This window comes from Neofelis nebulosa, chromosome 8, assembly GCF_028018385.1.
Source record: "Neofelis nebulosa isolate mNeoNeb1 chromosome 8, mNeoNeb1.pri, whole genome shotgun sequence".
In the NCBI taxonomy this organism is placed as follows: Eukaryota; Metazoa; Chordata; class Mammalia; order Carnivora; family Felidae; genus Neofelis; species Neofelis nebulosa.
Genome location: NC_080789.1, coordinates 1080561 through 1219991, shown reverse-complemented (window position 1 = coordinate 1219991; position 139431 = coordinate 1080561). Strand labels below are relative to the sequence as shown.

At 57.4% G+C, this 139431-nt stretch overlaps 3 protein-coding genes and 2 long non-coding RNA genes across 13 annotated transcripts; 2 read left to right on the top strand and 3 right to left on the bottom strand.

Moving 5' to 3' along the window:
• Positions 1–44367: 44367 nt before the first annotated feature.
• BRD1 (bromodomain containing 1) lies at positions 44368–87832 on the bottom strand. Of its 7 annotated transcripts, none has more exons than XM_058740960.1 (13): positions 87695–87831; positions 83027–84407; positions 69958–70114; positions 63789–63920; positions 63469–63597; positions 62706–63018; positions 60688–60948; positions 54880–55377; positions 48183–48318; positions 47712–47839; positions 47153–47262; positions 46710–46864; positions 44368–45554 (listed from the first exon to the last, which is right to left on the bottom strand). In XM_058740960.1, exons 2-13 carry the CDS (start codon positions 84391–84393, stop codon positions 45371–45373), a joined length of 3570 nt encoding a protein of 1189 aa, XP_058596943.1. In that variant the 5' UTR covers positions 84394–84407; positions 87695–87831; the 3' UTR covers positions 44368–45370. The 7 variants fall into 7 exon arrangements, 6 of the variants coding, with proteins under 6 accessions (XP_058596943.1, XP_058596945.1, XP_058596944.1 ...); XM_058740962.1 differs by having other exon boundaries at positions 54880–54984; XM_058740961.1 differs by having other exon boundaries at positions 60745–60948.
• Positions 52449–54676, bottom strand: LOC131518677 (uncharacterized). The gene is made up of 2 exons (XR_009265234.1): positions 54402–54676; positions 52449–54175 (listed from the first exon to the last, which is right to left on the bottom strand). It is a non-coding gene; the product is annotated as an uncharacterized LOC131518677 (long non-coding RNA).
• On the bottom strand, positions 55969–60082 carry LOC131518676 (uncharacterized). Its single transcript, XR_009265233.1, has 2 exons — positions 58735–60082; positions 55969–58693 (listed from the first exon to the last, which is right to left on the bottom strand). It is a non-coding gene; the product is annotated as an uncharacterized LOC131518676 (long non-coding RNA).
• Positions 87833–87891: 59 nt separating the features above from the next.
• Positions 87892–133378, top strand: ZBED4 (zinc finger BED-type containing 4). 3 transcript variants are annotated; one of them, XM_058740968.1, is made up of 3 exons: positions 87892–87931; positions 102370–102479; positions 128221–133378. In XM_058740968.1, exon 3 carries the CDS (start codon positions 128571–128573, stop codon positions 132072–132074), a length of 3504 nt encoding a protein of 1167 aa, XP_058596951.1. In that variant the 5' UTR covers positions 87892–87931; positions 102370–102479; positions 128221–128570; the 3' UTR covers positions 132075–133378. The 3 variants fall into 3 exon arrangements, with proteins under 3 accessions (XP_058596951.1, XP_058596952.1, XP_058596950.1); XM_058740969.1 differs by lacking the exon at positions 87892–87931 and adding an exon at positions 111517–111613 and having other exon boundaries at positions 102291–102479; XM_058740967.1 differs by lacking the exon at positions 87892–87931 and having other exon boundaries at positions 102291–102479.
• Positions 101623–126952, top strand: LOC131483726 (collagen alpha-1(I) chain-like). Its single transcript, XM_058682084.1, has 8 exons — positions 101623–101656; positions 101799–102877; positions 103307–103426; positions 105291–105670; positions 106048–106152; positions 126327–126514; positions 126603–126756; positions 126799–126952. Exons 1-8 carry the CDS (start codon positions 101623–101625, stop codon positions 126950–126952), a joined length of 2214 nt encoding a protein of 737 aa, XP_058538067.1.
• Positions 133379–139431: the final 6053 nt, after the last annotated feature.

The window sequence follows — 139431 nt, the reverse complement described above, 5'->3', positions numbered from 1 at the left end:
CTGGGCCGTACACCGAATCCCGACCCACTAGGACTGGGATCCCAAGTGGGTTCCACGACCACAGCGAGCTCGGTAGCAGAAGGTAACCTAGAAAATCCTCCCGTCTCTGGAAACGTAAGTACCTCGCTCGTAGGTGATTCGTGGGCCAGAGCGAGCGCTCGGCGCACGGAGCCTGAGGGTCACCACAGCACACCTGCCCAGGAGCCCACGGCACCGAGAACTGACGCCCCAGGAGCAGAAACCCCCAGTCAGGACCCCAGCCTTTTCCGCCAGGAAGTAGCAGAAAGACCAGCGTATTGAATTAAAATATCCCATAGGAAAGAAAAAGTAAAAATCAGAGAGGAAATTGATAAAACCAAAAGCTGGCTCTTAATTTGGCAAAGATTCTCAGATGTGACATGAAAACCAAAACCCTTTTTCTCAAAGACCCTTAAGAAACTGACGAAGAGACTCCGGAAGGCCATTGTGCCTCCAGGACCCAGAGAGTCAGGCGGCCGCACCCGCTGCTCTGAGGATGCCGGGTCGCCTGGCCGGTGGGGCCACGCCTCTGCGACCCGGGTTTCGGGGCAGCTGTGCCACCCTGGGCCGTCCTGTCCCCCCGCCCCCGCCCGCCCTCCACCCCAGCCCCACCCGCACTCCGTCCTCACCCCCCACACCCCTCCCACGCACCCCCCACCGCACCCCCTACGCGACCCTCACCCCCTAAATCCCCACCATGCCGCCATACCCACCACGCCCCCCATGCCTCCCAAGCCCCCCACACCGCTCCCCCCGTGCCCCCCAGGCCCCCCACGGCTGCAGAGCAGGAGAGGTGAGCCAGCCCACAGATGCCACCTGGCTTCTCGAGGAAAAGGCTCGGTGGACCCACGGTGCTCAGTTTTCCCTGGCGGGTCAGTAGAACCCCGTCTCAAATTCCAGGTTTTATAAAATGATTTGTGTACGAAGGGAAAGATTCGGCATCCGGGGTGCAAAGAGGCGGGAGTGTGATGTCCACGTGAGGTCGCCGCATCGCGTGACCCCCTGTCCCCCGAGTGACCCAGCCCGTGCGCCCGCCCTGACCTACGGACTGCACCCCGAGCTCTGGGGCCTCTCGCGGCCGAGTCCCGGCCCCCTTCTCTGCCTGACGTAGTTTTGCGCCCTCCACCCCCACGGCCGTGAGCCTGGGGGCCATCGAGCCCCTGCTGGGTCTGCGTGTCTCCCGCTGGTCAGGCAGCCTCGCCCAGGACAGCGGAGGAGAGGAGTGAGCTCCCAGTGGGCAGGCCTCCTTCCCCCGGTTCCTCCGGCGCCTGAGCTCCAGCCCCAGGGCCCAGGCTCAAGGAGGTGGCCCCCTGTCGTGGACTCTAAGTCTAAAGAGCGGACGCAGGATTCAAACGGGAGACCGCTAATGTCCGGGGAAAAGACAAGAGCCCCGAATAAGGCTCCTTGCCCAGTATGTATTCAGATCAGAAGGCTTGCAAACGCGATGGGCGTGTGCAAAGAGACAGAGAAAGTAGGAACATTAACTTGTGGACGTGAGGGGAAAAGGGGGATTTTGAAGATGTACAGTGTTTGGGGTTTGGGTCAATATAAAACAAAGTTCAGGCACCGGGCAGATGGGTAGATGGTTGTTAACAGCGGACAGGAGGCGCCCTGCCTGTTTATCTTTGCCAGCCCAGGGGATGAGACAGATGGGGGGATGGGGGGGGGGTGGTAACAAGACACCTTTTCTTTTGTTAACCATCTCCTCTCCACTCCGGGCTGCTTTGCCTGCAGCGCAGGGGTCCCAAGTCCAATTCACCAATGTACCTGCCCTGGCCCTATTCTCCTCTGAAAGCAGCTTTCTGCTATGGTACTAAATTTGGGGTGCTTTCGCCCTGAATCTCTAATCTCGTTATTCCTGTGTATTGGGCACCCTTGTGCCATTTCTATTTCGGGCCTTTGCGTCTCTCTGTATTTGGGGGCTCAGCACCCCCTCCCTATTGAGGGGTGCCTTTGTACCTCCCTATTCCTGGCACCGTTGTGCCTCCCTATTCTTGGGGTGTCTTTGCACCCCCCTATTCTTGGAGTGCCATTCTTTGGAGTGCCAAACTCGGGTGTGAGCATTATATTGACTTTGTATTTCTTTGTGCCTTGTTAACCCGTTGGTGTAGGCCCCGGGGGATTCCTAAGCTTACCCCCCACAGCCCCCATCCCCAGGCGGGTCCCCAGGGGCATCGGCACCCAGGGAAGCTGAGGCCATGGGGCAGGGGGGGCGGAGCTTGGGGACTGATGGGGCCCCGCAGCCAGGACGACAGTGGGGCTGGGGAGAGGAAGACCCCAGGGTCAGGGTCAGGAGGGCAGGATCCCTGGAGGACGCCAAGTGGGTGGGATGCTGGTGCTCAGATGCACACGCTGACTCGGCCACGTGTAGACATGGGCAGTACACACGTGCACATAAACTGACACGCAACACACGTGTGTGCACGCAACAGATCACACGCACACAGACACCCAGAGACAAACCAGGACAACGATACGCGCCTCACAAACACATGTCCACACGCGTGGGCGTGCACGTATACTTACACACACGCACACTCCGTGCGATGCACACGCACACACACAAGTCGGCAGCCTCGGGGACTCGAGGTCCCAGGATGGGACGCCACCTCCCTCCTGCTCGTCCAGCCGTCACACGCTTTCGGGTTCACCGCTTCGGAAGCGCTAACGCGAGCCTGCTGTGCAGGGGGAGACGTGGCTGAGCAGCCTTAACCGGCGAGGATCGTCCAACGCCCGAGGCCGAGGGCTGAGTCGCCCTCATTTACAGTTGTATTTATAGCCTGACTTCATCATCGGCGCTGGGCCACCAGCCCCCAGTGCGCAGCCGGCCCCAGGGACCACGGCCATCCCCCTCCCCATCGAGCCCGAGGGTCTGGGACCCACCAGATCGGCAGTTTGATCAGAAGATGAAGTAATACTGCGATGATCGGGTACGTAACTTATTTAAATGGAACGAAATGGGACACGCTGTCTCTGGAACCCGGCGCTGTACCTGTACGAGCTCCTGTGGCACAAATCGAGATTTCAAGGTTGACAGATACCGCAAATGAAAACTCCCCGGAGGGTGTCAGTAAGGGGTCACCGGTTCCTTTCATTTGGTTTGAATTAATCGCGAGGTAGGAAAAAAATAGGTTCTATTTTTTTGAGGCCTTTTAAATAAAATCATTCTGAGAAGCATACATTTTCTTCCAGAGATGTAATTAAATTTCCGAACTGTGGTTTCCTCTCTCCCCCTCTGCTGACACTGTGTGAGCGGAATCTGCTGACATTCGAGAACCAGAAAAGTTTTTGCTCTCTTCTCAGCCCTGCGACTCTACACCCGTGGAGCCAGAGCGGCCCCCGGGAGCCACCCTCACAGAAGGAGCAGGGAGCCCAGCTCCGCAGCCCACAACCGGACCCCCCTTCTCCCCTTTCTTCCTCCTGGCGAACCGTTAAAGTATTTTGCCACTAGCCAGACCTGCACTTTGATCTGCGCGGCCAGTCGCAATAGGTTGTCGTAACCGTCAGCTATTGCTGCGTAACAAACGTTCCAAACTCGGTGGTTTGAAGTAACAAACGTGTATAATTGCCCACAAGTCCGTCGGTCAGCTGGGTGTTCTGGTCCCGTGTGTCTGTGGTCAGCTGTGAGGTGGGACAAGACAGCTCGGCTGACCGCAGCCAGGCTGTCTCCCGTGTCTGGGGCTCAGCTGGCTGGTGGCTGGTCTAGGATGACCTTGACGGGGACCCCTGTTGGCCCTCGTCCTGCAGCAGCCTAGCCCAGCCCGTTCCATGAGATGCGCGTGAGGCCTCTTGAGGCCTGGCCTGGGGACTGGCACCCTGCCCCTCCACGACAATGGTGATTCCGGGTTACAGAGTGGGGACGTGGACTCCATATCTCTCAGGGCAGCTGCAAAGTGATGGCACGAAGAAAGGGACTCTGGGAGGGCTTTCCCCGGGGTCCTCGGTGCAGCCGGTGCCCCACGGCACATAGCCGCGGTGAGCCGCAGACCCCCGCCACCTGCCTGCGAGATCAAGGCTGCCCCTCTCCCTGCCCACGTGCCTCTTCTTCCCCAGAACTTGTGTCGGACCTGATCCGGCCCCACCCCCTCTGCCTGCGAGGCCACTGGCACCTGCAGTGACACCTGTGGCTGGTCAAGCCTGCCCCACCGCTTGGGAAAGCTGGCTATTCAAAAGCATCTCAGGTAAACTTTGAGCGCAGGAGGCAGCCTGCTGGGAAACAAAGACTGAGTCTTTACAAATGTCCTACTTGCCAAAAGCAAGGGCCCGTCATGCTTCCAGCACCTTGTGTCAGCACCTGTCCCCACGGAAGGCGCACGAAGTCGGTGTTAGATGCGTGCACAGCGATACCCTCTAAGCCCCTGGCTGTAAAACTCCAGTAGCCTCAGAGTGACTTCCTCCTTGCTGTCGGGGAATCAGAAATGCAGACTTCAGGTAATTTCTGAAATCGCACGTCGTCGGCAGGCCCTAGACGCTCTTCTATCAGCACTTCCTCAGACGCCCCTTCCACGCCCCGCCCTGAGCAAACCGCTCCTGCAGGTGTATTTCTCGTGGGTGCCTTTTGGGAGGGACACACACTACATAAATTCACAAAATTACCTCAGCTTCACAGTTGAGGGCTTTTCTGGTCAACGTCAGTGAACATACTTCCTGTGCGTCTATAACCTGTGGGCTTGAAATCGAGTATGAGAAGGACACACTTCGTGGGAAACAGCGTCTGGGGAGCACCCCTTCCGTCAGGGGCTTCCCAGGAGGGAGGAGGAGGTCTTCTTGTTTGAAGCACAAAGCTACTTGGGGAAGCTGCCGGATAAGTTCTGGGAGGACGGCAACGGGGGCCCGTCGTGTGCGGCGGGGAGGGTCGCCCATAACCCCTGACCTCACGGAGCCTCGATTCCAGCTTCCGGACCTCCTGGGGGGTGAAACCCCAGGGAACCGGCCTCAGGGGCTCCTGCTGCCAGCACCCCCGGGCCGGACACGAGGGTCCCAGGCCCCCTCCTCTCCCCGAGGGAATTGCAGCATCTGGCACGGACCCCAGGCCACCCCTTGTCCGGGGCCTGATCCTGTCCCCACGGCCCGAGGAGGCGGGAAGCAAAGGGTGCACACCGGGAGGGGGGCGGCCGTCCCAACGGAGGGATCCGAGCGGCTGCGGTGGGAACAGGAGGAGGGGGTTCGCAGCCAGAAACTAAGCGCTCTGGTGGGCCAAGGGGGAGAGCGGGAAGGAGTGAAGCGGGAAGGGTCCCGGCCACACGGAGCTTCAGTTCTGTGAGATGGGAGGGGGATGGGGGGGGACACACAACTGTGCGAATGTGCTTAATCCCCCAAACTGTGCTCTGAGAAACGGGTAGGATGGTAAATTTTATGTTATGTCTATTTTACCACAATTAAAAACAAAATAAAGCCTTAAAAACCCCAATCATTGTGGAAGGGGCAGCCCAACGGATACATTTTCCTAAGTCCCTTCTGGTGGTCACCCTCTTGGGTGAAAGCCGGGCAGGAAAACAGCCAATCACAAAATACAATGTAGCAATAAAAAAACACTCGCATCACAAAGGGAGTAAATGGAGAGCACGTAAAATTTTACGCCACTTTAGGAAGACAGTAAAATCAGGCTGTGCACTTTTCAGCTTCCTCCGCTGCCCCTCCTCCTGCCCACCCGTTCAGGACCCGAGCTCTGGGGTCCCAGGCCTTACAGGTGACTCTGCCGACAGCCACGGGTGGGCGGAACAGTGTGGGGAGTGGTTTCCAAACACATTTCGTGTCCCCCTGGAACCTCAGAACGTGACCTCGTTTGGCAGTTATAAAAAAGAGTTACAGCCTGGCTTCCCTTTGTTCAGACACCAAAAAGCCAGTTACAGTTGAGTGTTTTTACAAGGACTCTTTTTTTTTAATGTCTATTTATTTATTTTGAGAGAGAGAGAGAGAGAGAGAGAGAGAGAATCCCAAGCAGCCTCCACGCTGTCAGCACAGAGCCCAATGTGGGCTCGATCCCACGAACCGTGAGATCATGACCTGAGCTGAAGTCAAGAGTCTGACGCTTAACCCTGAGCCACCCAGGTGCCTCTAAAGTGGAGTGTTGTGAAATAAAACAAAACAAGTAGCAACCTGTGGGTGACTCTACAGTTGCTGGAGACAATTAAATATAGAAGCAAGGAAATGAGTATAAAACATGAGTGACTACTTTTCAAAATATCGGTATTTTATAAAATCAACATGTCGTGAGCAAAATTTGCACAGAGAGCAGAGAACGGCCAGCAGCGACCCTGGGCCAGGTGGGCTCAGCTCATCCCCCAGCTGCCCCCAGGCAGGACCATGGTCACCCTGCCGGGGACAGAGGCCCAGCGAGCCCGATGGGGTCTCCCTCTGGCGGGCGATGGAGGAAGACGCACCAGGACAGACAGCGACTGTGCTCTGGGTCAAGAGACCAAACAGCTGCGGACGGGCAAACACCCGTGTCCGTGTCCACGAGCGGCCCACGGCTCCTAACGCCATGGAAGGGACTCCAGCAGAGACGTTCATACCGATGTATTTCCTCCAGTGTCTGTCTCACATCCACACGTTTATGTTTTCGCTTATAACTGAGACCGTGTGCGTGTCATTTTGGCCGTAAGTTTTCCGCCTACACTGTGCTGTGATCATTCACGTCCCGTGTCAATAGAACTTCTGCCAACACACACATTTAATTCTGTGGAAAGTGCTGTCTTACAGATGTTCCATGAGCTATATAAAAATGGCTCTTGGAACGTTCTCCTCTTTTTGGATGTGTATTTTGCTTCCAGATTTTGTTATCGTGACCCCCGTATTTCATGCAGAAAAGCACATTTCTGCACCTGCTGGTCATGGCCGGGATGGACAGCCAGGAGTGTGCTCCCCGTCCCATCCTGGGACCAGAAACGCACACACCTCAGGCTCTCGAGACGTGGGACATCCCTCCGGGGTGATGACACCTGCTCCATACAGGTTAAACAGCATCAGCCCTCTGCTTCAACATTGCATTGGAAGGGCAAATGTTTCCATTTTGTTCAGTGCCGTCATGGCCAAACTTCCAACAGAGAAGGCGACTCAGAGCGCGGAGACTGTGGTGGTGAGCCTCCCATCCATGGGAGCATTCAACTGAGCTGGGAAGGAAGCTTCACAGAGAAGCTTGCTCTCTGCTGTGGGGAGGTGAATGCTTCTGCCCTTGGCGTCCATCAGTGTGTGCCCGAAGGAGCAGCTTAACCCCTCTGGGCCTCAGTTTCCCCATTGAGACAAGGGACGGGAGCAGATCAGGTCAGTGAGAGCAGCCCTGCAGCACGGCGCCCTCCGGGGAGGCGGGATCACACCACGAAGCGCCACCAGGCACGGCGGTCACGACCATCGTGCTCCCCTGGTCGGGAGGCGCTGGAGACCAAGCGTCGTGCTTGAAATCTACGGAAATCTCACTGGAAATCATTGGTTTCTTTTTTAAACAACAAACCAGGCGCAAAGTCCGGTTTTCAGTCGCGATCTTGCAGCTTCTGGGCTGGGGGTTTCAGGTGCCGCTTCAGCTCGCAGGAAATGTGCGTCCCTGGCATGTCTGCTCAGATTCGCGGCCGGGATTTGGGTGCAGAGGAAACAGGTGTGTCAGTCGGGCGTGCACCCCACGATAGCGTGACCCAGAGGAGGAGAAATGGGGAAGCTGGACCCCGTCAGGATTAAAATCTGCCGAGAAACACCATCCGGCTGAGGACGAGTGTCTGGAATCCGGCCAGGGTTCTCAAGACGCAGCAGTGATCAAACAGTGCAGCCAGGGAAAGGGCACAAGACCCGGGCCTCTCGCCGAGGACGCACAGGCGGCAGGGGCCGTCACTAGTCTTGGGGGATGAGAACTGAAGCCGCCCTGAGCTGTCACTTCACCCAGGCAGGACGGCCAGCACGGAGAGCAGCGGCCACGGCAAGCGCTTGGCGACGACACAGAAACCACGTCCCCCCAGCCCGCTGGTGGGCGTGTGACACGGTGCGGCCGCTCTGACGCTTCCTCGTAGAACAGAACCTCCGTCCCCCCGGCGACCCCACCCCTGAGCGTCCATCGCAGAGAAAGGGAAACACGGTCTCCCGAAAGCAGACCCCTGAGTGTTCACAGCGGCTTGGTCCATAGGGGCTGGAAACTGGAAACAGCCCAGACGTCCCCCCGCAGGCGAGCGGGCAACTCCCCGCGGCCCTCCGCCCCGTGGAGTCCCGCTGCCGCACGGAGCGAGCCGCCTGTGCCCACGGCCACCTGGACCACCTCCCGAGAAGGCCCTGATCCCGCGTGGGCGACACGGATGTGACTGGCACACGGAGGTGAGGGCAGATGTGGCTGCGGGGTGGAGGGCAGGATGGGGGAGGGACGGGCTGGGCCTGGCTGGCAGGTGGTGGCGGGGCGGGGGCCGGGGGGGGGGACAGGCCCTCCCTGAGGGATGCGACGTCCCGTACCCACGGCAACGTGCTCTGCAGGATGCTGCCTGCGGGGACGCGGCAGGGCCCGCGGATCTCCGCGGCGGTTCCCACAGTGGCAGGGGTGACCCCACAGGTATCCTCAAGTGCTGCTAAATTTCCAAAGTCCGCCTGAACTCGGCCCTCGGCCGAAGCCTGGGCGCCGCCGACAGCCCGATCCCCTCGCTGGAGCTGTGACCTGTGTGTGTCGAGTTCTAGGCTTAACCTCCCTAGAGATCTGGCACTGAGGGGATTTTCTAGCGAGAAAAGTCCAGCTGTGGCAATAAATGTTCACACGCACAGTCGACAGGGAGGCGTCACGCTTCACATCCACAAACCGAGAAAGGAAAGGGAAGGACACGCCAGGCGGGGCCGGGTCCCGGCCAGGTTCGCCGTTTCCACAGGGTCTCCTTCGGAAAGTTCTAGAGCCTGAGGGCCCGGCGTCCTCATGGCGGGAGGGGGCCCGGAGATCCCTCAGGGGTCTGGGCATTTCTCCGTGCGGCCGGACACCGTCTGTCATGAGTGACGCCTCCCTCGTGGACAAGGGCCACGGGAGGCCAAGGGGCAGGACCAGACCCCGGGTCGTGCCCCGGGCAGCCCGCAACGGCCGCCAGAGAAGGGGACGGTGTCCCCCCAGGGGCCCCAGGGAGGCCGGCCGGAGGCTGTCGCTGCCCCCACACAGTCCGTGCGGCAGAGACAGTGGCGCGCCCGCCCGTTCACGGTGTTTTCGAGGATCCTGGCCTGGTGGCCACAAGGTCGCTGCCGTCACCCCACCCAGCAGAGTGCCTGCAACCACACACATCACGTGAGGCACAGAAACCCCCGTCCACTGGATCCCAAACAGCTCGAGGAAGAAAAGCTGTGCGTTTCCCCGGAATGGGACGCACCGTGCACGTTTTGAAGGACCAGAAGCAAAAGGCCCGGGCTGCGCGGCCAGTCCTCAGACTGTCACGTGCACGGAGGCACACGCCGTCGCCGGGCAGCCGTGGGCAAGCGACGGCCGGGAAGCGGGGGGTGAGCAGCGTTCTCCAGGGGCGACGCGGGCGAGGCCGTGTCCCGGTGGAAAGCGACACAGCAAGAGTTCCCCAGCCTGTGGCCACCAGGGGAGCGCACGGAGGAGCGGCCCGGCCAGGTCGCCGGGCCCGCACAGCCGGAGGGACGGACGGGGTGGAGGGCAGGGGCGCAGACACCGGCCGGGCCGCGCTGTCCCCCGGGGCTCCACGGGGACGGAGGAGGCGGGCTCCAGCCGAAACCTGGGGCAACCTCAGGCTTTGCCTGGCGAGCCCCCCGGGGAAGCCGCCCTCCCCACGCTGGGCCGGGTGCCCGTCCATTTCCGCACCAGGGGCTGCTGCCCGGGGCTCAGGCCCCGGGTCCAGGCACCCATGTCCAGGGGCCTCTGTGGGGGCCTCGCTGAGCCACCTTCTCCCCTGACTCAGTCACTCTCGCAGCCACTCTGCCTGGCCCGGCCTCCAGCTCAGAAAGAGACAGAAGCCTCTTTTCGCGGTCCTCAGCCATGGGACAACTCCCACGTCCTCCCTGGGGGTCGCCGGCCCCCCGCGCCGGCCTCGGACCCAGCCACCCGCACGCACGGGAACGCGATGTGCACCATCGGGGATCGCTTCCAGAGATCCCGGCCCGAGAGCGCTGCTTCCAGCAGGAAACAGGAAGGGGGAAAACCAGTTCCCGTTGTCTCAGTGATCCTGAGACTCACCCCGAGCCACAGACGAGAGGCCAAGGCGACCGCGGAGGCTGGAGGGGAGGGACGTCTGGCTGGGCCAGCCGCTCCCTCCGCCCAGGGAGTTTGCACCACACCCGTGGGTCAGGCCCGTCATTCCGCCGCGGCTTTCCGCCCGCCTCCGGCCCTCCTCGGCCAGACACGGGTGATTCCCTCAGGGTGACAGAATGGCAGTCCCACAGGCTCTTCACGGACCCCACTCCTGAACGCGGATTGCGTCGGCGCAGGGCAGAAAACAGGTGGAGTTCAGAAGCTGTTGATTCACCCTGCGTCTGGATTTGTTGGAGAAGCACATCACACGCACCCCGGTACCAAACGGCCTGGAAAAAGGGGGACAGACAAAACCTACAGGGCGTCACCCTCTTCCTCCAGATGCCACGGGTGTGAGTCCGGGCTCCCCACGGGGACAGAGATATGGAGACCGAGGCAGACACGTATGGCGTTCATGGCAAGGAGCGGACTCACATGCCCACGGAGCCCAACGAGCCCCCGGACCTGGGGTCGGCAGGCTGGAGCCCCGGGGGCCCCCTGGTCCTCCCAAGCCCAGAGCAGAGCCGGCTCCCGAAACTCAGCCTTTCCTCCTGCTCCCGCCTCCCGGGGACGGGCCGAGACCCGCCCACGTCAGTGGGCACCCGAGCCGCCAGCCGCTTCGGCCCCGGAAAAGCGTCGCGCCTGATACGCGAGTGACAGGCACAGACTCGTGATTCCGCCGCGGGCATCTGGCAGGTGTTTTCTCAAACAGGAGAAAGCGAGTCAAGGTGAGCTACTGATGGACTCGTGGTCAAGGATAAAATTTGAGCTTTGGAGCAAAAGCTAGAAGTTTGGAAAGCTCGCCTCTGCTGCCGTGAGCTTCACAGCTTCTCGGTGCCATAAGCCCTTTGCGACAAAACGGGTGGGCACAGACGAATGTGGGTCTTCCACACCTTTCATGAGCCGCGTCAACATGGGGGAGATCCGCGTGGCTTGGCGGGGCAGTGTCTCCTCGGTACCCGTGCTCAACGCCCCAGGGTCACGCACCGGTGAGGGACCCGTCCGGGTGCGAAACACACACCGTGGGGCCCAGTTGCAACGCGCTGTGGCTTCAGCTCCTGCGTCCCAACTGACCTTTAAGAAACCATCCGTCTGAGGGCGCCTGGGGGGCTCAGTCGGCTGAGCGTCCGACTTCGGCCCGGGTCACGATCTTGCAGTCCGTGGGTTCGAGCCCCGCGTCGGGCTCTGTGCTGACAGCTCGGAGCCTGGAGCCCGCTTGGGATTCTGTGTCTCCTTCTCTCTCCCCCTCCCCTGCTTGTGCTCTGTCTTTCTCTCTCAAAATAAACACTTAAAAACTGCCATGAAAAAAAAAGAAAAGAAAGAAAAAAAAGAAAGAAAGAAAGAAAGAAACCATCGGTTATCAAGTCTCGATGTAGTGCTCGAGAAGGTTCTCTGTGGTTAGAAAGGCTCTTTCGATGGCCATGTTTTCCTACCAGCACTGCTGAGCGAGGCCAGGGGTTTCTTCATGTGCTTCAATCAAAAACACCCACCCTGAGGGTCGGACTGCAGGAGACTCGGGGGCAAGACAGGGATTAGCAGACGGGTAAACTAACAGCACTCTTCTCGATTATTTCTTTCAGAAAATACGGTTCTTTTCGCAAAAAAATGCTGCTCGTATTGCAAACTATTGGGTTTACAAAACACTGCTCCCGCGTGGACACGAGGCCAGGACTGGGGTCCCCCGCACGCGTCTCCACGGCCGGAGCCAGACGCCCTCTAGTACCGAATGCCCGTGCTGGCAAGAATGATGGCATCATTTTCGTGCTAGAAACTTCTGTGGAAGCCACAAGCCATCGCTTCCCAGAGTGCCTCAGGGGGCGTCGAGGACAGACATTTGCTGGAGGTGCCCACACCCTTTGTCGAATTAAAGATGTTTCCTCTCTGCTTATCATGCAAATTGGTTCTCATCAGGGACGGAATTTAAAATCGTCCTGAGTGATTCATGAACCTCTGTTTCTGTGTTTTCATTCAGTGTGTTACACCGATGTTATCGATTGATTTACAAGCATTAAATGTTATAATAGCCTGCTAGATTTGATACATTAATTTGTTTTTAGGATTTTGCTTCTGTGCTTTCAATGAGATTAGACCCTACATTTTTTTTTCCCCTTTTGTGCCGTTTATTTTCTGATCTGGGTATCAGCCAGATAGATATTTTTAAAAATAGGTTACCTAGATTTTTAAAATAGTTCATGCCTGTTGTAAAAATTCAAGGCAATACAAACTAAAAGGAAAGCATGAACGCTTAGAATCTCGCCATGCGAAGTTCCTATCTGCTAACACCGGGTGAACAGCTCCCGCTGGAGTCAGAGAACAACGAGTTTTGTAAAAGTAACATCACGTAAATGTGTGTTAACTTCCATCGAGAAGTTTACATTTCCCTTGAAATGAGCTATTCCTTCACCAAGTCTCCTTTATTTTTTTATTCATTTGTTTTGTGAGAGATTGAGAGATTGAGAGAGAGAGAGAGAGAGAGAGAGAGAGAGAGAGAGAATCCCAAGCAGACTCCACACTGTCAGCACAGAACCTGACGCGGGGCTCGATCTCAGGACTGGGACGTCACCACCTGAACCAAAACCAAGAGTCGGACACATAACCGACTGAGCCCCCCAGGGGCCCCAACAAGGCTCCTGTAAAATCCCTCCAAACTGAGGTAGGGAGTTACAAAAACATGTTAAAAGTCCGGAGGACTTTGGAATTCCCTATTTTCAACTCTACGCGGCTATATATTTACCCTTGACGCTGAGTCTGAGGACAATCCGTGCCTCTCCCCTCCCCACCCACGTCTCACCAAGAACACCGCCGCTCACGTGGCTCGGGTTTTCGCCATCAGCGCCCGCTCCACCGAGACCTCCCCAAGGTGGCCACGTTTTGCTGTCGTGCTGACTTGATGTTCGTCATTCCGGGCTCTTCCAGTATTTTAATTCAACTAACGTTTTCCTTCCGTTATGTTTTCTTTATCGTGGTAAAACAGATGCAGGGCAGAATTTACCGCCATAACCGGTAAGTGTGCGGTTCAGGGGCACCAAGCCCATTCACGTGGTTGTGCAGCCATCACCCCATGCGTCCCAGAACTTTTCCATTTCCCTATAGTGACACCCAGTGAACTCTCACCCCCGTCTGCCTCCCCAGCCCCTGGAGCCCCCGTTCTGCCTTCTGTCTGTGGATCTGACTCCTCCAGGGACCCCATGTGAAATGGGTCCACGCGGGATCCGTCCTCGTGTACCGGCTTCCTCCACCGAGCAGCGTCCTCAAGGCTCATCCGTGGGGCAGTATCTGTCCGGGTCCCCGCATTCAGTCTTTTGGGCATATACCCACACACCCTGGGTCACGTGGTGATTCTGCGTTTAGTGTTTTGGGGAACCGCGTGCTGTTTTCCACTGAGACCCCACCAGCAGCGCACGAGGGTTCCCGCATCTCACGCCCTCACCTCAGGATGCACTTGTCACATCCTGGGGCGACCGTCGGAGCGGAAGTGAAGCTGTGTCGCTCGTGGCTTTGATCTGCTTTCCTGTAAGGATTACGTCTTCTTTGGAGAAATCGCCATTCAAATATTTTCCCCTTTTCAAATCAGCTTGTTTGGTTGTTTTTGACTTGTAGGAGTTCTTTATATATTCTGGATGTTAAGCCCTCATCAGATACACGATTTGCAAATCTCTCACATTCCGTGGGTTGCCTGCACACTCTGTTGACAGTTGTGCATGTCCTCTGATGCACAAAGAACATTATTTGTTTACGTCTCGACAAAGCCCGGCGTACGTATTTTCCACTTTTATTGCCTGTGCTTTTGGTGTCATAACCAAGAAATCGTCGCCAGCCCAACGTTGTGAAGCTTTCCCCCAGGTTTTCTCCTCCGCGTTTTATGGCTTAAGCTCTGATGTTGAGGTCTGGGTCCACTGTGAGGGCATCTTCACGTGCAGCGTCGGGTGAGAGTCCGGCTTCCCTGCTCTGCACGCGGACCCTCCCGTTTCCCCGGCACCGTCTGGTGGAGACTGTCCTTTCCCCATCGAACGTCTTGGCAAAGATTACGTGGCCACAGACGTGCGGGTGTGTTTCTGGGACTTTGATTCTGGTCCATCAGTCCACACCCTGCCTTCACGCCAGCACCGCGGTTTGATGACCTGTGTGTGTGTGCGTGTGCACGTGTGTGTGCGTGTGTGTTTTCTATGTGTGTGTGCCTGTGTGTACGTGTGCATACGTGTTTTCTGTGTGTGCGTGTGTGCATGTTTTCTATGTGTTGTGTGCATGTGTGTGTTCTCTATGTGTTCACGTGTATCTGTGTGTGCATGTGTGTGTGCGTGCGTGTTTTCTATGTGTGTGTGTGTGTGTGTGTGTGCATGTGTGTGTATGGTAAGTTTTGAAATCAGGAAAAGTGAGCCCTCCAACTTTGTTTTTTTTTTTTCAAGATTGCTTCTTTAGGATGGAATTTTCCGTTTCTGCAGAAGGGAAGTGTCACTGGGATTTCCATAGGGATCTCTTTGAACCTGTAGATCACTTCGGGTAGTTCTGACACCCTAACGATAGTAAGCCTTCCAGTCCGTGGGCACAGATGCCTTTCCGTCTATTTGGGTCTCTCACTCCCTCTGCCGTGTCGGTAGCTTTCACGCACAAGCCCTCCACCTCCTTGGTTAAGTTAATTCCCAAGTCTTTACTCTTTCTGATGCGAGCGTCAGTGCAATTGCTGATTTGCTTTTGGATGGTTCGTTATCGGTGTAGACAGAGGCAGCTGATTTTTGTGTGTTAATTTTATCTCCTGTGACTTTGCTAACTTTATTTATTAATTCGAATCAGGTTTTTTTGCGGAATCTTTAGGGTTTTCTACATAAAAGGTCATGTCATCTGCAAACAGAGATAACCTTACTTCTTCTTTGACAGTTGCTCTGGCTAAAAGCCCCAGTACCATGTTGAATGGAAGCAGTGGACGCGGCTGTCCTTGCCACGCTGCTGGTCTTGGGGGCAAGTTCTCGGCCCCTCACCGCTGACTGCGATGTTAGCTGTGGGTTTTTGCGTATATGGCCTTCGTTACGTTGAGAGAGTTTCCTTCTGTTTTTAGTTTGTTGACTGTTTTTATCATGAAAGTGTGTTGAACTTTGGGAAATGCTTTTTCTGTATCAGTTGAGACGATTGTGTGCTTAACGTTTCCTTCATCCTGTTAATCTGTGTGACGTTGGATCGTCAGAGGTGGCTCTCTCCCTGCGTCCCAGGAACAACTCCCACGTGGTCCTGGTGTGGGATCCTTTAATGAGCTGCCGACTCGGTGCTTTGTTGAACCTCCCGTTACATTTTATTTATTTCATTTTATTTTGTTTTGTTTTGTTTTATTTGTTCATTTATTTTGAGAGACAGAGACAGAGCATGAGCAGGGGAGGGTCAGAGAGAAAGGGAGAGAGAGAGAATCCCAAGCAGTCTCCGTGCTGTCAGTGCAGAGCCCAATGCGGGGCTCGAACTCAGGAACTGTGAGATCATGACCTGAGCGGAGATCAGACGCTTAACTGACTGAGCCACCCAGGTGCCCCAAGCTTTCCCTTACATTTTTAAATACATTTGTCTGTTTAGTTTAGTTCCATTCATATTCAGAAATACCAAATACATATTTTTGGATTCCTTTCGTATGTCTTGTGTATCTCTGTGCCTCCGTAAGATATAGATAGTTCCAGTCTGCCCAGGTGCCAGGACAGCACAGACGAGGGTTACCCAGCCCTGTCCGGGCTGAGTATCCCCAGGGTCCAGGGCAGGAGCTGGAGAGAGACCCTCACAGCAGCTCCGACCCCAGTGGGCTTCTCCACCCCCCACACACACACCTGCACCTGCCTCCCCCTCCTCCCTCCACCTGAACGAGACACGGAAACAGGGCTCTCCCCTCACACCCCCAGGACCCTCCTGCTACCTTCCCGCTGGGTCTGTGCATGTGGTCCCCTGGAACCTGTCCTGGCCTCTCTGCCAGCGGGAGCCCCCAGCTGCCACCTGCCCCAGAGTTAACTGCCGGGGTCTGGGATGGGAGACCCGGGGAGTTGAGAGACATTCCTCAGGGCCCCACACCCTAGAGACCCCCCAGGAGACGTCAGATCTGACTGGAACGGAGGCGACCGGACGGACGGGGCGAGGACACCACCCCCTGCCGCGCTATGCCCGAGGGGGCAGAGGGAGGGAAGGGGGAGCCTCGGCATCCGAGGTGAGGACAGAGTGGGGGGCGGCCTCACGCCGGGTGCAGGCGGGTGAGGTGGTGCTCCTGCCAAGGGTGTGCCTCCAGGAAGGTGCTGCCGTCTCCACGGGGGGCGGGGGGGTCACAGCTCTCGGCAGGAAGCCGCAACCCACAAGGAAGGTCTGCTTCTGGAAGGAGCTTGCACATCCCCCCCAAATGACGCTGTGCTGTCCTTGACGTTGGGCGTAACCCATGCTGACCTCGAGCCCCCATAGCGGGGCGGGGGGAGGGGGGGCGTCCTCGTCTCTATCCACAGGTGACAAACGGAAGGGAGACGCCCCCGTGAGGTTCGCTGGCATCTCGCACCCCTGCTCTGCTCTGCTGACCCCGGAGCGGCCGCCCCAGCGACCATCATCAAGTGCTCGGCTTGGGGCCCAGGTGGGCATCTGCCCATTTTCTGTGCGTCCGAAGCTATGTTTGCGTTTGAAAGACCCAGCCTCATTCCTGAGGAAGGTCAGATGAAGTGTCCCGTGGGGACGAGGGGAGACCAGACCTGTGACAAACATGAACAGACGCTGACGTGGAGGGAGGGGCGGCCATGGCCGGGTCCGGGGAGGGCACGGTCAGGTGAGGGTTAGGGCGGAGCCGCGCCCACGGCAGGCCTGGCTCCCGTCTGGGATGCAGTTTTCCTTCCCCCAGGGAAACTGAGGTCTGGCCGTCCACCCCTGACCCCCACTGCAGAGAGATTCACTGCCCTGTAGGACTCGACCCCTGCCCGCCCTCGGCTGGTGACCTCATCGCACAGAATAAATCCGGGTGATTTGCTGAGGGAGCCGAGTGTCTGTGCCAGGGACCCAGAGAAGGAGGTGTCCAACCCTGAGGGCCTCTCGGGAGAGCAGGGCGGACAGAGGCCCCAGCTCGGCATTCTGGCTCCCAGAGCGGGAGGGGCGCCGTCTGAGTCCCCGACCAGCGCCGGGTCCGTCAGCCAAGCGCTCGGGGAGAGGGGGTTGCTGCCCGCAGGAAAAAGGGGTTCTTCTGCAAGGACAGAGGTGGAGACGACGGGGCTCCTGCACAGACCCGGGTTCTCAGGGGCCGGAGGGGCCGGAAGGGGTGTAGGAACTGCGGGGGCTGTCCCTGCCCACCGCCACCAACCCCCAGCCAACCCCCCGGGCTCCTGGCTCCTTCTCACCCAGGCTGGGCACCCACGAGGCTCGAGCCAGCCCAAACAGAGCACCAGCCGGGGGAGCGGAAGAACAAGCAGGGCGTCCTTGAGCACGGGACGGTGGCCCCGGGGGCAAGGGGAGGAGGAAGCTAAGAGTGCTGGGCTTCAGTTCAATGGAAGAAAGCGTTTTCCGGAACGCAGAATTGCTCAGAAACGGACCAGTGTTGGCGCGAAGGGGTGAGCGCCCCGAGCGGGCAGGTGCAGCCACGTCGGATCACAGAGGAGTGTGGGTTTCTGCCTGTAGAACCACACAGACCTCGCGGCGCCCTGCTGGGTGGCCTCGGGGCCCTGTCCGGCCACTGTGTCCTCAGCCCAAAGTCCCGCTAGTGTCCTGAGCAGGTCCTGCCGCCTGGGGGCTGAGTTCCGGCCGCCGTTGCGAGAGCAGCGAGCAGCTGTGTGTCCTACTGGCCCAGCCGCTTATTCATATCCCTTCCCAGACGGAAATACAAGGAAACGTGTTAGCAATTTTGACTTTATTTCACCCAACACAGGATGAGGCTGAATGGGAACCGGTTTCCGAACGAGTGTGGATTACAGACCCGAAAACCAGAGTTCACGTCCAGCTGCAAATACCATTCAGAGGAAATCTCTTGTTTTGTAAAAAGAAGCTGCATGCTGACAAATTCCTTTGCCTGAGATTCTGGAGGGGGTCTAAAGCCCCCAGAGTCCGTGTTCCGCCTGCAAGGAGGAGGTCGCAGCCACCAGGGACAGCCCCACCCCACCCCCAGGCTGCTGACGCCCCCGCCCGCCCCGGGCCGCGGCCGCAGAGCGTGGAGGCCCCGGGGCCCCCACAGCCGGGCAAGCCGCGCCTCCGCCGCTCCCCCCACGCCACCAGCTCAGCCCCCAGCCCCCCTGTCCGGGTCGCCTTTGGCAGGGGGGTGCGGGGGGACCTGCCTGCAGGTGGGTTGCCCGTCGTCAGGTCGCCCACCTGTTGCCTCCCCCACCCGGAGCCCCTCCTCGCAGACCCCTCGCCTGGTGCCCTGCTCCTGCCCCTCTGCCTCCTCCGTCCCAATGGTCCCCTCACACGCCGCCTCCTAGGAGCCTCCCTTGGCAGGCCTGGGCACCGCCACACCCGGTCGCACCCGTTCACCCGCCAGCCCCAACCAGGCATGCTTCCCGTCCGGGGATTGCTGTTATACGTGTCTGCCTCTCCCTCCGCACACGCAGGACAGGGGCCAGCAGAGCCCCAAGAGGACGCTAACCTGGGAAGGCTTCCCGGAGGTGCAGGTCTCAGCATGGAAGTATAAAGATGACACTCACAGTCTGAACTCGGGCTCACACGAGTCATGGGGGTCATGACTCGGAGGCCCACTGGGCCTGTGGGCACACAGGTGGACCGTCCTCCCCACTGGACAGAAGATACCCTGAGGCTCAGTGGGCAATGGGGGCAGTCAGCGGCCAGAACAGATGAGGCGCTGACGCCTGAGAAGAGGAGGGGCTCCCTGCGTCCTGCCTTTCAGCCGACTAAATCAGAGCCCGGGAGCCCCAGGATCTCCCCACTTCCACCCTAGCGAACAGCTGACCCGGCTCCTGTGTCAGCGGTCCTGTCTTCAGAACACGTCAGTGTATGCCCCTAAGTGGAATCGTTTTGAGCATCCCTGTGGAGATCAGGGCTCAGTCAACACTTTCCTGACTACTGAGACAGGAGCACCTTCTCACCAGGAGACCAGACCTCACAGGAGGATACTCAGCATTGAGGCTTCAGCTACAGCTACCTAGCAGGTGCGGGCTGGAGCTCATCTGCCGTCTCTGAGTTGTCCAAAGACAGGAAAATTCAGTTTCCCCACATTCTAAAGATCAAGGGAACATGAGTTTCCAGTGGGGGACAGGGGGAGGCAGGGCAGGGGGTGGCAGGGCTGGGGGGCAAGGCCAGGGTGTCAGCACGGGGGAGACAGAGCCACAGGGCCCAGCTCCCTTCTCCCCACCCCCACCCCAGGGCCTGTAACCACCCTCCCGCCCCCAAACACACTAGACAGGTCTCCACAGCCCTGGCTTCTGTCCTCCAAGTCAAGATGTCCACCCCTCCCCATCCCCTCCATCAGAGCCAGGCAGGCCTGAATCCCCCACCTTGGCCACCTCCAATCCCAGAGGCATCACTGTGGTCAGACACCTTCGGGTCACATCTCTCCTCACTCAGTCCCGGAAGAGTCACTGGGTAAAACACCACCATGGGAGTGTCATACAGGAGAAAACCACCCAGACAGGGGCCCAAATCCCCCTCTTGTCCCAGTGGCCCTTAGTAATGTGGCATGGATGGATGGATGGGGGGGCGGAGTGGATGGATGGATGGATGGATGGTCAGATGGATGGATTGGTGGGTGGCTGGATGGATAGATGGATGGATGGATACACAGATGGGCAAATGGGTGGATGAATGGATGAGTGGATAGATGGATGGATGGACAGATGGATGGATAGACAGATGGATGGATGGACAGATGGATGGATGAATTGGTGGATGGATGGATGGTCAGTCAGATGGATGGATGGATAGATGGTTGGATGAATGGTTGGGTGGCTGGCTGGGTGGATGGATGGATGGATGCACAGATGGGCAAATGGGTGGATGAATGGATGAGTGGATGGATGGATGGATGGATGGATGGATGGATGGATGGATGGATTGGTGGGTGGGTGGATAAATGAATGGATGGATGGATGGATGGATGGATGGATGATGGATGGATGGGTGAATCAAAGAGACAACATTTCACACCAAGGCCTCCTAGGGAATCAGCCACCCTCTTAGTTTTAGGGAACAAGGCCAAAGGAGTTTAGTCCTAACATGTGGCCAGAACTGGACACAGGCAGGCCTGTGCCATGGGCAGGGAAGGGCAGGTGGCAGAAGAACTTGTCAGGGATTCAGAAAACTTGGATCCTCCTCCTACCTCGGCCAATTCTTCCTGACATCCCTTGGCCCCATCTGGCACCAGTTTCCCTGGTTCATGGGCTGGACTGAACCCATCCATCCAGTCATAGCACCCTCGAAGGAGATGTCCCCTGGCTGAGAGGCAAGTGGGCGTAGATCGCCTAAAGCCCAGACGCCTCTACAGCAGTGGAAATGCAGACACCTGGATCCTTCTCCAAACAGCCCTGCGTGGCCTGGTGTGGGTCTGATTTTGTCTTAGGCTCTGGGGTAGGAGGTCAGCATCCCTGCCAAGAGAAAAGAGAACATTCAGTTCATGCATATGCATAACCTCATCGCCAGGCTAATGAAAAGTCCATACACATGTGCACGAGTCAGAGAGACGTGCACCAAGTCTCGGCTTGTGCCCTTCTGTCTTTAAAATTATGGTTAGTAATTAGCAGAGAATTTTGACTTAAAAGAAACAAGAGTCATAAGACATTTAATGGTTTCTAAACTAATTACTAATATGGCCATAAGTGGAAAAGCAACTCCATAAAAATGATAAGTTGGCTCGGGCCCCAGAAAGACCATGTGGCATGGACATGGCCTTCATCTTTGGGACCCAAAAGCTGAATGTCTTCAGATTCGTGCCCTCCTGCCCCTGCCTCCCAGTGGGGTGGATGCAGGAGCTCTTACTGTGGTGAACGGTTTTAGTCTGTCATGCTATTTAACTGCTTTATTGTGATATAATTCACGTCCCGTACAACTCGCCCATCTAAAGTGCACGATCCTAGTGCATCCACTGAGCTGTGCACCCGTCACTACAACCGATCGGAGGTGGACATTTTTATCACCCCAAGAAGAAGAGAGAAATCCTGCTCCCTTCGCCCTCACCCCAACCCTCCACCTGCCCCCAGCCCCGGGCAACCACAAATTCACGCCCATATCCACAGATCTGTCCGTTCTGGCAATTTCCTCTCCATTGAACCACACACCGCATGGCCCTTTGTGACCGACATCTGTCACTCACGTTTGCAAGGTTCACCAGGCTGTCCTGTGGGTCAGTGCTCCAACCCTTTTTACGGCTGAATAATATTCTATTGTTTGGATACATCACGTTTCTTACACCTGGCAGACATCTGATTTTTCGGCTTTTTTGGCTAGGGTGAATCACACCGCTATGAACGTTAATGTGCAAGATTTTGTGTGAGGACATGTTGTCATTTGTCTCTGTAAATACCTAGCAGTGGAATTACCATGCCATCCGATCAGTCTACGTTTAACCAGCGGAACTGCTAGACTTTTTTCCAAAGTGGGTTCCCCACATGCCATTCTGACCAGCAAGGGGGGAGGCTTCCGATGGCTTCACAGCCTTGGCCAGCACTTTTTATCACCTGTCCTTCAGACGGCAGTCATCCTAGTGGGTATGAAACGGTACCTCTTTGTGCTTTTTTTTTTTAAGATTTTGTTTATTTTTTTTAATTTTTTTTATGTTTATCTATTTTGGGGACAGACAGAAACAGAGCATGAGCAGGGGAAGGGCAGAGCGAGACGGAGACACAGAATCCGAAGCAGGCTCCAGGCTCTGAACCGTCAGCACAGAGCCCGATGTGGGGCTCGAACCCACAGACCACAAGATCATGACCTGAGCCAAAGTCTGATGCTTAACTGACTGAGCCACCCAGGTGCTCACTTCTTTGTGCTTTTGATGTGCGTGTCCCTGATGGCTAATGACGTCGAGTGTTTTTTCCTGCACTTGTTGGCCATTTACGTATCTTCGATGGAGAAATGTCTGTTCAGATCCTGCGCTCATTTTTAAATTCATTTACCTTTTTATTACTGAGTTGTAATTGCACGTTCTATAATTTATATATCCTAGATACAAATTGTTATCAGATGTATGATTGGCAAATTTTTTTTCTCATTCTCTGGGCTATTTTTTCATTTTTCTTGATAGTTCCTTTGATGCACAAAAGTTTTTACTTTTGATGAAATCTAACTTACCTATTTTTTCCTTTGCTGCTTATGCTTTTGATGTCATGTTTAAGAAACCATTCACCTAATCCAAGGTCACAAAGACTTATACCTATGTTTCCTTCTAAAAGTTTTATAGTTTGGGGACACCCAGCTGGCTCAATAGGGGGAGCATGTGACCCTTGATCTCGGGGTCACGAGTTCGAGCCCCACTTTGGGTGTAGAGATAACTTCCAAATAAAATTTTTAGATGAAACAAAAGTTTTATAGTTTTGGCTCTTACAATTGGGTCCCCGATTCATTTTGACTCAATTTTTGTATTTGGTGTGAGGTTGGGATCCGAACTTATTCCTTTGAATGTGGAGCTTAAACGTGAGGTTTTGGTCCTGGGTCTCTTTACTCTCTCCCCCTGACCAGCCGTCCGTCCTGTGTCAGCACCAGACTATCTTCACCTTTGCAACTTCCATAGTAAGTTCTGAGACCAGGAAGTGTGAGTCATCCAACTTTGTTCTTCTTTTTCAAGATTGTTTTAGCTATTTAGGGCCCCTTATGTGCCCATACAAAGTTTGGGATGCATTTTTCTATGCACACAAAGAGGTCAGCTTAGATTTCCATCACGTTGGATCTGTAGATCACTGCAGGAAGTATTGCCACATTTAACAGTATTAAATCTCCAGGCCCATAAACATGACTGTCTTTCCATTTATTTAAGATCCAATTTAGGTTGCGTGGATATTTACTTAGATAATTTGGATTATTATTTAGATCTATCTTTAGACTTATTTAGATTCAATTCCTTTCAACAATGTTTTATAGTTTTCAGAGTGTAAGTGTGCATGTCTGTGGTTAAACTTATTCCCGATTCCTTACTTGTTCGTTTTGATGCTCTTGTAGATGGGATTGTTGTCCTTATTTTAGTTGGCTCATTTCGACTAAACAGAAAAGCGATTTATTTTGCTGATCTTGTAACTGGCAACTTGCTGAACTACTTATTAGCTCCACCAGGGTTGAGGGGATCCCTTGGGTTTCACATACACAAGACCACGTCATCCGCAAACGGAGACAGTCTTACCTCTTCCTTTCCAACGCGGATGCCTTGTGTTTCCTTTCCTCACCTAACCCCCCAGGGGCCCTCCAGTGCACAGTGGACGTTCTGTCACTCCTGATCTTAGGGGGAGAGCGGTCAGTCTCCAAGCTTTCAGCGTCCTGCACATTTTTCACAGATGCCCTTGGTCGGGTTGAAGGACTTCCCTTTGTTTGTTAAGTGCATTTATCGTGAAGGGGTTTGAATTTCGTCAACTGTTCTTTCCGCGTCCACAGACACAATCGTGTGTTTTTTTGTCCCTTGTTCTACTGATGGTGCAGATTACATTAATGGATTTTCAGATTGTTTTGTTGTCTGTCCGTTTGTGGTCTTGGCCGGGTTGCTTGGGACGTCCACTTTGGTGTCACACCCAGAGGCTCAGCCTCGGGCTTGGGCAGTCACCCTTGTGAGGATTAGCAGGGCTCCCCTGACCCCTCCACTCCGCTGCCCTCCTCGTCTCCAGTGCCATCACCTGCCAGGCTCCGCTCATCAGCAGCCGGCTGCTCCACTGTGCTGGGAGGGAATTGCCCGGGAATAACTCCAGCACACTCAGGCAGGGCTGGGTTTTGAGGACTCGGAGGACTGTTCTGACCCAGGGGGTCTCGGAGGTGTCTCCTGCTTGGGTCCCGGCCAGGGCGCTCGTTGGCCCAGTGCTTAGCGAGTTGCTGTGGGCCAAGAAGGGCAACTTGGGCTTGAACTTCCTCACTCTGTTTCAAATGAAGTCAGTTCCTCTGGAGACATTTTGGTGCGCTCTCTTCCTGCTGACGGCCTCTCCCGGGTCTGCGTTTCTGAGCCGCTCCTCCGGGCACCGGGCGGGATGGTAGCCTCTGGTCTTCACGGTCAGTTCTCCCGGCGTGGACTCTGTCCTATGAAGCAGCTGGGGCAAGAGTGGTCACACGGCCCAGGCTGGCCAGCCCACCACAGGGGTACAGCCTCCAGATGACGGAGGGACAGGAGGACGCGCGGGGGCGGGGGGACACCCTCCACTGGAGTTGGGAGGGCGAGGGGCTGGCGGGCGGCCCCCGCTGACACACCCTGACCTGTGGCTGGGAGCTGAAAGCGAGCGCCGCCCCCCTCGGCCACATCTGCCCAGAGCAGAACTTCATCACGCTGGTCGGTGGCCGCGAGGAAGGGAGAGGATCTTTACAAGTTTCAGTGAGTTTTCTTGACTACATGTTTCCTCATTTGCTGCATATCCTTCGGACGATTTCCAGAGACTGTAAATGGGCCTTTCTTTGTTTTTATAACTTTGGCAAACTTCGCTTGTTTGCTGGCGGGCACGCTGCGACCCTTGCGCTGACAGCCCAGAAGTGGGATTCTTCTCTCATTTCCTAAAATTCCCCTCTCTAGCCCAGACCACCCACCTACATGCGGCCGCCTCCGGGGGGCCCACTGCTGTCCCCGGGAATGAGCCCGTGACAGCCCCTGACGTGACCCTCTGCCCAAGCTCCCTGTCCTTGGGGGCTCCTCCGTCCGCCAACTGACCGCCTCCTCGGCCCTCAGGCCCGTCCCCAGCCTCTCCTGTCCACCCTTTCCTGCATCCTCCCTGCCCCATGCCAGACCCTCACCACCTCTCCCCTGCCCTGCGGTCACCTCTGCCCAGACGCTCACCACCTCCTCCCCTGCCCTATGGTCATCTCTGCCCAAACCCTCTCCACCTCTCCCCTGCCCTGCGATCACTTCTGTCCAGACTCTCTCCACCTCCCCCCTGCCCTGCGGTCACCTCTGCCCAGACACTCACCACCTCCCCCCCTGCCTTATGGTCATCTCTGCCCAGACCCTCTCCACCTCCCCCTGCCCTGCAGTCACCTCTGCCCAGACCCTCACCACCTCCCCCCTGCCCTATGGTCACCTCTGCCCAGACCCTCTCCACCTCTCCCCTGCCCTGCGGTCACTTCTGTCCAGACCCTCACCACCTCCCCCCTGCCCTATGGTCACCTCTGCCCAGACCCTCTCCACCTCTCCCCTGCCCTGCGGTCACCTCTGCCCAGACGCTCACCACCTCCTCCCCTGCCCTATGGTCATCTCTGCCCAAACCCTCTCCACCTCTCCCCTGCCTTGTGATCACTTCTGTCCAGACTCTCTCCACCTCCCCCCTGCCCTGCAGTCACCTCTGCCCAGACCCTCATCACCTCCCCCCTGCCCTATGGTCACTTCTGTCCAGACCCTCTCCACCTCCCCCCCTGCCCTGCAGTCACCTCTGTCCAGACCCTCTCCACCTCCCCCCCTGCCCTGCAGTCACCTCTGTCCAGACCCTCTCCACCTCCCCCCTGCCCTGAGGTCACCTCTCTCCAACAACCTAACTGTATGCACTCATTGAGGCCACGCTCCCACCCCAGCTGCTCCAAGAGGCCCAGGCAGAGGTGGGGATGCCCGTGTTGATGCCCATGCTGTCCCACGTTGGCCTCTGACCTCTAGGAATGGACCGATCCCATCAAGTGGCAGTTAGCACGTCGTACCTCTGCCCCTTTCTCAGAGCCCCTGGAATCTGTGGGTCTGGATGAACAAGTCAGAACCCCTTTCACACTGGAGGGTCAATGGAGGAGTCCCCATGACGGCAAGAGGGTAGAGGGTGCCCAGAAAATGCCTCGTCCACCTCCAGGTTCGAGTTCCTGGAAACGCTGGATGCGTGCCACATGCCCCTGAAGAGCGGAGCCCTGAGGACGAGCCTCCTGGCTCCGTCAGCCAGGACGGCCGAGACCGGGGCTTTCAGCTCCCCTCAGTAGGTGAGGCGGTAATTCTCATGCCGTAAAATAACACGCTCGTTACCCTGAATGAACACCAAAACAGCATGCTGGGTGGCAAAAAAAAAAAAAGGTGAGAAAGGAATCACACGGTGTGATCCCACTTATGCAAATTTGTGTATCACACAAACAACACTGTATCATCGAGGGTCGCCCCACGAGCAGCGTGGGAGGGACTCACCGCTCCAGAAGGTGTTCCCACGAGGAGGCAGAGACCGGCCTCTGACGCCCGACTCCCTGCAGAGAAGCGGCAAACCAGCCACGCGAATGTGACCAAGTGTTCATACCCGCTCACAGGCGTGGTGGGCATGTGAGTTTCTTTCACATTTTCTCCAGTCTTCTGTATAACTGAAATATTTCATTAGCCTTTTTAAGTAAATATAAGATTAGGAGCGCCTGGTGGCTCAGTCGGTGGAGCATCTGACTTCAGCTCAGATCATGACCTCACAGTTCACGAGTTCAAATGCCCCCTCGGGCTGTGTGCCGACAGCTCAGAGCCTGGAGACTGCTTCGGGTTCTGTGTCTCCCTCTCTCTCTGCCCCTCCCCTGCTCATGCTCTGTCTCTGTCATTCTCAAAAATGAAAACTTTTAAACATTAAAAAAGTATATTGAAAAATAAAAGAAGGAAAAAAATGTAAGATTATTAGTGATAAATTCACACTATGGTGTAAATGACTGGCATCTTTTCCTTTCTACTAGAAGCATTTTGGTTGCAGGGAGAGAGAACACATGAAGCATCCAGAACCCCTGGAAGAATCGGGATCTGTGCTCACCCCCTTCCCCAGGGCTCCCCCCCTTCCCCAGGGCTCACATCCCCTCCCCAGGGCTCACATCCCCTCCCCAGGGCTCACACCCCCTCCCCAGGGCTCACCCCTCTCCCCAAGCCTCACTTCCCCCTCCCCAAGGCTCACCACCCCCTCCTCAGGGCTCATCCCCCCTCCTCAGGGCTCACCCCCCTCCCCAGGGCTCACTTCCCCCTCCCCAGGGCTCACCCCTCTCCCCAGGGCTCCCCCCCTTCCCCAGGGCTCACTTCCCCCTCCCCAAGGCTCACTTCCCCCTCCCCAGGGCTCACATCCCCTCCCCAGGGCTCACACCCCCTCCCCAGGGCTCACCCCTCTCCCCAAGCCTCACTTCCTCCTCCCCAAGGCTCACCACCCCCTCCTCAGGGCTCATCCCCCCTCCTCAGGGCTCACCCCCCTCCCCAGGGCTCACTTCCCCCTCCCCAGGGCTCACCACCCCCAGGACTCACTGTAGTATTTCACAGACATGCCAGACTCCCCTCAACCAAGCTGACATCAGCGGGCACGTGGGCCCCACCCCACCTCTGAGGGCACCCCGCTGCAGTGGGGAGACACGAGTGGCCCGGGGCTGCTATGTGGATGGCAGGGGTCCTCTGGGGTCCGAAGGGAGAAAGCCTTCACTGCAACGGCCACTTACTAAAGACCCGCAGGCTCCCGGCTCCATGTAGGGGGAACCAGACCAGGTCCAGCCCCCTGGGAGCTTCGAGGCCACAGACAAGGGGGCCACCGCGACGGGCTCTGCGCAGGGAGACCAGCGAGCGGAGCCGGGGTGAACTCTGAGAGGCAGCCTGCGTGGGAAGCAGCTGGCCCCTCAAAGAGCCTGAGGAACCGTCCTGGGGGCGGGAGGCCCCGGCAGGAGCAAACACACGAAGGAGACCAGTGGGGCCCACGTGAAGGACAGCAGCAAGGGGACAGAGAGGTGGTGGGCAGGATCAAGGGCGGCCTCGGGGGCTCGGACGTCAGGGCCACAGGGTCAGGGTGCTGGCCGCGAAGTCTCGTTGGGTCCATGCGGAGGGGAGGGTTGGCGTGGCCCCTTGGGCGGCCTGTGGAGGTGGCCTGCAGGGACAGGACAGACGCAGGGAGGTGCCGCGTGTGCGGGAGAGGGGTGGCCCCGGCCTGGGGGGGTGGAGGGGGGGAGGCGGAGGAGACAGGCAGGAGCCGTGTCTGGACGGTGCAGGCGGGGACGCGTGGGGGTCGGCAAAGAAGACCCCGGGTGTCCGGCCTGAGCAGCTGGACAGGTGGGGCAGGTCGCAGGAGGAAGAGAGCCCCGACACAGCCCAAACAAAGCAAGGTCGGCTGAGGCACGGAGCCCGGGCGAGGGAACGGGGAAGGCGGTGGCAAGAGGAGGCGGGTTTGTGTGCGTGGACACGCTTGTGGACACGCTCGCCTTACCTGCTGTGCACAGTGACTACGACCAGGCTCGGGCTGCAGGAGGCTGCCCGGGGGTCTGAGCCTGCAGAGGGCACACGCGCCCTGCCCGGAGGGCAACTAAGGCCCCGGAGGGGAGTGCTGTCTGGTGGAGAGCGGGGAACAGGGGGCCCGCCCTCACCCTGGAGGGGCCCGTGCAAAGCTGGGCCAGAGACCGCCGTGGCCCCCGGGGGGCTCCGAGGTCAGAGGTCAGGTCCTGCCCTTTGCCGGGTGCTCCCCCCGCAGAGCCGGGACGCAGCCAGGGGCCCCTAACTCCCAGCAGGCCCGGGACACACCCAAAGTCACACCTCGGTGAGGGATTCCTGTTGGAGGCCTCCCTGATGAGCTCGTCCAATTTCCCCTGGTCTCCGGGCGAGTGAGCAGGGGTGTGTGACTGGCATAGAGGGTTGAGGGCACAGGGTCACGGTGAGCTCACAGCGCGGCCAAGACGCCTTCCCCGTCCCTCGTTCACACTCTCAGATTCCTCCATTAACCTGCCGGGAAGCGAGGCCCTCCCAGACCCTGGCGCACAGAATCCTGACAGCCGAAGGGGCCCGGGGTCAGCGCGGGAGGTCCCCAGGTGGGGCAGCTGCGCAGAACGGGAGCCTCTCTAGCAAACAGCCCCACCAGCAATGAGTCACTTTCCTGTGTATCCTGAGAAAGCAGGACAAATTGAGGGGCAGGTGTGCGGCATGGGATGGGGACGGAGCAGGGACGGGGCTGGGGGTGGAGGGGGGACCAGAGAGCCTGAGGGTTACCAGTGTGGGGGGGAGAGGACCAGAGGGGGTGGCGGGGGGACCGGAGCGGGGGACCAGAGAGGTGGAGAGGGGAACCCGGGCCGGGGTGGTGGGGGGACCGAGATAGGCTGATTGCAGCCTCCGGGGTCCCCGTGACCCCACCAGGAATTCCTGGATCGCTCCTGACTCCCGGGCTCGCTCCTCAGCCACGGTCCCCGGACAGAGCTTCTCGGGGGGCCACCATGTGGGCGTGTCCACAGCACCTGGGAGGCGCGGGGACCCCCCATGCTCGTAGCTGTGTTCACTGCACACATTCTGTGTCCCAGGCCTTGTGCCGGGGGTGCAGAGGGGGCTTCACTGCGCGGCCTCGCCCCGGAGGCCGCAGTCTGGGGGGAACAAAGGACACGAATCAGCCACCCAAATAGTGACGCCCTCCCCTGATGTGGGCCCCAAGGGCGGGCTTCCTGGGGTGAATGACGATGAGAAGGATCCCGTCCGGTCAGCTCCCCCTCTGGGGACGGGTGCAGGGCAGAGAGGCCGCGAGTGCCCCCAGCCCTGCATCACCCCTCCTCAGGCCCCCCACTCCAGGTTCTGCAGAGACGGGGTCCTCACCCTCCCAGCCTCACACCCTCCGCAGAAGGAGTTTCCCTGACACCGTGATTGACCAGGCCGACCCACCCCCTGCTCCCCCCAACCTGGGTCAAACCCTGTCGCTGGCTGGGGGGTGTCCCCTGGGTCTGCAGCACCCCACTCGCCCTGGGGGCCTAGCACAGAACACCCCCAATGTGGGTGTGAAAAGCCCACGGGGCCCGTGAGACTCAAAAGAGGCAGGAAGAGTGGGGGGCGCCCCCACACCCCCACCTGCACCCTCAGGCCAGAGTCCAAGACCCCCCAGGTTTGCTGCCCTGTCCTTCCCCAAACGGTTAGTCCATAATTGGCATCATTTCAAAGTCCAAGGTCACGTTTCAATTCTGCCCAAGTTATCATTTAGCCTTTTCCTGTTAAACATCTTATACTCCCCACCCCGAACTTGGGATTCGCAGAATCACTTGGTGGGAGGTTTGGGCAAAGCAGCCGAGCAGGGCCGGCGAAGAGCACTCCTGCCACCTGCTGGCCGTGCGGGAGCCGCTGCCGGGCCAGGGGCTCAGCGGACCCTGCAGACCCGGGGGAGGTGGGGGCGTCCCCAGGGCGGGGGCGGGTGGGGGGGGGGCGGCAGGCTCGAAGAACCCACACCCAGCTTCTCAGACGCCGCAGTAAACGCCCACTGCTCGCGACACTCCCCAGGGACCTGGGGGACCCCAGCCGGCCGCCCACCCCACCCTGGGCCTCTTCCCACGACGCCTGAGCCTGGGGGGCACCGAGCCAATCGGGGAGAGCAGGCCCTCGGGACAGGGTGTGCGAGACAAAGCCCCTGGGAGCCTGGGGGGCGTCGGGCAAAGGGGCCGGAAGGAGAGGGTCTTGGAGCCGCGGCACCTCTGTCCCCGAAGCCGGCCCTGAATGCCTACGGGGGGGAAGGTGGGGGGCAGTCTGTGGGCCCCCGAGAGGCCGGGCCGACCCCTAAGGGCCCAACGCGTGAGGAGGGGATCACGTGATCCCCTCTCAGAGCCACCACGTGAGCGACGCAGGGGGGCCCCCAGCGGTGGGGGGGGGGGGGTCTGTCCAGAGCCCAGCCCAGGCACCCGCTCCGGGCCAGAGAGCTGCCCCCCAGCCCCGGAAAACCCAGTCCCTCCCCACAGAACTCACCCTCTCTTCTCTTCTCTGGTTTGTGTTTAGATCAGCTGCTTCACATAAATGCAAGATTCTGAACATCTTTGATATATTTTCGTACTTTTAAGCAAAACGTATTTTTATTAACAAAAATCACTGCATGTCCACATAGCAATTAAGGAGCTTCTTTAAATAGACTTTAAACAGACCTGAGCAACTTCACAACCTTTCCCACAAAGCACACATCTGACGCTAAGCAGCCCGACCACGTTTGTGACAGTGACATTTTCAGGGCTCAGGGAGGCCTGCGCAGGGAGGCCCTGTCCTGTCCACACAGCACCCAGTGGGCAAATAACACGTCCACAGGTGCAGAAAGCGACGCAACACCAGTGACCTTGGAGAGCCTGTCCTCGCGGAGTCCGGGGCTGCCCTGGCGCCCTGGCTGCAGCTGGGGCCGCAGGGCCTGCCTGGGGGAGGACATCTGGGGGTGGACAGTTGTCTCGGGGTGGTGGCTTCTGAAGGCCACAAAGACCACACACAGAGCAGGATCCGGTTGTCCCCGAGGGAGGGAGCCCCTGATGCTCCCCAGCTGGCTGCAAGCTTTCCAGAGAGCCAGAGGCTCCTCTCCGTGTTGGAGGGCACCGCCCCCCACAGTGCCCCCGATGTCCCTCACAGCGCCCTGAGGGATCCGAGGAGGCCCCCGCCCCCACAAGCCCCTGCTGACCGGCGAGCACACAGTGCCTTCTGCCTCCCTGCAGCCCCCGCACTCCAACAGGATACCTTGGAAAGTAATAGTGTATTTGAAGGTGGCGACTTACGTTCCCACAGACGAGGGGAACTGGAACCTCCCTATTCACCTGTGATCACGGCACGGGGACTGAGAGATTGAAACAACTATTTGTCTACAAAGCTGGAAGTGGACCACTAATTAAGATTTGATTTATAATCGAGGCGGACACACCATGTTTAAAATCTTTTCAAAGTGTTTTCTCGGAGACAGCAGTGGGCGGGCTGTAGGGCGGGTGTCCCCGTAGTCCCAGGGCCGCCTGCTAAGTCTGCACCTGCTGAGTGTTGAGGCCTGACAGGTGTGAACTTGCAGAGGAGCAAATTTCACCACATCCTCAGAGATCAAGATAAGCAAATTAAGTGAAGATCTGGGAGGAGCCGAGAGCTGGGGTCTTATTAGACTTTCTAAACCGTGAACGTTGCACATTTTGGCATTTGGCCTGACCTGACAGGCAGCATTTGTTTCCGAAGGGTGATGTTGATGTCAGGTGGTGATCGGAGCTGCAGGAGGAAAGGGTCCAAATGCCGATGCCCCCGGGAGCCAAGCCGGATGTGGCCCCATCTCACACTCCAGGCTGTGTGTGCCCCATGTGTGCTGGGGACAAGCAAACAGACCCTGTGGCCAACTTGGCAGGACTCCTGGAGGAACAGACAGGATTCAAACACCCTCAGCTTGCTCCAAAGCTCACCTGGGTGCGTTTCCCACTGAGAACAAGAATCAAGACCAAAGCCTCAGATGAAACTACAGCCTCTGAGCCTGAAAAGGCTCCTGCTGGGGTGAGGAGGGGTGGGGAGGGGTGAGGTGGGGTGAGGAGGGGTGGGGAGGGGTGAGGAGGGGTGGAGAGGGGTGGGGAGGGGTGGGGAGGGGTGGGGAGGGGTGGGGAGGGGGGTTGGGGAGGGGTGGGAGGGGTTGGAGAGGGGGTGAATATGGGGTGGGGGTGGGTGGGGAGGGGTGGGGAGGGGTGAGGAGGGTGGGGAGGGGTGGGGAGGGGTGAGGAGGGGTAGGGAGGGGGTGAATATGGGGTGGTGGTGGGTGGGGAGGCATGGGGAGGGGTGGGAGGGGTTGGGGAGGGGTAGGAAGGGATGGGGAGGGGGTGAATATGGGGTGGGGGTGGGTGGGGAGGGGTGTGGGGGGTGGGGAGGGGTGGGGAGGTGTGGGGAGGGATGAGGAGGGGTGGGGAGGGGTGAGGAGGGGTGGGGCGGGGTGGGGGTGGGTGGGGAGGGGTGGGGCGGGGTGGTAATGGGGTGAAGCCAGTGTGGGGAGGGGTGGGGGGGGTGGGGCGGGGTGGTAATGGGGTGAAGCCGGTGTGGGGAGGGGTGGGGGGGTGGGGCGGGGTGGTAATTGGGTGAAGCCGGTGTGGGAAGGGGTGGGGAGGGGTGAAGAGGGGTGTGGAGGGGTGAGGAGGGGTGAGGAGGGGTGAGGAGGGGTGGGAAGGGATGGGGAGGGGGTGAATATGGGTGGGGTGGGTGGGGAGGGGTGGGGAGGGGGTTAATATGGGGTGGGGGTGGGTGGGGAGGGGTGAGGAGGGATGGGGTGGGGTGGGGAGGGGTGGGTGTGGGCGGGAGGGGTGGGGATGGTGTGAATATGGGTGGGGGTGGGTGGGGAGGGGTGAGGAGGGGTGGGGAGGGGGTGAATATGGGGTGGGGAGGGGTGAGGAGGGGTGGGGAGGGGGTGAATATGGGGTGGGGAGGGGTGGGGAGGGTTGAGGAGGGGTGGGGTGGGTGGGGAGGAGCCCCCACCTGAGCCCAGGAGGGCAAGCACTGAACTGTGTGGGTGGGCTCGGGGGCCGCTGGGCCCGGAAGGAGGTTCGAACCGCCAGCTGTCTGGACTCCGGGGGGCAGATGGCTGGATACTCACAAGACGTGCAGGATGGACAGGGATGTAACTGGACACAACTAAGAGCCGGCAGCCAGCAAGCCTGGTGGCCCCAACAGGAGGAGACCAAGTTCAGTGCCGTGGGACCTTCCAGTGTCGGGGTGCGGGTCAGGGAACGGACCGTCTCGGGGTCCCTGGCTCCGCCAAGAAAGGTCGTCTTTCTGGTTATTGGGCTCTGTGTATTGGCGTCCATGCCTCAGGAGGGCAGCCCCGGTCAGTGCCCCCCACAGCCGGACACTGAGACCGAGGTCGGAGCCGCGGCAGCCGCAAAATGAGCAGACAGCCTCGTGGCCACGTTGTGTGTCCTAGAGACGAATTCTTTAGGTCTCATATGTCTACAAAGTCTTTACTTCGCCTGCAATTTTGAGAAATATTTTGACAGGATAGAGTCCTAGGTTGGCAGCATTCGTCTTGCCGCATTTTAATAACGTGGCGCCACTGTCTTCTGGCTTGCGTTGTTTCTGAAGACAAATCGCCTGTCGTTTTTACCTGCGATCCCTCTACCGCCTCTGGGATTTTCTCTTTAGCATTTGTTTTAAGCAGTGCACCTTGACATGATTTTCTTCATGTGCTTGGAGTTTACTGAGATTTTTAAATGTGTGGTTTTGTAATTTTCATCAAATTGGGGAAATTTTCCACCATTATTTGTCTAAAAAATTGAAAATACCAAGTGCTGGCAAGGAAGCGAAGCTGCTAGAAGTCTCTTCCATCCTTGGCAGGAACGTAAAATGAGGCAGCCAGTTTGGAAAACAGATGGGCGGTTTTTCCTGAAGTTCAACATACACTTGCCATATCAGCCACCAGTTCCTGGGTGTTGACCCAAGAGAAATGAACACACGCACCCTGCACGTGATCTGTACGTGCACATGGCAAGTGCTGGAAACAACCCAAAGCTAATGAGAAAATAATCCCAGGTGTCCATACGGTGGAATCCAGCAGAATGAACTTCCAAGGCAAACAGGAAACTGGATGTGTCTCCGAGGCGTCGTGCTGAAAGAGAGAAGCCAGACTCAAAAGGCAACACGCTGTATAAATCCCTTTACGCTGCGTTCTGACACCGGTCAATAAACGTCTAAATTTTGCCCCTCACCCAGATTTGGCTCCTCCTTCCAAAAACTCTTTGCCTGGACTGCCCTGCAGAACTGACCTCATTCCTCTGGGGTGGCGTCACCCCTCCTTCAGCACACATTTGTTGCACAGAGTCCCCCGCCAGGCTCAGGGACAGCGAGCCCACCATCAAAGAGCTCACAGCCTAGAGCAGCAGCGGACATACGGATGACAAGTCGCTGCGGACCCCAGACGAGAGGCCCCTCACTCGAGGGAGAGGGAGAGGGTGTCCAGAGCCTTCCTGGAGGTGGTGACTCTGCACTGAGCCTTCAAACACAAGTGGGAAAGCGTCTAGTCTCTCAGCATCAGGGATGACACTCCCTGTGGGTTTTTTGTCCGAGGTGGGGAGGATCGCTCCTATTCCTGTTTTGCTGAGAGCAGTTGTCATAAGTGGGTGTTGGATTCTGTCAAATATTTTTTCTGCATCTACAAGTATGATCGTGTGGTCTTTCTTCTCAAGCCTGATGATGTGATGCCGTACGTTTATTATCGAATGTTGATCTAGCCTCGCATGCCTATGAGTTGGGTTTGATTTGCTCATATTTTGTTAATCATTTTGCATCTATGTTGGTAAGAAATATCGGTCTGAGTTTTCTTTTCCTGTAATGACTTTGTCTTGGTAGTAGGGTAATGTGATCTCATAGAATGTGTTATAAAGTGTTCTCTCTGCTTCTATTTTCTGGAACAGATTGTAGAAAACTGATAAAAGTTTCTTGCTTAAATGTTTGCTAGAATCTACCAGTGAAGTCATCTGGAGCTGGTGCTCTCTGTTTTGGGAACTTATAGGTTATTGATTTAATTTCTTTAATAGATATAAGCCTATTCAGATCGTCTATCTCTCCTGTGTGCCTTTTTGTAGATCCCATCCTTCAAGGGATTAGTTTATTTCATCAAAGTTCTCGAACTTGTGGCATAGAGTTCTTCATTAACATTTCTTTATTGGGGCGCCTGGGTGGCGCAGTCGGTTAAGCGTCCGACTTCAGCCAGGTCACGATCTCACGGTCCGTGAGTTCGAGCCCCGCGTCAGGCTCTGGGCTGATGGCTCGGAGCCTGGAGCCTGTTTCCGATTCTGTGTCTCCCTCTCTCTCTGCCCCTCCCCCATTCATGCTCTGTCTCTCTCTGTCCCAAAAATAAATTAAAAAAAAACGTTGGAAAAAAAAAAAAAAAAAAAACATTTCTTTATTATCCTTTTAATGTCTATGGGATCTGTAGTGATGTACCATCTTTCTGATATTAGTAACTTGTGTAATCTCTCTCTCTTTTTCTTAGTTGGCCTGCCTAAAGGCTTATCAACTCTATTAATCTTTTCCAAGAACCAACTTTGAGTCTCACTAATCTTCTCTTTATTTTTCTATTTCTAATTTAATTAACTTCTCTGTTTTTTGTGTTTTTTTTTTTTTTTTAAGATTTTATTTTTAAGTAGTCTCTACACCCAACACAGGGTTCAAACTCACAACCCCGAGATCAAGAGTCACATGCTCCACCGACTGAGCCAGCCAGGAGCCCCTCTGCTCTGTTTTTTATTGTTTGTTTTCTTCTACTTACTTTGGATTTAATTTGCTCTCCTGTTTTCTTCTACTTATTTTGGATTTAATTTGCTCTCCTTTTTCTAGGTTCCTGAGGTGAAAGCTTAATTATTGATTTTAGATCTTCTTTCTTATCTAACATGTGCTTTCTTCTATAAAAGTCCCTCTAAATACTGCTTTTGCTGTATCCTACCAATTCTGATAACTTGTATTTCCATTGTCATTTAAATTTTTAAATTTCTCTTGAGACTTTTCCTTGACCTATGTGTTGTTTATTCCCCAACTATTTGGGGACTTCCCAGCTATCTTTCTGTTACTGATTTCTAGTTTAATTTCATTGTGGTCTAAGAACAAGCTTTGTGTGATTTCTAGGCTTTTGTTAAGGTGTTAAGGATGTTGGTCAATCTTGGTGAATGTCCCATGTGACCTTGAGACAAATGTGTGTTCTGCTGTTGTTGGATGAAGTTGTCTACAGATGTCAACTATATCCAGTTGATTGATGGTGTTGTTGAGTTCCACCATACCCTTACAACTTTCTGCTCGCTGGTTCCGTGCCACTTCTGGTAGAGGCTGTGGCCATCTCCAACTCTAACAGCAGACTGGTCCATTTCTCCTTGCAGTGTTGTCAGGGTTTGCTTTATATATTTTGACCCTCTGTTGTTAGGCGCATGCATGTCTACATTTGCTGACAGGTAGGGCAGTCAAGGAGGGGAAGGCATTATAGGGAGAGACACCGGGCCCAGAAAGTGAGGCAGGGCAGGGAGAAGGAGCTGGGCAGGGAGCGAGGTGAGGTTCAAGGCCAGTTTGGCAAACCTGGCAAGGGGTGCCATGGCCTTTCCATCCCCAGGAGGCATATGGAGCTGTGCAGGGGGCTCAAACCACTGGGTGGTAAGCCTCGCCTGAAGGAGCCTGGCAGACAAGCACCAGATCCTCACATCCTGGTGTCTATGCCTTTGTGTGACTCCCTCCCCTTGAGTGTGGGTGGGACCCGTGACTTGCTTCTAACCAAGAAAATATGGTAAGAGTGATGGGGGTACACGGATTTGTGCGCGTGGTCACATTATGTTGGACTGCAACCCATCTTCCTGGGTTGCTCTCTTCTCGGCTGAGGGAGGCAGCTCACTGGAGCACCACATGCTGGGACCAAGGAGCAGTCTCTGGCCGACAGCTGGCAAGAAACCAGAGCCACCGTCCTACAACAGAGAGGAACTGAACGGGGCCAGCATCTTGAGTGAGCACGGAGCCCGTCCTCCCCAGCCAAGCTCCCAACAAGATGGCAGCCGCGCGAGTCCCTGTGCGGGGGGCCCAGGCCTGCTGTGCCCGGCCGCCCACCCGCAGACACCCGAGACGGTACGCGAGCGTTGCCCGAGCTGCTGCCTCTGTGGCTGTTTGGTTTCATAGCAAAGGACAGTGAGCACCACCACTAATGCAGCTGGTGTCTAGGTCCAGGGCTCCAATGGCCTTTGAGAAACCTCAGTGGGGTCGAGGACAGCCTGGCCAATGCCACGGGGCACCTCGACGCTACTCGACACTCAGCACCAAGAGCCATCGCGGGACTGCGGCTGGGCTGGCTCTGAGTCCTTACGGGAAGGAATAGTGGGAGAGAGAATGGGTCCGGGCCATCCCCGTGAGTGGAATGACGCACGTGGGGTCAGCAGGGTTGGTGGGGGTCCCACGAGGCCGCGGCGCCCGGCCCCCCATCCCCAGCCACCCGCAGGCCCCACCTCCCGGCTCCCAGAACCACGTCCCGGGACAGTCACTGTAAGCCTGACAGCAAACGCCCCCCGACATGACTTAACGAAGGCATAGCGACCGTGAGATGGAGAAGTGCGCCGTGTGGGGGTGCCGGGCTCTGGCGGCCAAGGCGTCAGCGTCGCTCCACGTTCGCCACACGAAGGCGTCACGATGCACATCGTTTGGGGAATTACGATCGCTTCCAAACGCCTTCAAGCGTATTCTCCACCCACGTCTCTGCGTCGGCTCTGGCCCCACTGCTGACCAGCTCCAGTTAAACCTGCCTTTCCTCATCAGGAGAAAAGATCACGCGTTTTATTTTCAGTTTGACTGTGGGAATCTATCAGGAGGACCTCCGGTGCGCCCCAATTTCTCACACTGCCTGGAGTCGAGAAGGGGGGCCGCACCGGGCCTGCCTTGCATCAGCCGGGCGCACACCTGTCTCCAGGCTGGGGGAGCCATGTGTGTGCGCAGGAGAGTGGGGGAGGGGCCCATCACCGCCTCTAACCCCGCCCCCCTGCTCTGCCTCCCGGCCCGTCCCCTCTCCAAGTCAACCCGAGGACCCCCTGCCCCGCCGCCCGCCAGCAGCACGTGGCCCCCAGGCGGCAGGGGCGGCTCGCAGAACCTCGCCGTCCTCCGCGAGTCCCACCCTTCCACACACCCGTCACACACCCGCGGCCCGGCAGCCCCCAGGCGCGCCCCGAGCCCCTGCCCTCCGGAGCCATCTCTTCGTGGCCACGAGGCCCCCACGGAACTCAGATGGTGTCACCCTGCTCGGGCCCCGGCAGGTGACCCCCACGGCCCCCTCGCTGAGGTGCTCCGAACACTGTCCCCCCTGGGGTCTCTGCACCTGCCTGCCTTCTTCCCAAGACTGGCCACGTGACCTGCAGGTGCAAAATGAAAAGGTCCCTGGCTCAAAAGTTATTAAGAATTTCAAGATGCCTACCCTCACAGCCCCACCTGGCTGGTTCCTCCCGCCCTCGTGTGGTTCCTCTGCTGCGTTGTCCGAGCCCCTCTGCCTCGGGACCCCGTGGTGGCAGGACGGTGTCCACTGCTGGGGCGGCCTGGTGCCCCACCCGCCTGTCTGGGGGCCTGACGGCCTTCTCCGAGGGGCTCCTCCCACCCAGCCTCCCTCTGTCCTCCTCAGGCCGGTCCACTTGCCTCAGGCCGTCCGCCCAGGAGCAGCCCTGGCCTGCACGTGCTGTAAGACGCCTCCTCCAGGCAGCCTGCCCTGCACGCTGGCAATTCCTTCGTTGCTCAGCTCTTCTCTGGGAGGGGACAGAGGACGCTCACCCTTTGTCCCCATCTGCTGTCCTGACGCAGAGCCTGGCACACAGTAGGTCACAGGAAACACCTGTGGACCCGCACGGATGCGTGAAAGGAGTGAGCGAGGGAGTCTCGGGATACAGGAGACTTGAGAAGGAGCCAGAGGTGGAGGTCAAAGGGAGAAGACAGAGACAGAGCCACCCGGGCGGGGGCCAAGCCAAGGGCCAGACTATGCAGGATGTGGGCCTTACACAAAGCCCAGGACAGACAGGCATGGAGGGTGGGCAGGGTCGGGAGGGAGCTGGGGCCGGTGGCCAGCAGGGACAGTGTCGCTTAGCCCCCCCAGGAGAAGGAGAGACAAAACCTGGGACCTGGCCGGCAGGTCTGGGGAACAGTGACTGGTGTCCCTGGTGCCCCCAAGCCAGACGTGGGCTCCCTCCCGGGTGACCAGTGTTCCCCCCCACCCAGCCCTCGTCCCGCCCGTCCACACGGCTCCGCTGCGGCCAGTCCCGGCCCGTCTTCCCCTGCCGGCCCCTCCCGACCGTGAGCTCGCTTGTCGCACACGCAAGGGGAGGTCCCCGACAGGGGAGGCCCGCTCAGGACAAGGGCACCCTCGGGGGGCACGACCTACAGGTGTTGGCCACCGAGAGGTCAAGACGTGGGGGGACGTGGCAGCGCAAGACCGGCCAAAGCGATAGGACAAGAAAAACACTAAAAGAAGTACAGATTTGGAAGAAAAGACGGACCCGTCATTACACACAGGACGTGGCGGGTTTACACGGAAAACCAATGGGACCAATTAACTGTCAGAACAAAGAGCTTGGGGGCTTCTAAACCCAACACCGACCTAAGAAACGAACCCGTGCTTCTCTACGTCTGGAAAATGTCACTGAGAGGATGTGGGCAGCGACCCACACGGGCCCGAGGGCTCTCGGGGGCCGCGCTGAGCTCGGCTTAGAAGGCAGGGGTCAGCACGCGCGCGGCCGTGGGAGCCCTCGGGCTCGGGCTCAGGCTCGGGCTCGGCCCCCGCGGGGCTGGGCCTGGAGGCTCGCTTCCTACAAAGAGAATACGGCCAAGTGACGTGATGTCACTCCCACAGTGAGCTCACTGGACACTGAGGTCCCCCCACACCCCTGAGCACGTAACCTCACCCGCCGGCCCCCCGTTTCTCATCTGGAACACGGGGGTGATAACACCAGGGCCGCAACGGTTAAGGCCTTAGAGGAAATGAGGTGACCCGTGTGGCGGGCTCCCGCCCTGGCCACCGCCCCCAGCCCCTCCCCCACAGCTCAGGCCGGCCTCGGCCTCGGCCGAAAGCAGGCGGAGGCGGGCGGCCTCTGGCAGCGGGCTCAGGCAGCGAGGGGCTGAGTCCCCATCGCCGGCGCCCGCCACCGTTCCGGCTCATACCCCAGCCCTCTGAGCCCCAGGGCCCCTAGACGGCCCAGCACGCTGCCAGGGCCCGCACGAGCCTCTTCCAGGCGCCCTGCCCGGCGGGGCTGGTCAGCGGTCTGTCGATGGCCTCCTGCCCGCTTCCCAAGCCCGGCTCCCCTCTGCACCTCCCAACCTGCACCGCCCCGATGCCCCGGAGCAGGGGGGTGGGCAGTGGGGCCAGGCGGGAGGGGGAGTCCAGGACAAAGACGCTGAAGGGACCACCCTTGGAGGCAGCGGGAAGCCTGTGGGCGGCCGGGGGCCCCTGGCTTGCGTCTGAGCTGGGCACGGGGTGTGCGGCCGTGTGGGGGCAGGGGCCAGGGGTGGGACCGCGACGGGGGGCAGTAGATGTGCCCAAAGGGCCGAGTGGGAGCATCTTCAGAAGCAGAGTCCGTAGGTCCCGGGGACGGTACAGCCCAGGGGGCTGAGGGGCCCCAGGAGGCCAAGGTTGAGCATTTTCTTGGATGTTTGGGGCCATGTTAAATACTTTTCTGTGGAATGAGTCCATAGTTGACCCTTTTTTTCTATCCTTTGAACACGATTTGTAAACTTCTATACGTTGAGGAAAGCCCTTTTCCAGTGGTTTGAATTGCAAACACTCTTTCTAATTGTCTTTTGACATTGTAAAAGATTTTTGGAGGGCCATGCATGCACAAATTTTTTGATTTTACCTTGCTAAATATATTACTATTTTCTTTTATGGTTTCTGGAGGTGCGGTCATATTTTAGAAGATTGTACCCCCTCCACGGTTATAGACACTTCATGATTTTCTTCTGGAATTTTAATGATTTCATTTTGACCCATCTGAAGTTTACCTGCTGTAAAGAAAAATAATTGCGGCTTTAAAGGGGTATACATGTACGTTTCTATCACAAAAAGAAAAAAAAAGTCTCAGGACCGGTAGGAAAGCTCTGCGTGCCTCCCGAAGACCCAGGCTCTGCCATTCTCCATGGCCCAAAACAGCGGCTCCAGCGCCTTCCACCACGTCCACATTCCAGCCAGTAGAAAAGAAAAACCAGTAGGGAGGAGTACTCCTCCTCCTGCATAGGGCATTTCTCTGAGGTGACGGTGACGCTTCCTCGGCCTCACCTGCTACAAGGGAGCCTAGGGGGATCTAGGCATTATTCCAAAAGGCTTCACTAGAGAATGAGGGGGGCGGGGCGGGGAGGATCAGTTGGGATCTGGGCCACAAGCATTGCTATGGTGTTGTGGGAAGGAGAGCCTGCTCCCACCGAGGGGGAGACCCCAGAAAGGACGGACCGGGGGGTGGGGGGCTCCCAGAGAGGGCACGACCAGGGGGAGAGGAGACACAGGGATCCCCGTCTGCCATGGGGAGCTGGGGAAGGGGCCTGACCAGGGCAGAGGGGACGCGGGAGCCCTAAGCCACACGGTGAGCATCGCACACACCACCGCGACACGAGGGGCTGGGCCGTGGTTCTGCTCCTTCGCGCTCGGAGCAGAGCCTCACCACCCGGCGAGGAGAAGCTGAGTAGGTCCAGGCGTGACTCCAGATGCCCCCGTGTCCAGCCAGTGTCCGCTGAGACAGCAGGACCCTGCACCGGGTTAACGGGAGAGCAGGCCAGCAGGGCTCCCAGGGGAGGTTGGTGCCTGCATTTACCCACCCCGGGCTGCCCAGGCCCCCGCCTTCCAGGGCTCCCAACGCGTCTGCTGGGCCCTTGCACACCAACACACCAAGTCGCCCTGGGGGACTCCCCTGCCCGCTCACCAGAGGTCCTCCAGCTCTGGCCAGGCCCCCAGCAGCAGCTCCCAGCAACCCACCCCCAACCGCCCCTGCCCAGGCGGGGCCTGTCTCCACAGGCCAAGGGTGCAGGGCGGACCCGGGACCCTGGGGCCAGGGAGAGGGCCCGACAGGGACTTGAATGCCTACACAAACCCCCTTGACCCTGAGCCAAAGGAGACCCCGACACGGGTGTCCTCGCCTTAATCACCCTGCAAGAGATACAAATCCAAGAAATGCCTCAAATCAGCTTGAAAAGTGGGTCAGAGATAACACACACACACACACACACACACACACACACACCCTTGTGGAAAAGAGCAAGAACCCGTGGAAAGTGCCACTGCCCCCCACCCCCGGGGATGCCTGCAGAAGGACCAAGGAGCCTGACACCCGCACACGGGTGAGCACGATCTCACTGCACCTGCTTTTGCGTTTGTATCATTTCACTTTGGGATTCATGTCTGAAATAGTAACAAGGTAATGAGCAGCTGAAGAGCGGACGCCACGATCCCATTTTTATAAACTCCAGGAGGGGGATAAGGAACAGACACATCGTACCTGTGTTGTAAAACAGCTCAAGAAAGGAAAAAAGAAAAAAAAGCCACAAGAGCCCAGGGCCCCTTGGTGCTTCACCGAAGCAGGCAGTGGGGTCCCAGAGGTCCCAAACGGTGCCCTCGGCCCTGGGCAGCTGGTCACCGCCAGCCCCACCCAGCCCCAGGTCTGGGCCAAGGCACAGCCACACCCCGCTAAGGGCCCTCCGGGAGGCTTCCAAGGAGACGCCCCAAAAGGTCAAAAGAGCCCAGACAGGAGAGTGCTGCCTGCTGGGGGTCCCAGGTGTGGAGGGACCAACCACCCGAGTGACCTGGGACTGAGGAGGCTCCCAGGATGTGGTGCTGATGCCCAAGTCCTGGGCAAGCAGGGCAGATGGTCCCCCTTCCGGTGGGTGCAGAGCAGGCCGCTCCCAGGAGGTGGCCCGGCGGAGCCGCAAGGAGATGGCAGGTGCCAGCTCCAGCAGGGGGCAGGCAGGAGGAGCCTCCTCACCTCCCTCAGCCCCGTCCCTGACCCCTGCCCTGAGCGTGGCCCAGGGAAGGGCCCCGGGGGCCAGGCTGGTTTCTAATGAAACCTTCAGAGCAGCACCCGGGGTGGGGGTGGGGGTGTCTGGGGCACGGCCTCACGGGGGAACCATCTGCCCTCCTCCCTGACACCCCTGCAGCCTGTCCCAGGTGACCGGCCAGGCGCCAGGAGGCAAGAGTCCCTCCAGGTGATGCCACTAAGAAAAAGCTCCCTCTGCTCAGACTCAGGGACCTCCAGCATGACTGGGACCAGGAACAGGACCGGAACCAGGACCGGAACCGGGACCGGAACCAGGACCAGAACCGGAACCCGGACCAGAACCAGGGCCAAGATCAGGACTGGAACAAGGACCAGAACCGGGACCGGAACCAGGACCAGGATCGGGACCAGCGGGCCTGGGGCGGGTGGGAGGAGGTAGTACAGAGCAGTCACTCCAGGCCACCAGCCACCATCACCAGTGGGAATTCTGGGGCAAACCCCAGCTCCTAACTCGACGGCAGACCCGGCCCTTCCCTGACCGCAGCCTGGGCCTTGTCCACAGCGACACCCCCCCCCCCCCCCCCCCACCACCCGCCGTCAGGCTCTCCACAAGGGCCGGTGGTCCTGGGGGAGCCGCTGCTGGTAGAAAGCGTCTGTCAGACACAGGACAAGACTATCAAAGGAAGACATTTTATTTTTTCAAGTTTCTATGGAGATGTTACAAACAATGGAGACTGAAGGGGGGCGGGGCGGGGGGAAGACATTTAAAAATTTTAAACTACCAGTTTAAAATAAAAATAGGATTAGATAAAATAATAAATAATGCCATCCATGACAATTTTAAGATGAAGGCATGTCACGTGCCTCAATGAGGTGGCCGGGGACAGGCTGCTGGGACCCTGACCCTCACCTGGCCTCCGGGCTGCAAGCCCGCCCCGGCATCCTAGCGATGGAGGAATGAAATGGCCACACCATCCAAATCTTGACTTTATTTTTTAATATAAAAACTGCATTTTTGGAAACCCACCCCTACCTTTTCCCCTAACATAATGCTTTACCTCTTAAAAATAAAAATAAAGTACTAATTCTATATACATCACATGTACCATACAAAAATGTATCCAAAGTTTCTATTGCTACCAAAGTGTTCTAAATTAAAACAAGTTACAGAAAGCCCCTCATTGTAAACAAAAGATTACAAGTTACAAAATCAAAGAACACACAGCCAGAGTCATTTACACAACAACCAACACATCCTGCTCCCAAAGCAAGTCGAATCTGTATGTGCCTGTATAAAAATGCATATCAATATACTTTTGCAAATTTATTTTTCATTATAAAGCAAATGAATACACTTTCTACAATAAATAACCCGCTGGAGGCACACCCGTGGAAAGCTGGGGCAGACGGGTGGAGGAGGCGGAGGCGGACGGTGAGGACACGGGGTGGGGGGGGGGGGGGGGGGGGTAAGCGCCTGCCCCAGCCCCCACAGGGGGGGCGGAGTGTTTTTGGTGATTTGCAAGTGATGTACACAGCATAAATCTATTCTCCACCTCTTTCCACAAAGTACCATTCAAAATAATGTCATTTTCTTTCTTAAAATACACATTTGTCATTGTAAATTTACATCCCGTCTTATTAAATAGTGGTACTCCGTGTAAAGAGTATGATTTACAAAATTATTAAACATTCAAAAGTCTTTAAAAAAAAGCTACAGATCAAAGAAAGTGACGCAGGTGCAGCCTCCGGCGTGACCCGTGCCGGGCACGGGAGGAGCTCAGCAGACGCGCCCGCGCCATTCACAGAGCGCCCAGACGGGGACGGTTTCACAGAGAACTTGGAAATAAAACCTGCCCTCCCCGGGGAGGGGGAATTAAAGAACCAGGCCTAGAGATCAGAATAAGTTAAGTCTGGAACAATATACACGCATATACAGCTTATCCACACTATGGACAAGGCCACGGGAAGGCGGGCAGGTCAGTCGATGTCGCTGAGGTCGCTGGTGGGCTCCCCGTGCACACGGCTCAGGTGGCTCATTGCGCGGTCGAAGGCGACCCTCACGGCCTTCCTGATGCTGGAGTTTCTCCCCTCCATCATTTTCAGTTTGTCTATGGTCTCGTCCATGCCGAGGGGGACCATTTTGGACTTGGGGAGCCATTGCCTTTTGAAAAGAGAAAAGCCAGAGTGGCCGGAGCCGTCCGCACAGCTACTCGGACGCACTTGACACGATGCCCTGGCAGCTCCGAGCCCCCAGTGGGGAAGAGCAGCCGACGTCAGGCGCTCAGCGGCCAAGGGAGGGAAAAGAGGCTCGTGCCCTGGAACGCGCGCCGCCGCCCCCCCCCCCCCCCCCCCCCCACCCAGGGCACGGCCCCATCGGCCAGCCCTCACGGGCCAAGGACAGGGGCACGGCCCAACCTCCTGCCAACCCCGGGAGAGTCTGGGGGACTCGGGGAAGGCGTGAAAATCAAGTCGTCCCCATCAAGTCGTCCCCACCTCTCATCCACAACACTGCCCACAGGGCCACTGGATCCTGGAGGCTGGCGGGAGACAGGCGCCACCCAGCAGCCTTCCACGCCTTCCCTGAGTGGCCACCGAGGGTCACGCGCAGCAACGCTGACGCACGCACACGCTGCACGCACGGAGTGGGGGTGGGCAGGGGGCCCGGCCGCGGGGCAGCCGACGGGCCTCGGACCAGACAAGGCAGGCACAGGCCTCCACGGGGTCTGATCGGGAGCGCGGCACGGGGCAGAGAGACACGGGGCGTGGAGCGCTGGTGGCCGCGCGTGGCCGCACACACCCAACCCAGCCGTACTCACCAGCGCCGGGGGTGCCCGGGGCGCTGGGAGGGCCCGCGCCCCGCCGCCGGGTCCCCACGGCCACCCACACCGGGTAGCCCTGCTTCGGGCACAGCAGGGGCCGCGGTCCTGGGGGCAGAGAGCCTACGCCGGGGTCACCGGGGGCCCCTCATCAGCACAGCAAGCTTTCAGACCAAGAAACGGGGACACGGGCCACGCGCACCTCGTGAGCGCCCGGGGGGCAGCACCGGAACCCAGGACCGTCGGGGTCTGAAGCAGGGAGGGCCTCCAGGCAGCGCGCTGGGGTCCGGAGCCCACACCCCAGAGCAGCATGGGGACCCACACACACAAGAGGCGAAGAGACCGGGCCGGGCCAGCGGCAGAACCCCACGGGCCCGGCTATTCGCACGCGGCTCCGTGAGAGGCTCACAGGCGGAGGGGGACGGCCCCCCGTGGCCTCCGCACACCACACGCGCCCCACGGCCTCTGAGCCAGCTCGGCACCCGGGCACCCGCACTCACCAGCTTCTCTTGTTGTCAAAAAAGAGAACGAGGAACAGCCTCTCGTCAGCCTTGGTCTGCATGTGCTCGCCGACCTTCAGCACGTCCAGCGGTGGGGCCGGGATGGTGACCCCGTTGTGGTGGCCAGGCACGCGCGGCATCTTGGGGTCGATGATCTGCCGAGGGAGGACACGTGTGGGTCACGTTTGAGAGCCCCCCACCGTGCCCCCGGAGCTCTCTCCCCAGGCTCCGACTCGAGGTGGGTTCTGAAGCAGCTCTCCCAACACCAATGCCCTGTGCGGGCGGGCTCTCGGCGGGCGCTCACGGGACACCTGTCCCACGAGGGCAGCGGGACAGCCCCGGACCTGGGACAAAGGCCACACCGCTCGGTGCCCTGGCTCCCCGGAGGGCGGCCCCACGGACCCCCACACCCAAACCCCACGCCCTGCAACCCCGAGGCTCACCAGGGCCGGATACGAGGGGTAGCCGCTGCACTTGGCCCACACGACTTTCAGAGGCTCGAGAACAGAGGCCGCGGCGTCGGAGGAAATCCACATGCTCTTCTGACCGACCTCTGGGCAGAGAGAACGGGCGCCGTGAGGGACCAGCCGGCCCAACCACGGCCCGGGGCTGCCTCCTGCAGTGAGAGCTCCCCCCACACTGACAAGCCAGCACCAGCCCGTCCTTGGTGCTCCTCTAGGTGCTGGAATTGGGGGAGCCACCCCCCCCCCCCCGCCAAGGTCCCACATCCGGCTGCAAATGACAGGCGAGCCTCACGTCGGGTGCGGGTGGCCTGCACAGAGGAATGGAGCATTCCACACAAAAAATGACAAACCGCAGGATAAAACTTTCACTGTCCCCCTGTGACCGCTGTCCCCGTCGGGGGCGGGGGAAGGGGAGTCTCGCACAGACACCCCAGGATGGAGGCCCAGGGAGTGGGGGAGCTGGAGCCCTCCCGGCAGAATGGCCCACACACCACGGCCACCTCGTGGAGACGCGGACACGGAGGGCAGGCGGGCTCACCTGCGGCGATCCTGGCCGCCTTGGCGTAGTTCCCATTCTCGATGCAGGAGATCAGCTCGCTGCGGTCCTCCAGCGTGTGTCTGCGCACCAGAGCGGGCTTGCCCCGGCCGCACTTGGGCGCGCTAAAGCTTTGGGAAGAAGAGTGGAGCAGGGTCACAAAGCTTTGCCCCTTCCCCTCCCTCCGGCGGTGGCCCCAGAGCCGGGCCCTGCAGAAGCCGGGCCGAGGGCCCCACGGCGACCCACACGGGGCCCCGGTTACAAAGAGGTGTCCACGGGGCAGATGGGCAGGGCCGCGCTCGCTACCCTTCTGATAAGGGAAGACTTCGGGAGGAAAAGACAGAATAAACGTCACCACAGGCTGAAAATCTATTCATTTCCTCCGTGGTTACACTTCCTATTTCTGGTGAAGAGGCACAGGGCAGTCCCCCAGGGACGGGGCGGGTGGGAGCGGGCCCCCCAAGCCGTGCCCACCTGGAGTCACAGAGAGGGCTGCTGCTGGACGAGATGCTGGACTCCGAGGCGCAGCGTCGTCGGGGCGCAGCTCTCCTCCCCGGGGCGCCCCCCAGCTCCTGCTCACTCCGTGCGCCCCCAAAGCCATTGGTGAGACCTGCAACACAGGCACGCGGGCCCCTGAGCTCAGCACCCTGGGGCCCACGACGCGCCACAGCTCTCCCCGTCTGCGGGCCCACGGCGGTTCTTCCCTGACCCCCCGGCCCCGCGGCGCCGACGACACGGGAGACACACGAGTGCTTCGCAACACATCTCGCTCGGCGCTCAGAGCAGCCTGGTCTGAGGGTGGTGCTCTTCCCAGGAAACAAAACGTCCGACAGGCCCCACAGAGCTAAGAGCGTGCGGTGACTCCTCCCCAGACCCGCAGACTCGCCTGGCCGGCCCCTGCCGCGGGGGGACCGGCCCCTCCCGGGGCAGTGACGCCACCACCAAGAGTGGGTTCATTCGCGGGCGCGTCGCCAGGAACACAGGAACCTCAAACACCCGAGACCCTCCAAAGCAGAAATCGCGCTCTCTTTAGCCGGGGCCGCCCTCGTCCCAAAGCACCGCAGCTACTAGCATGCGGTGGGGGGCGCGACCCAGGGCCGAGGCCACACGTCCGGGCTTCCTTCCCACAGACCACGGGAGCGAACAGAACCCGTCGACTCGCGATCTGGGAAGTGTCTGAAACTCAAGGCACGTCTCAGAGTCCAACCACTTCCTCCAAAAAAGCCCCGCCTCACGTCGGGCAACAGAAGGCGTCTGTCCACGCGCCCGCCCTCGACGCCGGGATGAGCCGGGCCGCCCCCTCCGGGTCCCGCAACCAGACAGTCGTGCACGTTTCTTTCCCCAAAAAGAATCCCGTTCCCACACTTAAAAAAATTTAAACCCAGTTCTTTAGAAGTTGAGGCCAGATTACAGGATTTTCTCATCTGCCTTACGTGCTTCTCTGTGTTTTCTCAGTGACAAAAACACATGTTAAACGAGGGCAACGAACCAACTCTGACGGTGGCTAAGAAATAAAAACGCGAGCAGTGGCTGAGCGCGGCTGCTCACAGACTGAAGCCACGTCTTCCTGAAGTAAATTCATCAGACATCTCGCTCCACTTGTTAGACTCAACAGCACCCGCTTTAAAGAAAACTTACTATTTTTCACTCGTAAGTCTAATTCACATTTTTCTAGCAGAAACCGTGGTCGGCTGGGGGTGCTACACTCACTTGTGGCATTTGGACATCCGTGGGCCCGTAAAATACAGCAGTTGAGCAGATGGCCCAGGGCCGAGAGCCGGCTCCAGCCACACTCGCCAGCAGGCCGGGGGGACCAGAAAGAGGTACAGCGACCCCCAGGGTCCCCCAAGGCCAAGAGGTCTCAGGAGACGCAGAAGGCGGCAGGTCCCCAAGAGCAGAGAGACCCCAACTCGGAGGCAGGCAAGTCAGAGACAGCCCGCCCAAGCCAGACACGCCGACAGGAGGAGGGAGCCCAGGGTGCAGGATCCAGGTCCGAGAGAAGGGGCAGCAGTCCGGAAGGCGCGTGTCCAGCACCCAGAACCAGCGAGGCTACGAGGACGCAGCCTGCGCCCTCAGGGGAAGCCCAAGGACGGCACCCGACTGGCCGGTGCAGACACACCCTGTGGCAACCAGCAGGCACGGCCGCAAGGCCACACCTCTCGCAGCATCAGCTTGGAGCTGAGGCCTAGCGGTTCTCGATGGCCTCACTCTGCGTCTAAACCCCCTCAGCCTTCTAGGGGCAGCTTCGCTTAGGCCGGCAAAGCCGAGCCTTTCCGAGCAGAGCTGGCGGGGGGGGGGGGGGAGCGGGGCCCGGAGGAGAACAGGTGCGCCAGGAAGAGTCCTGCAGGGGGCCTCTTCCTGTCCTGCCGTGATCGCTCGGAAAAGCGAGAGGACGAGCAGGCGGCACCCAGAGCGCACCTGGCAAAGGTCCGACTAAGGCCGGGAGCCCGAGCAGCGGCAGCCACGGCCAAGGACGCCCGGCACCCACGGAACCAAACCACGGAACCTGGCACCTGCACAGCATGCCTGGCGAGAACCAGCTGAAGCCACTCTCCCCACGCGCCGCTAAGGGGGAGAGATGAAAACGCGGCTCAGTGCTCGGTCTGAGAAACCAGAGAACAACCACGTCTCCCTCGACTTCCCTCAGGATTTAGGAGGACACGCACATCCACGGTGACTAGTTACTACACACGGTTCTTCCCGGTGCCCAGGAAACGTCACCGAACACCCACTAAACGGCAGGCACCACAGACAGACCCAAAGCAGCAGGCCTCACGGTGGCCGGGGCGCCCCGACGCCTCCCTGCCCCCTCACTGGCCTCGACAGGCCGACAGGCTCCCTGTGCAAACAGACTCCTCCTGCAGGCTGCGGCCCAGGGAGCCCACCGGCCACGCCCTGGAGACCCTGCAAGGACTTGCAATGACATCAGGTTCTGGGGGTCAGCACAGAGACGGGCCCACGGATCATGTGCAAACAGCAGGCATCCATACGGCGCCTGAGCCCCAGCCTAAAACCTACTTTTAACAAAACTATTTCAACAAGAAGTAATTTTTTCAATGGCATAAGTCAAACTGGTACACTACAAAAACCCAACTGAAAGACAGGTGGCCATCTGGAGGAGGCCAGTGCCCCCGGAGCACCCGGGCCTCATGAGGACCTCTTAGGAGGCAAAAGACACGCTGACCTTCCCTCTCCGCCCCACAGGCACCACACCCCGAGCCAAGGGGGCCCTGGCCCAGCCGTTCCCCACCCAGTCGAGGCCTTCCCAGGGGACACCTGGGCTGGGCCGCGTGGCGAGGGGGGGGCCCCAGGGGCCTCCTGAGACAGCCGACCAGCAGTGCCAGAAGCAAAGCCCTACAGAAAGCTTCCTGACGCCGCGAGCTCTGCTGTGAAAGGCTCACATCAGCCAGGTGGCAAGAAGCCGCTGGCGGCTCCCCCGGTGAGAGGCAGCCGAGACCCACACCTGCCACAGCCTCGCTGCTCCGTAAGGAACCTTCCGGCTGGCACCCGGTGAGAGGCCGAGCAAGCAGGGTGGGCCGCACTCGCTGCTGTCCACTACAGGCCGTGCAGCGTAGACACCAGTGATCTCCCCGCCACCACCCAGGCTACCGCCTGGCTCCCCAAACAGGACGATCGGGGATGCGACGCAGGACCGGCCTCAGAGGCCGGGTGGGCACGGTGACCGCACTGGGCCTCCTCAAGTGCTGGGGCCATCCGTTAAACCTGTTTCTACATCTTTATTTTCACTACTGGCGACAGAACTGCATTTCTGTGCGTTTTTCAACCTTTCCGTGAAAACACGGCAGATAAGATGCCAACCACCCTGCTTCTGCCTAGACCAACTCCTCGAAGACACAGCCGCGGCAGGGGAAGCTCCCACGGGACACCTCCAGGCCCCACGGGCAGGACTCCCGCTCGCTGCAGCAGCAGTGGGCACGGTGACCAGAGACCGAGCTGCCCAGCTCGCTCAATTCTCCCTGAGGGCCGACCAGCCGGAAGGAAGGGAAAGAGAGAGCGAGGGGAGGGGGGAGGCCGGGTAGAAACCCAGAAAAGAAAGATGCTAACGAGTGAAGGAGGCTTCACACATCCTCCAGCTGGGCCGCGTGCCTCGCACAGGGTTCCTTCCTGCGCCCGTGCCCGGCCCGAGACCCCCGCTCCTTTTGGGCCGGTACCGTGCCTGCCGAAGGCGGGATCGGAATCTCTGTCCATGTAAGTCATCGGCAGGTGCCGCAGGCGAAGTACCCTGCTCCGCGGCCGCCCTTGGCATCGTTCACACCTACCCACGGGGCCGGGACGGGCAGGGAGGCGTCCCTGCCAGCTGCAGCCAGCTCCAGGAGGGGCACCGGGCGGCTCCTCCTGGGGCGTCTGGCTCGGACTTACAGGAGGGGGTGGGCAGGGTGGGGCACATCTCCTCCACGTGTTGGTGTTTGGGCTTTTGTTTGGAAAAAGGCTGAACCGATGCTTCCAGCTCCTCCACAAGAGTTAAGTGACACACAAGGGTGCAGCGATCTTTCTGCGTTCCAAAATGACCGCTTAGCAGAACTCCGTCCGAGGTGAACAAGAGAAAGTGATTAGGGTCCAAAGAGTGAGCTACCCAGCGTGTTAGTAGTTAGAGTGAGAACCTGGAAAACAGCGAAAAAGCCATTTAGTCTGACCGGGGGCGCCGCCCTGAGCAGCCGAGGAGGAACGCGACTCCCTCTCGGTCTCTCTGCGTCTCTGTCTCTGTGTCTCTCTCCTGGACTGTCTGTCTCTCCTTGTCTCCGTCTCTCTCTGTCTCTGTGTCTGTTTCTTTGACTGTTTTTTGTCTCCGTGTCTCTCCCTGTCTCGTCTGTCTCTCCTTGTCTCTGTCTCTCTCCTTGTCCCTCAGTCTCTCTCTCTCCTTGACTCTGTCCCTCTCTCTCTCCCACGCACACACACACCACGTGCACACAGCAGGAGTCTCGGGAGCAGAGACCAGAAGCAGGAAAGTGCCGGCCCGGAAGCCCGTTCTGGGAATCACAGAAGCGTCAGGGAAGAAGGAAGCGGGGGACGGAGCGCAGGCCCCAGGCGACGTGGCACCGGAAGAGCGGAGTCGGGGGCTCTAACCCCGGCCCGCGGTGCCGCCCACAGCTCAAGAGCAGGGAGCCCCCGGGGGGGCCGAGTGTCTCCAAACGAAGGGATCTGTGTTCACTCTAACTCGGAAATCTTGCGGCGTGCTGTGGGACGCCAGAAGAACCCCTACAAGGCAGAGCGCACGGATGAATCTTTGGAAAAATCACAAGGTTCAGAACAGTTCGAGTCCTCAGATGGCGGAGAGCGCCGCTCGGAGCGAGCGATCCGGGGCGCGCAGAGAGCGCGGAGGTGAGGTGGAGCCAGAAATGGGAGCCGGATGCGCAGCGTCAGGCCCGCGTGCGGAGCAGGTCCTGGTGCTACTAAGACTCCCGGGCCGCACGGGAGGGCGACAGGGCTCATCCCGCGTCCACCGTATCTACTGCCAGTCTGGAACAAGAAAGCAAACACCCCCGTGTCAGTCAGGCTCCGGACCGCGGCCCGGCTCGCGGACGCTCCTGCGGGAGCCGCGGCAGCGCCAGAAACCTGCGGGGCCCCGCTCAGAGGCCGGCCGGCGGAAGGAGGGGCGCTCCGCGCCGGTGCCCGCGAAGCCCCCGGCAGCGCGGCCGCGGCGGGACCCGCCTGGCACACGAGGGCGGCCGCGGGGCCCCCGCGGACCACTCCCCCGACGGCGCGCCCGATCCGGCAGCTCAGCCCCGGGCCCGGCGCGCTCCCGGCTCGCCTCCTCGCGCCGCGACGGGACCCCGGTGCCCCCCGCACCGCACCGCACCGCACCGCACCGCACCGCACGCGGGAGACGAGCTCCGTCCGCCGTCCACGAAGCCCCCGCGCGGCCGCACGTCGCTCAGAAACAAAACAGGCTTTGACAAATTATTTTCAAAGGACCGGCTTGGTATCCACCCATCCAAATACAAGCACGTGAACACAGAATTTCTATAAAATTAGTTAAAGATGCGATCGAGATAGAACTTACAAACCATCACTTGGGCAACAAAAAGAATTCAACCGTGCGCCGCGGAGCAGGAAGCGCGACCCCTCGCCCGCACCAGAAACCACGCTGACGCTCGGGCGGCCAAAGGCGCTCCCGCGTCTCGATGTGACGGGTGGACCAGCACGCACCCCAGGCCTCGGTCCGCGGCGAGAGCCCAGAGGACAGGCACGTCCAGTCCCACCTCCGGGAAGAGGCGTCAGAGGCACAGCCAGCGTCCTCGCGCGACGCAAGGGTGACAGCGGTCTAGCGGAACTGGCGGGGCCTCCTCGGCTTTCATCTGGAGGGGACACGGAGGCTGTGCCAGAACACAGGCCGCCTCCCTCAAACCCAGCACGGGGGAGACCCCGAAAGAGCCACTACCGCGGCACGTGAGCGGGAACCTCCCGGTGAATTCGACAAATTTAAGTTACAAAAGCTCAAGGGGCGCCTGGGTGGCGCAGTCGGTTAGGCGTCCGACTTCAGCCAGGTCACGATCTCGCGGTGTGTGAGTTCGAGCCCCGCGTCGGGCTCTGGGCTGATGGCTCGGAGCCTGGAGCCTGTTTCCGATTCTGTGTCTCCCTCTCTCTCTGTCCCTCCCCCGTTCATGCTCTGTCTCTCTCTGTCCCAAAAATAAATAAACGTTGAAAAAAAAGTTACAAAAGCTCAGCAGTGACGCGACCTCGCGTCATTTCCGCAGACAGCGGCCCTCCCCCTACACGCGCCCACAGAGCCACAGAACAGTGAGAAACGTCACCACGTGCTTTGAGCAACTGCCCAAAGGGGCGCCTGGAGCCCACGGGCAGGCCTCTCGCAGCCCCGGGCGCGCGCCACCGGCACCCCCCGCGCACGTCCCTCCGGGCGGGCTCCATGAGCCAGACGCCGCCACGCACGCGCCATCGGGTTCCCGGGGCGCACGGGGCGTGCAACGCGACCACGCCGGGCCGCCCCCGCCCCCCCCCCCTCCCCCCCCCCCCCCCCCCCCCCCCCCGGCCAGCCCGTGACGGCGCCACCCTGGAGGACGCTGCGGCGTCTGGCTTCTCGTCTGGGGATAAAGAGGCCCCTGGACGGTCGGCTGCGAACGAACGAGGGCCCAGCCGCTCCGCGACACCCTGGGGGAGAGAAGGCGGCGCCGTGGCGCTCCGTGGCATTTACCTGTGTCCAGGCGCTTTCCCGGGGACCCCTCCTCCACCTCGGAGTCGCCGCAGGTGCTCCGCGACCTTTTTCTTGGCTGCAGAAGAGTCTCCAACCTCGGAAGGACTACAGACAAAAAGGTTTTGGTCCCTAGCTGAGGAGAAGTTGGCTGGGTTTCAGTGTTCTTGGCAGACTTTGGGGGGCTTACACTTTTCGATTTGCAGAAGAGAACAGAAGTGCGTCTGTTTACATCGCTTGATGGCTCCGCCACCGCGGAGGCCGCCGCCGCCGGCGCATCGCCACTACTGGCGAGGGTGGGCTCTGGAGGGTGTCCGATTACCAGTGCGCTCTGAGTGCAAGAGCTATGTGATTCATTATCAAATGTGACTCTTTTGAATAGTTTACTCTGCTCTGGGTTCAGTTCTACTGGTTTGAGGGTTGGTGGTTCTGAATTAGTCTCCGAGTTTGAAGGAAGAGGTAATGCATCTGATGGTTCAAGTTTAGGGGGAGATTTATCTCCTGAAAAAATTATAAATAAAGTGATTTTTGAAAACTGATAATTATAAAATCTATTATAAAACTTACTACAAATGTGAAGTCCACCAAAACACTAATTCAATTAGGAAACAAAGCATCACACATACTGTCTGCAAGCAGTGAAGGGCCCGTCGGGTCACACTGTGTGCGCTTCCCTAACACCAAAGACTGCGGTGGCCTGGCGCCCCGGGTCCGGGTGCGCAGGTGTAGAAAGCTCCTCTCTGAAAACAACTGTGAACGACTCCGTCACATATGTCGACAGCGACACATCATTCGAGTTCATGACAATTTCTGCGACCAACAATTCACTTACCTTGAGGAAGAAAAACAGTTCACTCAACTAGGGAGTCTAACGCGGCATTCCCACACAGTCCTGACCCGGGTCACGCGGTCAGCAAACGGGAGGACACGAGCGTGTCCGTGTGATTTCTGACCAGGGTGTCCTAAGTGTCGACGATAAACCCATCTGACGAGTGGCGAGTGGCTGTGAACGGCTCAGGGAAGCAGGAAAACCCGCACTCAGCTCTCCAGATCCTTCACCCTCTGTGCCACGTTCTGCCACGTTCTACTGTGGGCAGTCTTTCTAGAATCTGACTTTAAAACTAAGAAGTCTTTAGAAGAGGACTACTCTAGCCTCATTTAAAAGGCTTCTTGACGCTACTGACATAAAAACAAGAAGCCTGAAAAGCCCAGAGAACACGACTTCATCACCTGGCCCTGGGAGGTCGGTCTGCTGGCCACCAGGGCCCGGAGAGGAGGCCCTCCGGCGGCGGCGAGGCAGGCTGGCCAGCAAGGGCGCAGCCTCTAGGACCAGCCCCTGCCTGGGGCTACAAGACACGTGACCTACAACCAAGAGAAGCAATTCATACGACCTAAGTCGATATATTATCACTAGGTATAGTTTTTATTTCATTGAACCTGCAAACTGCCCCCAGGCCACTTGAAAAAATACAACTCAGTACATCCAATCCAGTCATCCTGAAAACGGGAAGCTACTAAGTTCCGCTTCCGTCTCAGAGCAAACGTTTTGAGAATCCTCCCTTAACAATGTGACAGGTGCCTCAGCTCTGCGGGGCCGCTCGAAGCTTGCCGGGCACGTCACAGGTGACCCAAACACCACGGGAGCACGTCCTCAGCAGGAAAGCCGTATAAAGGGTCCGTGGCCGCACCGCTGCCCAGCAAACCGCGAGGCACGCTGGCGTGAAGTGAGAGCCTTCCTGCCCGTCACTTCAAAGTCACCAACAGGTTTAGGCAAACAGCATTTACAAACCCCCCACCCGCAGGGGGCGCTGAGCAAACGGGACCCGCATGGCACAAAGAGCTGCTCCCGGAAAGCTGCTCCCACAACCGGGAGCCGGGGCGGGGCCCTCTCACGGGGAGCCTCGGCCACCCCTTCCCCGCGCACTGCCTCGGCTCACCCGCCACCTCCCGTCCCCGCCTCCAGCCTCTCCTGGGGCCCCGCACACCAGGCCCCGTCCTGACCCTGCACCAGAGCACCTGCCCCCTCCCTGCGGCCGAGGTCCTCGGCGGCGACACCAGGCGGTGACCGCTAGAGGCCGAGGGAGCGTCATCCCTCGCCAGGCTCTCCGGGCCCCTCTTCACGAGCCATCTCCACGCTACCAGTAGGGACTCCCATCCTGGCTCAGGCCCCCGGCCTGCCTGCTCCTGCTTGGGCAGCACCACCCCAAGTGCCCACGTCCCTGCCAGGCACACAGGGGCCCTGGACCGCCGAGGTCACCCACACCTTCTCCAGCCTCTCATGCTAGGCCCATACTGGGCGTTCTCCTGCCCTCGCGTCCCTCGCCAGGAGCAAAGGTCGAGGCCTCATCAGAAGGGCCTCCCTACCCCTCCTTCTACCCAAAGGCAGCCTGGGGCACAGCCATGACCACTCTGCTTGTCCATCGTCCCTGCTCTGCGGTCAGCTGGGCAGCTCACTGGACGCATCTCTGGGGTATGAACAGGGCAGGCGGAGGGGGCCAGGGGTCAAGGGCTACTCAGATGACCAGGTACAAACACCGCCACCTCCAGCTGCGAGACCCAGGTGGGTCGCTGAGCCCGAGCCTCACTTTCCTCATCTGTACGGTGAGACAGAAGACAGCACCGGTGCCTGGTGAACCCCACGGCACCCCATCAGCCAACACCCTGCGCTGCCCGGCCCTTCAGAGGCGGCATCCCAGTCAGGACCCTGAGCAGAAACCATGCTGGAGTTCGTAACAAACATGAACGTGGGGCACCTGGGGGGGTGCCCAGTCAGGTAAGCGTCCGACTCCTGATTTCAGTTCAGGCCATGAGCTCCCGGTTCGTGAACTGGAGCCCTGTGTCAGGCTCTGTGCTGAGATTCTCTTCTCTCTCTCGTGCTCTCTCTCAAAATGAATAGACAAACTTTTGGAAAAATAACAAATACGAATGTTCTCACGAAAGCTCACGGGCTGCTAAGAATTGTATCATCTTACTGCATCTGAGAAATGCTCAATTACCTTCTAGAATGAACTCTATCCACCTCTCCGTTTGTAAACCTAAGCGACCACTCATTCACAACACAACGGCTCCCCCCGTTCAGGACACCTACTTGAAACTAGCTACTCCGGGAAAATCAGCAAAAACGCAGTTACGTCTGCAAGACCAGCTGTTCCTCTGCAACACCGACCGAACGCGTCTGCATCGAAGCCACGGGAAGCTCGGGAAGACTCCAGTGTGAAGCATCGGCCGCTTCCGACCCACAACCGCGCGCCGTCTGACCAGCACCCCTGCCTCGGGCTTCCTCCGCTCGCGATCCCAGAGGGAAAAAGCGAAAGACACAACACCGCAGACCAAGGGAGACCTCTCGTAAACGCGACGGGGCCCTCGCACGCTCCAGTGTCACTCGTGTAGGGAAAGCAGGGCCCCGCAAAGCGCAACCCCGCGGCCGAGCAGAACCCCGGCTGCATCTCCGGGAAGAGAGAAAGGCACGGCCTTGGCCCGTGCCGACAGAGCTCAAAGTACGGCCTAGATCCCAGTGACGGGACACGAGAGCCCCGGTCGGCGGCTCGGTGACAGCGCCCGGAGCCCTGCCAGCCCCACAGCTCGTCCTCCCAAAGCCGCGGTCTTCACTGCTCTGCACCCAGCCAGTCACCTGGAACCAGACTCCGGGTAGAAGCGGGCCAAGCGCCCCGAGCCGCTCACGAGCCCACCGGCGCCTTGACGGGGCCTGCGGCGGGGACGGGGCCCACCCAGCTGCGCCATCGGCACGGAGAGCCGAGGCCGGGGCCCTGGCCCCAAAACGGGGGGTGGGAGGAAGGGCTACGCCCCCGGGGACCCCCTTCAGAGGGGGCGCCTCGGTGGGCCCGACCCGGGCACGACCCCCGCCCAGTTACGACGGAGACCGCGTCCTGAGGTGTGCGGATGCCGCCGACGTCCCGCACCTGGTCTCTCGGAAGACGCTTGCTTCTGGCCTCACGGGAAGGATGGCGAGCTGCCCTCTACCCCCGCTCACGGTGTCTGCCCTGCCCGTCTTCTCCAACTTCCGCGGGAGGACCCCCCCCCCCCCCCACCCCCATCCAGAGGCCCTGCTGCTTCCTCAGGGCCTCCCTGAAGGCGGCCTCGTCCTCCCCAGCACCCTTCCCCCCAGCCACGAGGGAGACACCCTTTCTGCGTGTTTACGCACTTGTAACAAGAGACCTGATGCCTCACACGGATTCCAGGCCGTCTTTTGTTAGACCTCACCGCCGTCTTCCTTCAGAATGACCCCGGCACCACAGAGCGGCAAACGTGGGCTGCAGTGGGGGGCGCCCGCCCGGTGGGGACCCCGAGCCGTGCACCGAGGCGGCCGGACGACTGGGGAAGACACCGCGTCCAGACCAGCCCTCCCGATGACCGTGAGTGACCGGTCGACAAGCTTTCCCCCGACTCACTCTGTTCAGGGCAAGTAACGTGCCAAGAGTGGTTTTTCCACGACGAGTGAAAGAGCAGCTCAGCCGGAGCGCCTGTCGGGCAGCGGGAGGGGGTGGACACAAGGGAGGAAGACACACACCCCACTGCAGGCCTAATGGCTGCGGCTGCCCTGACCCCCAAGGGCAATGTGGGTGCCAACGGGGCGGGGGGGGGGGGGGGGGGGGGGCAAAGCCCCTGCCAGCAAGTGCTCAGACCTGTCCTTCCTTCCCTGGCGAAGAACGCGGCCCCTCCTCTCGTCCCCCACAAGGGAGGACCGAGAGCCTGCATCTGTCACTCGGGCGGCCCAGGCCAAGGCCCTGTGAGCGGAAACAAACCAGGCCTGGTGTGAGGGGAAGCCGCACAAGTCTCAGCTGTGCGCACAAGCGGCCACTTCCAGGAGAAAGAGGAGCTCGAGAGCTGCAGCCGCCCCGCGGGGCAGCGCCACAGGGGGACCGGGTCGGGTTCAGGGGGACGGAAGGTCGTCACCAACGGCCCCCTCCTGGGACTGGCTGCACGCGGGGCCGCCCCCGCCGACAGACGCCCACGGCCCGCGTAAGCTCTTTTCCCACGAGCCGACTAGAACAACTTCGCGCGCCTGTCCCGCTGCTCTTGCGGTCCGAGTTTGGACGCACCGAGAGAAGCTCGGACTCTGAGCCGAACCGCCAGCAGCGCGGTGTGAGATCTCACTGCGCCTTCCCTTCCGGGACACCGAACGGGCCGGGATCTAAGATCAGGAGAGCGCAGACCGGCGAGGAGCTGCTTCCGCCAGGTTCCGCCAGGTTCCGCCAGGTCCCAGGTGCTCAAACCACTGACAGCGCGGGTCCCGAGCACAAGGCCCGCCACCTACAGCCACTGGGCGGAGGTTCACGTGAGCACCGGGGGGGGGGGGGGGGGGGGGGGGGGGACGCGCGCTTCTTCCCAACTACTTCCTATCCACGGACCCGTCCGCCCCAGTTGACGTCGCCAGCTGTCACCGCTGTGTGTGTGACACGTCGGAGGCCCACCAGGCAGCTCCAGGTCAGCTCCCCGCTCCCTGGCGACGGCGTGTGCGTCACCGTCCACCCTTTGGACGCCAGAGGGGAGGATTCACGTGACAGTGGCATCACGGCCCTCTCGGGAGCTGCTACGACCAACAAAAACAGCCATCACTCTTGTCACAGAAGCCACGTCTACCCTACAACCATTCTGGGAGGCGTACGAGGCCTAAACCACTGTTTCTAAATAGTCTTTCAGCAACGAGTTGGAAAAAGAGGGCTTATTCTGGGTCTTCAACTTTGTGACCCCCTAAAGGCCGAGATGCAGCACGGTGGCACCGACTGTGACAGGAAACCAGCCCGGTGGGGACCCCGGGCAGGGAGGGACGGACACTGAGCGTGTGCTTACCTTCCTCCCCCGTCTCCTGCCCCAGCTGAGCACTTTCCTCTTCAAAGCTTCCAATACCTGATTCCGCGGGCGGGGGCTGGCTGTGCTGCTGGCTCAGCTTGTTCCGAAGGACCGCGATCTCCTTTTTCAGGAGCTTGGCCCGCTTGCTCCGAGACCCGCTGGACTTCATGGCGCACGTGAGGTCCAGCTTGTCCAGCAGCTCCCTTAGCTGCTCCTCTAGGACCATGTGGGCCCTGTTGGCTGGGTTCAGCAACCTGTCCACTGAAGTCGAAGGACACCCCGTCAGTCATCGGCTACCGGTGCCCCCCGAGACCACCTCGCCAGCACAGGCCCTGCCCGCGGGGAGCCCCACAAGCCCCTCCACGCTCACTCCAAACCCGCGACGGGCACTGCCACAGGGAGACCAGCTTTCACCCCGTGGCTGTCCGGACTCCCCTGGAGGAAAGCTCGTACGCCTGTGGCTGGCTGGCCAGGCACACAGGGCCACAGCGCGCGGAAGGAAGGCTAGCGCCTCTCCCGGCGCGCGCCCGAACCACGCTGTCTGTCCGGTGTGAAGACCGGTGGAAGAGGCCCACCAGGGCCGCCCCCAAGGGAGGCGGGCTCTGCTGACCACAAGCCCGGGGCCACCCATGCAGACTCTGTTTGGCCACCGCAGCTCCTGTCTGAGCTCACCTCTGGACCCAGACCGCCGTGTGGCTCTACTAAAACTGGGCCACGCCATACGCTGGTAGTTTTCCATTTCGGGCACATTTACTACAAAAATCCCTAGGGTTCTTGGTTTCGACAAAACGACAAAACTTATGAAGCACAAAATTACCTTAGATCAGTGAAAGGTGGCCAAGAAAGAAACCACTCTTTAGATCTAAGATAAAACGGGGAGCGAGAGGGAGACAGAAGCCACGGCACAACCACCAGGAGCAAGCGGCACCTTCCTCCACAAACAAGTGTTGCTAAAATATCTGTGCTTTTCACGAAGTAACGAGACACCGGTACCGTGAAATAAATACGTAAGGAAGCCTGAAGCACAACAGGCCGGCTTGCAGCCCTGCTGTCTCCAGCACCACTTCACAAATGACAGAGCCTCAAAACCATTCACGTAAACAAAAATCACGTCCTTTGAAGCCCTAAAGATAATGGCCTGGCCTGTGGGCGTCGGCATGGCGTGAAATCGGCCGCTGCCCAAGCAGACTGGATGTGACGTGCATCCCGCTAGCTCGGCCATCTCCCCGCACGAACGCTGAGGAGACACATTAGGACTTCTCAGCCATGAACTTACCCCTAGTGAAACCTGACTGTCAGACTTTTGCTGAGGAAACACCAGTCACCCACTCGCCCGTCTCCTCAAAGACCCGATCCGCGGCAGCCTGCGAGCCCCTTCTTATTCCAGGGAGGTGGCCTAGCGGCTGCAGCGTGGTGGCCAGAGCAAGGCACAGGGACCAGCCCCCGTCCCCAAGGACGGGAACAAGTGAACAGACAGACCACCGTGCCGCACCTGGGCCACACGCCCGCGCTCGGAAGCCCGCGCGGCCAGAGTCTAGCAGGCTCGGCACACGGCCACTCCTGAGGCCTTTCCTCAGCCGCAGGCATCCTCGGAAGCAGATTGGGGCCCGCCCAGGGTGCAAACCCCAGCTGACCTGCTTCTCGGCCTGTAGCAGGCAGACCTAGGCTGTCCCCACTGCCCACACGGGTCCCTCTAGGTTCCTGAAACGTGCCCCCTCGGAACAGAAAGGTGCTAAGCGTGCAAAATACACAGCACGTGGTAAAGAAAAAGCAAACGCCCGTGAAAAATATGCTCGGCAATTTTTACGTGGATGGCGTGCTAAAAAAGCACGGTACTTCAGGAGCGCTGGGTTAAAAACACGTCTAGGAAGTCAATTCCTTCCCCTCCTCACAAGGCTGCTAGCAGCAAACGTGCAGTACGCGTGCGGCCCGCGCGCTAGCCCCGCCGGGCCTCGCGGACACAGCCTGCGGGGAAGGACACTCGCCCGCCTGCGCCCGCGCCCGGGGCTGGTGCTTACCGTCTTCCCAGGAGAAAGGCCGCCGAGGGGCCGCAGCAGGCCGCTCGGGCAGGTGCATCCCCGAGGCCTCCTCGAAGCCGATGCTGTCGGCCTGGCGCCTGGCCTGCCTCAGAACAACACCGCCCTGATCGCGCAGCCTCACGGCGGCTCTATAAAACACCGTGTCCTTGGCATTGTACTTCATGCAGTTATCTACAATGAGATTAAAATCCTCCTCAAACTCAGTGAGGTGTCTATACCCTTGAGCTTCTAACCGTTTCCTCATTGTGGCAAAGTCCATGGGATGTTTAATGTGATCCAAATAATCTGGTACCTAATTTCAGGGAGGAAAAATAATCGTTTACAAACAAAGAAGGACGCTTATCCATCCTACATAAGCAATACACCCGCCACATAACACACGAGACACGCGCACGCACACGCGCACGGCCCTGGGGACTCTCGCACCCCCGGGGGCGGCGCCGACAGGCGCCACGTATAGACCCCACGTCCCGCCAGGGGCCCCGCTCACTCAAGCTCCTTAAACCCAACACACGGCAACCGGTGCGCTCATCTGCGCGGACAGCCGCCAACCGACTGCTGCCCGGCTGCTCGCTGAGAGGCGACTTTCACCTCTCGTTTTCACTATCTTAACGAGACAGAGCTTAAACACCAAGTCCAGCAGAAACCGACGCCTAGCAGCGAAGCAGGCTTACGCGCTACCTAGGGAACGGGTACCGGAGAAGCCGCGGGGCGACCCCGACGCCAGCGCGTGAGCACCCACCTCCTTCAGGCTCACCGGCTGGGCGAATATCCGAGCCGGGTCCTTCTCCTGCAGCTGGTCCAGCACGGAGCGCAGCAGCACCGTGAGTGGCGTCAGCCGCAGCTCCAGGGCCATCTGCTCCACCTTCACCTGCGAACACGGCCCGTGGTCACGCGGTCGCGCTCCCCGCACCGCCCGCCGGGGAAGGCCGCGCCCCACCCCCCACGCGGTGCCCCCGCCCCCGGCCGCCTCCAGGCTGGGGGCCGACGTCCCCCCTCGTCCCGCCGCCCGGAAGCCCTCACGCTGCCCGGGGGGACCCTGCGAGGGGCGCCGGGCCTCACCTGCTCCCGCTTGAGCTTCTCCCGCTTGCGCAGGAGCTCGATCAGCAGCCGCGCGCGCTCCAGGTCGTGCCGCAGCCGCTGCCAGTACTTCAGCTTCTCTTTGGCAGCTTGAATCTCCTCGTCATTTTCTCTCTGAGGAAATTAATCGGAAGTCAGCCTCAGACCCTCCCAGGGGGAGCCACCGACCGTGCCGGCCCCGCGAGCCGGCCGGGGCGCCCACCCAGCGCGGACTCGCCCCGTGGAGCGCCACGGGGTCTCCGCGGGGCCAAAGGGGCGTTTGCCGGCCCCGCTGGGCCAGGGGGAGCCCCCGCGCGCGCGCACGGACACAGGCATCCCGACCCCGGCACCGGAGCAGGGGTCAGGGGAAACCGGGAGTGGCGGGGACAGCCCGGGGAGCAAAGCCCGGGGCCGAGACTGCTGCAGGGGAGTGGGGGGCGCCCACGCCCAACGGCTCTGAAACCGGCGGCCCGTGGTCGCCACTCGGTGCTTCCTTGGAGGAACACACGTGCCACCGACCTCAGACGACCATCCCTACTCCGGCGTCTTCAAACACAGAAACGCCACCTCCAAAACGCAAAGAGGCGGAAGGCGGCAGACAGCACACCGACGGCAGCCCTGCCCGGCGCACCTCCGACCGCAGCGCCAGGAAGAAACGCTCGGGCTACGACAGCAGACAGGGCCACCAGTGAGCAGGCCCGTGGCAGCCGAGGACGTCCCCGTGACGGCCAGAGAGGACTTCCCCGCACGGGGGGCGGGGGACACTCCACCTCCAGAAAGTTACAACCCAAGGCCCCCCGTGCTCCCATCCAAGTGTCCCCTCACTGCCTGGCCCGGCGCCGGGCCCTCCTCCAGGCTCCCACGCAGCCCACCCTTCCCTCCCTGTCCCTCGAGGTCTGCCCAGGCCGAGGGGCCACCGTCTGCTCCTGCGGCGGCCTCCTGTCCTCACCTACAGACCCCACCTTCCACCGCGGCACACGGCGAGCACCACCACGTGCCAGGAGCTGAGACCCCTCTCGGTCTGCGCCTCAGCTGAAGATCACAGCTCTCGGGCAGGCCCGGCGCAGACGGCGGAGGAAGAGGTGGTCGGGGCGTGGCGAGGGCACCCCTCCACCTGTCCCCGAACCTCAGCTCCACTAAGACACTCCCATCTGTCCCCATGCGGGCTTCCAACAGCTGCCTGGGGCCTCCAGGCCACAGCAGCCCAGGAGGCCTACTGCAACCGCATACGTGTGACCTGGGCCGAGAGAAAGTCCCCACCTCGGCTGGCATCCATCACCTCACCATTCCTGCGGACGGACGCACACCCACGGCCTCGGGCAGGGTGCTCACCATCAGATTCTGGAGCGTGTTCCACACTCATCAAACCCCCTTCTCGCTCTCTCTGGACCACTCTGCCCCTGGAGTCCCCCCGACCCGGACAGAGCTAAAGCAGCACACCCACCAGGCAGGGCTCCATCCCCTGGATGCCCCTCCCTCCTTGTCCGAGCGCAGAGCACCTGCCTCTGAGGCCACAAGCACGGGGCTGCGACACGATGCCCCAACCACAGGGCCTGTGGGCAGACGACCATCAACCAGGCTACGCAGACTCTCCCCACTAGCAAGGGGACAAGAAGGCTGGGCCGGAGCCTCCCCTCCAGGCGCTCTCTGGCTCTAGGGGGAGGCTGCCTCACCATCCATCCGCCAGATGCGAATCACAGAACCTCTTTTAACGTTACTGGAGTCTCAGGTGGGGGTGCGTGGCTGGCTCAGGCAGAAGAGCGTGCGACTCTTGATCTCGGGGTCGTGAGTTCAAGGCCCACGTTGGGTGTAGAGATTATAAAGAAACTTTAAATAAAGGTGTCAGGCATGGAACAGGGCAGTTAGCTAACTCGGTTGGTAGAAAGAGAGTCTCTTCTTGAGGATGTGGGTTCCACCAAGCCCTACGTGGGGCCTGGAGCCTACTTTAAGAAAAAAAAAATTGTAAAAATCTCAGGCATTAAGTTAACATTAACAGCAGCTGTATAAACACCTGGTCAGTAAATAAAAAAGTAGATTTAGAAAACCAAATCCTCCCAAAAGCATCTGAAAATCACCTTGTCCATTAGTCTGAATGAACAGTCTGAAAACATCAACCAAAATTCAGCCTGGTGACCCTACGCAGCAGGAGAGAGCTGGTGGGTGCCACCTGCCGTGTCCCTGCTGCACTCATGCCCCACACGGGGGACGACAGGGCCGCCGCCGAGGGCCGCTCTCCTCACACGACGGCCTGCAGCACAGGACCTGACCCCAATGCGCACGGCTTCACCTACATAAAAGGGCCTGAGTTTCTGGACTCTGCTCTTCAGCAATCTTTGTTTCCTACATAAAAACCTATCCCGGAAGACTCCAGAAAGCAGGAGAAAGGCCAAGTGGTTTCTGGTACCGAAACGCTACCAGGAAAGAGAATGCTAGAAGATCACGTTAGCCACCTTCCACCTGACAAATGGGAGGACGCCTGGGGGGGGGGGGGGGGGGGGCAGGCCAGGCCAGCCCCAAGGGGTGAGGGCCCCAGCACATCTACCCGAGTCCCAGGGTGGTACCAAGGACGTAAGACCCCAAAGAGGCAGGGCTCCCTGCCCCTAAGGCAGGGTGCACGGAGGAAACCAGGTCGCAGTGCTGAGCCTCACGCCTGCAGCAGCAGGGTGGGTGGCGAGAAGCCGTGCCTCCAGCACAGGAGGGGGACTGTGCTGTCCTAAAGCCAGCAGAGAGGAACCGGAGACGCACCTGTGACAGCAGGAAGCACTGCTGGCTCCAGGGCCTGAGAACAAGACAGACAGGAGCCTCGCCCTCCCCCTGCCCACTGACCCTCACCCAAACCAGGATCTCAGGACGGTGAGAACAGGCTCTGGAGGGGGTCGCCATGAAGGTCCCCAGGAAGGTGCCCACAGGGACCCTGCGCTCAAGGCCAGCCCAGAAGAGCCCGGCCGGATCCTCGAAGACTGCCGTGCACAGCAGCACCCGGGAGGCCAACCTGACGCCCCTCGTCTGCCCGGACGTGAGCGACCTCACCCTCAAACCAGCTCGTCCCGTCCACCCATCTGTCCCCCACCAGGTCAGCCACGGGAGGGAAGGGCTGCCCCTGACCTCCTCCACAGCCCAGCTCAGAGCGGCTGTCCAGAAATACAGACAAAGTTAAACCCTAACATCAAGTATTTCCGAATTTTCAAAACCACGTGAACATCACACCAAGCCCCACATGTTCTGTGCGGAACATTACTGTTCCGGACCCTGCAGAGAAGTCAGCCCCTACAGGGTGACGCAAGAAAGCACCGTCTGGGAGCAGAGGAAGGCAAACGGGGGTGCCTGTGCAAGCCACACGGGGGAGCTTCCGACAACCGTGCCACTAACTCGCCCCCGCAGGCCAAGCCAGGTGCGCTCCAGGGGGTCAACGCTGGAGTCACACAGACTCAAATCCACGCGGTTCCTCATGCCAAGGACGCGAACACTCCCACATCTCATCTTCCTGTCCCTACGCACTGATTTCATACGTGGTAGCCCCAGGCCGGTCGCTTCCACTGGCTCACCCGTCCCATGGGCACAAAGCCCCGAAGGGGAACACCAACTCCATTCCCAAAGGGAGGAGGGACACACAGCATGTGATCAAAGCAGTCGTCGCTAACAAAGACCCCCAGTGTGACGTACGGTTAACCGGGGATTCTGACCCCCAGACCCAAGCGTGTGTGGGATGCACACGGTCCCCAGGGTGGGCAGCACGCTTAAGACACAAGGGATGTATCCACAGCGGTCCGTGACCCCAGTGCACCTCGGGACATTCGCACAGCCGGGCCTCACGTGTACATGCGCCCAGCGTAGCCAAGACTTCAGATTAAGTGGGCCCCCTTCAGTGTACTGGAATGCTCGACCCAGCACCTCTGCCCCAGCCACGCGGGACCGTCCATGGACGTGACTCGGATGGCGCTGCAGGCACCAGGCACTGGCCCAGACCACCACACCCTCAGAAGGGCATCGGGCCCAAGAAGCGCACCCTTCCTTCCCCCAGATGGAAGAGGGTCAAGAGCAACCCCAGAGAGGCCCAGAATCTTCGATTTAGCTGTGGTTTTCAAAAGTATAAAAAAGATGTTAAGATGCGTAAGGTTTTTTAACCGAGCATTTAAACATGTTCATGTTTCACCTTTTTGTGTCACCATAGGACCAGAAAAAGTCCAGATGACGAGCTCCCTAGGGCTGGCCCCATCCCCCAGGCCGGGGGCAGGGAGGTGGAGAGGGACACGCTCGCCCGGGTCTCCAGCCGTGACCAGAAGGAGGATCGGCAGAGACGGGAGGGCCTCTCCCCAGAGGGGAGAGGGCGAACGAGTTGTCCGCGCGCCCCACGGCCGCACGCTCTCCAGGCCGCGGCTCTACCGCACTGGGAGGGACGGGTTCGCACCTGCTACAGCCGAGCAGCCTCCAGGAAGCTGTGGCCCAAGCCCAGAGCACAGCAGAGGGGCTGACTCCAGCCCGGAGAACCCCACCGACCGGGACCCCGGTGGATCCGGTGTCCAACCGCATCTGTGTCCCCTCCGACACACTCAGCCACCTGGCAACCCAGGATCGAGAGAGAGAGAGCATGCAGACAGCCTCCGAGGTGACGGCAGCATGGCAGCCGCAGCCATCCGACGTGAATGTGTTGGAAGGACAGTCCCCGCACGAGCCCAGAGGGGCAGACAGGCAACGAGGGGGGCCCGCTCTCTGCTGCGTCCTCCAGGCTTCGCAGCCCGACGCCAATCGCGGACACAGCTCTTCCCCCCTACAGAGCCGCCCGCTCCCCTCAACATCAAGTGCGCCAACCCAAAATTTTGGGCGATGCGCCGAAAAGCCATTTTTGTATTCAATTTATTTTTGTGACATCTCACGGAGCCAATTTCTTACTTTCTAAATTCATTCTTTCAGAACTGCTTCACACTATCAGATGGTTCTACAAACCAAATTTACTAAAATTCAACGGCCTGTTTCATTTTGCTTTTAAAAAGCAACTCCTGGGGCGCCTGGGTGGCGCAGTCGGTTAAGCGTCCGACTTCAGCCAGGTCACGATCTCGCGGTCCGTGAGTTCGAGCCCCGCGTCAGGCTCTGGGCCGATGGCTCGGAGCCTGGAGCCTGTTTCCGATTCTGTGTCTCCGTCTCTCTCTGCCCCTCCCCCGTTCATGCTCTGTCTCTCTCTGTCCCAAAAATAAATAAAAAATGTTGAAAAAAAAAAATTTTAAAAAAAAAATAAAAAGCAACTCCTGGGGCGCCTGGGTGGCTCAGTCGGTTGAGCGTCCGACTTCAGCTCAGGTCACGATCTCACGGTCCGTGAGTTCGAGCCCCGCGTCGGGCTCTGGGCTGATGGCTCGGAGCCTGGAGCCTGCTTCCGATTCTGTGTCTCCCTCTCTCTCTGCCCCTCCCCCGTTCATGCTCTGTCTCTCTGTGTCTCAAAAATAAATAAACATTTAAAAAAAATTAAAAATAAATAAATAAATAGAAAAAAAAAAAGCAACTCCTGGAGCGCCCGGGGGGGCCCAGTCAGACTCTTGGTTTCAGTTCAGGTCATGATCTCACGGTTTCCTGAGCTGGGGGCCCGCATCGCGCTCTATGCTGGCAGCAAGGAGTCTGCTTGGGATTCCTTCTCTCTCCCTCTCTCTGTCCCTCCGCTGCTCGCACTGTCTCGCTCCAAAAAATAAATTAAGAAGCTTAAGAAAAAAAAGCAAGCCCCGTTTCTTCTCACTCACCCAGCTTTCCTCTCCTTCCCCGCCCACTGCGGTCACCGCAAAACGGCCTTCAGAGCAAAGCCCTGAAAACGAACCACTCCTTGCACATATCCAAACCCCAACTCCCAGCCCAGCACACAGGCATGCGTCCGAGGGGCCCAGGCCTCACCTCCTGTGGCTCCCACCCGACGTGGCCAGCACGGTAATGACTTCCCTGGGCGTCCCCAACACGTCCAGACACACGAGGTGACACAGACAGAGCAGAGTCGTTCGCACAACCCGCAGCTGAGGCAGCCCAGGGCACACAGGGTCCTCCTGCACTTCTAGAAGCGGCCCGGACCGGGGCTCGCGGACGGGGAGCCTGGGGCCCGGGGCCTGACGGGCTGGCAACACGCGCGGCCTCCAGTCGCAGGGACCGCTCAGCGCACCAGGAGGGCAGGCGACGCTGAGGGCGGAGGACCACGTACCTGCTGCGTGCTCCTCTGGGACTGCAGGCTGGACTGGAGTCGCCGCAGCAGGGGGGCGCCGTTCCTCGACAGCCTTTTGAGCAGCCAGTAGCTGTGGGCTCTCTCCACAAACTGCTTCTTCCGCTGAATGGCCACCTGATTCGCAATCCTATTCAACCTAAAACATGGAAAAACTCAGAGTTTGGCTTCAAAGGAGCGCATGAACGTTTCATCGCAGAAACTAGAAATGACGGGGTCGCTCTTCACAGACCGCCGTCCACACCTTCGCGGCCACTCTCAGCCACGCACACTGCTGTCTCATGCTGTCCCCCGTCTGCTGGGCCCAGCCCGACCCGCAGCCGCCCACAGCCTCCACCCGCTGCTAACTCACTCGAGGGCCTACCAGACCAGACACGGAAATACGCGGAGCAAACCTCTCGGGTCCTTACGCATTATGTAGGCCACACGTGCCGACCGCATCCAGCGACCGATTAAAACTGTTGCCAAGGGTGGGGGTGAGGGGGGCACGGGTGTCCCCTCCAGTCACCTCAAGAGGGAAAGAGAGGGGACAGCTGGGGGCCAGGGCTGACGGTGGCATCTGCAGGACCGTCGGGAGACAGGACCCTTGCAGGGGCCATAGAATGCAAAGGGTGTGTGAAAACACCTGCGTGGAGGGAGTGCTCACTTCAAAACCCCTCAAAGGCCAGCCAAAGCGTTTCCACAGCCCTGTTATCCTTCCTGCTGAATCAAAGCAATGATTCGTCAATTTGACTCACAAGGACACCGAAAGAGAATATAAATTCGGTCATAAACTAAACACTTAATGAAAATACAAACGAAACAAGATGTTCCTCATTGAACACCAAACATCAAAATGTCAGGACGAAAACGAGAAATTTTAAGGCTGCATTTTTTTAGAGAATGCAAATCTAAGTTTTACAAGATAATCGACGACAAAAAGTCAGAACACCCCCAGCTCTGCGGTGTCCAGACCCACAATGGTCTTTCCCTTAAAAACAATGGCTTTACGGGGCACCCGGGGGGCTCAGTCGGCTAAGGGTCCCGCTCTTGGTTTCGGCTCAGGTCATGATCTCACAGTCTGTGGGTTCAAGCCCCACGTCGGGCTCTGTGCCGACAGCATGCAGCCTGCTTGGGATTCTCTCTCTCCTCTCTGCCCCTCCCCCACTCTCTCTCTCAAAATAAATAAACTTTAAAATTAAAAAAAAAAACAACAGTTCCAGCTCATTTCCAAGACCACTCCAAATCACGCTGTCGGTCGGCCTCTGTGCCGAGGTGGCGAAGGGCACGCCTCCTGCACGGCTGCCCTCCTCCTGGCATAAGACCCACACGCCATGCAGAGAACGAGTACCGTGTCGACTGCAAAGCGCGGCTCCAGTGTCTGTCCCACACGGGGACCCGATACCAAGGAACCGGCTTAGGGGACCGGTATCGGGGCCCCGTGTGGGACCCTGTGTCAGACACAGGCCAGGGGCTTTGCCAGAGCGGCCTTGTCAAATCCCAGAGGAAGACACCGAGAGCTCTCTGGGAGCAGATGCAGAACCCAAGCTCGGGTCTGTCCACGGCCTGACCGTGACCACGGGGCCACGGGTCTGCACATTCAAGGACGCTGGGTCTCACAGCCTCAGCAGGAGGCCGGAGGAGGACAGCTGTCGGCAGCAGCCCAGGGCATCTCGGACGTTGCCGAGGGCGCCAGCAGAAGCCTCTGGGGGGGCACCTGGATTCTGCTCAAGGCCCTACCCGCAGCGCTCCTCGTCCGCAGGTGGGGTTGTGCAGTCCCGGGCACCCCGTGGGTGCCGTCTTGGGCGGGGTCTTTGTCTGCTTCACCACCCTTAGCTGAGGCATGATCCGATGCAGTGAGGTGCACGGACCGGACGGACACAGTTCAGAGGATCTGTACATACGCAGACAGGTGTTCTGACACAAGCACACGCTCCGTTATTTCAACGGCCAAACGAGGCAACGTAAATAAGAGTATTTCTTAACAGAAAGAAACGCTGTTTAACAACAGCTTATGAAGATTCTGAACTTCACGAAACAAGCCGCCAGACTCAGGATTTCTGAGCCACAATCAGCTCACGGACCTGAGCAACAAGGCTTTGATGAAAACCTATCACAAGGCGTCCCAGGGTTATTTGCCGAAAAACCGCAATCTGAGCGGATTCTGCTTCACGAGCTCCAAGTCCCAAAGAAGCAGGGCAGGCGTGGGGCACCGAGGCAGCGGCACAGGCACCCAGCACGTGCCTCCCCTAGGACGCAGCGGGGCCAGCCCCGAGCAGACCCCCCTCAGGCCTGCACCCGGCGTGCCCCCGGCCCCTAGACCGGCGCACAGCACGTGGAGGGCGGAGGGACGCGCTAAACCACACGAGAAACGCTCCCCACGCAAGCCTGCGAGGGACGGGGCCCCCCCTCCCTCAACAGTGGAACTCCAAAGGGAAAGAGACCAAAAGGGGCCGTTACGAGAGGAGAGACAGAAAGGACTCGTGTGGCTTTGAAAGCACAGCACAGCCTGGGGTTCGGAAAGAGGGTAAGAAGTTGAGTACCACACGGGTGAAGACGGGTAGACCCGGGGACAGGAAGGGGTTGCGGGAAGGGCTGGGGGCTGCTCTGTCTTCTCCAGCACACGGTGGTAACAAGGGTGTCTACCCTGTAATTATGCACTTGTTTTATGTTTCTTTCTTGGTTTGTTTTTTACTCTGAATATTGTTGTAAGAAATCTGGTATTTGGCAAGGGGGCATCAAAAGGATCAAAAGTTTGATCTTCTCAAGCCTTTCTGAACAGATCTCATACACAACGTGCCTCCAGATGAAAGACAACCAGGCTCCTGGAAAAACTGGGGGAGGACCCAACGAAGGGCAGATGGCGAAACATCAGCTTAAAGTGAGCACCTTGGGGGCGCCTGGGCGGCTCATTCAGTTGAGCATCGACTTCAGCTCAGATCACGATCTCGCAGTCCCTGAGTTCGAGCCCCGCGTCGGGCTCTGTGCTGACGGCTCGGAGCCTGGAGCCTGCGTCGGATTCTGTGCCCCCCCCCCCCTCTGCCCCACCCTTGCTTGTGCTCTGCCTCTCTCTGTCTTTCAAAAATAAATGAATGTAATTAAAAAAATTTGTTTTAAATAAATAAAGTGAGCACCTGCTACGATAAAACTGCTCTTACACCATCTACTTACGTGTGTGACCAGGAAGCAGACTCCCGTCCACGGTAGCAGGAAGCAGGAACAGAATTAAAGGAGAGCGTGTCTCATCGGAGCAGGAAGGACATCCCTCCATGAAACAGCCAGTCACCTCAGCCCATTTCCTCAGAGCTGCGCCCAGCACATACCGCTCACGGAAGAAGCCCGCTGAAGCGCACGCCGCCAGACGCGACGCCACCCGATCAGGAAGAAACCTCCACACTCGAGGCCCAGCGACAACCACAGGACGGCAGTCACCCTTGGCGGGAAGATACCGACGCACAAGGCCCGACGACCCAGGTTCCACTCAACTCGCTTTCAGAAATGATGAGCCTCGTAACATGTGCCTACGTTGACTATTCCAGGTGACACCTCTCTGCTATTCGCTCTTAGGGTGAAAACGCTGGATTTCAACTCAAAAACGTGGACGGCACTACAATGCTTTGCAGAACTATTTTGGTGGGTGATACGCCTCAGAAAGGAGAAAGGCTGACTCATAAGGCGCGAAGCATCCGGCTGGGGGATGTGCCCGGCGGCCCGGCCAGCACAGGAGGGCCTGGGCACGGTATGAGGGCGCACAGGGCAGGGGAGCCGGGACCCGGTTAAAGTGCCAATCGTGGCAACGGATGTGGGAAAAGCACCCGCAGGAAAACACAGCTCCCCAAAACAGAGCGGAAGCACGCAGACGACCTCAGCACGATCACAGTACTGATTTTAAGAACGGAATTGACAGTTTCACATTTTCCTCCCGCCCCCAAAAGAAAAGGAAAGCAGACAGTTTTTCAGAAGAGCTCGGCCACTGGAGGACCAGGCAACGCAGCCCCTGCCAACAGCTGGGGCGAGGGATGCGGACGTCCCGACACAGGGACGCAGGGCAAGGCAGAGGCCTGGCTCACGGGCGAACACACTCACGAAACAGAAACGACGCAGCAAACCGGGTCCGTTCGGGTATCAAATGACACCGCCCACCACGAGCAAGGGGGTCTGTCCCAGGAAGCCAGTGTGCTCTTGAGATTACAAGTTCTATCAGGACTCACACAGCGACAGACTCGAGGGCAGAACATGACGATCTCAACAGGTGCGGAAAAGCAGCAGGTCAACCACCACCCACGACCCAAGACTCACAGTGAGGGGCAGGGGCGAGGGGCGAGGGGCCCGCCGGCAGGGCTGGGAGAGGCTTCTCCCCAGACCTGGAGCGACAGGCACGCAGGGAGATGCTTCCCAAGATGGGAACCAAGACCAAGAAGCCCACCCTACCGGCTCCCGCGAGAACAGCGGGCACGAGAGGCAAACGAAGGACCGGAAGTGCAAGCCTTCCCGAGGGAAGAAAAGTGTAAAACGTCACTGAGCGGCATCGAGGAAGACTCCGCGGAGACGCTCAACGATCAGCAGTGCTGGCAAGAGAAGGACGAGGCATAAGAAATACACAGATCGCCTCCAAACCGGTCTGCACCCTCCGTGGAATTCCCAAATCCCGAGGGGCTCCGTCAGGAAACCTGACAAGATGCCTCCAAAACGTGCACGAAGGAACCACAGGTGACCAAGAGCCACACTGGCATCTGAAGAGCCTGCCCTGGAGCCGCAGGTGGCCGAGGGAGCAGAGCCGCCCGCCCACCGGAGGAAACTGGCCCGGGGCTGGAAGAGCTCACGGACCTCTCGGGAAAGGAGAAATTACTCAACGGCGAGCGAAAACTCAGCTCTCCACGGTGACGAAACAAGCCACACATATACCTCGTTAAGAAACGCACCCCCAAGTGACTGAAGACGTGGACTGAGAGACACGGATCCAACAGGTGGCCCAGGCCTCGACGGACGTGCTGGGACACGTCGGGGAACTGGCTGCCCTGGGCGCTGACCCCCTGCAGGGAGGCCAAGCACAGCCAAGATACAGCCAACAAATCAGGAGACTGGTCAGCGCTGGGGCCAGAGGAGACAGGAGGGACATGGACAGGGAAGCCGTGTGGAAGCTTTTAGAAGAAAACCCCGAGGTCTCCAGGGAAATGAAGGGTTATTTAAACAAGATATGAGGGCACAAACCATAAAATAAAGCAAATACACACCGATGGAAAATAAAAGTCAAACCCTTGTAAAGTGCCAGGACCGAGGCAAGCATGTCCGCTCCAACCCCATCAAATCAACTCCGGGCTGGCGGACCTGGTCTGCACCGAAGTCAGATAAAGACCGGAAAAACCAACGGGTGGCAAAGCCTGCTCACACCGTCATCTTCTCGGACGCTGTCCACAAAAATAATCTAATAAACCACAACATATTATACTAATCCAAAAGAGTTAAAAAAACAAAAAAAACAAAAAAACCAAAACCTGGACCTATACAAACAGCAAAAACACAGCTAATTGGAAAAAACACACTACTGGGGCACCTGGGGGCTCATTCGGACTCTTTTTCAGCTCAGGTCATGATCTCACAGTTCACGGATTTGAGCCCCACATCGGGCTCTGTGCCGGCAGCAAGGAACCTGCTTGGGATTCTCTCTCCTGCTCTCTCTCTCTCTCTCTCAAAAAATAAACTTAAAAAAAAAAAAAACCACACTACATTTTTTATGAGAACACCATGAACTCCCCCAAGACATTAAAGCAGCCCTGATGAGGCAGCGAGGCAGGCCTGCTCGTGTCTACGGGAGACCAGTGGCACGGAGTCCAGGCTTCAGCAGGGACGTGGCCATCCCGAGAAGTTAGGCCTGGACCCGCACGTGGGGAGGGTACTGAATAACAAGTGGGCCGGCCCTACGCAGATCAGGGTTCAGCAGCGATATGGTGTCCTTGTCAGGCAAGACGGCCAGAGGTCCAAGGACGGGACATGAGCGCTGGAAGCCGTCAGAACTGGCCCCGGTGACCAGCCGGGAAGGACTTGTACTTGGGGGAAGACCCAAAACCAGACCCCATCGCCCCCAACATTAGGCTGCAGGAGGGCTACAGAGGGTTCCCTGCTGGAGGACGTCCAGGGGTGGGGAGGGAGTCCTCAGACCAGACCCAGGACGAGATGGTAAAAGTAACAAAGTTCATCAAGACACCAGCATGTCACGGTCGTGTTCTTAAGAATTCTTACCTGTTCTCTACACGGACGTGTTAATGGATGAAACGAGATGACCGGGGTCTGTCTCCAAACGATGGGAAGGAAGAGACAGGCAAGGGTGGCCGCGAGTACAGTGACTGTTGGGGGCAGGCTCTCCCTGCTCTGCAGATTTCCAAATTTGAAAAGACTTTTTACAGACAAGGGCACCCGGATGGCTCAGTCAGTTTAGCATCCGACTCTGGCTCAGGTCATGATCTCAGGGTTCAAGGTTCGAGACCCACACTCTCTGCGCCTCCCCTGCTCACACCCTCTCCCTCAAAAATCAGTAAACGTTTTAAAAAAAAAAAAACTTTTTACAGACCTAAATAAGAATGAGAAGTCAAGGGAAAGAGAAGTGGAGATCCGCGATGAGCACAGCGTAGCCGCCTCGCCACGCAGGCCTCCACGGCCACACGCGCGCGCACAACCCCCACCGTCCCCGCAGGCTGCAGCCGAGAGGGACACACCAGCTCGCACCAGTCCCCAAAAACGCCTGGCTCTGAAGCCAGCCAAGAGAACTCCCACACCAGCAGCGTGGTCGTCCGTGATGCCACCCACCCACCTCCAGACCCAGGGTGACACCAAAATATGAGACGCACGACAGCACGGTGTTCAAAGTCAGCGTGTAAATCAGCAGCAGACCACATATGCACAAGCACACCAAGACCAGGATACGGACCGGAGGAAGTCACCCCGATTCACAGTAAGTGGCTGCCGTGAGGGGTGGGGGTGGAAGGGCCCAAAGGGACTTGGAAGTGTTCCTTTAACGGCATCTCTTTTTTTTTCAATGCTACATTCGATAAACACGCGTGTCAGTCTTCACTTTTCTTTTAATTATTTTTAATGTTTATTTCTGAGAGAGAGAGAGGAGAGACAGAGCATGAGCAGGGGAGGGGCAGAGAGGGAGGGAGACACGGAATCCGAGACAGGCTCCAGGCTCTGAGCCGTCAGCGCGGAGACTGACGTGGGGCTCGAGCTCATGAACCGCCGGATCATGACCTAAGCCGAAGTCAGACGCTTAACCGACTGAGCCACCCAGGTGCCCCTCTCATTTGGTTTTAAAACTTTTTATATAAAAACTGTGGGAAACAGGGGCGCCTGGGTGGCGCAGTCGGTTAAGCGTCCGACTTCAGCCAGGTCACGATCTCGCGGTCCGTGAGTTCGAGCCCCGCGTCAGGCTCTGGGCTGATGGCTCGGAGCCTGGAGCCTGTTTCCGATTCTGTGTCTCCCTCTCTCTCTGCCCCTCCCCCGTTCATGCTCTGTCTCTCTCTGTCCCCAAAATAAATTTAAAAATGTTGAAAAAAAATTTTAAAAAAAAAAAAACTGTGGGAAACAAAAAAAATGCAACTAAAAAGCTACTTTCCCTCCACGTGGCAGTCACTGAAAGACGGTGCTTGTGACGTCCTGGGGCCATCCCTGAAGAGTCTGATTTTAGATCCCACCCTCCCAAAGAACACAGTCTTGAGTCCTTACAAGGGACACAACTCACTTTTGCAACAGCTCAGAGGTCAAATGGAGGTCAAGGTGGCAAGAGTGAAATCCAACCCCTGTGACCTGCAAAGGCCAGAAGTTGCCTTGGGAGGGAAGTGGTTCTGCACCATGTGGCTCCCAGGAGAAGCTCCTGCACGGTTCAACACAGGTCAAGACCCTTCTCAGGACCCCTTCGCCAAGCCCAGAAATGGCTGGGGCGCACGTGTCACCCAAGGTCACGGTGAGGTGGCCGTCTGCAGCTAACTAACCAAGAGCCGAGTTCCCCAAGGTCAGGCTGCCAGTGACAGCCAGCTGGGCCACCCACCAGATGCTCCCCTCCCACCCATCCAGGTCCTGCTGGACAGACCTCTGAAATCACAAGGTCAGGAGAGGGGAAGGAGCCCACTGATGAGAAACTGGAGGGCCGAGGTGGTCGTCTCCGGGCCTCCTGGGGAACAGGACCAACAGGCGGGACCCTGGGCCAGTGTGAAGAGGTACCGGGCAGCTGGCGCCACTTCCAAGGGCCTCCCAGACCTCAGGCCGCGAGCCGGGAGAACACAAAAGCAGAAACTGTCCCGTGGAGGCTCCAGCAACACCTTGGTCACTGAGAAGCGGGGGATGTCACTACCTCCGGGGGGAGGGGGGGGCACACGGCACCTCCATGGACACCAGACAAACCCAGAACAATGCTCACTGGCTCTGCGAAGGCACAAGGGGTGTCTTCTCCAAAAATGGCCAGTCTCAGAACCTTCGAGTAGCTCCGGAAGCATCCAGATCACAGCCGGCCAGCCTGACCGGGACGGGGCCTGAATGGAGGACAGGGAGGCTACGGCGAGCCTCACCATGTGCTCGCCCGGAGGCCGGCCCTGTCCCGGCACACACGTGCGGACACGTGGGCCACCTCTGTGTACAGGGTGAACCCTGGGATTTGAGGGTCTCTCTCCTTATTTTTGTAGCATTTGATAAATTTAGAGCTATTTCCAAATAAAAAACTGAAATGATGACCCCCAACCCGACCCAGTCTCCACGTGTGCCTGTGGAGCGCGCACCATTGTGAGGCCCCATCAGCAGTCCTGACACCATCTGTCCACCTGCCGCGGTGAACGGGTCCGGACTCGGCGTGCGCACCATTCACATTTTGCACTTTATCAGCCTAGGTAACACCCAGGCTGCGGCAGTGGTGACACTGGGTGGCATTCGTCCACGGCTAGTATTAAAGAAAACTTCTAGTAAGTTTCAATCCTGTTTCTGCCCAAAGTGAGCAAACACAAGGCACGTGAACGGAAAGGACCAAAGTCGCTACTCCGGCTGGTTCTTCCCACGGACTGAGCGCCTGCTCTGCAGGCCCGGGACGCTGAGGGAGAGACCCAGGCCCCGAGAGACGGCGAGGACGCACGCACAGAGCACAGCAGCTCCCTGCAGAGACCACCACCGAGCAAGGCACCCAGGACGAGGGCCAGAGAGGCAGGGGCCGCACAGGGCACAGGCCGAGGTATCCAGACGCTCGGGTGACCGTGGACCGCGGCCCGCAGCGCTGCCCTCGCGAGCACAAGGTGCTGGAACACCTGCCCACACGCCGCGAAACACCGAGTCCCCACCAGAACTCTTCCCACCCGCCCCAGCAACGTGGTCAGAACCAGCCTGCACAGCAGCCGCAATCCTGCCTCCCGGGAAGAGCACCCTCCGCAGGCTGCGGCGCCCGGAGCCGGGGGGAAGCCGCACCCCGGGGCGGACGTACTCACGGGATGAGACGCCCAGCGCCTCCATCCGAATTCACCTCCTAGGAAAGCGGGGAAGTCCACTTCGTGAAGTCACGGCGGGTGGGAACGAGAATACTCGAAGAGCGCGTGGGAAGCCCACCACCGTGGCGCTTTCTCAGCGTGCCAGCTTCCGAGCGGCAGGGGGCAAAGACGACCACCCTGCTTTTCCATGTAGCGTTCGATTCACAAACAAAACGCTTCGCTTTCCGGTCTGGTTTTCGGTGCTTCTCTCCAGAGCAGCTGCCGCTTTAGACACCATGCAGGCCCTTCCCCCGAGGACCCCGACGCCCCCGATGCCGGCAGGGGCACCGTGACCTGCCTCCGGCACCACATCCAGGAGGCAAACCCAGGGGCCCGTGCAGCTGTGGGGTGGTCAGAGCAGGGCCTCCACCTGCCCAGAAGGGCCGAGCCACCCCCTCCCTCACTTCCCCAATCCACAGCCCAACAGAACTTTTCTAAATCATAGTCACACTAAGGGCCAGAAACGTGGGGAAAAAAAGACATACAAAACTCAAGTCCGGACTTTCCACAGTTCTACTGAGCAAACGTAAAATTCCTCGGTCAAATGGCTACTAAGCATTCACTCTCCCATTTCCGTCCTCACCCGGTGTCTGAGGGCGCAGCACCCTCCGGGAAATTGGGCTGTGGACCCGATCCTCCCTCCACCCTTCTCGCTGACTCAGGTAACTCACTAGGTGCGCACGTGCCCCGAGCAACGCACACGTAAACGACCCAAGTGGCCGAGAGGACCAGGCTAACGTCCGGACCAACACAGCACATCAGCCTCTGCTCATTAGAGGCCACTCTCCTCCACACATAAAGAGCGACTCCCACCAAAGGGCAACAAGAGAGAATTACCAGCTCTGGAGCTTTGGGGCAACTCAGTGAGTCCCTGACCGCCCCCACCTGCACCCTCGCCTCACAAGCCTCAACCGGTCCCTCCCTCCCCCACGAAGCAGCGAGGAACGGAGGAGGGACCAGAGAAGGATCTAATCGGAAAAGCGGCTACTCAAGAGCTAGAACAGCACAGCCAAGACGCTGATCGTTCTCAGAAGGGAAGGCAAAAAGGGAGGGGAGTGGGATTTCGCACACGCCCCCAGGAACGGGGGCCACCAGACCAGCCACACCGTGGGCCACGGCAGGATCAGCCCAGCGGCTGGCGAGCCCGGGCCACCCCAGCACCTGCCCCGACCACCCACAGGGTGGTCCAACAACAGCTTACCAACCGGCCGAGGGCGACCAGAAGACCTTCCAAGGATGGTGCTGTGGCCCAAAACATCAAGGTCGCCCAGCAGGTCTGGGCGATCCACACGGCAAGGCCACGAATCTCTCCCCAGCCACATCTTTTATCTCTACTCCAAACCGAAACCAATTTTATTCCTAAATTAAGAAAAGAAACAAACAGGGGCCAGACTACACTTTCAGTACGTGGTTTACTAACTACATCACCCGCTTTCAAAGATTCACATCCGAAGCCGGCATTTTGTCCGTCGGTCGGGCTGGTCACACAGGACCTGCGAGCACCCACATTTTCCAACTGGAAATGCTTTCTCCTGCAAGTGGCCCCACAGCCCCACAGGCCAGCCCCTCTTCAGCACCGCTCATCAGGAGCAGGCAACCACAAGGCGCTGGGCACGGCCAAGGGAGACCAGACCCTTCTGGATTCTCAATTTGTTAGGTCACATGGCTTCCCTTTCATTTACTTCCATTACAGCAAACGCTAAGACCCGGGGCTCTTCCACAGAAGCTCTGGACGCAAATCTCACACTCTCTGCCCCACAGGTAGAAACGCAAGTGAAATGGTTTTTTAAAAGTCCAGCTGACTGATCTGCAAAGACACACCTTGGTTTCAACAATGGTTTCCTCCGGATAAGAAGGACGAGCAGTTTTGGTCACTTCTGTCTGAATCTACTAATTCTACGAGAAGTACGTGCTGCTCTAGAAGACTTCACTTGGGGAGAAAAAAAAAAAAAAAAAAAAAAAACGCACCTCTAACTCTTAATACAAAGTAAGTGCCCAGAGTCTTGGGATCGAACAGCACTCCAACGTGAGGTCCCACTGCACCTTACAACCGAACCGGTGAGCTCGACGAAACTCAGGACCCGTTAAGACCACATTACGATGTCCAATCGCAACGTGCCGGTGTTCCCACCGCAGGTACACAGAAGCACGACACCAAAAGCTACCCTTCAACATGCTGAATGTTCTACTTCTCAACAACTGAAACACCCGCGAGTCTGTCACACGCTCAATTTGTGAGATGCGCAGGTTCGATCCCCACGCGACTCACTCACCAACGATCCGCAGTCCAGCAACAACAGGTACCCCTCAAGCTGCTCTCAGGGGCGGACTTCATCACCTCAACGCTTCGCTTCCTTCACCGAAGGGTTTTAAAGCCCTCGTGCCCTATTATCAAGCGTGCTGCAGCCTCAAAGCTCAAGGAGCGTCTGAGCGAGGGGTCTGCTGTCCCACCCTCAGGCTCTGGCCTAAGACCAAACGACTTACCTCACATTCCGAACGAAGTAAGAGCGAGTCGGCAGCAGGAGGAGCAAGGAGGAAACAAGGGCAGGGACCAAAGTGGGCACAGCTGGGTGGGGACTGGCCTCTGTGACACGTGTAAGAGCAAGGCCAAGGGCCTGACCCCACTACCACCCCACCCCCACCCCCCCACCGCTGCGATCCTCAACCACTGCAGACTGCTCTGTTGGAGAGCCCTACACGGACCGGGCAACATCCACACCGCGAAGGAAATGGTCAAGAAACCCAGAAAGGCTGTCACAACAGGAAGGAGACCAGCGCCTCCCTCCGTGAAGCTCCCGTCAGCCCCACTCTGATCTCCGCGCCTGTCTTACCCTCCTTCACTTTACGACAGGTTCATTTTAAACGCTACAAGGTTCTCGGGGGCTTCGGGTGGCTCGCTGGTTGAGCATCCTGAGTCTTCGTTTCGGCTCAGGTCACGAACTCATGGTCCATGAGACTGAGCCCCGTGTCAGGCTCCGCTCAGACAGCGTGGGGTCTGCTTAGGATTCTCATTCTCTCTCATTCTCTCGGTCTCTCTCTCTCAAAATAAGTAAACGTTAAAAAATAATAATAAAGGGTGCCTGGGTGGCTCAGTCGGTGAAGCGTCCAACTTTGGCTCAGGTCATGATCTCGCAGTTCCTGAGTTCGAGCCCCACGTCGGGCTCTGCGCTGACGGCTCAGAGCCTGGAGCCTGCTTTGGATTCTGTGTCTCCCTCTCTGTCTGCCCCTCCCCTGCTCGTGCTCTGTGTCCCTCTCAAAAATAAAAACAAAGGTTAAAAAATAAGTAACAGTAATAACAAAGCCAAATAAAGCGCCACAAGGTTCTCCAACTCAGCGGGGAAGGGGAGCGAGGACCGGCATCTTATCGCGTCAAAGGTGGTGGCCGCACCCGCAGTGCTCGGGGCCCCCGACCCTAATTACTGCAGTCAGCGTGGCCCTGGGCTCCCCGAGCCCCGCGTGGCAGGGACCGGCGGAGAGCCACGTAAGCAGAAGGCGCGAGATCCTCTGACGCAGCCGCGCCGCGCCCCGGCCCCCCCTCCGGCCTCCTCCTCTATCCCATGCTGGCACGCACTTACCTCTGAGGGGGGATATACGGGGCGCACACGGGCGGCAGGACCGCACAGGGCTCACTCAGCGTCTTCTTCGCCTTTTTCGCTTTCTTCCTGACCTTGGACGTGGACCTGACCGTTTTGACGGAGCTCTCTTTTCGACAGACACCGTTTTTCATCTCCACCTCCCCGTAAATGTTCAGAGGCCTCCGCGTACAGCCCGGGGGCGTGTGGGCGTCACAGTAAGCGGTCTTCCTGACGGAGAAGGTCGTGGCGCCGCCCGCGAGTTCCTTCACGGGCTCCATCTTCATGTAGAGGCCGGCCCTCTGGGCGCACGTCACGTGGAAGGCCGTGTAGCAGTTTGCCTTGTGGCACTGGATGCAGGCGCCCACGCCCTTCTGCTTGCAGAGGTAGCACGTCAGTTTCCAGCGGGCCGGGGGGATGTTCCTCACGCCGTCGATGGGCTCGATGAACACCGTGTTGGCAAAGCCGACCTCCGGGATCCACAGGGCGCACACCACGTGGCCCCAGCGGTCGTCGTCTGTCTTTTTGAAGGCACCTCCCTTGTTCGGGCAGAGCACGCAGTCGGCGGGCCGGGCCCGGGACTGCAGGCAGTGTCGGCAGAGCCACTGGCCCTCGGGGATGTAGGGCACCCCGTAGCACTCCTGGTGCACGGCCAGGTTGCACATGTCGCAGAAGAGGATCACGTTGCTGTTCTGGCACTCGCCGTCCATGCAGATGCAGCACACGGCGTCTTCGTCGATCAGGGACTGCTGCTCCCCCTGCTTCTGGTTCTCGCAGTAGGACTCCTTCTCGAAGCGGTCCATCAAGAACTCGAACACGCTCTGCGACACGGCCGACACGCAGTCGCCCCTGCGCTTCTCGTTGACGATCTCCAGCCAGGCGTAATCCTCCTCGTCCATGTCGTACTCCACCTCGTTGTCCAGCTCCTCGGCCGACTTCTCGATGAACTTGTAGTACACCGGGGGCCTCCTGGGGGCGGACGGCGGGCTGTACTCCACGATCCGCACCCTGGGCTCGGGAAGCGCGCTGGCCGAAGCCAGCGTGCCGGGGGCACTGGGGAGGGCTTCATTTTTCTTTTTGACTCGGTTGTTTTTGTGGCGCTTAGTTCTTAAGCACACCGGTGGCCTCTCGCTATTTTCTTTGTTGCTGTTGCACTCGCTCATTTCTTGAGCCGTGAGGTCATCTTCCAGTATGATCTCCAGGGGATCAAAAATACTGATCCGATGGAGGCGCCCCTCGATCTCTATCTCAACCATCCTCTGGGCCTGCGCGTAGGTCAGGGTCTCTCGCGTGGGGGAGTGCTTAGTACTGCACGGGGAGGAAGGGTGTCTCGCTGCAGCGCCGCGATGACATCGTCCTTTCCTCCTCATTTGGTACTGACTCCCTAAAACAGAGGGAGAGGCCAAGTTAGCTCCGTGCAGAAGACACAGGACGAGAAAACCACCAGACGCGCCGGGGGCAGAGCTAACCGACCAACCCAAGCTAAATCAAAACGAAACTCCCAGCTAACACCTCTCTGCGGAGTCCCAGATCACTCGTCCCCGGGACTCACGATCGTGTCCGCCAACCTTCCCCACCAGGTCCCTCCCGGACCAGAGGAGAGGATGAGGAGTGAGGAGGGGCCTCTGAGAGGGACAAGAGCCTCTGGGCCGCCCTGTGATTCCCACAGCTCGCCGAGCACCTTCCTGGACCCAGCTGACAGGCCACCACGATGACTGCAACATCCCTCACGAGTAGGGAGCCCCAGCCCTGAGCCCAGAGAAGCCCACACACAGGGATGGACCCCAGCAGGCGCCAAAGGCAGGACAGCAAGGCAAGCGTGCTCGGCGGCTCCTTCACCCCTGACCAACACTCCCCTTCGCAGGGTCTTCCCCTGCAGCCCAGTGCAACAGCCCCGCTGGGTGCCTGGAGCCTAGGCGGTGACAGCACAGAGCGCAGCCGTCCGTCCTCTCCATGACGCGCCCTCCACACCCACGTGGAGATACAGGGCGACTCGAGCACATCGGGACCAGAGAGAGGAGCCCCGTACTGGTCTGGGGGGCCGACCTCACCCGGGGAGGCCCCCGCCCAGCTTCCAGAGTGACCACCACAGAAACCCCCGCAGCCCAGCCAGCCTGCCCCGCCCCCACAAGGCCACTCCTCAGCTGCCGCCCCAACGGTGGCACCGGGCCGTGCCCTCCTCGTCCTCCGGCACACCCAGACGAGACGTGCCATATACCACAGGGGGCATCTCTGCTCTCGCGCCACACTGAGGGCCACCCCTGGGAACCACACGCTGCCCGGGGAACCCCCACCCCGGGGTGGCCGGCAGGGGCTCAGGTGCCTGAAATCTTGGCCTCGGAGCTCTAGGAGAACTTGCTCTTCTCAGAGCTCCACCCTCCGACTCAGTAACCGAGTCTATTTTCAGTCTCCTTCATGTGAAGACTCCGGGGTCTGGACCGCCACCCGCCAAGCCAAGCGTCACCTTGGGAAATGATGCCGAGGACCGAGGACTCCTCCCTCCAAACAACTACACTGTACTGACAGGAAGCAAAATGATTTTAAGCGACTGGCTTACAAATGAACATTCCACAGTGGAGCCCCAGGCCCACTGCTACACACGCCAAGACTGGGAAAGCCGGCACGGGGGCGCCCCCGGGACCTGACTGCCTCAAGGCAGCCTAGCTGATCTTCCGGAAAAGTCCTCAAGGAGCGCTTAGTAAGCCCCAAAAGGCAATCCCAGCGAACCCTAAATGCACTTTTTAAGTCAGACCCTTCTGATCTTTGTCAAATACAAACCCACGTTTTATGTTGAAATTTAACAAGAATTCCCTGCAAGGGCAAGCCCGGAAAACACTCTGGCCGGCCAAAACCCAACTCACCTGCGTGGCAGGGGTCTCCAGGCGCCCACTCAACCCCGGGCCCCCCAGAAATGGGCCACAAAGTCACCGACCAGCCAGTCCTGCACCAGCAGTGCCCTCGGAAGGGGGCTGGGTGCAGCCCCCGGGGTGTCAGCACCACAGCCTACACGGAGGGGACCCTAATGCCCCCGGGGACGGACGTCATTACTTTAATTTTTACATTAATGCACATCATTACTGAGATGGGGTCACGGGGTCCAAGTGACAACCGGCTACTCAGCGGATTAAAAGCAAACACGTAATTTTCTCCTCGCCGCCAAAGTACCAGGTAGCTCTAACTGTAACCAGCCTCCACAACCCACGCTCTCCCGATGGGCCCCTCAAGCACTCTGCACACGAACTTCACCTAACAACGGTCACGGCAGCTCCAGCGTCTGAAGATGGAACCGTGACGGGGAAGGAGGGCAGTTAGCGGCACAGAGTGACCGACTGCTCCCGGCTCCTGGCTTCCCGACACCCTCTGTCACTGCCATGTGGCTCCAAGCACACTTGGCGCTTCTGCAGAGGGACAAGCAGTCCCACCAGGAGGTGGTCAGCGAGGACCAGAAGCCTTTCCAGCCGCAATTCAGTGAAATACGCCCAGAAAAGCCGCGTGGGCCACCAGAGAGGAGGCCTGCACGCTAAGGAGCAGCAAACGTCTTCAAATCAGTTCATTTCCTGCCTGGCTGGGAACAAGTCACTTCAACTGTCCCGGCCCTGCTCCCGCTAAAGCAGAAACAGGATCATAGCCGGCTCCCGCTGGTGTGAACACTGCCCGACTTCCCACGAGGCGCTCGGGGCAGCGCCTGGAGGAGCGGGTGAGGGCATATACCACCCTAATTCCCCAAGCCCACCCAGGCAGGGGTGAAACTTCGGGGTGACGAAAACGTTCGGGATGGGCGTGGCAGTTTCCTGGGCGGACGTACTTGTGTCAAAACTCAAGTGTGCCCTAACAGGGGCTGTGTCTTCTCCGAATCACACCTCGGTGAGCTCACTTCTCCTACGAGGGTCCAAGGGAGCCGAGCGGGGCTCAGTTCCCCACAGTCAGAGGGACGAAGGGACGAAGGGATGACCGACTGTCCCTGCAGCCGGGTCCGGGGCCACCCACCTCCCCACGGCCAGACCCGCGCGGCTTCCCCGGCTTCTCTGCTGGGAAACGTTTAAAGTCCGGCCCTGTTACAGGGAGTTTCCTGTCTTGGCAAAACAAACCGACTGTATCTGTTACATAATGCGACCCGCTCGGGCACAATGACTCCCGGCCGCGTTGAAACGCCGACTCTGGGGCAGAGGGGCCGCCGCGCCCGACCCACGGCCCACACGCGGGGCCGGCTGCCGGGTCCCGATCTGCCGCCCGCCATCGCGGCGGCCGGCACAGGGCGGCCTCCCGGACACCGGGGCCCCGGCCCCGCGGCACCCCGGCCCCAACCGCCCGGCCTCCCCGGCACCCCGGCCTCCTCAACAGCCCGACCCCAACACCCGGACTCTCGGGCCTCCCCGCCCAGCCTCCCCGACGCCCCGGCCTCCCCGATCTCCCCCGCCCCGGCCTCCCCGACGCCCCGGCCTCCCCGATCTCCCCCGCCCCGGCCTCCTCGCCACCTCGGCTCCCTCCCCCCCCGCCCCCGCCCGGCCCGGCCCGGCCTCCAGGCCGCCCTCAGGCCGCCCACCCGCCCGCCCGCCCGCCCGCGGACAATGCGCCGCCCGCCGCGGCCGCCAAACATGGCGTCGGCACAGGCACCCGAGAGGCCGGCGGGCGAGGCGGCGGCGGCGGCGGCCCCGGCCCCCGCCCACTCACCTTCGGGGCCGCGGCCGCGGGAGCCCGGCGGCGGGCGCGGGGGGCCGGCGCGGCCAAGGCGGCGCTAATGGCGCCCGCGGCTCCTCCGCCAACGGCCGCGCAGGCCCGGCCCGCCGCCGCTCGGGGCGCGGGCTCCTGTCGGCGGCGCCCGGCCCGGCTCGGCTCGGCGGCCGCGGGCTCGCGGGCTCTCGGGGTCTCGCGGGCGGGAGGGCGGGCGGGCGGCGGCGGCGGCGGGCGGTGCGGGGCCCGGCGGGGAGGCCCGGCGCGGGGAGGGGGGGCTCGGCCGGCGGCGACGGCGGCGGCGGCGGCGGCGGCGGCGGCGGGGCGCGGGCGCGGGGAGGGTCGGACGCCCGGGCCGGCTCGCTCGCTCGCTCCCCAGCGAAGCAAACAATGCGGCGAGCGCTCCGCCCGGCGCGCTGCGTGCGAGACGCGCCCCGCCCGCCGCCGCCATGACGCGCGCCGCCGGGGGAGGGGCGGGCTGAGGGGCGCCGGCCGGGGAGGGAGGGGCGGCCGGGCGGAGGGGGCGCGGGGACCCCGGGCTGGGGGCCTGAGGGGACCCCGGGCTGGGGGCCTGAGGGGCGCGGGGACCCTGGGCTGGGGCCTGAGGGGACCCTGAGCTGGGGACTGAGGGGCGCGGGGACCCTGGGCTGGGGCCTGAGGGGACCCTGAGCTGGGGACTGAGGGGCGCGGGGACCCTGGGCTGGGGCCTGAGGGGACCCTGAGCTGGGGACTGAGGGGCGCGGGGACCCTGGGCTGGGGCCTGAGGGGTGACCGGACAGAGGGGCACGGGGACCCTGGGCTGGGGCCTGAGGGGACCCTGAGCTGGGGACTGAGGGGCGCGGGGACCCTGGGCTGGGGCCTGAGGGGACCCTGAGCTGGGGACTGAGGGGCGCGGGGACCCTGGGCTGGGGCCTGAGGGGACCCTGAGCTGGGGACTGAGGGGCGCGGGGACCCTGGGCTGGGGCCTGAGGGGTGACCGGACAGAGGGGCACGGGGACCCTGGGCTGGGGCCTGAGGGGACCCTGAGCTGGGGACTGAGGGGCGCGGGGACCCTGGGCTGGGGCCTGAGGGGACCCTGAGCTGGGGACTGAGGGGCGCGGGGACCCTGAGCTGGGGCCTGAGTGGTGACCGGACAGAGGGGCACGGGGACCCTGGGCTGGGGCCTGAGGGGACCCTGGGCTGGGGCCTGAGGGGTGAGTGGACAGAGGGGCACGGGGACCCTGGGCTGGGGCCTGAGGGGACCCTGGGCTGGGGCCTGAGGGGTGACCGGACAGAGGGGCACGGGGACCCTGGGCTGGGGCCTGAGGGGACCCTGAGCTGGGGACTGAGGGGCGCGGGGACCCTGGGCTGGGGCCTGAGGGGACCCTGAGCTGGGGACTGAGGGGCGCGGGGACCCTGAGCTGGGGCCTGAGTGGTGACCGGACAGAGGGGCACGGGGACCCTGGGCTGGGGCCTGAGGGGACCCTGGGCTGGGGCCTGAGGGGTGAGTGGACAGAGGGGCACGGGGACCCTGGGCTGGGGCCTGAGGGGACGCTGAACTGGGGCCTGAGGGGACCCTGAGGTGGGGCCTGAGGGGCGTGGGGACCCTGGGCTGGGGCCTGAGGGGTGAGCGGAGGGGCGCGGGGACCCTGGGCTGGGGACCTGAGGGGACCCCGGGCTGGGGCCTGAGGGGACGCTGAACTGGGGCCTGAGGGGACCCTGAGGTGGGGCCTGAGGGGCATGGGGACCCTGGGCTGGGGCCTGAGGGGTGAGCGGAGGGGCGCGGGGACCCTGGGCTGGGGACCTGAGGGGACCCTGAGCTGGGGACTGAGGGGCGCGGGGACCCTGGGCTGGGGCCTGAGGGGACCCTGAGCTGGGGACTGAGGGGCGCGGGGACCCTGGGCTGGGGCCTGAGGGGACCCTGAGCTGGGGACTGAGGGGCGCGGGGACCCTGGGCTGGGGCCTGAGGGGACCCTGAGCTGGGGACTGAGGGGCGCGGGGACCCTGGGCTGGGGCCTGAGGGGACCCTGAGCTGGGGACTGAGGGGCGCGGGGACCCTGGGCTGGGGCCTGAGGGGACCCTGAGCTGGGGACTGAGGGGCGCGGGGACCCTGGGCTGGGGCCTGAGGGGACCCTGAGCTGGGGACTGAGGGGCGCGGGGACCCTGGGCTGGGGCCTGAGGGGTGACCGGACAGAGGGGCATGGGGACCCTGGGCTGGGGCCTGAGGGGACCCTGAGCTGGGGACTGAGGGGCGCGGGGACCCTGGGCTGGGGCCTGAGGGGACCCTGAGCTGGGGACTGAGGGGCGCGGGGACCCTGAGCTGGGGCCTGAGTGGTGACCGGACAGAGGGGCACGGGGACCCTGGGCTGGGGCCTGAGGGGACCCTGGGCTGGGGCCTGAGGGGTGAGTGGACAGAGGGGCACGGGGACCCTGGGCTGGGGCCTGAGGGGACGCTGAACTGGGGCCTGAGGGGACCCTGAGGTGGGGCCTGAGGGGCGTGGGGACCCTGGGCTGGGGCCTGAGGGGTGAGCGGAGGGGCGCGGGGACCCTGGGCTGGGGACCTGAGGGGACCCCGGGCTGGGGCCTGAGGGGACCCTGAGGTGGGGCCTGAGGGGCATGGGGACCCTGGGCTGGGGCCTGAGGGGTGAGCGGAGGGGCGCGGGGACCCTGGGCTGGGGACCTGAGGGGACCCCGGGCTGGGGCCTGAGGGGCGCGGGGACCCTGGGCTGGGGCCTGAGAGGACCCTGAGCTGGGGCCTGAGGGGACCCTGGGCTGGGGCCTGAGGGGTGAGCGGATGGAGGGGCGCGGGGACCCTGGGCTGGGAGGGAGAGGATTTTTGAGGTGGAGGTGACTGAGGGGCACTGTCTGGGCAGAGGTGAGCCTGAGGTGTCCAGGGAGAAGCCTAGGCGGTCAGCACAGTGACCATGAAAGGACCCTGGGGCGCTGGGGGAAAGGACCTGGCAGGGGCCCCCCAGCTTGTGGCTGCAGGGGAGGCCCCCCAGGAAGAGAGGGACACCCCCACCCCCCAGGGCAGAGGCTGGGTCCTTGTGAGCTGATACGGTCTTCTCCTCATATGGGCAAACAGGGCAGGGTCCATCAGAGGCCTTACCAAGAGTGGGCGGGCTGGCCCTGACCACCCACGTGTCCTCTTGCTGACTGCTGCTCGAGCTTCACTGCACCCAGCCTGTAGGTTGAGAGGCTACGGCTTGGAGAGTCGCTTAGGGTTGCAGCCAAGGTTGCCCCCTTGAAGCCGGTGCCCCCTCCAGACACACCCTTGGGTGGAGAAGAGGCTGGCCTGCCGGGGGGGGGGGGGGGGCTGCAACCACATGTGCACCCAGGCACCACGAACACCTCCTCTGCTCTGCAGATGTCTGCTTACCGCAATCCGAACTCACCAGGGCATCCAGTAGTGGAGGACAAGCGAGCTGGGCCTGCATCCCTTGTCCTCAACCTGGGGTGACCCAATGCAAACGGACAGGCTGGAGTATCTTACAACAGGGAGCAAAAGTAAGAGGCTCACGAAGAAGACGACGAGAACCTCACAGAATAGGACACGGGAGAATGATCACAGGAAACTTCTCAAATGACAAGTAATGCCCAGGACACGTGGAGAAAAAACACCCACAGAGGCACGTCAGAGTGACATTCTGGAATTCAAAGGGTAAAGAGAGTAACTCAAAAACCTGCAGAGAAGAAGGATCTTCTTTAATCAGACTGAACCTGATTGTCAACTGGCAAGGGAGCACAATTGTCAAAATTGTAAGAGAATTGAACCTAGAACTCCTAGTAGTGAAACTCATTTGTGGAACCGCAAAATAAAGGTGTCTTCACAGTCTGAACATCCAAGTTCACCATACACAAAGTCTATTAAAAAAAAAAATGCTGGAAGATAGATTCTAGCAAAACAAAAAGCGTATCCAAGAGTAAGACATGGATGCCAGCAAAGAAACCAGTTGGAATGGTTGAAAAGAAAATCATATAACAGCTGGAGAGAAAATCCCAGATGAGCCCAACATGACATATGGCAAGGGGAGGTCAGAGCAGGAAGGAAAAAGCACGCTAAATTTCTTGTATCGTTAGAAGACTTCAGAGTTGGTGGGGAATTGAAATGAAGACTGACAGTATCAACAAAAATCAGAAAAGAGAAAAAGATAAATGCATGATCAGAAAGGAAGATAATATGAGATGACAAGAAGAAATCCAAGCATTCATGTAATCACAAACATGACTACATTAAATTCATGTATTAAAAGATAGAGACTCTCAAAATGGCATATATCATTAAATACTATTTACAGAAAAATATATCTGAGAAAGTCACACAGATTGAAAATAAAAGGATAGAAAGTATGTATCATACAACTCTTGTTCCTCAAAAGACCATAAGAGAATGGACAAAAACAAAAACTAGAAGATATTTGCAACATATATACCTTGCAAATTATTCAGTGTCCAGAATATATGAAGAATACTTTCAAATCCATTAGAGAAAAACAAGCCAGGGGTGCCTGGCTGGCCCAGTCAGTGGAGTGTATGACTCTTGATCTCAGGGTTGTGAGTTCAAGCCCCACGTGGGGTGAGGAGCCTACTTAAAATAAAATTTTAAAAAATTAATTTTTTTTTTTTTAAAGAAAAAGACAAGCCAATCGAATGACGGGGAAAACCCATAATCAGGGTCCTTGCAGAGAAGAATGTGGAAGGGCCAATAACCTCACCAGTAATTTCAAAAATGCAAACTAAAACCACCAAATGAGCACAAATGTTAAACTAAACCCAGTGATGGCAGGAAGGTAGATCAACAAATATGCATACCCTGCTGGCTGGAATGTCAGGTGGTACCATTACCTTAGTGAAAAATAAGGCATTACCCAGTGAAGTTGGACACGTGTATCAGTTATCTATTGCTGCATAATAAAACACCTGCAAAACTTCATAGCTCAAAACAACAATAGTCGTTCCCTTTACACACAGATCTAGGGTACTAGGGTATCCCTCCTGGGGACTGGAGGGCCCATGTCCAAGATGGTGCATGCATGGCCAGTAGGCCGGTTCAGGCTATGGGCTGAGCCGGATGGTGGCCAAGTTCCAAGAGCAAGAATTCTAAGAGAACTAGTAAGGACCTGTTATCACTCTCCATACCATAGCCCCAGAAGTCACATAGCATCACTTCTGGCCAAGCCTGTCCGGATTCAAGAGACACCTCTGCTTCCTGGGGATAGAAGTGTCAAAGTCCTATTTTAAGAGGAAGGAATACATGTGCACATGTGCACACCAATTCCCAGCTCGAGGGTTAAGCTGATATATTCCCAGGTACTTCCGTGCCTGAAAGTATGCCAAAGAAACCTGCACTTGTTCATAGGGAGATGTGCATCAAAGTTCCAAACAGTATTGTTTTTAGTAGCAAAAATACTGGGAGGGAAAATACCTTAAATGTCCCTGGACGATAAGACAAAGTGATGTACGTCCATATAATGGAATAGCACACGATGGCTTCAGTGAATGAACTGTACCACTTGGAGCCATGTGGCTGAATCTCAGACACGATGCCGAGTGGGAGTAACTCAGGACTATAATATAGAGTGTGATTCCATTTACAATTAAACAGAGTGAGGTAGGAAATATGTGGGTAAGTATGTACCCACAAACCCCGTATCTTTTTTGATACCTGTTAACAAACCTTAGCGTTCACACTGGTAGCTCCACTTCCAATCCAACAGATTTCATTCCATCCTCTCTTTCTATCGAACTCTTTCAACAATGAAAAACCTACGCATTCACTTCATAGCTGTCTCCACGTGTGTTGAGGCTGTACCAGCCAGAAAGTTGGCCCAAGACACACCAACCACCACCCCCACCCCGCCTCTGTTCGATGCACCTCCGAAAGATCTACAGCTGAAAGCCTGAGCCCCACAAAAGCAAGGAGAGGGCATTGGTGTTATTTTGTCATGTTCTGTTTTCTGGCAGAAGTCAGATAATACCCTTTTTCTTTGTGCTTGATCTATCTCTATAGTAGATTGTGCTTCCGTAAACAAACACAACATACTCAGAACGTCTCACTTCAGAACTCAGGAAAAATAGCTTCTACTGACGCTTTTAATAAAATTTAGTTATTTGCATAGTTTCAATAAATGTCAGTCCTTTTTACCAAGATATAATTAAACAAACTGCCACCAAGGCTTTATGCGGGTGTCTCATTTGAGAATACGTTCAGTATGACCCACCCACCTTAGGCACAAGGTTGTAGCATCTGTGTTGGGTCAATGCCCACAGAATCCTCTGCCCCCCACTGCTCAGGTGCCTGTCCTACGGTGTACCATGTCTTAGTCGTACAAGTAGTAAGGAAAATGGGAACTATGACAGACACCGTGGTCTTTGAGAAGGTACGAACTTCCCTATTTGCACAGGTATTGCAGGCAAATCAGAGGGAGATTAGGCCGGTTCCATTTCCTAACCTAGGAATAGAAGGGCAAATGAGAGAAAAATCTCAGGCATAATAGAGGCTCAACCTCACATTCCTAATGATGACATCTCCAAACAGAAGTTGATTTTCTGGCCTTGATCTTTGGGTAGCACCATATGACTTAGATGTGCCAGCCCAAAAAGGAGGCTCATACACGTTAATTACCACATCTTACAGCACCTGTGTAGGTGAATCAAGGCCAAACACAGGAAGACCAGCTTTGTGTGGTCAAGAATAACCCTCGTAGAGAATTTATCATCACAAGTAGGGACTAATAAAACTTTTCCAAAACTTAAGAATGGGTAAGAAGGATGGTGGCGGGTCCCTTGGTGGGAGGCTGAATGTCGTCTGGCAGAACTGCCAAGGGAAATTTGTTTTTATTCTCTAGAATGTGCACCTGTTCAACTTGCTATTTACTATCGATGATGTTTTTTTTTTTTTTTTTTACAACTCATTGAGGGTAGACTTCACCTTGTAGAAAACACACAGCTAGGTAAAATGATCCTTGTCTGATAACAATGCAAATGAATTTTGCTCAGTAGTAAGTGATAGAAATGATTTCTGTCTGGTGAAAATGATTACAACTAGAAGAGGTTGCAGTTTTACGGCCCTACAGAGTATTAACCAGGTTTTAATCTAAATTAGCAGGTTTACTCAAGCAAGCTTGTCTTCAGCCACTGTCAATACTTCCTTCCGTCTTCAGTATTTGAAACTAGCCTTATCATCGCGCCGGGTTCCTCATTAATGATTTAAATAAATCTTTGACGCATTCTCACTTTAGAGCTGTGGAGTCATATTTTTAACTTTTTGAAACTAATGCTTTGATGGCTCCTATATCTAGCTTCCCCTCAGTATCCCCCTACAATGTCTAATAGGCATCTCAAACTCAAGACGCCTGATACTCAGCTCCTGGCCTTCATCCCCAAACTTCTCCTCTGTTGCCTCCCCCATCTCTCATGGGTTGAATTGGGTCACCCAAAAGATACGGTGACATCCCAACCCCAGTAGCTGTGAATTGGGCCTTGTGGCAATGGGGTCTTTACAGATGATCAAGGGAGGGTGAGGTCACTGGGGTGGGTCCTTATCCAATGACTGGTGTCAAAATGGGAAGAGGGAAGTTTGGACACAGGCCATGAGAAGGCCATGTAGACAGAGGCAGAAACTGGATAGATGGAGCTGTAAGCCTAAGGAATGCCAAAACTCACAGTCACTGGAAGCCGGAAGAGGCCAGGGAGGATCCCGCCCTGCAGGTTTCAGAGGGAGTGCTGGCTTCTAATCTATGAGACAATACATTTCTGTTATTTTAAGTCACCCAGTTTGTGGCACTTTGTTATGGCAGCCACAGGATACTAATCCACCTTCTCAGTAAACGGTAACCCCATGTTTCCTGCGTGAGAGGCACTGCCTTACTGGGCACATCTGATCCATTAGCAAATCTTGTTGGCCCTCCCTTCAAAATGTGTCTGGAACCAGCCCTGTGTCATGACTTCCTGTTACTATGCCAGGGCCAGTCACTATTATCTCACACCTGGATTATCTCAGTATCTTAACTAGTGTCTGTTTTACCTGTGAAACTATGTACTTTTTCTCTACACAGCAGCACAAGTGATACTGCCACTTCTGTGCTTCGAACGTTTCAGCGGCTCCACATCTCTCTCAAAATAAAAGCCAAAGTCCTCAACAACCAAAACAAAAAAAACAAAAAAAAACAACCAACTAGATTAAAAATGGATAAAGAACTTGAATAGACACGTCTTCAAAGAAGATACACAAATGACCGATAAGCAAATGAAAAAATGTTCAGCATCATTGGTGTTTTGGGACATGCAAATCAAAACCACAAAGAGAAACCACTTCATACCCACTAGGATGGCTGGAATCAAAAAGTCAGATAATGGGGCGCCTAGATTGCTCCGTTGGTTAAGCATCCAACTCTTGGTTTCAGCTCAGGTCATGATTTCATGGCCGTGGGATAGAGCCCCATGTTGGGCTCCACACTGAGCATGGAGCCTGCTTGGGATTCTCTCTCTCTCCCTCTGCTCCTCTTCCCCGCTCACACATGCTCTCTCGCTCTCTCTCTCTCTCTCTCTCCCAAGTAAAACATTTTAAAAAAGAAAGTCAGATAATACCAAGTGTTGGTGAGAATATGGGGAAACTAACCATCACATGTTGCTGGAGGAAATGCAAAAAGGTACCTCTGCTTTGGAAGACGGTTGGACACAGTTTCTCAAAATGCTAAACTGAGAGTTACCATATGGCCCAGAAATTCCACTCCTGGCCATACACGCCAGAGAAATGAGAACACATGTCCACACAGAAACTTGTACAGGGAGATTCACAGCAATGTTATTCACAATAGTCAGTAAGTGAAAATAAACCAAATGGCCATCAACTGATGAACAGACGGATAAAATGTTATGTGTCCACAAACAAAGGAACAAAGTACTGAAATTACATGGGTGAATCTTGAAAACATTACGTAAAGGAAAGATGCCCACAGGCCACATATTGAATGATTCCATTTATGTGAAATGTCAATGATAGGCAAATCTATAGACACAGAAAGCATATCTGTGGTTGTCGGGCCTCAGGGGAGGAAGAAATGGGGACTGACTTTTAATGGGTATGGGGTTTCTTTGGGGATGATGGTGTTCTAAAATTGAGTGGTGAGGGTTTCACAACCCCACACATACACTACAAACCATTAAATTGTACATTTTAAATGAGTGAATTGTATGGTATGTGAATTATATCTTAAGAAAGCTGTTGTAAAAATACATTGAAGAAATAGTTACATAAGTAAAACGAGAAAATAACACCAGGGACTTCTGGTTCAAGAGTAGATGATGTGGACTCATCTCTCTCTGTACATCCAACTAAATACAACTTTTAAAACGGGGAAGTAAGAGGTGCCTGGGTGGCTCAGTTGGTTGAGCATCCAACTTCGGCTCAGGTCATGATCTCACGGTTCATGAGTTCGAGCCCCGTGTTGGGCTCTGTGCTGACAGCTCAGAGCCTGGAGCTGGCTTCAGATTCTGTCTCCCTCTCCCTCTGTCCCTTCCCTGCTCATACTGTCTCTCAGAAATAAATATTAAAAAAAATAAAAATAAACGTACAGAATTTGATGCAGACATTAGGACAAGTAAAACTGGGGAAATTGGAACAAAGTCAGTGAACCATATCAGTGTCACTATTCTGGCTGTGATTCTCCCTCTATCGTTTTAAAGAACGTTAGTTACCATTGGGTAAGTCTAGCTCACCTGTACCAGGGGTCCTTCAGCGTTATTTCTTGGAATTGCGTAGGAGTCTGTAACTATCTCCATAAAATCTTCAATTAAAAAAATTCCACTGCTAAGAATGTTTTCTGATGAAATAACCGGAGGGACCCACTGCGATGTCAGAGCAGGCTGGCTTCTCCGAGAACGGTTCCAGACAGGGAGCTGGACACAGCTGGGCTGATTTCACATGGAAATAGGTGTTTTGTTAAGTGAAATCAGATTAGAGAAGAATACATACAGCAAAATCTTTTTTGTTCTTTTGATCTGCAAGCTTGTATGAAAACCCTGGGCAAGGGGCACCTGGGGGGGCTCAGTTAGTTAAGTGCCTGCCTTCGGCTCAGGTCATGATCTCACGGTTCGTGGGCTCGGGCCCTGTGTTGGCCTCTGTGCTGACAGCTTGGAGCCTGGAGCCTGCTTCGGATTCTGTCTCCCTCTCTCTTTCTGCCCCTCCCCTGCTCACACCCTGTCTCTCTCTCTCAAAAATAAACATTAAGAAAAAAAGAAACCTGGGCAAGATACACATCAAATTGCTTTTGAGATTACCCTTTTGGGGTGGGATTGTAGAGTTCTCACTTTTTATTTTCGTGTTAGCTGGATTATTTATACCTGTTATGGTTACATTTGCTAGAGGAAATACGGTATACCCAGATAAACTTCAAATTTCAAATAAGTAATTTTTTAGTGTGAAGATGTCCCATACAACATGTGTACTTTTATTTGCTACATCCGGCAACCCTAGAAATGGCCATAAACTGCAAAGCCATTTCCACCTTGGAAGATAAAACGGAGCCAGCTGCCGCAGGCTGGTGTCCTCCTGAGCAAAGGCCGGGGCCAGTGCGGGCGTCCACCCGAGTCCCTGCACCACTCGGGGTCTGCTCCCACCGGCACATCCCTTCCGAATTCTTATCTAGGACGCCTCCTGGGTTCCCTCGGCTCCCTCCAGCAGCAGCCACAGCTGCTCCCCCGGGGTTATGTCACCATCCAGTTTGGCTTTACCGCCTCTCCTCCTCCCTGGACCCTTGCCCACTCCAACCTTGGAAGACCCTCAAGCCCCTTCCTGATCTGGCCTCTTCCTGCTCGGCTTACTGGTTCCTGTAAGGAAGCTGTAAGGAACCACAGGAGCTGGTTCCTGGCCCAGGGCCCTGGTGCTTGATGCCCTGTGTGCTCACTAGGACCCCATCCCAGCCACAAGGCCCCTCCAGGTAGGCGCTGCTGTAAGCTTCCGGCTTTCACTCCATTTCCCCTGAGGTCATCACTGCTGCTGGTGTCCCATCTGCAGCAGCTCCTGTCTGCCTGGGTCCCTTGCCAATTCTGACATTTCTCTCCTTAGGTCCCTGCAGGGTCTGCTGGAGATGCCACGGTCCACCCCCTGGACCATCACCTCAGCACCTCCCCGCACCATGAGCGACCTGACACGGTCATCCCCAGTTCTCCTCCACTCCCCTCTTCTACACCCCAGGAAGGGGCCAAACCCCAATGGAGCCTCCCAGGGCTTATTCCCAGCTGCTTCCTCGTCCTCACTTTCCCAGCCAGCCAGGTGCCTCCCCCTTTGGGCCCCTACCTGAACAGGACCCGTCCACCCTCGGAGCAGAGGGGCAGGTCTGGAGGTGTGGGGGTTCCAGCGGGCACAACTCCTACCCTCCTGCCCCTCACTACATCACCTGAGAGGTGGGGAAAGGGAAGCCCCGAGGTCTCAGCGGCAGGGCTGTGGCTGGGGACTGGGGGCTGGGGGCGGGGCGGTGGCCCCGGGCACACTGGGTCGCCTGTCCTGATGTCAGCTATAGGCAGCCAGTGTTCACGGCACACCTACTCTGTGCCAGGGGCCTCTGCACCTTCCTGTTTCTGGCCGCGTCACTCCCCAGGCTGGCGGCATCATGACATCAACGTCACCAAGGCAAGAACGATCTGGCACAGCTCCGAGGTTTCAGGGCGGCATGGCAGGCTTTCCGGAAGCTCATCTACCCCCAAAAAGGAAGGTCACTCCAGGCCAAGAGTCCCCGGAGGCAAACTGTGGGGACACCCTCACACATCTACATCAGTGGTCTGGAGTTCTCTAGCCTCTAACAGCGAAGGGAAGATGAAACACTTCACAGGTGGTGGCCGCAGGGGCGCTCCCTCTTGCTGGTCCCAGGGGCCCTGCAGCCTCCGTTCCAGCCCCCACCCCAGGAGGCCTGAGAGGTCCCGGGGAGAGCAGCAATGGAGACACCCGGATGCGGGTATCGCGGTATCCAGACGGGGAGTACTGAGAGCACGTCGATTCCGGAGTACAGAGCTTTGGGGTTCAGCTGCTGTCACTGTCCAACTGCACCCCGGCGGCCGCAGCTCCCCCTCCCAGGCCAGGCTTGGCGTCCACCTGCCGCCAGCCCTCACCTCTCGACCCTGCCCCAGTCTTGCACAGGGTGGAAAGTGCTCATCAAAGATTTACTAAATGGATGGACACAGCCGTTCAATGCAGTCACCGTGCATCCCGACTCACTGGGACAGTTCCAGTTTGTGCTGGTGCTGGCTTCGCCACTAGAAGTAGCACTCCACTTCGTGCCCAGAGTGTCCCGTTCAGGCATTAAGTTACACGGCCGCCATGTGGACTCAATCATTCCTACGAAGGGTCAGCGCGGGCCACACCTGGCTGACCTGTAGGAGGGACGAAGAGTCGCTGCTGTTCTGCTAGCAAACCTTTCACGTCCCCACCTAGCTTGGTTCCTGGCAGTCATGGGGACTCAGTCAACATCTGCCACGACTTAGGACGTGCTTGGTCTTCTCGTGCTGGGTGGCACACGTCAGTGCACACGACAAACAAGGCCCTCCGCTCTCGGAGCATTGATTGTAGTCAGGGAGGCCGGCCACGAAGCTGGGAGAGGGGGTGAGGGGAGGGACGTGCCTCACAGAGTGGTCAGAGAGAGCTTCCCCAGCACAGTGACATGTGGGCAAAGACCTGAAGAGGTGAGGGGGGAGGCAGCCACAATTGAGGAAAAGCTTTCCGGTTGGGGGGAACAGCCAGAGCCAAGGCCCTGAGGTGGGGCACAGAGGACAGTGTGGCTGGAGTCAGGTCAGCGAGGGAGGGCAGTGCGGGCCTAGTCACCTCTACTGTAAGAACTCTGGCTTTGGGGGAAAGAGAGCCCCCTGAGGGTGTCAGTAGACAGGTGACCACAGCAGGGATGAGGCAGGAGGCTGTTCATTCATCCAGAGCAGGAGTCCGCAACTTCTGCAAAGGGCTAGATAGCAGGTATTCATAGCTGTTGCGGTCACGTGTCTCTTTCGACTCCTGAACTTGGCCTGTGCCTTGGGAAAGCTGCTGTAGGCAGGACGTGAGTGGGCGGGCTTGGTCCTGTTCCAGTACAACTCCATCAGGACACTGACGTTTGAATCTCCTGTAATTTTCACGTCATGAAATATTACTCTTATTTTGATTTTCCCCCAGCCATTGAAAAGTGAGAAAATATTCTTAGCTCCGAGGCCATAAAAACAAAACAAACAAACCAGACGGCTGGCTGGATTTGGACGGTGGCCATAATACGTATGCTGCCCCCTGAGCTGTATGACAAGGGTCCACCAGGACTCTGTGCCAGGCAGCATTCTAGGAAGTGGGACCCATCAGCGAGAACAGAAGAAATCAGTCGCTGCCATTGGGATTTGGTAGCAGACAAGCGCGTTACAGCGGGTCTGTGAAGGTCCTAAGGCCAGTCGGCCTCGCTCAGTCACGGAAGTCAAGCCCCCACCCGCCGAGGCTGGAGAGGAAGGAACGGCCCAAGAGGGCGCAGCCCGGGAGGAGAGGGTCGTGGAGGCGTGCCGGGCGCTGGGCGGGAGCGGGCACAGCCTACTCACCTAATCGTTCAGACTTTGTAAAGTGCACGCTTGTCTCACGTTCGCACAACACAAGGTAAGTTCAGTGTGCACCATCTGTGCGGCCCGCACACAAGTCTGTATTCGGCAACTGCACATTACACGTCCAGAGGCGTACACACCCCGAAGCCCGCCCGCGTTCCCGCGCGCTCAGCACCTGCTGGCGCCGGGCCTTCCCCCGAGGGGCTGCTCAGGACGAGGTCGCCGGGGCGCCGGGCGCTGCACAGAGGGTCTTTCCCCGGCCCCCCGCAGGGCTTAAGTTTTAATCCCCGTGCTGCAGTGAGCGAGGCCGCGCATGGAAGCACCTTATCGTCTTAGAATTAAGGGCTTAGACGCACGGCGCACGAAGCCGCGGCAGCCCTCGCAGCACCATGCACGAAGGAGGACACTCGGCGCGGCTTCAAGGTAAGCCGGGCTCCCGGCGCGGCCGTCCCGCGACCGTGGGCCCCGCGGGAAGGTCGGCCCCGCGCCCGCCGCAGGTGTGTGTGTGTGTGTGTGTGGGGGGGGGGGGGGGTCCCCGCCCCGAGGCTCCGCGGCTCTGCTGCAGGACGGGCTGGGCGCCGGGCCACCGCGAGCGGGCCGCCGCCAACAGGCGACCCAGGAACGCGGCGCAGGCCGCCACACCCGCCACCGCCCGCAGACGTTGCAGCCGCCCACCCGCCAGCCGACCCGGGGGCGGGGCCGGGACGCCCAAACTGCGCCTGCGCCGTCGCCCAGTCGGGCCCGGGGACCGGGCCGGCGCGAGAGGACTGCGCCTGCGCCGTTGGCTCAGCCGGGCCCGGGCACAAGGCCGGCGTGCGGAATCGGCGCCTCAGAGGCCGGTCCGCAGCAGCCCGGGGGCGGGGCCGGCGCGCGGGGATTGCGCCTGCGTGGCAGGCCCGCTCCGGCCTGGGGGCGGGGCCGCGCCTGCGTGGTCGTTCCGGCCGGGCGCGGGGGCGGAGACCGCGCCTGCGTGGTCGGCTCGGGCTCGCCCCGACAGTCGCGCCTGGGTTCCCTGGTGCCGCCCGCCCGCCCGGCCCCGCCCCCGGCCCCGCCCCGCGCCGCGCGGGGCTCTGGGAGGGGCGCAGCGTCCGGCGGCGTCGCGGGCGGCGGGCGGGCGGCTGCGGCGGCGGCGGGAGGGGCCGGCGGGGGCAGACAAAGCCGCGGCTAATGAATGGGAGCGTCCGCCCGCGCCGGCCGTCGTCCGCAGCCGGGCGGGAGCCGCGCCGCCCCGAGCCCAGCGCCCGCGGTGAGTGCGCGGCGGGCGGCCGAAGCGGGCTGTGCCTCGGCCGCGAGCTCGCGCCCCGGGCCCGACCGTCCCGGTGCGCCGTCGGAGGTCGGGGTCCGGGACGGGGACGGGGGCAGGGGGCGAGGGTCGAAGTGGGGTCGGGGTCGGGCTGTGGGGCTGGGGGGCTGGGGGCGCCGCGACATTGTCTGCGCCGGGCCGGGGGCGGCTTTGGGGGCGCGGCCTGCGGTGGCCTGGACCCCGCCCGCGCCCCCGACTCGGCCGCGGTGCCCGGAGGGCTGGGGTCGACGCCGACCCCGCCCCCCGCCCCCGGGACCCCCGGCCCCGGCCCCGCGACCCCGGCCCGCGCCCTGAGCCCCCCGGCCCCCCGGCTGACAGCTGGCGTGTGGCGGGCCGCGCCGGTTGCGCCCGAGACGCGTCTTCCGGACGGCAGGATTTTGTTGACAAAACATCTCAAGTGGTAGAAAGTTGGTGCGGCCGGGACGGGGTGCGGAGCCCCGAGGTGCGGGGCCGGGGGCCGGGGGTCCTGGGCGCGCCTTCTCCCAGCGCTTGGCCCCCATCACCACAGCGAGTTGCCCTACAAATCGCATTTGGGGTTTTTTCTCGGTGTAGCTCGTCTTCAGGGGTATTTCCAGGAAGAGACGGCCCGTCGTCCTAGTGTCTTAGGAGGCGCATGCTTGCGGGGCCCTGGGTCGTCGTGCCTCTGGGCACCGCCGTTCAGATTTAATCAGTAAGGTAGGAATCGAATGGCAAAGCGTAATTTCACACGGGTTTCAATTGTGGTTGTTGGTCTGGACCCGGACCCGGGCATTTGTGTCTCTGTCCCGCAGCGCCTGCAGCGCGGGGCTCCCCCAGCCCAGCCCTGGCGACCCCCTGGCGCCCTCCGCGGGTTTGGGGTGACATTCGGGGACCCCGCGCGCCTCTCTGGAAGAGGTCTCCGCCAGGCATCAGTACCAGCTTCTGTTGGCATTCTTCTTTTTGTAAAAAAGGGAAGTTATTTGTTTTGAAGTCAACTCTGAGTAAATCGAGTGCATGGTTTAAAAAAAAAAAATGCTTTTCAGGCTTTAACGAGGCCAGTTCATTAGGGCAAGGGCATCCTGGTGACTTTTTATTAGAAATATTAGTGTTTGTTTTGTCTGTATTGTGGTGATAAAATTGGGAGGCTTGGAAGGAGTTAGTTGGAGTTTTTAAAAAAGTGCTTTGACTAAGTCAGATTTCACTTAGGAGTTAATTTTGGTCACTCAACAAAGTTTTCTTTTGAGAGGAAAGTGCTCACAGGAGCTGAACTCTATCTCCTTGGAGGGCTTCCTGTGGGGTGTTGGCGCCCATCCCTGTGCTCACCTCCCTGACCCTTGCTCGGGGCATATCTGCTTAATGTTTTCTCGCTGAAAGACCTAGCACGGGGTAAGAGAAATTCTGGGCGTCCTCAGAAGTTCCGTGGGACCCGGTCAGCCTCCTGTGTCAGAAGGGAGCTTGGACTCAGTCTACCTGACAGGTAGTCTCCTTGACAGCTACCCCTTCCTGATACCGTTCTGGCTATTCCTGGTATTTTGGGTGTGAAAACACTGTTCTCTAATGTCCCTACGTGCAAGTAAGGAGGTTGGCGCAAAACACAGGCTGCGAAAAGAACGTCCTAACAGCTCGGAGGGAGATTTAAAGTAAGTTATTGGAGCAGTTGATTGAATCCCATTCCGCTGCGGTGCAGCGGCACGCAGGGTTCACGGAGCAGAGGCAGCGCGAGGACCTGCCATCCAGACCCTGTCCCCACAGCGCAGAGTCTGGAGACTGAGCGGCAGGGGAGGCCTCTCTGCACCTCGTGTCGCGGCTTTCCTTGCCTGGCGCCAGCTCCTGTGGTCTCCAGACTGCGGTCTGACTCCCTCGCGGCGATGATCGCCTGGTGAGGGGAGGGAAGCAGGTGCGTGACGCCGGGCGTGGCGCGGACCTGGTGCGGGGGGCCTCGGACGGGTGGCGAGCGGCCCCTTGGACTCCTCCTCACCAGCATTCTCTGCACACGACACACCGTTTCGAGGCTGGACTGCCTTTCTTCTAATTACTGTTTGGTGTTGAAGACACTACTTGAATCTCAGGGCTTGAGAACAGAAGCAGTCGGAGTCCGTGGCTCTCACTTACCTTCTGTGTTTTACTGAATTTAGCTGCGCGGAAATGTCACAGTGCGCCGCCGGCCCCGACCGTCCTGCGGCCTCGGGGTCTGGACTCCACAGGGTTCCGGTCCTCTCCCCTTCCAGGGGCTCACCCTTGGTACAGCCCTGTCTTTCCTGCCTTTCTCCCTCACCCCACTTTCCATCGCCCGGATTTTTCTTCATTCTGAAATAGCTCACATCACTTCCTTGCCGGTTATTTGACAACGAGCTGTGGGTAGTTCAAATTCTGGAAGCGTTGCTGGGAGAAAAATAAAGCCTTTCCTTCTCGTGCTCCGTGTTTCTGAGGCAGGGGTTCCTGAGAGGGACAGGTGCTTGACTGTGAGGTATGCTGGCCTCTCACGCGGTACCTAGCAGGGTTCTACCTGCGGGGGGCAGTAGTGGTTTTGAAGAGGAGGCCTGAGCGGTGACGCTGGGCATAGACTTACACCAGAGAAGAAGGCCCGGCCAAGAAAATACAGGCAGGTGCAGGCAGAGGTGAGGGCAGTTTCTGCTTGAGAAGTACGTTCCGGGAAGACCCCTTCTTGGACGGAGTCCGAGCCCAGGGGTCTGGGGGCTACAGACGGAGACCCCAAGGAAGAAGGGGCAGTGTGGCGGAGAGGCTGACCCGTCTGCTTGAGCCCAAGTCCCGCGGGTCCCGCCCGGTGTGCGGCAGGCCGCGCCCCTCGTGGGCACCTGCCGTGTGAAGGCCTGTCCGCAGCCGCACCCGGCCCTTCCCCAGCGGTCCGAGTGCCCTGGAAACCGCTGCTCCTGGGCTGGGGAGCAGGGTGAGGGGGCTGTGCCCTGCTGGCCCACCCGAGTGCCCTCCGTGCGATGGCTCTTCCGTCTGGGTGGCCCCGCACGTGCTCTGTCCTGCTTCAGCGCCCCCACAGAGGTGAAGCGTGAGGGGCTGCGTTTTATCCACAGCCGCCGCAAACTGACCGTCCCCTCAGGGTCTGCTCGCTTGCTCTCCACTCGCGGGAGCGGCGTCGGGAGCAGGGAGCTCTTCCCGGACGCCTCCGGTCTCCCTGTCACAGAGGCCGTGTTCCACATCCTGTAGGTAAAAGGACGCTTTCGGGACTCTTAGCAGCTTCCAGCCACAGAAGCAGCTTCAGCCTAGCCCTCGCGGGACCGCCCTGGACCCCACGGGAAGGGGGAGGCAGCGAGCGAGGGTGCTGGTGTCGGGTAAAGGGGACCCACGAGACGAGTGAGCGGAACCGACCAAGGAGCCCTGGTCTGCCGCCCAGAACGTTTCAGGGACAGCACGGGGACCGGCTGACCTTAGCACAGTCTGTTTGCCTGCTTTGGAATGTGCTTTGTTTCCAAGGTAGCCTTATCGCCGTGTCTGACCGCGTCTCACGGGAAGGGCTCTGGTTCTGGGTTTCTGAGGTTAACCCTTAGCAGCTGTCTGTGCTCTCGGATCTGTCCCCCAGATCCGTGGAGCTGGTACTGGATGATCCTTTTCCTTTGTGTGAGCGCAGCGGCCCTGGTGGAACTTCCGGCTTCGAGGCGCGTGGTGCTGTGTCCAGCCCTAGAACGTGTCGGTTACAGTTACTCCCGCTCGGGGTGTGTAAAGTGACTCGCCCACGTACACCTGGTCCCGGTTTATGACCTTGTGGGAAGACGGTCGTGTCCAGGTGTGAACCGGGCGGGCTGTCGCTGTGGCTCATTGATTCCCTGGGCGCTGGACGGCTCACGGAGGGCTGGATGCAAATACGCTTCAGTGTTTTCAAGGTTACGTGTGGAGTTTCTGACAGCGTTTGGCGGCGTGTCGCCATCACCGCCACCTTCGGCCCGTCTGGCGCTGGCCGCACTTCTGCAAAGGCAATTGCGTGTTTTCCAGCGCTTCACCCCTAAATGCCCTTTTCTCCCAAGAAGAGGCAAAAGGAGACTCTTCTGTGTGACCAGCGGCACCATCGCTGATCACGTCTAGAACGCGGAACAGTGGTCTCTTCGCACCCGTGGGCCGGCCACTCTGAAACCAGTAGCTGATTTCTCCAAACCAGAGTCTACTCTGTGTCATTGCATTGGCTGTCATATCTCTTTAGTGTCTGTTCTTCTGGAATAATACCCCCCACACCCCAGTTGTTTTCCGTGACATTGACTCTTTGAAGAGGCTAGGACGGTCGTCTTGTGAGTGCCTCGTGTTCGGGATCTGTTTTGCACTGTGTCATTTAACTTGGCTCCCCGTGTGCTGTGATCTGGCGGGAAGAGGGTGGGAGTCAGGCGGCACATTCTCCCAAGGGGGATGCCGCCTGCCGCGCCGTTCTCGGTGGCCGTCCTGCCACCGAGGCCGGCTTCCTTATGTTGTGTATTTTATCCGTGTCCCTCTCACCCGGGCATCCTGGGAAGAGGGGACAGACGCCGGGCCCTCTCCCTTTATCACCACTCGTCAGGGGGGCAGACGGTCATACCTTCACCGTGGCAAACGCTTTTGTTTTTCCTTTTTCTATTTTGAGTAGCAGTGCAGACTGATGGATTTTTATTTACTCATTGCATTAGAATCTATTAACGTCTTCTGTGTTTCGGCGTTCACGCGGTGATAGCTGAGCAGCTGTGAGCCCCCGCGATGTGGCCCCTGCCCCTCACTCGGCATCTTTGTGAGAGCACCTCTCTGGCCCTTTCCTTCCCTCTCCCGACCTGCCATCAGGCACTGCTCCAAAGTGCTTTGCTCCCTGTTAGTGCAGAAAAGTGTTTAGAAGCCGAGACCTGGGTGTTGGATGTGTTCACTGTGTTTGTGCGTGATTGCTGCTCTAAGCACCTGTCTCGTGGACAGAACTATGAAACATTTTTTTAAAACATTGTAAGATCATCCTGAGTTTTTCAGTACAGATTTGAAATTATTTTAAAGTTTTACTTAATTTCTTTGATTTATATACATACATTTTTTAAATTAGAGCGTGCGTGCACAGGCTTGTGGGGTGGGGAGGGGCAGATGGAGAGAGAGAGAGAGAGAATGAGAATCCCAAGCAGACTCCATGCGCAGCCTGGGGCCCAGTGCGAGGCTCAGTCCCACAACCTGGGATCATGACCTGAGGCGAAATTAAGAGTTGGACACTCAACCGACTGAGCTACCCAGGCGCCCCAAAAATCTTGATTCTTAATATCATTGGCATAATTACTTGTTTTATGGACAAGTATACATAAAATAGGGTGTGATGTTACAATACTGGGTTACTACTAACGACACTACTTAGCCGAGTTTAAGGTGCTTTCGCGTTTGTTTGTTTTTAAGATTTTATTTTTAAGTAATCTCTATACCCAATGTGGGGCTCGAACTCACAACCCTGAGATCAAGAGTCCTGTGTTCTTCCAGCTGAGCCAGCCAGGCCCCCATAAGGTGCTTTTGTTTTTGAGGGTTTTCCTTTTGTTCTTAGTACGTATTAGTAATAAAACAGTGCGTTTTAAAACAAGCCTCTTGATGGATATTCTTTTGTCTGTCATTATGTTGCTCGTTTGATACAAAAAATTCGGTTTGTTTGTTTCAGATGAGGAAGTTTTAGATTTTATTTTTTTTTTATTTTTTATTTTTTTTTTTATTTATTTATTTTTTTTTTAAATTTTTTTTCAACGTTTATTTTTGGGACAGAGAGAGACAGAGCATGAACGGGGGAGGGACAGAGAGAGAGGGAGACACAGAATCTGAAACAGGCTCCAGGCTCTGAGCCATCAGCCCCAGAGCCTGACGCGGGGCTCGAACTCACGGACCGTGAGATCGTGACCTGGCTGAAGTCGGACGCTTAACCGACTGCGCCACCCAGGCGCCCCTAGATTTTATTTTTACGTTCAAAATAATTACCCGGCTCAAAAGTCAAAATCCTATGGAAGACGTCAGAAATTCCACCCCGTCCCTGTTTCCTCTACTGTTTACAGGCGGTCATCTTTGTGTCTGCTTTGTCCCGCAAAGCCAAGTATTTACACGTCTGTGTGTAGCTCCCGGCTGGTCTTTCATAAAAGGTAGCAGGTACTCTTACACTGCGTGTGTGCCTCACTGTTCTGTTCAGCACCTATGAATGTGTCCGTCCTTCCCGACGAGTGTTGGAGTGGTGGTCCGGCCTCGGTAGGACGCTGCAGTCACCAGCCTTGGCAGGTGTTATTTTATATTGCATGAGGGCTGTCTTTGGGGTCTGGTCCTCGCGGTGGGATTGCTGCGTCCAAGGATGTCACTGTAGCAGGGGTTCCCAGATTCCCCTCCGAGCGTGTGGTCCCCTGAAGGCTTGTCACGGCCTCGCAGACGGAGGGTGTGTCCGGCACCCAGTCTTTGCCGGCCCGACCCGGTGAGACCTGGTATCTCGGAGTGGTGTTCGTTTAATATGCTTCGATGTGGCTGTGAGAAATGAAAAATACTAAAATGGCTGTTTGGCGCCCAGAGTGTCTGAGATCAGTAAACAGACGGCTGTGTTAGCAAGCGGCCCGGGGTGACAGCCGGGCAGCTCTGCCCCCCGGACGCTGACTCTGCTCTGTACTTCAGCGCCGTGGAGTTGGAAGGTGGTTTCTTTTGTCCCGTTGGTAAAAGAACAGCAACCTCTCTGAGTCCGAGCACGTCCATACGTCTTACTTTGTCTAGCCTATGGAAAGGAACCTCTGAAGCTACCGTTTACTTTTTGGTATTTTTGTCTTTGAAGCTAAGAAACGTACCGTAAGTTGAAGGAACTTTGGTTTTGGGGTGCCTTCTTTCTGTCTCCCCCCGCCCTTCCATTGCTCTGGAAGTTGAGATTGCTGTCGCACCTTCCAAGGGGGCCATCGCTTCCTTAATCGCTCAATGTTCAGTCAGCATCAGGGAGCCCCAGGGGCTGCAGAGACCTGGGACGGCCTCCTATCTCGGGGGCCCGGGGGCCCTGGGCTGCAAGCAGCGGCAGCCAGCCGTGGACAGGATGATGAAGTTTGTTCTAGAAGGATTCTGGGTTTGACACGTTGTCATTGGTCACCCTGTTTCTGTTTGCTGGAGAGTAGGGTCAGAACCATCCAGAGAAATCCTCTCCAGGGGTAGGTGGCAAAAACCTACTGGTCCTTTTTATCTATGCAGACTGATCAAAACTGCCACAGTAGCATAATCCTTTTGTGGTTTGAAAACCAAAGATAACACGCTTCTTTTTTTCCCCTTTAATTTGTACCAAAATAGTAGGAAAAGCTGATTTTCTTTAGTAGTAAGCTGCTAGATCAGATGACAGTGGTTTTCTTAAATTAGCAATATCATTGCTACTTATGATTATGAAATAATATGCACAAAATTAGTCAAGCAACAGAGGACTGTATAAAATAGAAAGTGAAAGCCTTTCACGATGACTGCAGTTAAGTTGCGCATCCCCTTGTAGACGTGTGTCTGTGTGGGCGGCCACCTGCACCGGGCACGGTCCTGGCCGACCTCCCGTGCGCCAGGAAGGCAGCCGTGGTGGGCACTGGGGGGCAGCTGCCGGGGCTGTGTGGGTGATTTCCAGAGTGTAAGTCTTGTGTCGTGAAGCATGAGACACGCGGACAAGTGCTCATCTCTGTGAATCGTCACCAGCTCGAGAGATTGACGCCACCCCCGTGCTCCCCAGTCCCAAAGTCCCTTGTTTTCCGGGTCTGTGCCACTGTCGTTCATATACGGGGGTCATGCAGTGCGTGTTCTGCTCACTGTCGTGGTTGCTGGATATTATGACAGTTTCTTCGTTGTCGTGGCTGTGGGCTATCCCACGCACGGACCTATCACGACATGTTATCTGCGGTCGGGAGCCACTTACACCTCTGTGATTACTGCCACGAACGTTTTTGGATTTGTCCTTTGTTGCAGGTCTCCAGGCATCTTGTGGGCGTGACCCTGTGACTGGTCACACGATAGCGTGGGGGGCTGCAGTGTGTTCCAGGGTGGCTGGGCTTGCGTGTCCTAGTCCGGCCCCTGGCACTGTCGGCTCAGTGTGTGTGTGTGTGTGTGTGGCCGCTTTACAGGGTGTATGGTGTTCTGGATTTCATTTGTATTTCCTTGATTTTTAAGTTTCTTAATTTTAATGTGGCCTGGTTTGTCCATCTTCCCTTGGTAGTTCTGTTTTGCTCTAAGTCAAGGTCGTAAGAATGTTTTTCCATCTTACGTTCTTTATTGTTTTGCCTTTAGCGTGACCGTCGATTTGGGGGATGGCGTGAACTAGGGTCAGGTGTCATTTTTTCCACACGGACATCTAATTGTCGTGGCCCCATGTATTTAAAAGGTCCTCCTTGCTCGCTGCTCTCCAGCGTCTCCAGCGTCAAAAGTCTGCTGTGTGCAGACCTTGTGCGTGGGCCTGTCCCCGGGCTCTCCAGTCTCTGCCAGTCTGTTGGCCCCTGGAACCAACACCACAGCACCCTCATCAACATGGTTTCATACGGTTTGGGTTTTTAAACCTTTTTAAAGTATAGCGCAGACGCAGAGACCAGGAAGTAAGCGTGTGGTTTGATGGGTTGTTATAAGGTGGACACTTTTGTGACCATCACTTGGGTCAAGAAACGGACTTCTGCTGGCTCCCCAGACCCCTCATCCGTGTCTCCTCCACCGCCCCCCGCCGTCCTGACTGAAGTAACTGCCAGCCTGGCTTTTATGGCAAGTCCGTCCTTGCTTTTCTTCGTAGTTTTGTGACCGAATCCCGTACCTCCAAGTCCTAGTTAAGTTCTGCCTGTTGACTTAGATGGCATTTCAGTATTATCTGTAGCTCGCCCCCCACCTCCCGTGGAAGTTTTTTGTGGTTGGGCTTGTGGTTCTCACAGTCTGGATTTCGCTGATGGCGGTCCTCCCGTGTAGTGTCATCTCTCCCTGGTTTCCTGGAAAGGGGTAGTTGGATATAGAGGTTTGATCAGATTCGGGTTTGACTCGGCAAGGCTCCTTCACAGGGGTGTTGTGGTCCATCAGGAGACACCTAACGTGCAGTGTCTTTCTTTTTCGATGTTGGCAGCCAACGACGCACGGACGACATGCGTTAATTCCAGGCAAGTGACAAAACGGTGATGCTCCTGCTGTTACTGCAGCTGCGTGTATGAGCTGGACTTCCAGTAAGAGAACCCTGTCACCGTCGTTTGGTTATCTAGGGCTCGGGTTCGCATAGGACACCCGAGATAAATGCTTGGCTCTTCTCTCTGCCAGGTTTCAAAATAATCCATCTTCTATCTTCCTCCAAAGGTGACCAGTTGAAGATTTTATTGTTGACGTATTTATTTTTTATTTTTGAGAGAGAGAGAGACAGAGCATGCAAATTGGGTAGGGAGAGAGAGAGAGAGAGAGAGAGAGAGAGAGAGAGAGAGAGAATCCCAAGCAGGCTCTGCGCTGTCATCACAGAGCCCGATGGGGGGCTTGAACTCATAAACCATGAGATCATGACCTGAGCTGAAGTCAGATGCTTAACTGACTGAGCCACCCAGGCGTCCCATGAACTCAGATTTAAGCATACTAAATGCGTTTTAAAGATTTTATTTTTGGGGCGCCTGGGTGGCTCAGTCGGTTAAGCGTCCGACTTCAGCTCAGGTCACAATCTCGTGGTCCGTGAGTTCGAGCCCCGCATTGGGCTCTGGGCTGATGGCTCAGAGCCTGGAGCCTCCTTCCGATTCTGTGTCTCCCTCTCTCTCTGCCCCTCCCCCATTCATGCTCTGTCTCTCTCTGTCTTAAAAATAAATAAACGTTAATAAATAAATAAATGAATAAATGAATAAATAAATAAATAAATAAAAATAAAGATTTTATTTTTAAGTAATCTCTACACCCAACATGGGGCTTGAACCCAGGTGCCCCAATAACAGTTTTTACGTGTCCTTTGCAATTGAAAGTCAGTTTGACTGGGGCACCTGGGTGGCTCAGTCGGTTGAGCGTCCGACTTCGGCTCAGGTCATGATCTCACGGTTCATGAGTTTGAGCCCCACGTTGGGCTCTGTGCTGACAGCTCGGAGCCTGGAGCCTGCTTCGGATTCTGTGTCTCCCTCTCTCTCTGCCCCTCCCCCCCCCACACACATTCTCTCTCTCTCTCTCTCTCAAAAATAAATATAAACATTAAAAGATTTTTTTAAAAAGTCAGTTTGACTGGATATAAAGTCCTCGGCTCACATTTTCTTCCTTTGAATATCTTAAATATGTTACTCTCTTCTAGCATAAAACATTGTTGTCAAATGCATGATAATTTTACTTTCTTTCCAATATAAGTGACTCTGTTTTTGGCCAGAATGGCATTCTCTTTTAGTGTTAATTGTTGGGCATGGATTCTCATCCACACGGCTTGCTCTGTCAATATGTAGGTTCACAAGTTTTACTTCAGGAAAGGTTTTTAAGTTTTCAGTGTTCTGTTCCCTTGCTTTGTCCCCTCCGACTTTGCGGGGAGGAGAGGGGCTCTCATTACGTGTGTGTTGTTGGATCTTCTCATCAGCCTTTCAGTCCATTTCTCTAGTCTTTTTTAGCCCTTCTTTTTTTTTCTGTTAAAAAAAAAATTATTTTTCTTTGCTGTTTGTCTTAAGTGATCATTTGTGGAGTTTACTTGTTCTGATGGTGCTTCTAGCTTAGTTTTTATTCTTTTTTTCTTTTTAATGTTTGTTTGTTTATTTTTGAGAGAGAAAGTATATAGGCAAGTGGGGAGGAGCAGAGAGAGAGAGGGAGAGGGAATCCCAAGCAGGTTCCATGCTGTCAGCATAGCTCGAACCCACGAGCCGTGGGATCGTGACCTGAGCTGGAGTCAAGAGTGGGACACTCAACCGACTGAGCTACCCAGGCGCCCTGTAATATTTTCTTAGGATCCATAATCTCATCTCTGTATTCTCCTATCCTGACTTAGGTGGTTCATTGTTTTATTTTTAAATATCTTTAGTTTCTTTTGAAATACATTACAGTTTTCATATAGTTTGATTTGAGGTTATGTTTTTCTGATGTGCTTTCATTATCTGTAGAGATGCTTTCTGCCTTTTTTTTTTTTTTTTTTTTTTTTTTTTTTTTTTCCCCAGAGAGGAAGAGAGAGAATGAGCAGGGAAGGGGCAGAGAGGAAGAGATTCCCAGGCAGGCTCCGTGCTGTCAGCATGGAGCCGGACATGGAGCTTGATCTCATGACCCTGGGATCATGACCTGAGCTGAAATCAAGAGTCAGAGGTGAACCACCTGAGCCTCCTAGGGGATGCTTTCTGCTCTTTGTTATTTTTTCTCTCATCCTTTTGTGAGATTTGGCCATAATTTTCTCTGTCGCTTATCGTATAAGTTTTCTGGTGCTGCTTTAACAAACTATCACAAACTTGGCTGAAATCAGTTTGGAGGTCACATCTGAGACGGGTGTCACTGGGCTTGAAATCAAGGTGTTGTCGGCAAGCTGCCTTTCTTTCTGGAGGTGCTAGTGGTGAGTCTGTTTCCTCACCTTTTACACTGTCTGGAGGACGCCCATATTCCGCGGCCGATGGGCACCCGTCATCAGAGGCAACAGGGCCACGTCACGCGGCCCTCCTTCTGAAGGTGTCACTCCCTGTCTCTCTCCTGCCCCTTTCGCTGTAAAGACCCTTGCGATCACACTGGGTCCATCCACACAATCCAGGATGATCTTACTGAACTCCACGTGCAGCCTGGTTAAGAATTCCTCCTTGCCGTGTAACTCCGCATACCCTGTCATTCTGTCTGCCACGTTTATTTTTATATAATACTAGCTTTTCTGAAATGTAAGGAGATACGACTCACATAACGTTTTCTAGCTTCCTGGTGCCCCCTCCTCTGCAGTCCTGTTGTACTGTGGGAAAAAACGTGGGGCTTCCTTTGTGTATGTAGTGAGCTGTTCTTTCTTGCTGTTTTTGCCTGACTTTGATATGGAGGTGGTGCGGCCTCTTTCTGCTCATTCTACTGCAAAGTCTTCCATCCTCTTCTGTTTTCAAAGAATTCATGGAGTGTCGGTAGTGTTTTTTCTGTAAGTGTTTGATAAAATTCACCAGTAAAGCTATTAATCGGGCCTACGATTTTCTTTATGGGAAGATTAAAAAAAAATTTTTTTTAATGTTTATTTATTTTTGAGAGAGAGAGTGTGAGCGGGAGAGGGACAGAGAGAGAGGGAGACACAGAATCGGAAGCAGGTTTCAGGCTCTGAGCTGTCCCCACAGAGCTCAACGCGAGGCTCGAACCCACGGACCGTGAGATCACGACCTGAGCTGCAGTCGGACACTTAACCGACTGAGCCACCCAGGCACCCCTCTTCTTTTCTAATACAGGTATTTAAAGCTATAAATTTCTCTCTGAGCCCTTCAACATCTAAATTTTGGTGTGTTACTTTCATTTGGATGAAAATACTTTCTAATTTCCCTTGTAATTTCTTTCTGACACTCGGATCATTTAGAAATGTGCTTTTATTTCCAAATATTTATTGATTTCTCAGATTCCCTTCTGTTATTGTTTTATAACCTAACCGCATTGTGGGTGACGGACACTTGTATAGTTTTAGCCCTTTGAAGTGTAACCCGTGTTTTCTGGCCACGTGGGCCATGTTGGGCAGGTGTGTCGAGGGCCATGCTCCCCTGCTGGCTTTCCACGTGGCTGTTCTCGCTGACTTGCCTTCAAGTGTGCTGGTTCCTCTAGTGAATGTGTCCATTGTCCTGCAGTTCAACATCCCGTAATTCCTGCTTAGTTCTCTTTTATGATTTTTCTCTGTATGTTGATGTTTATTTGATGAGATGTTATATGTTTTATACATCGTCTGTGTACATTGTTTCCTTTAATTCAGCTCACACATTTATAATGCCCAATTTAAGGTCTTTGTCTAGTAAGTCTAACATCTGGGTCCTCTCAGGGACAGTTTCTTTTGACTGTTTTCCTCTGTATATGGCCATGCTTTCCTGCTTCTTTGCATGTTTTGTAATACTTTTGATTTTGTTGAAGACGACATCAGATCCTCCTCCCTCTCGTGTTTGTTTTTGTGGCTGGAGTTTTGTTTTGTTTTAGTCTATTTCTTCCATGGCTTTCCCGAACTAATTCTAGAAAGTCTGTGTTCTTTGTAGCGTTTGGCCACTGCTGTCTCTGCTTAGTGAGCCTCGTGGTCAGTTGGTCTGAGACTTCCTCCCCCCGGCCCCTCACCCCTGGTCCGAGACCTCCTTAAACGCCTCGAATCGGTGTGTCTGCCGTCCCTGCCGGGGGCTGTGTGTGTGCGTCTGTCCCGGAGCACTCTGTCGTCACCTTCACCCTCTGCTTGCAGCCAGAGGGCAGGGGTTGGGGTGGCCGCTCACATCTTTCCAGGGCTCATGCACCGTTCTGCACATGCGTGTCCTCTGCATCCCTGGGAGTTGGCCGGAGTTTTTCAAAGCTCCCTGTAGACCTCTTGTTCCCCGGATCTTCCCTTTACACCTGTGACCAGGCGCTTGCTGGCCCCAGCTGGCCCTGCGGCCTTGGCAGCTGTTTTCAACAGACTCCCCGGGGAAAGGGTTTTTGTCACAAAGCGAGCTCTGAATCGGCTCACGTGACAGCCGTGCCCTGTGAATGGGGCTTTTCGAGGGACCCGTGACGGAGGTCAGGTAGCGGTCGAGCTGCCGAGTGGGACTCTGCAGGGCCGGTGCTTCCATGGCTCCCGCGGGGAAGGGGGATGGCAGTTGCGACGCCACAAGTTGTGTCCTGAGCCTCCGGTCACGCCCTGGAGCGCTGGCTGGTCTGACGCGGAGCCGCAGATTCCAGAGGCCCTCAGAGGCCCTCGTCCTGACGCTCTGGAGTAGCGGCTGGCTTTCGGAGGCCCCTTCTCGACCCTTTGCTGCTTTTCTCCCCAAGCTGCTCCGTTTAGTCTGTTCCCAGCAGTTTCACGCAGCTCTCTGCCCCGGAAGGAAGTTTCTGGCTGCTTGTTCCGCTCCAGCCTCTTTGGACCTCACCTCGGACCGCCGACACACATCAGCTTTATCGTGGGGCGGGAAACGCCGTCCTCCGGACGTCCAGTGAATACCTGCAGCTGCTTTGGGGTTGCCATCGTGTCAGACCCCGGGCGGCTCCGTCCCGTGCAGGGCTGCTACCTCGTACACGTAGGCCTTGGACACGTTTTTGGTTTGTTCTCTGTGCTTCTATTTTGGAGTGAAGGAAATTGCTTGTTGGTTTTGCCTCGTTGGTGATGTCCTCCTCGAGATCTTGGTTTTGCTGTTCTAGTTCTGTGCTGTGTTATCGACAGAAACAAGTGAACCTAATTGTGTTTCAAAGGAATAAAATAACTACGTTTAAGAGGGAAGACCGACCCAAGAAACTCTTGGACCCAGTGCTAAACCCACAAGCCCAGACACAAACGTTTATAAATCACCGTCTCGAGTTCAAACGCTTGTTTTTCCTCGGTGGTCCGCATTAGTATTCTGAAACTCCTTTCTGGATGTTGTAGGATTGAGCAAATGGGCAAATCTTTAAGGATAGCGGGAGCCAGAAAAAGAAGCCACAGATGCAGAAAGGGGGAGACTAAAAGGATCTGTGGTGTTGGGTTGAGGTGGGAGCTATCAGGGTGAACTACGGTTTTTATTCATGATGCACATGCGCATAGGTTTGTGGGTGTCTTGATGGCTTTAGTTAATTCCACTGATCAGTTTCGAGAAGCACGGGTCCCCAGGTGTGAGGGGCGTACCGAGCACCCGCCACTATTTTTATTATTCTTGTCATCGTCTCCGCGTCACTGAGCTTCCCTGTGGGGCTGCGTTATTCCCGCCTGAAGGAGCCCCGTCCGCCTTTCCTTCGGTACAGGCACATTTGGCGTTTGCCTTGTCTGACGGGGTTTCTATTTTAGATCAGTTTCTGCAGGAATATTTTTGCTGAGTGTTGAATTCTGGTTTGGCCTTTTTTCAGAACTTTGAAGGTACCATTCCTTTGTCTCCTGGTTCACATGGCTTCTCTTGAGAAGTCGGCAGTCCGTCTCATTGGGGTTTTTTTTCCTTCTTAAAATAATTGTCATGCAAGTGCGAGATTAGGACGCGCCGTCACCCAGCTGCAGCAGCTGCTCGCTCGTGGCCATTCGTTTCGCTGTATCCCCCCCTCAGTTATTTTGAAGCAAACACCAGAAACCCTATTTTACCTGGACGTGTTTCAGTAAGTGTCTTGAAAAGATAGCATTCTTTCAAAAGTGGGATCTGCAATACCTTTATCACAGCTTTAAAACTAATAGTAATCTCTATATCACATACCTGGTATCCAAATTTCCCACATTGTCTAAAAAATATTTTTATATAGATTTGCTAGTTCAGGTCAGGATTCAAGTGGAATTTGTTTGTTAAGGAAACTGGGTTGTTTCCTGAAGAATTTCCTGTCATCTGGGTTTTGCTGATTTCATCACTCTGGTATTTTTGTTTTGTTTTTTGAACTTTTTAAGTTTATTTATTTTGAGAGAGACAGAGACAGCATGAGTGGGGGAGGGTCAGAGAGAGAGGGACACACAGGGAGAGAGGGAGCCAAAGCAGGCTCCAGGCTCTGAGCCGTCGGCACAGAGCCCAACGCGGGGCTCGAACCCACGAGCCGTGAGATCTTGACCTGAGCCAAAGTCGGATGCTTAACCGACTGAGTCACCCAGGTGCCCCACAAATTTAATTTCTTAAAGGCTATTCGGGTCATCTCTCTATTGAGTTTCGGTAATGTGTCTTTCCAGGAGTTTGTCGGTTTCCTAGAAGTTGCCGATTTTGTGGTCATACAGTTGCTTGTGTATTCCCCTATCATCCTGACCATGTGCGAGGTCTAAGATGGCACCCCTCTTTCGTTCCTGGTGGTGGTGATGTCTGTCTTTGTCTGTGTAGAAGTTTGTCAATTGTATTGATTTTCCAAAGAACCAGTGTTTGGTTTCATTGATTTCATGTCTTTTCTCTATTGTTTTCTTCTCTCTCTGCTTCCTTTGGGATTAAATTTGTTTTACTGTCCTTGTGATTTTTGTCTTTGACCCTTGGCTTAATATAGAAGGGTTATTGATTTGAACATATTTTGGATTTTTCTAGATATCATTCTGTTGTTGGTTTCTCGTTCAGTCCCCCTCTTATCGGAGACCTTTCACATTTACGGAGGTTTGCTTTATTGTCCTGGAACAGTTGATCTTGATGAATGTTCTGTGTGTACCTGTAAATAACATGTGTTCTGTTTTTGTTGGTTGGACATTCAATAAATGTCACTCGGGGCATGTGATATAGTGTCCGTAAAACTTCTGTTATCTTTACTGACTGCTCGTTGAACTAACTGTTGCATTAGACGTGTTGAAATCTCTGTAATTGTGACTCACTCTAGTCTCCCTTTAGTTCTGTCCGGTGTGCACGTCTGATGAGCTGGCCCTCTGTCACTTTACGTAGCATCCCTGTTGTCCCTGGCACGTCCCTCTCAGTCTCCATTGGAGGCTAATGTGGCCACTGCAGCTTTCTGTGGATCAGTATCAGTGTGGCATGTCTTTTCCATCTTTGGCTCTTAACCTGTTTGTGTCTTTATGTTTAAAGTGTGTTTCTTGCTGGGGTGCCTAGGTGGCTCAGTCAGTTAAGCGTCCAACTTCAGCCTAGATCACGATCTCATGGTTCGAGCCCCGCATCAGGCTCTGTGCTGACAGCTCAGAGCCTGGAGCCTGCTTTGGATTCTGTGTCTCCCTCTCTCTCTGCCCCTCCCCTGCTCATGATCTGTCTCTCTCTCTCTCAAAAGTATAAACATTAAAAAAGAAAGAAAGTGTGTTTCTTGTAGGCAGAGTTAGTCTTGCTTTTTATTCAATCTGGCAACCCCTGCCTTTTATTTTATTTTATTTTTAATTTTTTTTAAATTTTTTTTAACGTTTATTTATTTTTGAGACAGAGACAGAGCATGAACAGGGGAGGGACAGAGAGAGAGGGAGACACAGAATCCGAAACAGGCTCCAGGCTCCGAGCCGTCAGCCCAGAGCCCGACGCGGGGCTCGAACTCACTGACCGTGAGATCATGACCTGAGCCGAAGTCAGACGCTTAACCGACTGAGCCGCCCAGGCGCCCCAAACCCCTGCCTTTTCGAAAGCATCTTTTTATCTGTGTGTCTAGGGAGGCTCTCCGGTTTCTCCTTTACTCTTACTCTGAGCTCACAGAATACTTCGCTTCTGGCCACCAAATGTGTAGGTGCTTTTCCCCGCAGTGACCTGTTCTCCAGCCCCCACGGGGTGTCCTACAGCTGAACCCCATTCTGACACCGTCTGCCTGGAGTCAGCGTCCCATCCCCCAGGGAGCGGCTCAGTCCCACAAGACTGCCCCCCTCTTCAGACGCCATTCCCAACTGGCAGGTTCCGGGTTGCCCACAACTTCTGTCCGACTCGGCTCCAGATGACATTCCCGTGAGCCCCTTCTGGGGTTTGATAACCTGCTCGAGCAGCTCACAGAACTCAGGGGAACGCTTGCGCCATTCGTCCGTCGATCATGTAGGGAAGGGTTAGACGAAGGATACAGACGAACAGCAGACGGAGAGGTGCAGGGTGTGTGCGGGGAGGGTCCCGTGCACAGGAGCTTCTGTCCTTGTGGACTTGGGGCGTGTCACCCTCCCGGCACACGGACGTGCTCACCAACCGACAAGTTCCCTGGAGCCCACACTTCGGGGATTTTTATGGAGGTTTTATCACATCGGCGTGATCAGTTATTAACTGGATCCCCCAGCCCGTCCCCCTCTCTGGAGAATGGGGAGCAGGGGTGAAAATCCCAGCTTCTAATCATGGCGTGGTCTTTCTGGTGACCAGTGCCCACCCGGGAGCCCACCCAGAGTCGCCTCATTAGAACAGAAGACACTCTGGGGCACCTGGGTAGCTGGGTCGGTTAAGCATCCAACTTCGGCCTAGGTCACGATCTCGCGATTCGTGAGTTTGAGCCCCGCATCAGGCTTGGTGCAGACAGCTCGGAACCTGGAGCCTGCTTTGGATCCTGTGTCTCCCTCGCTCTGTGCCCCTCCCCCACTCATGCTCTGCCTCTCAAAAATAAACAAACATTTAAAAGAATTAAAAATAAATAGACATTAAAAAAAGAAAAAAAACACCCAGCCTAGTAAAAGCTCAGGCAAATACTTCACAAAGACGCAAAGGGCAGAAAGCCACGTAAGAGACGCAGCCTTGTCAGGCTTTGAGGAACGTCACTTCGATTTCTGCGCATCTTTGTTAATACTTTTTCTTCATCTCTTTCTTTTTTTTTTTTTTTCCAACGTTTTTTATTTATTTTTGGGACAGAGAGAGACAGAGCATGAGCGGGGGAGGGGCAGAGAGAGAGGGAGACACAGAATCGGAAACAGGCTCCAGGCTCCGAGCCACGAGCCCAGAGCCCGACGCGGGGCTCGAACTCACGGACCGCGAGATCGTGACCTGGCTGAAGTCGGACGTTTAACCGACTGCGCCACCCAGGCGCCCCTCTTCATCTCTTTCTGACTATTATGTTTAAGTGCTAGCCCTCCTGGTGGGTACAAAGTGATCTCTCCCTGTGTGTTTGGTTTGTACTTCCGTAACGATTGATGGTGCGGAGCATCTTTGTGTATCTTCCTTGGAGAAAGTCTAGTCCAGCCCTCTGCCCATTTTTGAATTGGGTCCTTGTTGAGTTGTAGAAGTTCTTTGTTTCTCCTGGGTATTAAGTCCTTCTCAAATACATGATTTGCAAATATTTTCTCTCATTCTGCATTTTTTCACCCAATAATCTCATTTAATACACAAAGTTGTTTGATTTTTTTTTTTTAAGTTTATTTTGTGAGAGAGAGCGTGAGCAGGGGAAGAGCAGAGAGAGAGGGAGAGAGAGAGAATCCCAAGCAGGCTCTGCTCAGCATGGAGCCCGATGTGGGGCTCGATCCCATGACTTCGAGATCACGACCTGAGGTGATACAAGACTTGGATGCTCAACTGACTGAGCCACCCAGGTGCCCCTGATGCACAAATTTTAAATTTCTCAGTTGTTTTTCTTTTTGTTTCATCCTGTTTTATTTTTTTTTTAATTTTTTTTTAACATTTATTTATTTTTGAGACAGAGACAGAGCATGAACGGGGGGAGGGTCAGAGAGAGAGGGAGACACAGAATCAGAAGCAGGCTCCAGGTTCTGAGCTGTCAGCACAGAGCCCGACGCGGGGCTCGAACTCACGGACCGCGAGATCGTGACCTGAGCCGAAGTCGGACACTTAACCGACTGAGCCACCCAGGCGCCCCCATCCTGTTTTATTTTTATCACTGTGTCTTCATAATTATTGATCTTTTGTTGTGTTTAAATTGCTGTTAACCCCATCTGGTATATTTTTCATTTCAAATACTGTATTTTCGTCTCCAGAAATTTCATTTATAGTTTCCCCTTATCACATTTATCGTTTTGTTTACCTCAAATGATATATTCATAATACCTGTTTTAACGTTCTTCTAATTTTATCATCTATGTCATAGCTGGGTCTCTGTCTACTGATGGTTGTCTCCGGTTAGGGGTCATGTTCCGCTTTTTCGTGCATCTGGTAATTTTTGTTTGATGTCGGCCATTTTGAACAGTCATTTCCTTTATTGGGCGCGGGACGTCATACATTCCTTTCGGTGCCGCTGAGGCTTGTTTTGGGGTACGACTACGTTAGCTGCAGTGTGCCCCTCTTTGGCTTGTTGGGGCGGCCTTTCTTCTCAGCCTCCTGCTGGGTTTCTTGCTGTTTCCTCTTGGGAGCCCAGGCAGTCCTTCCATCAGCTTTTCCCACTGATCCTCCAAGAACGGTTTCCTTAAATTGATGCAGATCCATCAGCCTGGGACAAGGGAACCCTGTACGGATCTCCCGGGCTCTGTGTGCAGGTTCCAGCCTGACTACGCAGGGGGAGCACCAGGGCCGCGTCGGGTCCCGCTCCCTGCACGGTAGGCTGTGCTCAAGGCAGCGAGCTTGACCGTCGCTCTCCGCGTCCTGGATCGCCATCCGGTGCTTCCAATTTCCCTCTCGTCCCACGTCTGGAAAACAACGTTTTGGGTGTTTTATCTGGTGCGCTAGTTGTCGAATGTGAGCGGGTAAGCCCCCCTCCTTCGTGGCCAGAAGCAGAACTCCCTGTAGGTAGGTCCTCCAGTTCCATTCTTCTTCAAAATACATATAACCTGTAAAGTGTGTGTTAATCGGCTGTTTGTGTTACATTTATCATACACCACGTTCTTACAGTAAGGTGAGCTAGAGAAAGGAAAATGTTAAGAAAATCCTAAGGAAGAGAGGAAAATGTTAAGAAAATCCTAAGGAAGAGAAAATACACTTACAGCGCTGTACTGTGGTTACTGGGAAGCAAATCTGTGTATAAGGAGTCCTCAAACCCATGTTGTTCAGGGTCACTGTGTTTTTCTGGTCAACTGTAGGCTGTTTGTAGTTGTTTTGGGGGAGTCAGAAGTTACATGCAGATTTTCGACTGGGGCTCGGCCCCCCGCACCTGCCTGTGTTACACAAGAGTAAATTATTATTTTATTTATTCCTGGTTCTTTATATTTCCATGTAAATTGTCAGCTCTGCTTATCAGCTATGGCAAAAAAAGAAGAAATTGGGGGATTTTGATTGGAATTGTACTGAATTTATATGTCAGTTCAGGAGACACTGATGTCTTGCCAATATTGGATTTTCCACATTGTGAACTCTGTCGATTTAGTATTGTTTCACTGTTCAGCCTACAGCCTTACGCACATTTTCACGTTATCTGTACACATTTTATATTTTTGTATGTTAAATGTAGAATTTAAAAATTTTTTATCTTTCAATTATTTCTCTGTACAAAAACAATTGCTTTGTATCTCATAATTTTCTAAATGACTTATTATTTTTAGTAGATTCCTTATGATTTTACCCACACAAACATGTTTAATATGAATGAAGACAGTCTTACATCTACGTTTTCAGTTCGTACGTCTTTTGTTTCTTCTGTTTGACTCACCACCCTGGCTCCTGCTGCCAGTGTGGTGCCAACTGGACACAAGGAGAACAGACACCCTTGTCCTGTGCTGATCTTGGGGGGGTGGCGCTCCGCCTCTGTCAGTAGCATGCGTGATATTGGCTCTAGGCTGTTTTTGTATGTCCTTTATCAGGTTGATAAAGTTTTCTTTTGGTTTTCATTTGCTGAGAATTTTTATCATGAATGGGTGTTGAATTAAAAGAAGGTTTTTTTTAACATTTATTCACCTTTGAGAGACAGAGAGTGAACAGGGGAGGGGCAGACACACACACACACACACACACACACACACACACACACACAGAATCAGAAGTAGGCTCCAGGCTCCAAGCTGTCAGCACAGAGCCCGACGCGGGGCTTGAACCCACGAACCGTGAGACCATGATCTGAGCTGAAGTCAGACACTTAACCGACTGAACCACCCGGGCGCCCTTGGGTGTTGAATTATATCCAATGTTTTTTCTGCGTCTACTGAAATGATGGTATGGTTTTTGTTCATTTTCCTTACTGTGGTGAATTGTATTGACTTATTTTCAAATGTTAAATGAACTCTGTAGTCCTGGATTAGCCCTGTTTAGTCCTGGTGTGTTACACGTTTTTACTACTGAATCTGATTTGTTAAAATTTTAAAAGGAATTTTCATTTACTTTTAGGAGAGTTGTTGGTCTTTGATTTTAAAGTCTTTTTCTTTAAGGGGGCGCCTGGGTGGCTTTAGTCAGTTAAACATCCAGTTCGTGATCATCCACTCAGGTCATGATCTCAGGATTGGTGGGTTCAAGCCCCATGTCAGGCTCTGTGCTGACAGCATGGAGCCTGCTTGTGATTCTCTCCTGTCTCTCTCTCTCTCTCTCTCTCTCTCTCTCTCTCTCTCTGCCCCTCCCCTGCACTTATGCTCTCTCTCAAAAATAAACATTACAAAATATCTTTTTCATTATGGAAAATTCGAGCATACCCACAAGTAGAGAGAACCGTAAAGTGCCCCCAGTGACCGCCACCCTGCGCCTGCTCCATGATCGTCCATACGCGGTCAGTCTCGTTCCATCTGTAGCTTCTGCCTGCCCCCACCCCAAACTGGATTATTCTGAGGCAAAACCCCAGCAGCGTATCGCTTCATCTGTCAATACTTGAACATAAAAGACCAAACACCATTTTCACTCTCCACATAAATACTTTCTTAATAGATTCAGAGGCTCACTTAGTGTTCAGGTTTCTCCAGTTGTCTTCATAATTTTTTAGATTTATGTTTTTTGGATTCCAGCTAGTCTCACCGCATGACGTCTCTCTCCCCCCCTCTTTGTTCTTCGCTTTCATTAACGTGTCAGTTTGGATCAAGATTCAGATAATTGCTCCGCTCGGTCTGTGTGGTGTATTTTATGCTTGCATGTGTTTCCACATCTGTCCGTCGTTCTGGACACTGTCGGGAGCCCATCAGATGCCACCTCTCCGTCCCCGCCTGCTTCTCAACCGTGTGACTAGCCGGCGCGCCGTGTCTCCCGTCTGCTCCCGTGGCAGCGCTGCCTTCTTGGGAACGTCTTTGGATCCGTCTTCAGTTGATTATTTTTTCCTTCAGCTGCTTTTAATCACCCGTTCCCCTTTATTTTCATTCCGTAGTTACGCATTTATAATTTCTTTTTATTGAGATGTCATTCACACACCACGGGGTAAACCTTTCTGTGGTATATTGGTAAGGTTGCAACTGATCCCAGAATTTGTAATCGCCCCGAAGGAAGCCCCCAGCCCGTCAGCAGCATTGCCGTTGTGCTCCGCACCCCCTGGCCTCCTCTCCCCTCCTCTGTCTCTCTCTCAACATTTCGTATGAATTCGGGCACACGGCGTGCCGTCTTCTACGTCTGGTTCCTGTAGCCTCGAGGCTCGTCGAGGTTCGTCTGTGTCGTGGTGAGCACGGTCTTGCCATCGGAGGAATACGTCGCGTTTTTCATCTACTCATGGGTGTGTGTGGGGGGCGGGTCGCGTCCGCCTTTTGTCTGATGCCGTCCACGTACAGGTTTTTGAGTGAACACACATCTTCCCTTCTCGGTATTTACACAGAAGCGGGATTGCTGGGTCACGGGCGACTTTACGTTTGAGACGCTGCCGGGGTGGTTTTCGAAGAGGCCGCGCCGCCGTCATCCCCGCCGGTGGTGGATGAGTGTTTTTCCACATCTGTGTCCGTGCTTGTCACTGGCTGTCGTTTTGATTTCAGCCGTCCTGGTGGGTGTCTCATTGATGTTTTGATTTTATATATACTCGTAATTCTACTTCTTTTTTTTTTTTTTTTTTTTTTCAACGTTTATTTATTTTTGGGACAGAGAGAGACAGAGCATGAACGGGGGAGGGACAGAGAGAGAGGGAGACACAGAATCAGAAACAGGCTCCAGGCTCTGAGCCATCAGCCCAGAGCCTGACGCGGGGCTCGAACTCACGGACCGTGAGATCGTGACCTGGCTGAAGTCGGACGCTCAACCGACTGCGCCACCCAGGCGCCCCTCGTAATTCTACTTCTTAAAAAGTCTCCTCCAAATCTGGGTTTTCGTTTTTATAGCGTCATACTCTTTGCTCATTTTTCTTCGTTCTCTGTGTTTTCTGTGTAATTATACGTGTGAACCGTGTAATTACATGCAGTGTTCTGGAAATGCAGTTTGTGTAGTGATCTTGCACTCTTTGCCGGCTCCCGCCCCTGGTGGCCTGCTCCTGTGTGCTTACTGATACGGATTCACAAGCTTATTTTTTATTCTGACCACTTGGCCGAACTTTGTGGAGTTCGTTCTTTGGGATGCTTTCTGAAGAACCTGTGTTTGCTTCTGGTGAGAGTAGCCGTTTTGAAAAGCGTGCACAGTGCATCAGGGCGACCGTCCACCCTGCTCTGCCCGCCGGGCTCGCGTGAGCAGGTCTTGCGGCATCACCGTTGACTGTGCTTCCTTCTCTCAGAAGCGCGCTGGTCCGGAACGCCTTCTGGGCCGGCGTCGCCGCTGTGGCTCCTGCACTTGGCGATGGCTCGCCTGCTCAGTGTGGCCGCCAGTGGGCACTGCCCGTGGACAGCCTCGGTCTGCGCGGCAGGGCCCGGCTCAGCCCCCGCTCAGGCGTCCGTGTCTGTGTGCCCGGCCACACGTTGACGGGTGAGGTCGAGGGGCCGGGCAGCTGGCCGAGGCGGGGGCACGGGCAGGGGTACAGACCGGGTGGCTCTCGGCACTCACATCCCACCAGCACCACCGCCCGTGGCCAGAGGCCCCGGCAGGAGGGCCGTCCGCCCCTGCGGGGAGTGGCTGGCTGGCGCTGGCTCCGGCAGACCCGAGATGGCCAGCTGGCCCTGGCCGGGCCTGGGCCGGAGCCCCAGGGCCCGGGCTGTCCTGCAGCTGCTGTGACGAGGATGAAGTGTTCCTCACCATGTGTTGGGACGCAGGCCCCGCCGGCTGGCACCTCATCAGATGGTCGGCCCTGGGCACCCGTTGCCCTTTGGCGGCCTCATCCAGGCCGTGCTGGCCCCGGGTGGGCCAGGTGGGCCCGTGGTGGCCGAGGACGCTGTGTCTGCCCAGACGCTGGAGGCCACGGAGTAAGTCTGGGGCCAGACAGTAACCGCGTCCTCTCCCCGGGCCGCTCGGATGCTGAGGCAGCACCTGGGCCAGACCCCAGCCCAGCAGGCCCGGGCAGCCAGCAAGTGACCCCATGGGGCTGGCGCGCGAGCGCTGCTCTGGGCTTGGCACGGCCTCCCAGCCAGGCAGGGCCCCAGCGCCCCGGGCGGCTCGGGTTTGGCCGAGTGTCGCTGAGGGGGCCTGTCCTCCCTGACCCGGGGCCTCCGTGGCCACCCCGTGTGACACACACCCCTCTCTTCCCGCAGGTTGTTCGCTTCGCGCATACTCGATTTCTCCTTGTTGGTTTTTATTTGGGGGCTGGCTGAGCCAAAGCGTCAGAAATCAGCCTTTTGTCCTCCCGTGGGCCATTCTGGTTTTGATTTATGTATAGTTTTAAGTTTTTGTGCAGGTTGTATTTATAATAAACCCCTGGTTGTTGTAGCAAAAAAAGTAAGCTTCTCGTACTTTGCCAGGGTCCACTCTTCACTGGCAAGCGCGCTGGTGCTGGTATTTGTGCCCCCTCCCCTTCCTGCACTTTCCCATTAGCTGCTCCTTCCCCCACGTGAGCCCCACGTGAGCCCCACGTGTCCACTTTGTCCCCGTGTGCTGACCCCACCTCCTGTTCCCACCCATCCTGCCCACGCGCCTGCCTTCACGGTTGCAGACCGGCTCCTGACGTCTGCGCAGCGTTCGGGTTCCCAGGGGCCGATCCCACCCCCTGCCCGGTGCCCGGTGCCCAGCCCGGTGCCCGTGCGGCACCGTGGCACTCGGGGTGGATGCTGCTCGGCCCTCGTGGACTTGGCTCCCCTCTTAGATGCTGGGAGTCCCCGCTTTCTCTGTTCTGTTCGGTGTTGAGTCTGTGACCTGATGACCTGACAGGTTAGCTGGGTTCAGTCCCTGCTCTGCGTATTGGCTCTTACGGCAGGGCGGGAAGAGGGAGGGTCTCCGGCGGCTCCTTATACCGGGGACCCAGCGGCCTCTTACGCCATGTTAGCGTGTTTTCAGTCCTGCAACCCTTTATGAATAGGCAGTTGGAATTTAAATTCATGTCTTTATTTTGTGCTTATTTTGCAGTTTTAAGGTATTTGCCTCGTATAAGTGGACTGTAAAACGTCAAGGAACAAGTTTTTAAATTTTAATTCACCATCATAGAATCTTCTCTTTGCGCGTTGCCGATCTGTTCACGGCAATAGGATAGATTTGAAATGTATGATTCAGGTCAGAGCTAACCTTCGTTTCGTCTTCTTTGATAGATCATGCACAAGGGTCATCGTGCTGCCAGGATGACGGCGCTCCGGTCTCCGAGACAGGACGCGGGTCTGCGCTGCGTCAGCTGGTGTCTGTGCCGAGCGGCGGGCCGTGCTGGGGCCCCTGGCAGGCGGTGCTCCGCGCCCTGAGATGAGACGGCACGCTCACCGGTCACAGGCCCTCTTCTCCAGTCAGACTGACGATCGGCCACACTCATGCGCGTCTGGGAAGACGGCATCGTTTTGAAAAAGCTGAAGGCGACGACGTACGTCTGGGGGTGCGGATGAGCCTTTGGATCAGGTTTACGCCCACCTAAGGTAACGCGACGAAGCAGCCAGAATAGTTATGGTCAGTCATGGAGAATAACCAGGAGCCTCGTCCCAAGGGGGATGGCCAGTTTGTTTCTGCTAAAAGAAATTTTAAAATAGAAGGGGAAGATGTTCGACTCCCGAATCACGGTCTGGAAGGAGTGGAGTTTAAAAGCGAGCAGGACCGGAAACGGGCTGACGGCGGCGGGGAGCGGGCGGAGGCCGGGGAGGCGGGCGGGGGCCGCGAGCCCCCCGGCCAGCGCCTCCCTGCCGACCAGGAGGAGGAGTACGGGTCCCTGTTCTCCCAGTACAGCGGCACGCTGTACGACGTGGCCATGGAGGCCGTGACGCAGAGCCTGCTCTCCGGCCGGGGCGCGAGCTCCCGGAAGAAGTCTCCGGCCTGGAAGCATTTCTTCATCTCGCCCCGGGACAGCACGAAGGCCATCTGCACGTACTGCATGAAGGAGTTCAGCCGCGGGAAGAACGAGAAGGACTTGAGCACCAGCTGCCTCATGAGGCACGTGAGGAGGGCGCACCCCACGGTGCTCGTCCCGGAGAACGGCGGCGTGCCGGCCCCACCCTCCCTCTCGCCGCCTCCGCTGCGGCTGCCGCCAGCGCCCGCCGACACCGGGGACCCGGGCGCCGTGCTCTCGCCCACCAAGCTCGCCCCCAGACTGGCGTCCAAGGTCCCTTCCCGCGACGACGTGGCGGAGGAGTCCGCGGTCTCCCCCGAGGAAGTGCCCTCCGACGCGTCCGCCTCCGAGAAGGCGGGCAGGGAGGAGGCCCCGGGGGGGCCGCCGCCCCTCCCCACCCTCCACTGTGAGGAGACCTCGGACAACGGCCCGGAGAGAAACCCCCCGCTCCCGAAGAGCGCGTCCGGGTCCCGGCGGCGGTCTGCCGTGTGGAAGCACTTCTACCTGTCGCCGCTGGACAACTCCAAGGCCGTGTGCATCCACTGCATGAACGAGTTCAGCAGAGGGAAGAACGGGAAGGACCTGGGCACCAGCTGCCTCATCAGACACATGTGGCGGGCGCACCGCTCCATCGTGCTGCAGGAGAACGGGGGCGGCCCGGGCATCCCGCCCCCGTACGCCGCGCCCCCCACCCTGCTGCCCGCCCTGCCGCCCCCGGAGGGGGGCCCGGGCTCCGTGTCGTCCTCGCCCGGGACGCTGGCCCAGGAGTCCCCCTCCGCGTCCCCCGACCGGCCGGCCGAGGACTTGCAGGGGCGTCTGAACCCCGGGGACGCGCTCCCGGAGGACGCGTCGGCCCTGTCCTCTGACGACGTGGGCGAGGCCTTGCTGGCGTCCTCCCCCGAGAAGCCGCAGGGGGACGGGCTGAGCCCCGGCCTGTTGGAGTCCGGCGCCGTGTTCCAGCAGAACAAGAAGGTCATGAAGAGGCTGAAGTCGGAGGTTTGGCATCACTTCTCGCTGGCGCCCACGGACAGCCTCAAGGCGGTGTGCCGACACTGCACCTGTGTCATCAGCCGGGGGAAGAGGGGCGACGTGGGCACCAGCTGTCTGATGAGGCACCTCTACCGACGCCACCCCGAGGTCGTGGGGAGCCAGAAGGGCTTGCTGGGTGCGGGTTTGGCAGATTCTCCGTACGCGACCTTGGCCTCCGCGGAGGGTTCCTCCTCCAAGTTGACGGACCTGCCGGCGACGGTTACCAAACGCAATCAAGTTATGTTTCCCATTCACAGCAAAAAGACCTCCAAGCTATGGAATCACTTCTCCGTCTGCTCCACAGACCCCACGAAAGTCGTGTGCTTGCACTGCGGCCGCACTATAAGCAGGGGGAAGAAGCCCACCAACCTGGGCACCAGCTGCCTCCTGCGGCACCTGCAGAGGTTCCACGGCAGTGCGCTGAAGGCGGACGCGCCCAGGGCCGCGCGGCCCTCCTCGCCTGGCCTCCGCGGGCCCCTGGGCGCAGAGCTGTCGGGAGCTTCTTCCTTGGATGACACTGCCGAGAAGTTTTATGATTCCCACCCAGTTGCCAAAAAAATCACAAGTCTCATAGCCGAAATGATTGCACTTGACCTCCAGCCATATTCTTTTGTAGACAATGTTGGCTTTAACAGGCTGCTCGAATACTTGAAACCTCAGTACTCCCTGCCCTCGCCCTCCTACTTCTCCAGGACCGCCATCCCAGGCATGTACGATAATGTGAAGCAGATAGTTATGTCCCACCTGAAGGAGGCGGAGAGCGGCGTGGTCCACTTCACGTCTGGCATATGGATGAGTAACCAGACCCGCGAGTACCTGACGCTCACCGCGCACTGGGTCACCTTCGCGTCGTCGTCCCGGCCGTACCGTGAGGACCGCCACTGCTCGGCCCTGCTGGACGTGTCGCAGGTCGACTGTGACTACGGCGGCAACGGCATCAGGAAGCAGCTCGAGTGCTGGTGGGAGGCCTGGGTGACGTCCCCCGGCCTTCAGGTCGGGATCACGGTCACCGACGACCCGAGCATAGGGAAGACGCTGAGCGAAGGGGAGCGAGCGAGCGTGCAGTGCTTCAGCCACACGGTCGACCTCGTGGTCGGCGAGGCCATCAAGAGCCAGCGGATGGTCCAGAATCTGCTTAGCATCGCGCGGAAGATATGTGAGCGGGTCCACCGGTCGCCCAAAGCGAAGGAGAAGCTGGCGGAGCTGCAGAAGGAGTACGCGCTGCCCCAGCGCCACCTCATTCAGGACGTCCCGTCCAGGTGGAACACGTCTTTCCACATGCTCGAGCGGCTCATCGAGCAGAAGCGGGCGATCAACGAGATGTCCGTCGAGTGCAACTTCAGAGAGCTGATCAGCTGCGACCAGTGGGAGGTCATGCAGTCCGTGTGCCACGCGCTGAAGCCCTTCGACGCTGCGAGCCGGGAGATGAGCGCTCACGCGTCCACGCTCGGCCAGGTCATCCCCATGATCCACATCCTCAACAGGAAGATCGAGATGCTCTTCGAGGAGACCATGGGCATCGACACCATGCTCAAGTCTCTGAAGGAGGCCATGGTGAGCCGGCTGGCCGCCACGCTCCACGACCCCAGGTACGTCTTTGCCACGCTGCTGGACCCCCGCTACAAGGCCTCCCTGTTCTCGGAAGAGGAGGCCACGCAGTACAAGCAGGATCTAATCAGGGAACTGGAGGAGCTCAACTCTACCTCAGAGGACGCGCCCGTCTCCAACGGGTGCCACCCAGGCTCCCCCTCCAGAGACTCGGTTGGGGAGGAAGACCTGTGGTCGCTCGTGGCCAAGATGACCAGGAAGGGCCCCAAGGAGAAGACGAAGGTGCCCGAGGACATGGTGCTTGCGTATCTGGAGGAGGAGGTGCTCGAACACAGCTGTGACCCCCTCACCTACTGGAGCCTGAAGAGGTCGGCCTGGCCAGGCCTCTCCGCTCTGGCCGTCAGGTTCCTGGGCTGCCCCCCGAGCATCGTCCCTTCCGAAAGGCTGTTCGGCACGCCCACCGAGAACGGAGGCTTCGGCCAGTCCAGGCTCACGATGGAACACTTCGAAAAACTCATCTTTTTGAAAGTGAATCTTCCCTTAATATACTTTCAGTATTGAAACTCACCGCGGAGCCGCCGAACGGAAAATACTGTTGGTTACTAGGCACCAGCTGTTTGTCCCCGGGTGGTGGCGCGCTCGGGGGGTGGGGGTGGGGGCGCGTGGGACACCGCGGCCGGCACCCTGAGGTGGCACGAGCCTCACCGTCCAGCTTCACTGTAATGTCTCCGTGTGCCTTACTCCCAGCACCGCAGGCCGGGTGTCACCGCGGGCTCTCGGCCCGCTACAGAGAGCCTGTCTTGCCGATCATGAAATACGATGACTAGGGTTTCATTCATAACTGTAAAGTTTTTTAAAAGTTGGGGGTTAGTAATTTGTTTTACTAGACTGGCAGAGAAGATGTAAACGATTTTATCCTGTAGGCTTTTTATTCAATTATGTAAAAACCACAAATCAGGTACTGTATTTTAGTTAAAAAATTGCTTTAATTCAACAAAACAGCTTTTGTGGCTGTTTAATGAAATCTGTAAATAGGAGGTGGAGTTCAAGCCATCCTGGCTGAGCAGTTTTTAACTGCAGGCTCTATAAAGTATGTCGAGGAGTACAGAGAATATTCTGGAACATACCTGTTTACTGCAACAGAGGTGTGGCATTTGAAGACAAAACTAAGTTTAGATGTGTCCCGCGATGTTGGTTGTGTAGTGATGTGGTAAAGAGAGGGTTCCGGTTCATGCTTTTCATTCAGGTTTTACACGGTCGGCTCGCTCCGAGATGCCCCGACCGCTGATCACGAGCCCCCGGACGCCTGCCGTCGGCCGCACGCAGTGGCCAGTTCACGGCGGTCCTGTCGGGGACGCCCCGAGCCTCGGACCTGGTGTCGCGACACCACGAAGCTATCCTTTGAAATTTGTGCACTGACCCCGCTGACCCCACTTTGATCAAATTATGTATAAAATTCTTTTTAGAAGAGATGGCTTATTAACAGGGAAGAAGATTGTTATATCGCAGTTGTAAGAATAGCCTTAGGTGTTTAGATTTTTTTATATATAATAGGGAAGAGTCAGCCATCACGGGGGCGTTTCAGAATCCCAAGGACATCAGAATGAAGCGTCAGTTGTCAGATTGTTTGAACAATGATACGTCTTCAGAGTTTTTGCTGCAACGTCCAGAAAAGGGTTCATTTTCCTATGTCAAACCAATTAAATGTTCTGGATGAAGCAAGTCACTTGTTTGCCTGTGACCTTTTAGAAAAATTGTTTTGTTAAAAACCTGTACCTGTTATTAATCTGGATTTGCATTGACTATGTTTTAGTGTATTTATAAACGGCGAACTCAGTTTCTGAAATTAAACTTTTTATTTGCAATTTTCTGCCGGAAGACTCTGGCTTTTTATTCTTAGGGTGACAGAAGGGTCCTGCTCTGTGGGGAACCACACTTGTACAGCCTTTGACACTGGTTCCATCCTGGCCCCAGACGGCGGGGGCCGGGGTGGGGGGGGGGGAGCGGGTGCGGTGGAGACACGGTTCTCACAGTGGCATTTCTGATAACGGGAACCACCTGGCGAGACCTCCGGGTCTTGTGTCCACAGCGAGCCCTGTTACGCATTTGGCGCGCGGGAGAAGAACCTGGTGGGCAGCACACGGTCGCCTCCGCTGTGTGGCCTGAGCACGCGTGCACGCCCGTCCCACGCGTCTCTGCCGTGTGGCGGTGCACACGTCTCCTGATGGCAGCTTCTGTGCCAATGTCCAAGGAGCGCCAACCAAGGACACAGCAGGGGATCGCGCTGCCATGGTTTCCGCAAGAATTCCCGTGGGTGTTGAGAGCGATGCCGTATGGAAGGCTTTCACCAGTCTTCCCCACCCGGGGTCTAACCAAGCTCCACCAAGTGAGTCCCGGAGGCCAGGACGGATGCTACCAAGTTCAGTTGGAGCCCCCGGCTCTCCCCGCAGGAGTTCTCGCGCCCCCCACTTGGGACACGGAGAGCAGCGCGCGGCTGCTAGTGAGTTCGGGGGGGGGGGGGGGGGGGCTGGGTCGGGGCCAGGGCAGGCGCCGTGTGCTCATCTGCGTGCAGGCGAGCGTCTGGGACGGGTGTTGGCGCACTTTCCTCCTCCTCTGTTCGCGCTTCCAGGATTGACTCCGGTCTCCGCGTGTGGGAGGGTCCGCCCAAGGACCATGGACCCTGTCGTCCCCGGCCCCCACTGGGACAGCCTCCCAGTTTGGTGAGCAGGGCTGCACCCCGGAGGCGCTTGGAGCCCAGCCGTCCTGGCGGCGGGGCTGCCCGAGCGCAGGAGGGGGCAACCTGCTGACCTGCTTTTCTTAAGGTTCTGTCCTGAGAGGGAACATCGTGAGAATCGGGGGACACTGAGCATCGTGGATTGTGCCCCCAAATCAAGGGAGCACAGCGTACCTGCAGGATGTAACCGGTCAGCTCTGGGACCGAGGGGCCCAGGCCGGCCGCTGGCGCGGGGCGGTGCCTAAAGGGGTCGTGGTCCCTGCTCCTCGGAGCCCGCCGGCGGTCTGTGCTGTCTCTCAGGGAGGTTTTCTTGGAGCGCAGCCCGGCCGTCCACCCCGCCCCGAGCTGCGATGGCAGAGCCGCTGGCCCACAGAGCGCAGCGTCCACAGGACAGACTCGTTCTCCTGCTTCTCAGCGGGTCTGCCTTTCTGTCCAGCCCTTAACTCACGTGGGCCGGGCTGCTGTTGTCCGGTGAGGCCGAGTGACCGTGTGCACGGGGGGCGTTCAGAGGGGCTGCGGACGGCACGGGCTCATCCCGGGGGACGGAGCTCGGCCCCCCGGGTGCCGGCCGCACGGAGGTTCACCACCTCGTGAGCATGTGTGCTCGTCCTGCGCCAGGGCCGGCAGGTGTTCATGGAACTGGGTGCCGCAGGCACTGTGGGAACGGCAGACCGTGTGTGTTCCTGAGCTGCTGACGGTCCTGCAGGAAGGAACGGCCCACGTTGACAGCAGTGAGCGAGGGGGACGTGGCGAGACTTTTCAGGAAAGTGGGTCTGTCCTCCCGTGTTCCCGCCTTTGTTCTCCACGCAAACCCAGATCGTGAGCTGCGTATTTCAGATGCTGCTCGATTTCTCCAGTCACTCGTAAGAGAAAGCCCTTATGAAATGAGCTCGGGATCTCATTTCAGTGAATAAATGTATGTTAAACAAACACTGGGCCTTCTTTAAAGGTAAAATTCCCTTCTCCTCCACTTCTGGCTTTGAGGCAGCAGCTGGTGGCAGACGAGGGCTCCCTGAGAACCAGCCAGGCCGGAGGAAGCAGGGTTTTAAAAAGGGCTTTTTGAGAACTGCAGAGGGCAGGCACCCGGGATCTGCGGGAAGAGTCCAGCTTAAATGTGGGTCCTGCAGCCACAGCGTCCCCACGGGAGCCGGGGGGCCAGCGGGAGGCCAGCCTGCATGTAGCGGGCTCGACTGCACCAAGGTAACCTTTCCGCCCAGAGGAACGTTTCTGTTTCTTTCAGTGAAAAGATCCAGAGCTTCTGTGACTTTACGTAATTCATTCGGACTCTTGCTGAGAAAATACAAGAGTCACGGGTGATCCAATCCAGTTTTCAGACTCGGACTTGTGATTAATCCACTTGGGAAAGTTGACGGAAGGGTAGGGATTGTCACCAGCGAGTGACAGTCCGTCAACACAGGGACATCTTAAACTGAAACGGGACAGGTCAGGGACCCAGTGGGTGCCGGAGGAAGCGCAGCAGAGGCCGTCGAGGGTGGGGACGCCCGGGGCCGTGCCCGGTTGACCCAGACCTCAGCCGTCCGCGTCAGGTGCCTTGAGCCCCAAGCAGGATAAACTAAAACTAAACATCACAGCTGAGTGCCGGGAACCAAAGACAAAGAGGAAATCTGAAAAGCAGAGAAAAAAGACACGTTCACGTTCAGAGAGACTTTTCTAACAGAAGCCGCGGGGGCTGTCGCTGTGGAGCGCGTCTGCCAAGGGTCCTCAGGAGTAACGGCCAGCCCAGTTCATGCTCCCGGAAAGGGGCCTCAAGATGAGACAGGATTCGGGCGTTGAGACAAAACAAGCCTGAGAGAATCTGTCACCACCAGCCCTTCCCTGAGATGCCCCAAAGGGAGCCCTCCAGACAGAGGGCAGAAGGGAGAACGTTTCTGGGTAAAAAGTGGGGAGATCGAAATGACTCCGAAACAGGAACATCTTTCCAGGGTTGAAATACAGCCAGACTTAAAAGCTTGTCACACAGGTAGCAGCAGAGAAGGGACCGTGTGGGGCCCTTGCGGCCCCAGAGGCGGTAAAGGTAGGAACCCGAATTCTAAAGACTCAGATGCACATACTCTCAAAGACAGACACTAAAGGCAATAAAAATGTTTAAGAAACTGACCAGGAGAAAAATGGATTAACAATACTTCAGGGGCACCTGGGAGGCTCAGTCCATTGAGTGTCCAACTCTTGGTTTTGGCTCAGGTCATGATCCCAGGGTCGTGGGATCGAGCCCCATGTTGGGCTCAGTGCAGAGCCTGCTTGGGATTCTCTTTCTCTCTCAAGTAAATAAAGTTAAAAAAAATTTTTTTAACAATCACTTTAATCCAAAAGAAGGAAAGGAAGGAACACATGAGATAGCAAGAAGCAAACAGTAAACGGGGGCGGGTTCAGCCCAGAACGCGGGGCGGGGGGGAGTTTGGCCGCTAGGGAAGAGCCCGTCAGGTCGTGCTGGGTTGCGCACAGCAGTCAGCGGGCTCCAGGCAGGAAGCGCTTCCAGAGAGCTGCACGTTCGGTGGACGACACCGTCCTCGGACCCCCAAACCCCAGAACACGGCCGGCATGGGCCGTGGGCTTCAGTGTGGAAACGGGTCCCGCCCCCTCTCCCCCCCCACCTGTGCTGCCTGTTTCCACCCCTCACCCGGGCCGGGCACTGGCAGTGGTGCATGGCCCCCAGGGGACGAGGACGGTGCAGGGGAGGAGCGAGGGGTCGGCCTCCACCCTGCACAGAGGCACTGCTGGGCCGGGCTGGTCAAGGAGAAGCGGAGGTGGGAGAGGTGGAGGGAGAGGTGGGGTGAAGGCCGAGGGCGTCGAGGAGGGAGGCGAGCGTCCACACGCACGCGTGTCGCAGCCCCGTCTTCCTGTCGCTGTCAAAGATCCGGCTCCTCCCGTGGGCCCATCTCTGGGCCGTCGCGCCCAGGCTCCAATGGCGTGGCCTCCCGGCGGCACAGCCGTCCCCGCTCCGTGCTTCGGGGCGGACACATCGCGCTGTCGTGGCGCCTCATCCTCGCTTGCATACTTTGTGACGTAGGTTGGGCTTGTACCCGGGAATTTTTCCCGTGACGTTTTCAGTTGGCGCTGGGGTTTAAAGTTCAGTAAGCACTCTGTTACGGTCACCAATTCAGAACCGTGAAAGGAGTTTCTTGTATTTATAAACCTACTGAATTTTAACCTCGGGAAGTGAGTCGCTGAGCGACAGCTGGGTGGGGGCCGGGGCGAGGTGGGTGCGGGGACACAGCCCCCTGCCGTGGGCACTGCCGGGCCCCACTGCTGGCGGGCTGGCCCTGGCGCCCGTGCCGGCCCCTCCAGGAACACGCTTGTCCCGCACAGGCCACCCCACCACTGTTGGCGGGCCCAGGTCTCGAGCACAGGCTTCTGGGGCCACAGGGCCCCGGGGCCTGGACCTCCAGTTGTCCTCCCTCCATTTCCAAACAGCTGCCACAGACCCAGGCATCGTGCCTTCGTACTCGCGTCCCGAGCGGGGACACCTAGGCTGCCGCTCCCCTCGAGACTCAGACGTGGTCTCCGGGGTTGAGCGCTTCTCCAGAGACCGACTGTCCTGCGCGCCCCGGTCGGCTTCTGTCCACTCTGCCGTTCTCTTCCCATTTGTCCCCCTGCCCCCGGCACCGTGGCCTGATCTCCAGAGTGCCACGCCTCCCCCTCAGCTTTTCAATTTTCCGTGGTACTTTATGCTCTAAAAGTTCTAAATTGATTGCCAAGTTCCACGAAAGATCCCAACAGTATTTTGATCGTTTATTTTTTTTTAATTTTTTTTTCAACATTTTTTAATTTATTTTTGGGACAGAGAGAGACAGAGCATGAACGGGGGAGGGGCAGAGAGAGAGGGAGACACAGAATCGGAAACAGGCTCCAGGCTCCGAGCCATCAGCCCAGAGCCTGACGCGGGGCTCGAACTCACGGACCGCGAGATCGTGACCTGGCTGAAGTCGGACGTTTAACCGACTGCGCCACCCAGGCGCCCCTATTTTGATCGTTTAATTAAATTTACAGATCAATTTGGGGCACATAATTGTGTCATAGGTATACTTCAGACGACGTCTTTTTTGTACTGTTTACTTCTGATCTCTTTAGAAACGGAGTGGGGCCCTTTAGGAAACAAAACAGAGGAACAGAAGGGAAGGCAAGCAAAAGTAATATAAAAACAGGGAGGGGGACAAAACATAAGAGACTCTTAAATACAGAGAACAAACTTAGGGTTGCTGGAGAGGTTGGGAGTGGAGGGATGGGCCAGATGGGCAAGGGACATTAAGGAGAACATGGGTTGGGATGAGCACTGGGTGTTATGTGTAGGGGATGAATCCCTGGATTCTACTCCTGAAGTCATTTTTACATAAACTACCTTGGATGTAAATGAAAACTAAACAAGTTAATTCATTAATTTTTTTAAAAAAGAAATGGCTTGGGGCCTCTCCCGGCGTTGCCAGATGGCTCGCGAGGACCGACCCCGCCATGGGGGCGGCGCGGGCCTTGGCGGCTCCCTCACCCCTCTGTGGCAGGCGGTCTTGCTGGGCCATCCCTAACGGCTTCTAGAGTTTTCAGAGAGGGAAGTGGAAGAGCTGCAGGTTCTGTCCCCACGGCAGCATTTGCCAATAACCATCGTAACCGTGGGGTCAAACACCCCGCCACTGGGCACCAGGGCTTGGCGTCCTCACACGTGCCCGATGCAGCAGCAACTAAAGTCCACGTGGGAGGTCCTCGCGCCAAAACGATTTAGCCTGAATTTATTCAAACCCTTAGACCTCATCTCCAGCCCACAAGGAGCACAGGGAGTCCGACGCCAGGAGGACGCCGTCGACAGGACGTCTGGACACCCATTTCTGAAGCTGGCGTCGGAGCGAGAGGGGCCCGCAGAGACGGCGGCGTGGGCGCCGGGACGGCAGCGGCAGGAGCCGTGTGCGGTGGCTCTTCTGGAGCCGAGGAGAGCATCGAAGGTTTGCGCTTCCCGGCGAAGACGTGCACAGTTGTGTTCGTTCTGCTCCGTGTCTGCTCTGAGCACAGGAGCAGCCCCCCGCCCCCACCCGGCCCCCGGCAGGCAGCCGCACGCCTGTTCCCGGAGCGGCTCGCACACGGCTTGTGGGAGCCGGGCTGGGAAACGGGCCCCGGCCTCCAGGTACCAGAGGCCCGCGCTCTGAAGGCTGGTTACTCCTGATGAGGGAGGTGCAGACA

Coding starts and splice junctions, on each gene's coding strand:
- BRD1 (XM_058740960.1), bottom strand. CDS start 84,393: ATGAGGAGGAAAGGACGATGTCATCGCGGCGCTGCAGCGAGACACCCT. Junction 63,598..63,788: donor AGAAGCTCAAGCGGGAGCAG/GTGAGGCCCGGC, acceptor CCGTGTTCGCAG/GTGAAGGTGGAGCAGATGGC. Junction 63,019..63,468: donor AGCCGGTGAGCCTGAAGGAG/GTGGGTGCTCAC, acceptor CCCTGAAATTAG/GTACCAGATTATTTGGATCA.
- LOC131483726 (XM_058682084.1), top strand. CDS start 101,623: ATGCACGAAGGAGGACACTCGGCGCGGCTTCAAG. Junction 106,153..126,326: donor GCTGTGTCCAGCCCTAGAAC/GTGTCGGTTACA, acceptor TCCTTCTCTCAG/AAGCGCGCTGGTCCGGAACG. Junction 126,757..126,798: donor CGGGCTGTCCTGCAGCTGCT/GTGACGAGGATG, acceptor GTTGGGACGCAG/GCCCCGCCGGCTGGCACCTC.
- ZBED4 (XM_058740968.1), top strand. CDS start 128,571: ATGGAGAATAACCAGGAGCCTCGTCCCAAGGGGGATGGCCAGTTTGTT.